The sequence below is a fragment of the Dasypus novemcinctus genome, chromosome 20 (genome assembly GCF_030445035.2).
Source record: "Dasypus novemcinctus isolate mDasNov1 chromosome 20, mDasNov1.1.hap2, whole genome shotgun sequence".
NCBI classification, from domain to species: Eukaryota; Metazoa; Chordata; class Mammalia; order Cingulata; family Dasypodidae; genus Dasypus; species Dasypus novemcinctus.
The window spans coordinates 21,088,594-21,227,816 of NC_080692.1; the positions used below are offsets into that span (position 1 = coordinate 21,088,594).

At 52.8% G+C, this 139,223-nt stretch overlaps 2 protein-coding genes and 1 pseudogene across 8 annotated transcripts in view; 2 read left to right on the forward strand and 1 right to left on the reverse strand.

Annotated features, from left to right (window-relative positions):
- The first annotated feature begins 2,794 nt into the window (after positions 1 to 2,794).
- Positions 2,795 to 76,598, forward strand: TEAD4 (TEA domain transcription factor 4). Of its 3 annotated transcripts, XM_004456205.5 has the most exons (14): positions 2,795 to 2,910; positions 3,340 to 3,442; positions 19,873 to 20,476; positions 28,642 to 28,896; positions 41,915 to 41,979; positions 42,402 to 42,464; positions 46,547 to 46,675; positions 47,675 to 47,718; positions 48,204 to 48,259; positions 50,120 to 50,250; positions 51,260 to 51,433; positions 68,879 to 69,019; positions 71,405 to 71,557; positions 71,649 to 76,598. In XM_004456205.5, exons 3-14 carry the CDS (start codon positions 20,425 to 20,427, stop codon positions 71,760 to 71,762), a joined length of 1,377 nt encoding a protein of 458 aa, XP_004456262.1. In that variant the 5' UTR covers positions 2,795 to 2,910; positions 3,340 to 3,442; positions 19,873 to 20,424; the 3' UTR covers positions 71,763 to 76,598. The 3 variants fall into 3 exon arrangements, with proteins under 3 accessions (XP_004456262.1, XP_004456263.1, XP_071066226.1); XM_004456206.5 differs by lacking the exon at positions 46,547 to 46,675; XM_071210125.1 differs by lacking the exons at positions 2,795 to 2,910; positions 19,873 to 20,476 and having other exon boundaries at positions 3,277 to 3,442.
- Positions 76,599 to 102,734: 26,136 nt separating this feature from the next.
- The window catches only part of TSPAN9 (tetraspanin 9), a 226,588-nt gene continuing 190,099 nt past the window's right edge, over positions 102,735 to 139,223 (forward strand). The window contains exons 1-2 of one of the 5 annotated variants that reach the window (XM_058282593.2): positions 102,735 to 102,818; positions 109,013 to 109,079. The gene's annotated coding sequence lies outside the window, so the exon portion shown is untranslated. Of the gene's footprint in view, positions 102,819 to 109,009; positions 109,080 to 109,740; positions 109,896 to 123,829; positions 123,969 to 139,223 lie in introns of those variants that run through there. The other 4 variants (XM_058282594.2, XM_058282595.1, XM_004456208.5 and 1 more) reach the window with 4 other exon arrangements.
- Positions 106,212 to 107,243, reverse strand: LOC101436822 (serine/threonine-protein phosphatase 6 catalytic subunit pseudogene; annotated as a pseudogene).

Genomic DNA, 139,223 nt, shown 5'->3' on the forward strand with positions numbered 1-139,223 from the left:
ACAGACAACTGGGGTGGGGGGAGAGAAACAAATGAAAAATAAATCTTTAAAAAAAAAACCTGACCACAGCCCTGCCCTGCTCCTCCTGCACCACCCTTACCAGGCTCGACCAGGGGGTGGCTGAGTGATCTGCCCCACCAGCCTGCGTGGGGGCGGCACCCACATCTCTCCCAGCTTGATCCAGACACAGGAACTATTTCCACCACTGCATTCGTTCCGAGGGGCCAGAGCTGTCCTTTAAAGAATGCAAATACCCTGAAGAAATGCAGATACCCCTGGAAGGGGTGGGATATGGATATAAAATCACCTTCCCTCTCCAACTCTTCAGCATATGTACATGTGAGAACTTTCCGGTACCCAGAGGAATCTCGATGCTTGGGAACCTCGGCTTCTTGAAGGTGCAGAACTCTGGGAGCCAGGAAAAGGTATGAGTCAGGGAGGGGCCAGGCCAGAAGACAATCCACTTCAGCTTGCAGAGTTTCTAAAGTAAATCCTGAAAAGGCGTAATAGTAAGACTTGGAGGGAGTAAAGGAGAAAATCTGATGTCCAGGTTTCCTCTTCAAGTCTGTGCGGATGGCGACGCCAAAGCATCACTTTCCTGCGTCTCCTGTGGATTCCATCCTGCCTTCCCGGCAGCCACCTGAGCCCCGCTGGACTCCTCTTCCAACTCTACCCATCCCTGCTGTGGCTTGAATTCCTTAGCCCAGTGAACGGCGCCATCAGCGGTTCCGCTGTCAAAGTTCAGTGACTTTTTATTCTCTCTCTCACCCTCACAACGAAACTGGTCGCCAGTTCTTGTTTATTTTTGTCCCTGGGCTGTTTCCTAGACCCTTTCCTTTCTTCCCCAACCTCAGGGCCACTGCTTGAGTTTCAGGCGCCCCGATTCTCCAGTCCAACCCCGACACTGTCGCCAGAGGGGCCTTCCCCTAGTGGCACTGAGTACTTCACAACTGAGACTAACAGCCCTAGACGGCACCCAAACTCTCCAGCATGGCGTACAGCGATCTTCACAACCTGGCACCAACTTTTCAGTCTTCCTCTCCACCCGTGCCAGCTTCCAAGCCCGTTCCTCAAACACGCCTTGCTCACAGGCCTCATACCCTTGGACCTACTGCTCCACGTGACTCAACTGGTTTTCCAGTCTCAGGCAATCTCTCATTTATCCTCGAGGGCTAGACCAGGAGACCACCCCTGTCACCTGGGTTCCATTCTCCCTTCCCTGGGGCTCCCATTGGACTTTGTATAATTGTCTTCCCCCGACACTACACTGCGAGCTTCTTGAAGGCAAGGAGCTATCCCTGCGCTGAGCATGGTGTTGGGTCAGCAGACACTTAACAAATAATGGTTACATTAAATAGCTAGTGCTTACAGTTTGTACTTTATTTGGCCCCTATGTATTGTCACCTTTTCATGCATATGAGATGTGACCAAGCCCTGATGTGACTCACTATTTCACAAGCCAACCAGAATGTCTATCTCAAATGAGGGCTGCTTCCTTCAAAGCCATCGCCACGTGAGAACGAGTACTTAGTCCCATCATGCTATCATTGCTCAAAACCCTTTTGGAACACCTCTCTGACAAACAGCTTTGGCATTTATAGTTTTTTCTTATCAGTATGTTCCGTGGTAGGATTTTTTTTTTTTTCAACTTTTATTAGCCACTTCTCTATCCCAGGCACCAGGCTGGTGCCCTGGGAAAGATAAGATCAATCAGTCTTCTGGGAAGTTTCTGTTTGGTAAGGGAGATAAGATCTGAAGATCACTGCAATACAAGACTCAGTTGACAATGGGTTTGATTTTTGGAAAACGCCAAAGGTCCTTTGATTTTCAGCCGGCCAGCACCGTGGATGACGAAGCTGAGTGATAACACGGGTGCTTTAGGCCCACTTGTTCTGAAGATTGCTAACAGCCCAGCCGGTTTGCAGCAGCAGCCCGCCTCTTCCCCAACAAGACACTAAACTCCTTTGGCACGTTCGTTTAAAACCCAGACTCCCTCTTTGTGGCCATGCTCCTTTTACACGGTGAGCCTTCCAGCTAACACACGCTTTTTGAGGGTAGGTGCAGAGGTCTTCGCCTTCCTTGCAGGGCACGTAAGAGTTGTTAGATGCAAATTCAGAGTTACTAGCGCAGAGTGTCTCACGCCGTGCCTACGCGGACTTCACACTGAGTGTCCTTTGCCCCATGTGGTTTCGCTTCGCAGGAACAGTTTTGCAGCTCCCCAAGGGACAGAAGAGAACAACTGAAAGGATTAAAGCCGGGGAGGGGCAGGCGCGGGGGAACTGGTGGCGGATCCGGGAATAGAACCCGGAGTTCCTGCTTCCTGGTTGCCCAGAGCAAGTGTCCTTTGGTGGGACCCGCGGGGAAGGGAGCAGCCCTTCCTGCGCGCCGGGCGCCCGCTCCCAGCCCGGCCTTTCTGCCGGACGCAGAGGGACGCCGGCCGGTGGCCAGGGACCCCAGGGTGGCAGCGCGGGAGGTCAGGGTCCCCCCACCCTCCGGTTAAGAGGACGATCCCAGCTCCCGGGGAAGGGCGTCCGGGGCTCCGCGGCGAGGGGAAGAAGAGAAGCGCTTCGGGGAGGAGGGAAGGGGCCGGGGCTGAGAGATCAAAGGGAGAGCGTGAGCGCGGGGGAGCGGCCGAGGCCGGATCCAGAAACCGAGGTCAAAGTTGAGGGGTCCGCGCGGCTCCGCGCCCCGCCCCGCCGGCCCCGCCCCGCCCGCCGGCGTCCCAGTCTCCTCCCCGCGGGGCCGGTGGCGGGGCCGCCACTCCCTCGCTCGCTCCCTCCCTCAGCTGCGCGCATCTCATACCAGCCCTCATTCCGCACATTCCAGCCTTCCTCCTTTCAAACTTGAGGCCAGGGGCTGGGAGGGCCGGCAGCTCCCGGCTCCCGCGCCGCCGCCGCGTCCCCGCTCCAGGTGAGGGGCGCCCGCCCGCCCGGCGCGCCGCGTGCGCCCTCCCGGCTGCTCTTTTCTTCCCGCCGCTCCCCTTTCCCGCCTTGGACTCCTCGCGCTCCTCGCGTCGCCCGGTCCTGCCCCCCGTTCTTCCCTTCTTCCTGGGCGCGCGGCCCCCGGCCCCGGCGCCCTCCCGCGCGCGCCCTCCCCGCGCGCCGCCCGCACGCCCGCGCTCCCTTCCTCTCGCCGGGTTGACTCACTCCGCCAGGAATAGGGATCTCCCGTGTTTTCCCGGCAGTCCCATTCTGGGAAAACTCTCCTCCCTCCGCGCGCCCGAGCTGCGGCGAACTCGGCGGGGACCGCCCCGCGCTGGCCTCTCCCGCCGCCCCGCCTTCGCGCCCTGCGCTCGGGTCGCCGAGGGGCTCCCCGGCTGACCGCCTGTCGCCTCTGCAGTTGGAACCGCCGGACTCCAGAGCCGAGGCTGGAAGAGTTGGCGCTCGGGGCGGACCTCTTGGCACTTGGCGCACCCACCCCACCTTCCCGCACCCTGGGACCGGTGAGGATCGCGGCCCCGCCGCCCGCCCGGACGGGGAGGGCGGGGTCCGGGGAACGGGGGCTCGGAGGTCCTCGCCCGAGGACAGGCTCCTGGGGTGCTGCGGCAGGCACGTGGGTTGTGGGGGCGATGCGGACAGCGGGGGTACGGGAGACGAGGAGCTCTGCGGGGAAAGGGAGTCCGGAGAGCTGAAAGGACCAGAGGCGGATGGGAGAAGCCCGGCAACGCCCCTTTCCTGCCGGGCCTTTTGGGGCCTGGAAGGGAGAGGAGCCCTGGAGGTAGGGGTGTTGGCTGGTTTGGGTGTAAAGATGCGAAAGAGAAGTCCCACCCCCAGGGAGAGGTTGGGAAGCCGGTGGTGTGCCACGGTGGGAATGGGTGTCTATAGAGCACAACTCAACGCGCGCGCCGCCTCTGTGCGCGGGTGCAGAGGGGGTTCCCGTCGACGGGGTGGGTGTCTGGTGAGCCGAGTGAACGTCCAGCCGTGCGTCCCTAGCTCTGGGCGTATGTGAGGGTGGTCGCTCTTGGCACCCACTCTAAGCTTGGCTTCTAGGAGGCGGATTTGTTTTGTGCCGAAAGTGAGTGACTGTGTCTGTCCACCTGACCAGGAGCTGCCTGAGAGCATGCGGGTCTCGGAGTGGGTGTGGGACGCTGCGTCTCTAAGCGTGTCTGTTTTTGTTTTTTTGTGTGGGGTATCAGGACCGGGGCTCGAACCTGGGACCTCGTATGTGGGCAGCCCCTGCTCAAACCACTGAGCCACATCGGCTGCCCCTAAGTGGGTCTTTGTGAGGACGTGGTTCGCCCTTCCTTCCTGCACAGCCACGGGCAGGAGGAGCAGGGATGATTTGCCTGTGGTGGTTGAGTGTTCGGCCTCCCGGCTCCCTTCCCCCTGGACTGGGCAGAGCTGGAAGGAAGCTGTCTACACCTGCCGCTTCCAGGCAGCTGTCTCTCCGAGGGCGAGTGGATCTTGTTCCCGCCAGGAACCCGTTTAGGGAGTAAGCTGAGGGAGGGCTGAAAGTAGTGAAGAGCTTTGCCTTCAGGTTGTTGATGGTGAGAGTTGGGCACGTTTGTGGGGCGAATGACGAGGACCATTTTGAATCTTGAGACCTGTGTAGATAGGGCTTTTCAGTTGTCCCCAAGGACAAGTAAGAAGGGATTTGATGTAAACCAGCCTGAGCTACTTTCTACTGGTCCTTCTGTCCTTGGAGGCCACTAGGTAACTGAGTGAAAGAATCCCCCATTCTTTACAAATTGTTAGGCCACGCGGTGCTTTGCTGCGGGAAGGGAAATGAGTAGTTGATTATGTGACTGCTCTCGTGCCAGCCTGGGAGGGGAGGGCTGCCCCTGCTTTGCTAGGTGACCGGGGGCGGGGGCAGCTCACTTTCCCCATCTCTTCCTTTCTGCGTGGAGGAGAGCTGTTGTCTCTCCATTGAAGATTTTCCCACTTGGAACATTTTAGAGGCGTGCCCTGGGCAGGGAGGAAGCCGCCGTGGGACATGGCATGTGGTGGGGGCCACATTGTAAGGGCGATGAGGGCCACAGGGGTGGGGGCTCTGGCACCAGAGGTCTTTCCTCACTTCCATGACAGGTTGATTTGTGTGTCACAGTTAGAGCTTGGAAGGAAGGGGCGAGGGGTGACGCCTGGACCCTGCCCTTCCATCCATGCTGGAGTGGGCAGAGGTTCCGGGGGGGAGCCCCTCACCCTCTCACCTGCTTGGGCCAGGTGTGCGGCTGGGGCTGCGAGGTTGTGTGGTCTCGAGTAGAAGGGGTGTGGGTTTGAGGTCAGACAGGTCTGGGTTCAAATTCTGACAGTCACTCTCCCTCTGAGGTTCCCGCGCTCTTTCTGGATGATTTATGTGGAGGAGCAGTGCCGGCGGTAAGAATATCTTTCCGGAAGATTTCGTTGTCAAAATGTTTGCAAAGCACCCAGCACAGTGTCTGGCACATCCCAGGAACTCAACAGTGTTTCCTAAACTTATTTTAGCAAGGAACCTCTTGTTACCTAGAGGTTAGTGTGTTTTGAATTCGTGTTTCTCCGAACGCCCTTCGAGGAACTCCGCTCTATTCATTCATACGTTTCTTTAGCCTTTACTATGGAGAGGTCGCGCGCCACATTCTTTATCCTTAGGAAACCGGGGTGGCTAGTGCCGCCAGCTTTAACGCGCTGAGCGTTTTTGGACACTCTGATGTCAGGGTCTGACACACCCTCCTTTTAAAGACAGAAAGCCTGAGGCCCCCAGAGGGACAGTAACTCGTTATGCCACACGGCCAGTGAATGGCTGAGCTGGGACTAGAACCCACTCTCGCTTTGCCTTCTGTCTCCCGTGCTCTGTGGCTGCGCTTCTCAGACCCCTCCAGCCGCCTCCATCCCAGTGGAGGCTGGCAGGTCTGACTTGGGCGGGGTCCACTATCTGTGGCTCAGATAAGGTTGGGAGAGGGGAGGAATCTGCCCTCTGTCCCCGCAGAAGGCACAGACCTGCTGGGGAAGGAGCCCTTTTACTCTGGAATCTGAGATTGCCAAGTCTAGAATGGGGCGGGGGTGTCCTCCGGAGGTCTCTAGAGCCCACTCTCCTTTCTCCTCACCGGTCAGTGCATTCCTCTGCCAGGTGGAGATGGGTCTCCCCATCTTTCTAGATGCAGACGTCACCACCTCCTCCTTTGGCTGCCACCCTGGAGTCGAGCACTGGTGACCGGCACAAAGCAGGACCTGTTGCCAAGCCCGTGGCTTCTCCTCCTCGGTGGAAGTGGAGGACACTGGCCACCAGCTTTGGTCCACTGCCTTTCCTGTAAGTTGAGGTCAGTCCGGTGGCAGTTGGAAACTCGGGGCTTGTGCGGGTGGCGTTACCTGGCCCGTCTTCCTTTTGCCCCCCCATGACCCTTTGCTGGCAGGGGTTGAGACGCCAGCTCCCTTTAAAGCTCTGAAATTGGAGCGGAACAGCTGCTCTCTGGCACCCCCCTTGCCCCAGGGTTTTAAGCAGCTCTGGGGCCCAGGTGGAGGTGGGGGCAGGGCTGAGCCACTGAGGATCCCAGACTCCCCGACTCCCACACTCTTATTTCCAGTTTCGCCCTGACCTCTCTGAAATGACAGTCCCTCCCTGGTTTCTGGATTTTCCATCTGGCTATGGTAGGGTGTCTGATCCCCACCTGCTTTCTGCATGTCCTTCAGCTGGTAGGGACACGTTCTTTGGGGGCTGTTTCTGCTGGAACTCCAGCCTCTGGGATCCGCGCCCCCACCCAGGCGGGCTCCCTGTGGTGTGCGCCAGCCCCCATGGGTGGGGACTCCCCTTCCTTTGACCCAAACTTCGTGGGAACAATAGCCCTTCGGAGGAGTCACCCGGGGCAGGAAATGGGAGCTGGGCTGAGGCAGGGGTGACCCTCCTGGGGGAGGGGGGTTGCATATCCGGCCTAAAGGAAAGGCAGAGTGTTGGGGGCAGTGCAGAGGGCACTGGGGAGGGGCGATGACACACAGGGTGGGCCCGGGGTGGGGCTTCTGAAGGGGGCTGTTGACTCAGAGTGAAACCTGAGCTGCCTGCCTAGAGCCCACGACTTTTAGGAGCATTCGTTTTGTGTTTTACCAGCAAAGGTACCGTGCTGTCTGCCAGCCTAGCTAGTGCCAGGCTCCCCCCACCCCCCCACCCCTGCCAGCTTCTTGCCTGTCCCCTCTCATCAGCTCCCGATGTCTGCGTGAGTCGTCCTGGCCTGGATAAAAGGCTAGTTTTGTTTCTTCCTGGCGGTTCTCCATGTTGGCATTTCGCCTCGAGTAATCGTTGACGGGGTGGCCGTGCTGTGCAGTCGGCAGAGCTCGGGCAGGGGTCAGCAGGCGGGGGGGGGGGGGGGGGGGGGAGGGGGGGGCAGCTGGACCACATGAAGGCATTTCTTCAGCCACAGCGCCAGTGCGAAGGTGACGAGGACAGGCAGGGGAGGCTCCTGCCCCAGGCAGGTGGCGGAATGTCCCCCGAAAGCCCCTGCCGTCGTCTTTGAGGGGCCAAGGCCCACTTGTCTTCTTCCTTTTTTCCCTTGTGTGCACATTTTGTGGTTTTTTTTTTGCCTTGTGTTTTTTATTGTAGTACGTATATATATAAAACTGTCCATTCTAACCATTTTTAAGTGTACACTCTAGGGTTTAAATTGCATTCGCAGTTTTGTGCTACCAGCACAAGACTTTTTCATAAAACCAAACAGAATCTCTGTACCTACCTGAGCAATACCTCCCCAGGTTCCTGGAGTTCAGGCTGCCAGAGTCACTCAGCACTGCAGGAGTGACCCTGGAGCTACTTCCAGATCTCGGGGGAGGGCAAGGGTGGAGGGATAAGAAGAGGAAGTTGAGTCAACTAGTAGCCAAGGTGGATCCACTCTAACAAGTCTTGGAGAAATAATCTGATTTGAATGTTCAGAGGCAGTTGAGTCTAATGATTTTCCGGGGTACATGAGAAATGAATGTGGCCAGGCGGCCCAGCAGCAAGGTGGGTTTGTGGCTGGTGGAAGAACTGCCCTGAGTGTTGACTGCTGCGCTCACATCGCCCTGCGGGAAGAAGTTTCTAGCGATAGGCCATGGAGTGCTCTCTTTGGCTTTGTCCTCTTTGACATGCATTGGTACAGTGTGGAAAGGCGGTGGTACAGTGTGGAAAGAACAGGTTTATCCATTCTGTAGGGGTCAAGGATAGCAGACGTACTGGATGACAGAACCAGGATTCAAAATCATCTTGGTGGACTGGAAGGCGGGGGCTAAGCAGAAAGATGAAATAAAATTTTTTTCCTGACTTCTAAAATTATATAGAAACTCTGGGAAATAAGAAACCTATAAAGAAGAAAAACAAAATCGTCCCACAATTCAAGGATGGCGATGCTTAGTATTTTGGTATATTGCCCTTCAAATTTGTGTTATTATAAATCTATATATTTTAACATAAATGCAATTATACTCTATCCTGTGTCCCCCACCCCCACCTCCCACTGAACACCATATTGCAATATCCCAAGTCCTGAAAATGATTTAAAACTATATGGGGGGTGGGTGCTGATGTGGCTCAAGCAGTTGAGCACCTGCCTCCCACATGGGAGGTCCCAGGTTCATTCCCAGTGCCTCCTAAAGGAAAAAAAAACAGACAATGAGCAAACAACAACAACAAAAAACAACAAACAGTCAACGAGCACAAACAACGAGCAGATGAGAGAGCCATCAGTGGCGGGGGAAACGACTATAATTTTTAGGACCTGAATAATATTACATTGTAATGGATGTATTTTAATTTATTTAACTGCATCCTACTGGTCTTTTCACCATTAAAAATTACTTGATATTAACATTCTTGAACTTCTCTCCTTGTTTCAAGATGGAATCTAACGAGTTGAAATGTAAAATCCTGTGTTTAAGTTTGAAACATCAATTATATAAGTATAGAATAGGGTGGAACTTATAAAAACTCACGTGAAAGAAAAATAAAACTTGGCAGGTTTTGGTTGACTGAAGGAAGGGGAAGGGAAGCTAACATTGAGTAAGTGCCTGCGAGGACTTCTTCTACCTCTTTCTGTCTTCATCATCTCATTCTAGTAACAGCCTGTGAGATAGGGATTGTCTGTTAGTTTTGGGTTGTTTTTTTTTTTTTTAAGGATTTATTTTAATTCTCCTTCCCCTGTTTCCCCTCCCCCCATTGTCTGCTCTCTTGTGTCCATTCGCAGTGTGTTCTTCTGGGTCTGCTTGCATTCTCAGCAGCACCGGGAATCTGTGTCTCTTTTTTGTTGCATCATCTTTCTGTGTCAGCTCTCTGTGTATGTGGCGTCACTCCTAGGTGGGCTGTGCTTTTTTCGTGCAGGGCAGCTCTCCTTGCGGGGCTCACTCCTTGCACGTGGCACTCCTTGCATGCAGCAGCACTGCGTGTGGGCCAGCTCACTACATGGGCCAGGATACCACCCTGGGTTTGAACCCTGGACCTCCTCTCTGATAGGTGAATGCTCTATCAGTTGAGCCACATCCACTTCCCTAGTTTTTGTTTTTTAACCTCTGCTTTACAGAAGAGAAGAGTTACACAGTGTTTACTGCTGGGGTTAGAGTTTGAACCCAAGTTGAATGATTCTTCCCACCACTCCAGTAAACCATGAGCCTGTGCGGTGGTGCGGCCAGGACCACATCCAGGACAGCTTCGTCCTGAGCTCCGTGACGCTCGGCCACACCGGGAGCCACGTCTGGTTTTGGAGGGTGGGTGCGTCTGGCCTTCATAAGCGTTGCGCTTGCCCTTGTTTTGGCTGCCGAAGCAGTGGCCAGGTGGCCGCCTCTCGCTAGGGAGGCTCTGGAGCGGCCCCTGCGCTGGGTGGGGAGTCGGACCAGGTGCTTCTCGGGCCCCTGCTTCCTCTAAGATTCTGTGGTCGTCAGCTTTTGCACTAGGTGATCTGTGAGGGGCTGGCCCACCCTGACATCCTGGCGTTCCTGCTGTAGGCAGGTGGGGCTAAGCTGCCTCCTTCGCTGGGAATCAAGGCTGGGAGAGGTGGGCTGGGGCGCGTGAGCAGTAGGTGGCAGCAGAATGGGGGGCATTTAGGAGTTGCCGCTTGGTTCCCCATCATCAGGGTTGCACCTTGGTCCTGCCCCTCAGGCTGGGGGATGGGGAAGATGACCCCAGCTTGACGCCCTCGTGGAGTAGCAGTGACAGGAATGTAACGCAGGCCTGTCATGTAATTTAAAATGATCTAATAGCCACATTCAAAAGACAAAAGGAAAATGGTGTAGTACATTTTTTTTTTTAAGATTTATTTTTATTTATTGCTCCCGACCCCCTCGTTGTTTTGCACTTGCTGTGTCTGTTCGTCTTCCTTGTTTCTTTAGGAGGCACTGGGAACCAAACCTGGGACCTCCAATGTGGGAGTGAGGCGCCTAATCATGAACCACCTCCATTCCCTGTTTTGTTGTGTCTCTCATTATGTTTTCCTTCTTGTGTCTCTTGCTGTGTCAGCTTGCCTTGCCTGCCTGTCACGCCAGCTCACTGTCTTCTTTAGGAGGCACCAGGAACCGAACCACAGACCTCCCATGTGGTAGACGGGAGCCCAATCGTTTGAGCCACATCCTCTTCCCAAGTTTTTAATTTAATTTTTTAAAATATATTTTTTATTTTTTAAAAAAGATACTTAGATTACAGAAATGTTACATAAAAAATAAAGGGGATTCCCATATGCCCCGCTCCCTATACCTCCCACTTTTTCCCACATTAACAACATCCTTCATTAGTGTGGTACATTTGTTGCAATTCATGAATATGTTTTGGAGCATTGCCACTAGGCATGGATTATAGTTTATATTGTAGTTGACACTCTCTCCCGCAGTTTTGTAGTCAGCTTTAATAATACATTTTATTTAACCTAAAATGTCTAAGGTATTATCATATTACCATGTAATCAATATTAAAAAATATGAATGAGCTATTTTACTTTTTTATATTTTTAAAAATTTTTATTTATTGTATTTTTTTGAAAATACATAGATCACAAAAAATGTTACCCCACGCCCCATATTTTAAATTTTTTTTTTTAAAGATTTATTTATTTATTTAATTCTCCCCCCCTCCCCTGGTTGTCTGTTCTTGGTGTCTGTTTGCTGCATCTTGTTTCTTTGTCCGCTTCTGTTGTCGTCAGCGGCACGGGAAGTGTGGGCGGCGCCATTCCTGGGCAGGCTGCACTTTCTTTTCACGCTGGGCGGCTTTCCTCACGGGCGCACTCCTTGCGCGTGGGGCTCCCCCACGCGGGGGACACCCTTGCGTGGCACGGCACTCCTTGCGCGCATCAGCACTGCGCATGGCCAGCTCCACACGGGTCAAGGAGGCCCGGGGTTTGAACCGCGGACCTCCCATATGGTAGACGGACGCCCTAACCACTGGGCCAAAGTCCGTTTCCCCATATTTTAAATTTTTAATACTCTGTGTTTGAAATCCAGTTTGCACTGTGCACGTAACAGCACAGCTCAGTTCAGTCTAGCCACGTTTTGAGTGCCCAGTAGTTGGGCTCGGGTCTCTGTTCTGCCACTTCCCAGCTGTGTGACCCTGGGCAAATTATCTCACTGCTGTGTGACTCCGTTTCCTCTTGGTAAAATGGGAATTTTAATCTTAATAGAACTGACCTCATACGGTTGATGTGGAAATGAAATGATTTAATATTCATAAGGTGCTTAGTTCATTGCATACCAGGCATTGCATACGTAGTTGTTAAATAATGACCCGTAGATGGTCCTTAGACCCTGGACCAGCTTGAGCTCGTAGGAGGGAGAGATTGGTGATGTATGCTTGGAAAACCCAATCACAGAGCGGCCCTGTGGGGTCACCCTGTAGTTCTACGTAAAGAAATTGACTTCAGATCAGAGCGCCCTCCCGGTTCTGCTCTTGCTGCAAAGAAGGCTTGCCTTCTGGAAGTGAGAAATGGCAGCGCCTTGACGAAGGAACAGGTTCCCGTCGCTTAGCAGGTGTGTCCTGAGTACCTGCCTGCCTGGGGCTTGGAACTGTGCTGGGTGGCATGGAGGAAGCAAGAGCATCCCGAGAAATGCTCTGTCGTAAATTGGGTGACCTCATGTTGGAGTGGGCGGTGGGGTCACTTCCAGCACTCGGAGGTTTTAGGCAATAGTTGTGCTGCTTATGCAAGAGAAGAAGCAAAGCCCTTTCCGTGGCTTCTGATACCCTCCTCAGCACTGCCAGCCCCGGCACTGCCAGCTCTCCTCTCTTGCCATCAGCTCCCTCCAGCGGCGCCTGCCCCGCGCCTACCTCAGCAGTCATGGAGCACCCGCCGGGTGCCCGGCCCTGTGCTGGGCTCCAGGGGTGGGGGGCGCTTGGTTCTTGGCCTCAAGGGGCTTTCAGTCCTGCGGGGGAGCCAGAACTCGAAATAGCCAAGGATAATAACCTGCAACAGGAGGAAGGGCTAATTAGAGGCCCAAACAAGTGCTGTGGGGCTGCCAGTAAAGAGTGATTCATTCCAGGGAGGCTGGGAGGGGTCAGGGAAGCCTTCACGGAGGAGGAAGCATCTGTGCTGCCTTGGAAGGATGGGTAGGGTTTTGACAGCCCTAGGTGTATGTGCGTATGAGTGAAAGACAAATAATCTGCGAAGAGGGGTAGACAGCTGGGCTTTATTAATGAGGTGGGTTTGAGCTGGACACTCGTTAAAAGAAGTTTTAATTTGCATATAGTAAATATTTTTATGCTGTACATTCAGTGGACTTCGACAGATGCAGAGAGTTGTGCGTTCGCCACCACAATAAAAATTCAGAATAGTCCAATCACCCCAAGGAACTCACCCACGCTGCTGCCTGTTTGCCTCGTTCCCTCCCATGCGCATCCCCTGGCAGTGCTCATCTGGCCTCATTCCTGTACCTCTGCCCTTTCAAGATGTCATGATGGAATCATGCAGTACATAGCTTTTTGGGTCTGGCTTCTTTCACTCACTATAATGCCTTTGAGATTATCCAGGTTGCCTTTATCAATAGCTGGCTCCTTTTTCTGGCCGAGCAGCCGGCCGTTATATGGATTACCATGCTTTGTTGATCCACTCACTCGCTGAAGGACTTCTGGGATGTTTCCAGCTTCTGTTGATTATGAATAAAGCTGCTGTAAACATTTGAGTACAGATTTGTGTGTGAATTTAGGCTTTCATTTCCCTTGGGAAAATATGTATGGTGGGATTGCAAGGCCACGTGGCGTGTATCCCTTTAACGGCCTAAGAAGTGGCCCAAGGAGCTATGCCATTTTGTACTTGCACCAGCAAAGTATGAGTTTCATTGCTCTGTATCTTCACCAGTACTTGGTATTGTCAGTGTTTTTTGTTATGTTTTGTTTTGGGAATTTTTTTTTCATTCTAAAATGACTGTAGTTGTATCTCATTGTGTTTTTGGTTTTGATTTGCGTTTCTGTAATGACTGATGATGCTGAGGATCATTTTATGGGCTTACTTGCCATTTATATATTTTCTCTGGTCAACTATCTGTTCAAGTCTTTTGTCCTGTTTTTTTATACTGGTTTTTTTTTAATTTAAATTTTTAAAAAATTACTAGATCACAAGGAATGTTACATTAAAAAAAAAAAACAAGAGGTTCCCATATAACCCACTCCCCACCACATCATTTTTGTAAACTGTATTTTTTTGAAGATATATACATCACACAAAAAAATGTTACACGGAAAAATATGAGGTTCCTGTATAACCCCCACGCCCCCTTTATACTGTTTTGAGAGCTCTTTAATAGTCTGGCTACTAGTTCTTTGTTAGGCGATTTGCAAATTTTTGGAGAAAATCCTTTTAAGGAGAAACATCTGCAAAAGATGATGAGCCTGAGGGACTCTGAAAGTGAGGTGGGCCTTTGGTGCCCTGAACTTGGCTTTTCTACTGGGCAAAGGTGGGACGCGGAGCGGGCCTGGGGGGACGCTGGAGAATGGCTTACGGAAAAGACCGGAAGCATGGGCTTCCACAAGGCTCCTTCCTGCTCAGTACCTGCCGGAGGGTAAGGGGCACAGGTGGGACTCTCCCCTGATGCCCGGCTGTGCGCAGCCCACTGCTCCTGGGCCAGACCGGCCCCATCCAGGAAAACAAACGCTGTTGCCCGGCCTGGGTTGCAGCCACTTACTAGGCCACGTTTCCAAACAGGGTGACGGTGCGTTCTGGAATGGGAGGTTGGGCCTGGAGGGATAAGCCGCCGGGCGTGTGGCTGGTGCAAGGGAGAATCCGTGGGGGTGAGTTTTCTGGGTCGGGGTGGGTCCCCTGTGGGGGTAACCTCAGCCTAGGGTCTGAGGGCTGTGGACCATGAGCAGAATTTCTAGACCATCTCAGGCCTCAACCGCGTCCCTGCCCAGGCAGGCTCATTTCTATGAAAAGTAGCCAAGGTTAGGCTGGGAGCGGCCTCCTGCACCTTGTCCAGGCTCAGTCCCACTCCTGTGCCCTGGAGCTGTGGCCCTGTCCAGGCCCTGAGTCCTCCATTCTTTCCAGGGGTAGGATCTTTTCCAAAGATCATTAAAGAAAGCCTAGAGCCAGGGAGAGGGGCCAAGCTGCAGGAGGAACTCCAGTCCCAGGAGCACTTCTTCTGGAGCTCCCGGTGCTTGCTGCCCCCAGGCCCCTGCAGGCCCCCCTCCCCCACTCCTGCCTGCTTCCTGCTAAGGCCAGTTTGTTTTCTCTGGGCAGGGAGTGCACCCGCTTAGCTCCCACCTGGGATGCCTGGTGCTGCAGGGTGCTTGGTTGGGGCACCCCTCTGGGCCTGACCCGGGTGGGGCATAGTCCTGTCTCTTTCTTTGGGGGAGAGCAGCTGAGTGGGGCAAGCCCAGGCCTGAGGCTGGGGAAACGGTGCATTCTGTGAGCAGCACCAGAGCTTCTGAGCCCACATGGTTTCAGTCAGTCCCCCAGGGGGACTTGCTATTTTGAAGGCTTTCAGTGGCAAGTGAGGTAAGGTCCCCTGCTAAATCGCCTATTTGGGGATCTGAATTTTCCTAGAGCAGGCCAAGGTCAAGTGAAACCAGCCGGTTTGGTTGGGTAGTTTTGCTTCTCAAGTCCTTCCACGGCTGTTGCTTTACTTTAGGACCCTGGAGAAAGGCCCTGGGGAGGAAAACGTGCAAGGCTGACTGCCCCATCCTTTCTTCGTGCAAACGGGGACACTGAGGCCCAGAGAGAGGTGACTGGCCGAGGCCGCCATGCCCCCGCGGTGCCGCTGAGCGCGGAGCCTCGCTGGCCGCGAAGCTGTTCCGGGTCGCCGGGCACCAGGCGCCATGTTGGGGCCCGAAGCCTGTTTGTCACAGCCTCGTCACCCCCTTCAGTGGCCCCGGGGCAGGCGACGGAGGGGAGGGGACAGGGTGGAGGCCCCAGTGACCCACTTCCTGCTCGCGTCAGGGCTGGGTCCACAGACGCCCACGGCCCTGACTGCGTGGGGCAGGGTCCCGGCTGCCCCCTCTGGAGAGGGGAGGTGGTGGCGCTGGGGCCTGGGCGGGACCGAGCCGCCTGGGCTCTAGCCACGGGCTCTGCGCCTGCATCCTCTCTGGAATCTTATCGCCCATCATCTCGTCACCTCCCAGCCGCCCAGGCCCCTCCCTCCCGGGGCGTCCCCCCTGGCCTGCTTCCAGCAGTGTCCCCGCCTTATCTCTCCTCCCTGCACTTCATTCCTCCGGCTCCAGCCCTTCCCGTGGCGTCCTGAGCCCGGCTGGGTCCCGCTCCTCTCCCTCACCCCTCCCGGGGCGACGCAGGAGCCTACAGAGTGTGCCAGGCTCCGTGCTCACGCCTTACCGACGTTATCACCTCCTGAGTGTGCGTGGGGGGACACCGAGGCCCAGCGTGGCTCGCCAGGCTTACCCAGACCCTGAGAGGCCGGCCCAGGACGGGACCTGAGCCCAGGGTGCCAGCCCTTAAGATCTGCCCTGGGGTCCAGCTCTCTATGGCTTGTTCCAACATGTTTTTTAAAACATATATATATTTTTATTAAAGAAGTTGTGAACTTACAAAACAAGTATGCATAAAGTGCAGAATTCCCATGCAGTGCCCCTCCCCCAACACCTTACATTGTTGTGGAACGTTTGTTACAGATGATGAGAGAATGTCATCAGACTATTGCTGCTAACTATGGCCTAGAAGGGTACATTTGGTATATTTTTTTCCAGACCTCCCCTATTATTAACACAGTACCATCTTTGACATTGATGCAAGAGTATTACAATATTGCTGTTAACTACATCCGTAAGTTACATTAATTGTATAACTTCTAAATACAGTGCATCTCCATGTTCTTACCACCTTGTAGTAGTGAGGTCCATTTGTTCTAGTTCACAGAAAACCTTTCTTGTATTTGTATCCTCGTCCACCTCCATGTTCATTGTGTTATTCAGTCCCTAGATTATTCTCTAGCTTTCTTTCAGCGAACATTTACATCCCTAGACTACCCCATTCAGCCACATCAACCAGCCGTGTTAGCTATACTCACTACGATATGTTACCATTAACCCTATCCTTATCCTATCTCCTAGTAGCTTATATCTAGGTTTTAACCCTATGTGTTTATTCTTCATATTTAGATCATATTAGTGAGACCACACAACTATTTGTATTTCACTCAACATGTCTTCAAGATTCATCCATGTTACACATATGTCCCAATTTCATTTCTTCTTACTGCAGCATAGTATTCCACCATACGTATATATCACATTTTGTTTATCCATTCATTGGTTGATGGACACACTTGGGTTGTTTCCGTCTTTTGGCAACTGTGAATTACACTGCCATGAGCATCATTGTGCAAATGTCTGTTCGCGTCACTGTTTTCAGTCTTCTGGATATATTCCTAGTAGTGGGATTGCTGGGTCATTCGGCGGGTCTATATTTAGCTTCCTGAGGAACCGCCAAACTGTCTTCCACAGAGGCTGCACCATTTTACACTCCCACCAACAGTGAAGGCGTGTTCCTAGTTCCATATCCTCTCTAGCACTTGTTGATTTCTGTTTTTTTAATAATGGCCATTCGGTGAGTTGTGAGATGATTTACATTTCCCTAATAGCTTGTGACATTGAACATTTTTTTCTTGTGCTTTTTGGTTATTTGTATGTCCTCTTTGGAGAAATGTCTGTTTAAGTCTTTTGTCCATTTTAAATTGGAGTGCTTACTCCTTTATAGCCAAGTTGTATGATCTCTTTATAAAGTATGGAAATCAAACATTTGTGAATATGTGGTTTCCAAATATTTTCTCCCATTGAGTGGGCTGCCTTTTCACTTTCTTGACATACCTTTTCAGCACATTCTTTTTTTAAAGATTTATTTTGTTTGTCTCTCCCCACCCCCTCGTTATTTGCACTTGCTTTGTCTGTTCGTCTGTTTCTTCTGGAGGCACTGGCAACCGAACTGGGGACCTCTGGTGTGGGAGGGAGGCACCTAATCACTTAAGCACCTCTGTGCCCTGCTTTGCTCTATCTCTGGTTGTTTTCCCTCTTGTGTCTCGTGTCATCTTGTCATGTCTGCTTGCTGCGCCTGCCTGTCGTGTCAGCTCACTGTCTTCTTTAGGAGGCAACGGGAACCGAACCGGGGACCTCCTGTGTGGTAGGCGGGAGCCCAATCGCATGAGCCACATCTGCTTCTCTCCAACACATTCTTACGCTGGAAGGAATCCCTCCCTTGCTTTCCTTCCTTCCATACACTCCCCATTCCCATCCCATCCCAAGATGGCGTGATGAACATCTTCCCAGTAAGGTTCGTCTGGATGTCCACGCTTTGCCGTGTTCTGTGGGCTTTGCTGTCCTTTTGCATTGCGTCCCAATGACAGCTCTGCCAGGCGAGTCTTCTCATCCCGTAGGAGAGATGGGGAAACAGAGGCTGGAAGAGGAGGGCTGCACTTAGCATGCAGGGCGGGTGCTCCAGCGGTGGGAATCCAGGCCTTGAGGCACCAAGGTTTCATTTGGTTTTGTTATTTGGTGAGATGGGCCTTTTCCTGGTCTCTAGCAAACCCTGGCCCTGCCTTCTTAAAGGCCCCTTGGGGTCAGTTTTTTCCAGCAGAGTCCTCTGGCCAGCCCAGCCTGTCCTTTGCTCTCCTGGCACTTGGTTTTCCCATCCTCCACTCCCCCTCCTGTCCCTTATCTTAGGGACTGTCCCACCCCTTAGGAACTTGTCTTGCCTCTTTGAACAGGCCATTTCCTTTGTCCCCTGCAGGGTCTCCTTCCCTCCTCTCCTGCCTCTTCTTTCCCTGTGCCTCCTCGTGTCTTTTGCACCGTTCTGCCCTTCAGGTATCTGTCTGGTGTGGTTTTCCCAGGGCCCTGAGCTCAGCGTCTATTTAAAATCCATCCTTCCCCCCCCCCCTCAGGTACTTGCACCTTCACAGGGCACCCTGACCCCCCCCCACCTACACACACATTAGACACAAGGACCATGCCTTACTCGAGTGTCTGCCAGTGCCCGGCGCAGAGCACTCAGTGCCCAACGTTGACTTTTGAATGAAAGGCTCAAAGGGCTGGAGCACTAATGGGGAGACGTCAGGCCTGAGAATCCGCAGGGAAGGGGATGTTCTTGGCTGGGAACCTGCTCGTTGATCCACGTGGGTGGTCACCCCCTCGAGTCCCCTCGTGGAGACGCAGCCAGGTGCTGCTCATGGCGGGTCGTGACCGCAGGCAGGGGGCAGGGAGTGCGGGGCTGAGATGTAGTTGTCACCCATGCGCTGACTCATGCGGCTTCCTGGCGAGTCACCTCTCTTCTCAGCACCTTTGTCTCCCCTGTAAATTAGAGGGCAACTTTCTCCTCTGTGGCCCTTTTCTCCCCCACACACCCTTTGCGAACTCTGTATCTCCCCTGGGACCTTGACCAGAGGCTGTGAGAGCAGCGGGGTCTTACATCCACCAATGTCGCCAGTCAATCCAGGATCTGGTTCCCCTCCCTGTTCCTCTTCACATCTAACTTGACTCCCTCGTGCTGCAGTCAGAACACTTTGCCTTCCTACGGTCTATGGAAGTGCAGGCAAAACAGGTGCAGAGGCAGTGTGGTGAGGAGAGGCGGCTTGTCGGGAAGGCTGCAGAGCTGAGGCCCTGGCCCTCCCCGAGGAGCCTCTACTGTTTCGTCTGTGGACGAGGGTACTGGTAGTTACCTCAAGGGTGTTGGGGGTCCCAGAGGTGCTGATGTGCCCATTGCCTGGCTCAGAGTGGGCTTTCAAAAGGGAAACTCTTAGAGGTAAAGCATCACTAATTAAGTAGTTTGCTTTCTGGTGAGCAGCACATCTGTGTCCCCCAGTGTCCCGGGCACCTCCTGGACTTCCAGGCTTCCACGGACGTTGGGGCGCCTGACCTCATCCTGCGGGGTTCAGCTGTGCACAGGGGAGAGGAGGTGGGGAGCACCCCTACCTGTGTGGAGGTGGGCCTCGGCCTCTGCGCCGCACCCCCCCCCGTCCTCCTGTCCGGCCAGCTGAGTGACAGCGAGCACCTCGGGGGACACACACGTGCCCTTGTCCTCAGCAGCCTTGGCTCTGGTTGATAAGGACATCGTCTTAGACACGGCAGACAGAAGGCTGACCGGCCAAGGCAGCACTTGGCAAGCACCAAACGAGTCGACTGGGCAGTAGATGTCCTGGGTCAGGGGCCGGGGAGCTGGGCTCAGGGACCGCGGCAGCGACGAGGCAGCCTGAGTTGGGCCTTGGTGCCATACTCCGTGCCCTGTGACCGCTTCCTCTTAAGCCTCTGATACTTCGTGGCACCTACACATTTACATGTCTGTCCTGCCCCCTCCACTTCCCATCTAAAGTCACTCCCCATCTAAGCCCCGTGAGGACCTGCTCCTCCTGCGTGTAGTCCAAGAGTAGGTGTCAGTAGATGTTCAAGGATGAACAGGTGGCAGGAATGAGATTCGTACAGAAGCCCATCCGCAGCAGGAAAACAAGGTGAATGGTCTCTGGGGCCGGAGGGAGGGGTGGGGGTAAGTCTGGAAGAAGGTCAGGGCCCACTGTTCTGATTGCCCCTCTCCTTTTTATCCAGGAATTACAAAATGAGGTCAAGCAGCGAGGCTTGGAGATACCCCCCACCCCCTGCCCACATCGGGGTGTTGGTACAGAGGCCCATACCTTGTGTTTCTGCTCTGGCACACGCAGCACCTCGTGGCACTTGCACATCTGGCCCCTCAAGCTAGAGAGCTGGGCCCAATCTGCAGTCTGGTCCAGTAGGAACAGCCAGGGCTGACGATGGGGGGAGCGGTTTTCTTCCCTGCCCTAAAGCGTATTGGATGGCGAAGAACTGTGCCTGTGCTGGAATAGAACGGGAGCCATAAAAGACTGGGACAGAAGACTTGAATTCCGAGACATCACTCCACTGACCCGTATAGCCAAGCCCTGCAGTGCAGCCCACCAGCCCGCAGAAGGAGTTCAGAGCTGGCACTGAAGCCGCAGGGATAGGGTTTCCAGTTGGCCGTCCTCCTGCCTTCTGCACCTTTATGCTTCTGGGCCTCAAGGATCTGGAACATTTGGATGGGTCTTCTTGGGAGAATCCCCAAGTTTTCTTTTTTCTCCAGCTCCTTAGAGGACAGGCATTGGAATGAAGGAAGTAGCGCTCTCTTTACAAGGGCCCCAGGGAGAGAGGCAGCGGGGTAAGAGCTGAGCTATGGCCGGGCGGGATGGCAGAGCCCAGAGACGAAGGGGAGCCTGGCATGGCTGGAACCTTCAGCCCAGGGCCCCCGAGCTCTTGGCGTCGGAGGAGTGTGGAGAGGGGAGGGAGGGAGCCCTGTCTCGCCTCAAAGTCGGGGACCTGGGCGCTCTGCTCGTCAGCCTCCCATCACTTTCTGGATGTCCAGGCATGTCTCATAAGCTTCCTTTTTTCTTTTTTTTAACTTTTTATTGTGGTCACTGTACATACCATATAACATTTCCTGTTTTAGCCCCTTTCACGTACACAGTTCAGAGCTGTGGACTTAGGTTCACAGTGTTGGCCTTCCATCACCACCGTCCATCACCAAAACTTTTCCAAAACGGGAGCTCTGTGCCCATTAAGCATTAACTCCCCATTTCTACCCCAGCCCCGGCCCTGGTACCCTGTGCTCGACTTTCTGTCCCTATAAATGTGCACGTTCCAGTTATTTCCTGTAAGGAATTTTAGCAAAAGGTGATGGCAGTAGAAAGGAGACTTCAGGCTCTGGGTCTGTTTCTGCCACCTTCTCGGGGCAGGTGGTTTTGCCTTCCCTGCGCCTTGGTTTCTCCATTCCTTTTCTGCTCTGAAAATGTTTTTGAAGGAGGGGTCCCGGAGAACCCCCGCTTACTGCTCTGATTATTACAAAAATCTTAGTAAAAGCCTGTCAATTCCTGCTTCTTCTGAGTAAACGGCGTCTGTGGCCTCCAAGCAGGGAGCAGGGCAGGTTTGGGGGGTGGGTTTCTGCGGGGGCTGCCTGGTGGGTTTTGGGGTTGGCCTCAGGGCAGAGCAGGAGCTCCGGGCCAGGCCTGGAGAGGCCAGCCAGGGGTTATTTTTATCCTCCAACCGGGGCACATGGCTCAGGCTTAACCGTGCCATCTGTCCCCCCCCTTCCAGGTCTCAGCCTGGCAAGCCCGCAGGGGTCACGGTGGAGCGTGTGGGGAAGGAGGAGGAGTGGGGCCGCTTCTGGGTTGGTGTTGCCTTACCCCCTTGCCCTGGCTGCGGAGCAGAGGCTGTGTGGGCGGCCTTGCCTAGAGAGGGGAGGCAGCTGCCAGGCCTGGGGCCGTGGGCAGTGAGGGCGGGGGAGGCTGGCCAGGGATCATTCTGGACCGGGGGCAGCAGGGCCACATGGCGCTGGGAGCAACTCCATTTCAGTAAAGAGTCCCGTGGCCCGGGGCCTTGGGTGACCCGCTGCCCTGCTTTCACTGGGACAGTCCCAATCATGGGGACACAGAGTGCAGGTCCTCAGAGAACCTCATCTGTGGGGCCGCGTCCGGCCCGGGGAGCCTCTGGTCCCCCCAGGATGGGTGTCCTGCTGGGCTGCCCTCCTTCCCAGCTCGCCTAATGTCGTGGCCTCCACGTCCGCCCTCCGCTTGGCTCAGGTGTTCCATCAGGGCTTCCTGTCGGGTCCGAGAAGAAAATCTGGGCTAAAGCCAGGTCTTAGGAGACCTCAGTTGGGATGTTAAGGTTTGGGGAACTATTGGGCTCGTTACGGGCACCAGGCCTTCCCCTGGGGCATTCTTTGTAGCTTAATAAAATGATGACAGTACCTATGTCCTGCTGACGCCCTGCCAGCCCCTGTCCTGGTAACATCTCGTCTTACTGACCATCACGTGGGATGTACCTCCAGAGCCTTCTGGGAACAAAGCTCGGGTGGAAGTATGCACGGTGGGTTCCGAGGCCACTGGGAATGTTCCCCGGGTAAGCGGGGGGTCTGGGTAGGGCGTGTGAACCGTAGACATTGTGGGCACGGAAAGGACCCTCTATCCCAACTAGGGCAGTCTCTCGAGTTTTACAGATGTGCAAACCCAGGCCCAGAGAAAGGAAGTGGTTTCCCACGTCACGGGGTTGGTGGAGAACTGGAACCAAAGCTCACCTCTTGATTCCCAGCCCTCAACTGTGGTTTTACCAACCTCCAAAATGAACCCCAGTGGTGTGCCGTGATCTAGACGTTTCCTGAGATTTCCTTGTGGTTCCGGAAGCTAAACACGTTTGTTCTCCCAAGGGAGACATTATTCCACAAAGAAAACCTATCAAATATCCATTCACTTTTCATTCTCTTATACAATGTGCCGAGGATTTAGCAGAGAAAGACACCTCCCTGCTGCCCTCGAGGGGTCTGAAGTGCGGTGAGGACGGTCATTAACTGGGAGATGGGTGCTAGGACACGGAGAGGGATCTGTCGGAGTGCACGGGAAGCACCTAATCCGGATTTGGCGGTGCCTTAAGGGTGGGTGGGAGTTGGGCGGGTGGAAGAGCTGGGATGGGGCGTTCCAGGCAGCAGAGGTTAGGGCTGGAGAAAGGGGCTGGCACGCTGAGGGCAAGGCCCAAGGGGTGGTTGAGTTTGGGGTCTGGGGGCGGGTGCGAGGAAGGGAGTGCAGAAGTGTGGAGGGCAGTGCAGATGGTGGGGGAGAGCGGGAACCAGTGGGCCAGGGGCCCCAGCATCGCCTCTGGAGGGTGCACTTGCATCCCAAGAGCACGGCAGAGACGTCGAGAGATTTTAAGTAGAGGATTTACTTGATCGGATTCGTAGTCTAGAAAAATCCCTCTGGGAGCCGTGAGAAGACGGGGGAGTGTGGCGGGGGCCGCTGCAGTCCCCCAGGTGCGCGCTGGTGGAGACGAGCCAGGGCAGTGAGATGGAGAGAACCGTGGATTCCGGAGAGGTTTAGGAAAGACAGGATGTGGTCATGCACTGGAAGTGGAGATAAGAGGGAAAGGGCAAAACCTGCTCCCTTTTTTGACCTTGGGGTGGGTGGTCATGCCATTTCCTGAAAAAGCATAGAGGAGGAGGGGCAGGCTTCCGCGGCGAGCTGAAAAGTTTGGTTTTGGACACGTTGAGTTAGAAGAGCTTCGCCGGTATCTGAGTAGAGACGCCTGGGAGGTAGACACTACTGGCCTAAAGCCAGGAGGGTGTTGCAGCTTTGGGCATCAAAGGATGGCAGAAGTGGAAGCTCCGGACTATGTATAGGGTTTAAGCAAGGAGGGTCAGCTGCGAACCCGGAGGAGAACACTGATGGAACCGGCCTGGCAAAGAGGAGACCCAGGGAACGAAGGCAGCAGGAAGACAGCGAGTTAGACGACTCCAGGATGGTCTTTCTCTCTCTCTTTCTCTTTTTATTTTATTTTATTTTTATTTTTAGGAGGTACCGGGGATTGAACCCAGGACCTCGTACATGGGAAGCAGGCGCTCAGCTACTTGAGTTACATTGGCCTCCTTATCTATATGTTTTGATAAATTGTTAAGCTTTGTGAAAAATCTGGTGGAATTTTTATTGTAATTGGATAGACTTTATGGTTTGAAGAGATTTGAAGAGATTCAACATCTTCGTTGTATTGTTTTCCCACCCATAAACACACGATTTCTCTCCATTTATTTTATGTATTTCAAAAAGGTTAACAGTTTTCTCTGCAAAGGTCTCCTATTTTGTTAGATTTATGACTAGATAAATTATGGCTTTGGTTTCTGTGGTAAATGGAATGTTTTCTTTAAAAAGTTTTTACCATTTGCAGAATCTTTTCAGTCTTTGTCATATTTTCTGAGAATGATGACAATTTCTTTTTTTTCTTTTTTAAGATTTATTTAATTCTCACCCCTTCCTCCCCTCCCCCCACCCCCAGTTGTCTGCTCTCTATGTCCATTTGCTGCATGTTCTTCCTTGTCTGCTTCTGTTGTTGTCAGCGGCACGGGAATCTGTGTTTCTTTTTGTTATGTCATCTTGCTGTGTCAGCTCTCCGTGTGTGTGGCACCATTCCTGGGCAGGCTGCACTTTCTTTCGCACTGGGCAGCTCTCCTTACGGGCTGCACTCCTTGAGCATGGGGCTCCCCTACGCATGGGGCACCCCTGCACTGCACGGCACTCCTTGCGCGCATCAGCACTGCGCATGGGCCAGCTCTACACGGGTCAAGGAGGCCCGGGGTTTGAACCTTGGACCTCCCATGTGGTAGGCGGACACCCTCTCCATTGGCCCAGGTCCACTTCCTGACAATTTCTTTCTATCCACTATATCTCTTTTTCTTCTCTTACTGTGTTGGCCAGGACTTCTAATATGATGTGAGTGTAAGTGTTGGAAATGAGCATTCTTTATCCTATTCATTACTTTGAAGATGTTTCAAGTGTGGCATTTATTGGTTTGGGGAAGATACCTCTTATCAGATTAAGGAAGTTTCCTTTTATTTCTAGAAATTTGCTAAGTTTTTTTTTGTGAATGCACCTTGAATTTTATCAAGGTTTTTTTCTGAATTTTTAGTTCAGAAATATGTTTTTTCCATACCTATCTATTTATCTATCTATCTAATCTAATCTCTCTACCCATCTTCTATTGTCTATGTACCTACCTCTCTATAAATACTTTTTTTAAAAAAAGATTTATTTATTTATCTCCCCTCCCCCTCCCCCAGTTGTCTGCTCTCTGTGTCCATTCACTGTGTGTTCTTCTTCTGTGAGGGCTTCTATCCTTATCAACAGCACCCGGAATCTGTATTCCTTTTTGTTGTGTCATCTTGCTGTGTCAGCTCTCCGTGTGTGCGGTGCCATTCCTGGGCAGGCTGAACTTTCTTTTGCGCTGGGTGGCTCTCCTTACGGGGCGCACTCCTTGCGCATGGGGCTCCCCTACGCAGGGGACACCCCTGCGTGGCATGGCACTCCTTGCGCGCATTAGCACTGCAAGTGGGCCAGCTGCACATGGGTCAAGGAGGCCCAGGGTTTGAACCACGGACCTCCCATGTGGTAGGCGGATGCCCTATCCATTGCGCCAAGTCCGCTTGCCTTAAATACTTATTTTTAATACTTGCATCACCACATTGGTCATCATCATTGTTATTGGTTTTTTTTTTAAAGTTAGTGTTGTTTAGATTTAGTCTTATTTTTACCAGTTGCTTTCCTTTCCTCCTTGTGTCTCATGCCTTCTTTCCATATTATTTCTATTATATTTTTTAAAGTACCTTCTTTGGTGTTTTTTTTTTTCCCAGTGAGGGTCTGTTAATGGTAAATTCTTCCCATCTTTGCCTGAAAATTCCTTTTATTTAGTCTTTACTCTTGAATTATATATATAATATATTATATATATATATAATTTTATTAGAGAAGTTAGAGGTTTACAGAAAAACCATGCAGAAAATACAGAGTACCTGTACACCCCGCACCATCCCACCTCAGTTTTCTGTATTACTAATACTTTACATTTAGTATGGAACCTTTGTTACAATAGTCCATAGTTTACTTTAGGGTTCATTGTGTGGTATGGTCCTATGGTGATTTGGTTGGGTTTTAAATTTTAGGTTGACAGTTATTTTCTCCCAGCAAATTGGAGACATTATCTTGGGTCTTCTAGACTTTCTGTTGAGAAGTTTGCTCTCAATTTTATAGTCCTTACTTTGTAGGCAATCTGCTGTTTTTCAGTCTGGGTGCCTTTAAGAGCTACTTTTTGTTTTTGATATTCTGCAGTATCCTTACAATATGTGTTTATTCTATTTGAATTTGCCCTGTTTAGGACTTCAGTATGGTTCCTGAATTGGAGGATACATATCTCTAATAAATTCTGAAAAAATTCCCTGCCACTATCTCTTCAAATGTTGCTCTACTACATAATTTATATTCCCTCTTTCTGGAATTCTAATTGGTGTATACTGAACTGTTGTATTCTGTTTTCCATACCCTGTGTCCTCATTTTTTTATATGTCTCTTATTTCTGTGCACAGTATAAAATAAGCTTTTCGGTAATGTCCTTAGATCTGTCTTCCAGGTTCTTAATTCTTTCTCTAGCTGTATTGACTTTGCTGTTAATTCCAACTATTGAATTTTTAAATTCAGTGAATATGTAATAGTTTCTGTGTGATAGTTCAATTATATCTTTGGCTCTTGGGGATCTGATCTTAGTAGATTTTGATCACAGTGGACTGCTGCCTCTTCTAGGTTATTTTGGATTATGAGATCTTCTTTAGCAAGGCTTTATCTATGGGGATCCTCTGCAGTCTGGGAGCTGTGTTTATTTTTATGAATTGGCTGGTAGTTCCTGGGCAATATAAAATTCAAATATCAAGTCCCCTTAAGGGCAGGCCAACAGTTGCAAATTCTTAGGAAATAAAATTATTTTTTATAGCTATAGCTCAGGCCAAGATAGACAACCTTTGCTTTGTCACTTTCCATGCTTTGCACTGTTTCGTCCTTTCTCTGAGGACTTGGATGTAGTTTCCAGTTCCAACCTCTCCACATCTCTCAGGTCTAAGGTCTTACCTCTAGCCATTAAATCCTTCATTGATGAGCTCAGCTTCACCTCTTGCCTCCCAGAACTCCTGTAGCATCAGCTCATTTGCTTACTGCTTAGTGGGCTCTCATTTTGGGCCTCTAGGAGTCGCTTAGCATTCTCATTTTGGGCCACTAGGGATTTTCTTTTCTTCTGAGGTCAGCTCTATATTTAAAAATGTATCTGTTACAGTTGATATATCATTTCTAAGTTCCTTTTATGAAGCGAGAGTCTTAGAATCATCTCCTCTACCATATTGCCAGAAATTGAAGTTGACACCTCTTTTTAAGAAGTTTGTTTCAGAAGGTACAGAAAAAAATGTTTTAAAGTTCATGATAGAATCAAGACCAGAATTCCAGGTGGAGGGTAAGCTAGCTTCTTGAAGATCAAGGGCCCCCTTGGACAATCCTTCATGAGAGCTTGCTTCAAAGGCCAAAGAGAGGACAGCCGGAGAGGCCTGGGGCCCAGTGGGGTTGCGATCAAGGCCCAGCTGCATCCTATACTTGCTGTGCAACCTCGGGCACGTCCTTGGCTTCTCTGGCCCTTGGTGTCCTCACCAGCAAGGGGTTGGATTTGGTTTCCCCTAGGGTCCCTGCTTTAATTTCCATGGTTAACCTCCTTCCGACTGCATAGCCGCACTAGGAGCCTGGCCGAGTTCCTCAGTTCCTCTACATCCCTTCCGGTGCCTTCCTTTGCGTCCCTGTGGAGGCTGACCACACTCACAGCTCCTCACTGTGAAGGACTTTGTCCTCTAGAGGCTGAGGGCAGGACTGGGTGGGTGGGGAGGGGCTGAGGGGTGGGGGAGGGAGAGACAAGGGAGGAAGTTCTGCCTTCAGAGGGTGCTGGAGGGCAGTGGGTGGGAACGCAGGGGTTTAGACTCCCGGGCCTGAGTTTGGGCTGGTGGACCGCAATGGCCGTGGCTGATGGGGGAGAAGGAAAGGGGGTGATGTGTGTGATGGGGAGAGGCCCCCCTTGCAGACGTGCCCTGTGGTTGGGAGAGGCTGGGGGCTCGTGGTACCCACGTGGCGGCCTCCTCCAAAGACCGCCTTGCACCTGCTGGTGTGCCCTGCTCCTTCCCAGAGTCCCATGAGTTGTATCCGGAAATTTACAGCTTGGACAGTTGGCTTCCCAGAGACATCCCTGGTTTGTCTCGTGGTCGTGGCAGGGCAGGGCTCTCGCCGTCAGCTCCAGAAGCACCAGCCTCTCACCCTGCCCTTGTCCCCACCTGGGAGAATCTGCCTTGGCTAAAAATCTCCCTTTAAAAAGAGACAGAAAGTAGCTGAGTGGTTCCCGGGGCTGGTGGGGAGGGGACTTGTGGGCTCGTTGCTTAATGGGTACAGAGTTTCTCTTTGGGGTGGTGGAAAAGTTTTGGAAACAGTGGCGATGGTGGCACGGCAAGGTGATTGTAATCAACGCCACTGAACTGGACACTCAAAAATGGTTAAAATGGCAAATTTTATGTTCCATATATTTCACCACCATAAAATTGAGAAAAATTTTATTTTAAAAATCGGAGCCTGGGGATGGAATAAGGAGAGAGCCGGCCAGCCTCTCGTTTTGCATCCTTTTTGCCCGGCACTGATTTCATGCCAGGACATCCCCTGGCATCTGGTCCTGGTCTCCTTGTCCAGGCCGCTCCGCGCTGTCGACATGGGGGGTGGCTCAGGTCTCCGGAGGGGAGACGACCTGCCCATGAGCCCAGCCTCTGGACTTCTCCCGGGTCTGTGGTTTGCGCTCGGTCCCCCGGAATCCCTGGCCTTCCCTCTACGCCCCTGCTCGGGTCAGGAGGAGCAGGCAGTCTGGGGACTCTGGCACCCCCTGAGCCCCCTGCCCGATGTCCCCACGGCTCCCCTCTTCTCACCAGCGCCTCGGTGTCTGTCCCCGCAGGTCCAACGGGTGCTCCTCCAAGCGGAGCCTTGGAGGGCAAGGCCGGCACCATTACCTCCAACGAGTGGAGCTCTCCCAACTCCCCAGAGGGGAGCAGCGTCTCGGGGGGCAGCCAGGCATTGGACAAGCCCATCGACAACGATGCGGAGGGCGTGTGGAGCCCAGACATCGAGCAGAGCTTCCAGGAGGCCCTGGCCATCTACCCGCCCTGCGGCCGGCGCAAGATCATCCTGTCGGACGAGGGCAAGATGTACGGTAAGGAGGCTGTGGGCTGGGCCGCGGACACCGCGCTCAGGCTCACGCCCCCGCCGGTGAGGCCTGGGGGACGGGGCTGGGCACGGCCACCTTGGGGTCCCCTCCGAGTAGTGGAGGGGAGGCCCTCGGGGCGTCCAAGAAGTGGACGCTGCTGCTTCTGTTCCCCAGGGGTGGCAGGCTATCTGAGGAGAAGCCTTCGAGTGGGGGTGGAGGGCGGGGCACAGAGGGGCGCAAACTGGGGTGGCTGAAAACTTGGAATATGGGGGCTCTGGGTAAGAGAGAAGATCCGCCCTGGAGCAGACAGGGAAGTCCCACTAGCCGTCCCCTGGGCAGGCACCCAGCGTCACCAACCTTCCCACTTTGGCTCTGAAGGCCGGAAAGGATGGGCTTACCAGACTCATGCCCTCAGCCATTCATTCCCTCCTTCATTCATTCCCTCTTTCATGCCACAGACACGCATTGAGCCTTCTGTGTGCCAGCTGTGGGTGGGTCAGTCCCTGCCTGGAGACTCTTCCCGGGAGGGTGTGGGAGAAAGATGAGCACCCATGGCTGTCATCCGAGGCAGGCTGGGGAGCGGGTCCCAGGAGAGAGTGAAGAGCTGGGTGCTGCTGACCGTTTCCTTAGGGAAGGTCACCTCCAGCGGGGGGCGGTCAGAAAAAGCCTTGCTCTTTGCGGGCGGTTGTGGATCCAAAACGGCGCGGAAACGCTTTCTGTCTGGCGGCCACGTGGGGCCAAGCAGGCTGCGTGGGGCCGTGTGGACTCTGGAGTGGAAGAGGAGGGCAGCTGGCGAAGCGAGAAACAAAACCGAGCAGCTGGACGATCCCCTTGGAAGGCCCCCCAGGACCCCCAGCTTCAGACAGCCATTTGGGGGCAGCGGCCGAGAGGCGCCCTGTCACTGCGTGGCGGCTCCGGTGGCCCGCGGGGGTTTCCATGCAGGGGTCCCCCACCCCCGCCCTCCCAGCACAGGCGCTTTGCGGCTGTTTAGAGGGCACTGTGGCAGTGCCGTGGGAGGGGCCCCTGGCGGCTGGCCACACTCAAATCTAGGTGTTACTGGCCCAGGGAGTGGTCGAGTGCCCACAGCTCCTCTGTTCACCCTTTACCTGTGAATGACCTGCCTTACGCGGCCAGAATGATTTCTTCCTTTCCCTCGCTGGTTGGGACACGGTCCTTTCCAGCTGGACCGCTGGCCTGCTCCTCTGTGGCCAGGAACAACTGCTCCTCTCCCTGTCCCCCCCCACCTCTGTGCTTCGCTGGGTGTGCAGAGGGGTCTCTCTCCTGTAGGCGTCCATCCCAGCCCTGCGCCAACCCCTTCCTCCTGCTCCACGATGGTCACTCCTCACTTTCAGCCCCCCGGAAGCTTCCTGGAGGAGGCACCTGTTGGGTGCCAGGTGTGGTACTGGGTGCTTTATACAGGTGATCCCCATTTAGCTGATGAGGAAGCTGAGCCCTTGGGGAATGGGTGGGTATGGCCCATGGGGCTGGGGAGGTGGAAAGGGCAGGGGGAGCTGCCAGTTTGGAGGGAACATTTTACACGGAACACGTCACAGGTTGTGCAAAACAGAAGTGTGCAAGAAGCATTCAGCGCAGGGGGAGCGCTGCAGGAGTCTGGGGGGGCCAAGGGGTGCAGAAGTGGGCAGCTCAACAGGCATACATGACTTGTGGATCAGAGACTTGGGACGCTTTGCTTTCTTTTTTTTTTTTTAAGATTTATTTATTTATTTCCCCCTCCACCCACCTCGGTTGTTTGTTCTCTGTGTCTATTTGCTGCGGCTTGTTTCTTGCTTCGCTTTCTTTAGGCATTTCTAGCCCCACTCTCCTCACGGGAGGAAATCAGGGTTAGGAGATTTACCTGCAGACACAATCCCGGCAGAGCCGTGCTTGGGAAACGCAGGGCCGCGGGCTCTGGGCAGGGCTGGCAGTGCTGGGCTCGGGGTTCTGTTTGGAGCCTGAGCAGGGCAAGCAGTGAAAGTGGTGCTTGGCAAACCGGGTCTCTCCTTCGCGTGTGAGGGGAGTGGGAGGAAGGGGGAGGAGAGGGGCAGAGGCCAGGAGCCTCTTAATTATGTTTATTACATACAAAGAGCCCTAGAGCTCCCCGAAGCCTTTGACATCCATTATCTCTTGATCCTTTCAAGGAAGGTGAGGGAGGAGTTTAATCTCCCTTTTGCAGTTGCGGAAAAGGGAGCTCAGAGAAGCCGGGAGTTTCTCCAGCATCTTTCAGCTGGTCCTGGGGGGAGCAGGGACTAGAACCCAGCTCTCTTGCCCCCCAGCAGGGTTCTGTCCCCCGCCCCGTTGCTGAGCAAGCCGGCCTGCTCCCCTCTGCCCCCCCGCCTGCGGCTTGGCCCAGCCTCAGGTGGGTCAGGCGCTGGGCAGGGGCCCGGCGGGAGGCTGCACCCCATGTCTGCTGACCGCCCCCCCGCGCCCCCACAGCACCTGTCCTCCGTGAGCACAGAGCCTGCCGGGCTCCAACGCTGGCTTATCCCCCTCTCTTCTTACCAGTCGTGGGCGTCCGGGCCAAGGCCGGGCCGTGCGGGGCGTTGGTGGCGAGGCTCCGCGCGGAACTGACCCGTCCAGCTGGGCGGTATATATAGCTCTGAGCTCAGTCCGGCAGGGCGGTGGGGCCCGGAGAGGCGGGCAGGAGCGCACCGCAGCGCTGACTCAGACCTGACCTCTCCAGCTCCTCTTCTGCCTTCTCTTCTCCCCTCAGGGGACCCGCTGGTCCTCTGCCCCATCTTGGCTTCTGGCATCCCCAAGAGCCCTGCGGGGAGCCCGGCCCAGGGCAGGGAGAGGAGTCTCCAGGCCCGGGACCCTGGCCTTGGCTTTTTGAAGTGGGATTAGGCCTGCGCCCAGCCCAGGCCACCGCGCGCCCGGGCAGGACGCTCTGCCCAGGGCCAGGCAGACATGCAGATGACACGCACAGCAGCATGGCGGATTAGCACCTGTTATTTCTGAGCTGAGTCTCCCATGCTCGTTGGCTCTGGCCCTCTCCTTGAGCACCCCTGCCTCTCCCGGCCAGCTCCTGGCCCAGCACTGCTTGCCCTCTCCTGCCCACGGCCATTTGCAGTTTTGCCCCGTCACTGTGTGACCCTCGCCCTGGCATTGCGCGTTGCCACGCTGGCCACTGACCTCCTGTGGCCCCTGTGGGCAGGCGGTGGGGTGGCAAGGGTGGAGGAGCTTCTCTCCCATCTGCCCTCACGCTCTTCCTTTCCCTCTGCTCCTGGCTCAGTGCTGGCCCTGGGCTGCCTCACTTTCTCCCTCCTGCTGGCAGAAGGGCTGCAGCTGCTCCGGGTAACTTCCTTTCTGCCTGCCGTGCCTCCTATCCTCCTGGCTCCTTCTCACTCTTTCTGGAAGTTGCTCATGAATTTCCCAAGTCCTTCTGCCTCTCCCTCTGTCTGTCTCTGCTTCTCCTCTGCTTGCTTTCTCCTTGGTTTCACTGAGCGCCCCATCCCAGGCCCCCCGTTGCTGCGAGCAGTCTTTTCTTATGAAGCCCACCTGCTCTGAGCCAGGGCGGGTCTCCAGGACTTCACAGTCTAACAAGGAGAGCAGGAGCCGCAGCTCGGGAAAGTTGGCCAACCACCCAGCAGGCACGTGTGTTGTAGGCGGCCAGGAAACCAGGGCCGGCTTGTCTTGGAAGTTTTCTTGAAGGAGGCAGCATGGGAGCTGGGTAGAGAGGGCTGGGTGCTCCAGGCAGGAGTTGGCACGGTGGGCTTGGAGGACCCCAGTGGAGGATCTGGGCACAGAGCTATCGTAGCAATGAAGGGTGAAGGGATCCCCTCATTTTATGGACGAGGAACCGGTCCCGCCACGTGGCTCGTTAGAAGCCGAGTCAGGACGAACACCCGGGCCGTGTGCTTTTCCACCTACATGGGGGGACGGAAGGTCCGGGAGCCTCCAGGGCTTTCCCTGCTGCCTTGCGGGTTCCCAGCATTTCCAAGGCCTCCTCCCCGCTTCTGGCCTAGAACCTGGTTTTCTGAGTCTCGAGGCCAGATGGCGTGCGCCTCGGTTGGCGCCCGCTCCGCCCCGATAACCAGGGTGACTGTGGGCAAGTTATTTATCCTAGTTCTGAGCTTCCGCTTCCTCATTTTTTTTTTTTAAGATTTATTTTTTTTTGTTTCTCTCCCCTGCCGTTGTCTGCTCTCTGTGTCCATTTGCTGTGTGTATTCTCGTCAGCAACACTGGGGATCTGTATCTCGTTTTGTTGCATCATCTTGCTGCATCAGCTCTCCGTGTGTGCAGCGCCACTCCTGGGCAGGCTGCACTTTTTTCACGCTGGGCGGCTCTCCTTACGGGGTGCACTCCTTGCGTGTGGGGCTTCCCTACGCGGGGACACCCCTGTGTGGCATGATACTGCTTGCGCGCATCAGCACTGTGCATGGGCCAGCTCCACATGGATCAAGGAGGCCGGGGTTTGAACCGCGGACCTCCCATGTGGTAGATGGACGCCCTATCCATTGGTCCAAGTCCACTCCCCCACTGTGTGTTCTTCTGCGTCCGCTTGCATTCTCGGCGAATCTCTGTCTCTTTTTGTTGCATCATCTTGCTGCGTCAGCTCTCCGTGTGTGCGGCGCCACTCCTGGGCAGGCTGCACTTTTTGCTCGGGGCGGCTCTCCTTACAGGGTGCACGTCTTGTGCGTGGGGCTCCCCTATGCGGGGACACCCCTGCGTGGCACAGCACTCCTTGCACGCAGCAGCACTGCATGTGGGCCAGCTCACCACACAGGTCAGGAGGCCGGGGGTTTGAACTCTGGACCTCCTGTATGGTAGGGGGATGCTCTTACCAGTTGAGCCACATCCACTTCCCACTTCTACCTTTGGGTGTGGCTGAGGGATGGGAGCACACGTTAGCTGCGCGCGGGAGATAGCTGCGCATGGGAGCTAAACGTCAGGTTGAGTGAGACGGAGAAAGGCACAGACCAAGTCCAGGGCCAGTGGAGGCCTTGAGCTTTGGGCTGCCTTCTAGGGCTTCGGTCGCAAGTGTCCTCTGCAAATAGCCTCCACCTCCAGCTCAGGCGTTTACAGCTTGGTTGATCCCTGCGGGGAGAGGCCGGGGCTGGGTTTAGGGCAGAGCTGTGGAGGCTGCCCAGGCCCCCACCTGCAGGGGGACAGCGCGGAGCTCACTGAAGCCCCTCAAATCCCAAGGCCTCTGGCCACACACAGCGGGCCAGCAGTCTGCACTTGCGGGGAGGCTCACGGCCTCAGCGTTTTGACATCGAGTAACATTAGTTACGGCAGAGCTTGTGGTCGCTGTTAGAGTTGTTGTGGGGCTGTTACAATGAACAGTAGTGACGACAGCAGCTGACTTCCCTGACCTGCTGGGGGCGGGGGCGGCACTTACCTTCCGCCACTTATTACTGAGGACAGGTAGTAGGTGTGGTTGACCTCATTTATCAGAGGAGAAACGGAGCCTCGGAGAAGTTCAGGCCCAAGTTTGGGCAGTGAGTAGCTGGTGTGCAGCTCCTCTGTGTCACGAGGCCTTGACTGAAGGGGGGCAGAAGGCCGGAGACACAGGAGGACTCAGGCCAGTGCAGGGACAGAGGGAATCAGCACGGCAGGGATGGGACATGGGACGACGTCCTGCAGACAGGTGTTTGCAGGTGGGGTCACAGTTTTGGTGTGGGGCATGACTGAGAACAAGATGGGGCGGCTGGCGGGGTATGCGTGGCCCTGGGGGTGGGGCTGGGACCCTGGCCCAGAGTGGCCCGCCCCCGGCCTGTGCGGGTGGCAGTGTCCTTGGCATCCAGCTCCCCGCTCCACACCTGCAGTCCTCACCCTGGAGCCGGGGCCCTGGGCATGAGCTAGCAGGCCCCGCGGGACACACGTCCCCTGATGGGTGGTCTGGGGGTGCATCCTTCTGGCCCGGCCCAGGAGCATTCTGGGCTTGGCTGAGACCAGCCGCTGGGCCAGGCTGCACTGAGGTCGTGTGTGACTGGTAGGCCCTGGGCTCCTCCCGGGCCTGCGTAGCCAGCGGCAGTGCTGGGACAAGGGTGCAGCTCTTGTTCCTTCCACGAGCTCGCCTGAGTATTCTCCAGCTTCCTTACTGCCGTTGCTCTCCTTCACTGGCCCTCACTGCCATGTCAGGGCCCTCCCTCTGGGCCCAGCCTTTGCTCCCTCCTCTCCTGTCCCGACTCTCCTGGTGGCTCTGGGTACCACTGGCCATGAGGGAGCAGGAGCCAGTGGGTGGGCTTTGGGGTCCAGGAGCCAGCCCCCCCTCTGAGACCCGGGGCAGGAGCAGCCTGAGGTCGCCAAGGACTTGCTTTGTGCAGAGATCTGGAGAATGGGGAAGCGGACTTGGCCCAGTGGTTAGGGCATCCGTCTACCACATGGGAGGTCCGCGGTTCAAACCCCAGCCTCCTTGACCCGTGTGGAGCTGGCCCACGTGCAGTGCCGATGCGCACAAGGAGTGCCCTGGTGCCGCTGACAAAGAATGCAAGCAGACACAGAAGAACACACAGCGAATGGACGCAGAGAGCAGACAACCCGGGGTGGGGGGTGGGGGGGAGAAATAAAAAATAAATCTTTAAAAAAAAAAAGAAAAAGAAAGAAAGAGACCCGTGGAATGGGCGATGGATCCACAGGGAGTGAGCAGAAGGGTCGGTTGTGGAGGCGGCTTGCAGCCCAGCCGGGGTGGGGGGCACCTCTGGGGAAAGGTGCCCTTGTGGCGGTCACACAGCGCTGAGCAGAGCCTGAGAAAACTTGTCTTCTAGTGGCATCTGGGACACTACCAAGCTGCGTGGCCTTGAAGAAACCACTTGCTCTCTCTGGGCCTCGTTTTCTTCTTCCTTGGGCTAGACAGGTCCAACTGGGGTCACCTGGTCCAGCCTCAGCCTCTACAAGAGGTGGCCCCATCCCCTGCTAAGGAGCAGAACTGCTGGGCAGAAGCTAAGAGTTAGGCCCTGGAGCCTTGCCGCGAGGATTTGAGTCTCAGCCGCTTGTTGGCTTGTGGTCCTGGACAGGTGTGCAAGCCTCCCTGGCCTCAGTTTCCCTGTGTATAGATTGAAGGTGATGGTAGTGAGCTGGTGTGAGGACTGAGTGAGCCAATGCTAAAAGAGCTGTGACACTCGCCGGTCGACGCACAGAGTCTGGACTGATAACAGCGGACAGTGGGCGGCACATGGCAGTGCTCAATAAATGTTTATTACGGTTATTAGCACAAGAGCAGAAGGAAGTACAGCAGCTTCCCGTGTGCATCTAGAGCTGGGTGAGAGGCCAGCTGGCCCGGAGGCAGTGGAATGGCCAGGCTGACCTCTGGAGGACCCCCGGCAGCAGGCAGGAAGGAAGCCGTTTGGGCCCCCTGGCTCAGCACCCCCACGGAAACCCAGCCCTGCACCCCAACACAGAGGGCATTCTCATCAGCTGCAGGCAGGTGGGACAGGCTGGAGCGGGTGAGGAAGTACCACTTGAAGCATTGCAAAGCCGGCATTGGACTCAGATACGACCTTTCTACACGTGCCTCTTCTGTTACTTTTACCAGACCTGTGGTTGGCGTTTGGGTTGGTGTATACTCAGGAGACCTGAATCACTGGACTGTCCATGTGACGGCCAGGCCCTGAGACTCCGCAGACTTGCGACTCCTAGCCTCTGGTTTGTTGGACTTCCCCTGGCCAGCTGACAGGGAGGTGAAGAGAGCCAACCACCGTACCAGGGAGCCAGGAGTGCCTACAGCTGCAAGCAGGAGAATTGCGTCCATCATCCGTGAGGAATCTAAGTCCCCCTTGACGTAGAGGGGGCCTGGACATAACCATCCTGGGGTCCACAGGATGGAGGAATAGAGTATGGATTAGAGTGGACTTACTGGTGTTCTGCTGTGGAACCGTTGTGATTAGTAAGGGAAGAAATTGTAGGAGGGATGTGGAGAGGGTGGCCACAGTGGCTGCTGATGGTCGGGAGAGGGAAGAAGAGATATGGTGTGGGGGCATTTTTAGGATTTGGAGTTGTCCTGGGTGGTGCTGCAGGGACGGATGCTGGACGTTGTGTGTCCTGTCGTGGCCCACTGGGTGGCCTGGGGGAGAGTGTGGACTGCAATGTGGACCACTGTCCGTGTGGTGCGGCGGTGATCCAGAGTATTTGCCAGGTGCAGTGGATGTGCCGCGATGATGGAAGAGGTTGTTGATGTGGGAGGGGTGGCGTGGGTGGGGTGGGGGATATATGGGGACCTCATATTTTTTTAATGTAACGTTTAAAAGAAAATAAAGAAGAAAAAAAAAAACAAAGCCAGACGCGGCCCCCTGGGGTTGGCGGCTGTCCTGACCTCGCTGCTGGCTGCTTGCCAGGGCCGAGAGGGCCTGCCGGAAGCAGAGGCCCCGAGCCCAGGGGCCTCCCTCATCGGGCCGGGCCCTCCGGGTGTCTGGAGTGAGGGTCTCAGCCGGTGGGCAGGGGCCTCCCGAGCTGCAGAAGACACAACCCTGGGTGAGGAGCAGAGGCCCGCCTGGGGCTGAGAAGAGCACCCGTGAGCTGAGCATCCCCTTTGTGCTGGGCCGGTGCTGGATGAGGGGCTCAGCCAGGGCCAAGCCAAGCGGGGGTCCGGCCATCTGGCCTCGGGTTTCCACAGCTGGCAAACAGGTATAATTGCCTGCCTTATAGTGGGGAGGAGGGGGCATTGACAGAAGTGAATGAGGCGTAAGCTTCAGGACCCCTTGCTCGTGTGGGTCCCTAAACTTAATTTTTAAAATAGCTTTATTGAGGTATGATTTACATACAATAAATGGTACATGTTTAAAGTGCACGATTTGAATTTTGACACAGACATATACACCCCTGAGGCCACCACTGTTGTCACGCTAGTGAACCTATCACCCCAAAGTTTTATTTTTTTATTTTTTTATTTTTTTATTTCTCTCCCCTCCCCCCCAGTTGTCTGTTCTCTGTGTCCATTTGCTGCGTGTTCTTTGTCCGCTTCTGTTGTTGTCAGCAGCACAGGAATCTGTGTCTTCTTGTTGCGTTATCTTGCTGCGTCAGTTCTCTGTGTGTGCGGCGCCATTCCTGGGCAGGCTGCACTTTCCTTCGCGCTGGGCGGCTCTCCTTACGGGGTGCACTCCTTGCATGTGGGGCTCCCCTACGCGGGGAACACCCCTGCGTGGCAGGGCACTCCTTGCACGCATCAGCGCTGCGCATGGGCCAGCTGCACACGGGTCAAGGAGGCCCGGGGCTTGAACCGTGGACCTCCCATGTGGTAGACGGACGCCCTAACCACTGGGCCAAGTCCACTTCCCCCAAAAAAGTTTTGAACCTAATTTGGCATTTGTATTTTTTGTTTTTTCTCAAAGATGGCCTCCCAGTTTTTAGAAGCACTAAGCCCCACAAAAAGCTGGATCCGTCCTGTATAGAGAGGCTCAAATGAGACCAGAATAAGAAAGCACTTTGAAAAATATTAGGACTCCTGCAATTCCACTCCTAGGTATGTACCCAGAGAATCGAGAACAGGCATTCAGACTTCACAACCTCAAACACTTGTACGTGAATGTTCATTGCTGCCTTACAAGTGTGGAAATAACCTGAAAGTCCACTGGCAGATGAATGGATATACAAAATGTGGTATATCCATACAGTGGAATAGTATTTCGCTGTAAGAAGGAATGTTCTTGAATAAAGTCTGTAGTTTAGTTTAGATTTTTTTTTTTAAGAAATGAAGTTCTAATGCATATAAAGTATGGATAAACCTTGGAAACTGTATACTAAGTAAAAGAAATCAGACACAAAAGACCACATAATGTATGATTCCATGTACTGTCCAACATAGGTCATCCGTAGAGACAGAGCAGGCCAGTGATTGGCAGGGGCCGAGGGAGGGGAGATGGGGAGCGGCTGCTTAACGGGTACAAGAATTCCTTTTGGGGTCATGAAAATGTTCTGGAACTAGACAGAAGTGGTGCTTGCACAACACTGTATGAACTAAATGCCACAGAATTGTATATTTTAAAATGGTTAATTTATGTATTATGTGAATTTTACCTCAATAAAAACAAATTATGTAGGACTCACCAGAAGTCACAGGTTATTTGCATTTATTTATTTTAAGCTTTCTCTTAGATGCTTAAAGAACTATGGAATGTCTTCTAATCAACATCTTATTCACTCATTTATTTATTTTTTTTTTAAGATTTTTTTTTTATTTATTTCTCTCCCCTTCCCCCCGCCCCCGAGTTGTCTGCTCTCTGTGTTCATTTGCTGTGTGTTCTTCTGTGACCGCTTCTATCCTTACCAGCAGCACCAGGAATCTGTGTTTCTTTTTGTTGCATCATCTTGTTGTGTCAGCTCTCCGTGTGTGCGGTGCCATTCTTGGGCAGGCTGCACTTTCTTTTGCGCTGGGCGGCTCTCCTTACGGGGCGTACTCCTTGCACGTGGGGCTCCCCTACGCGGGGGACACCCCTGCGTGGCAGGGCACTCCTTGCACGCATCAGCACTGCTCATGGGCCAGCTCCACATGGGTCAAGGAGGCCTGGGGTTTGAACTGCATTCCTCCCATGTGGTAGGTGGACACCCTATCCACTGGACCAAGTCCACTTCCCTCATTTATTTGTTTTATTGAATCATCTAATGACTATTTACTGAGCACTTACTATGCCCAGGCAGTTAAAAATTGCTCCTTCTGTGGGAAGGACAGAGAGTGCACAAAATAAATAGACTATTATTGGCATATTTGAAGTATATAGTCTATTCGAAGTTGGCTCTGGAGAAAGGTGAAGGAGGCTGGGAGTGCCAGGGTGGGTGGGGGCAAACCCTGCTTTCAGTGGGTGTCAGGAAGGGCCTCCCTGAGACCACCGTGCCTGAGCCAGGATGTGCAGGAGGCAAGGCAGGGCATACTGTCATCTGGGAGGGGAGCAGGTGGGCCTGGAAGGGCCGAGGAGCGGCGGGGGGGGGGGGGGGAGCTGGGATGATGGAGTGGAATGGGGGGGCACATCCGGTGGGGGTTCCCAGACCATCGTAAGCACCTGGCCTTTGGAGGGAGATGGGAAGCCGTCGGAGGGCTTTTGAGCAGAGAGAAATCAGGACCTGCCCGTTTTAATGGGGAGTCACTGTGGTGGAAAGGGATGGGAAGGGCAGGGGTGGAAGCGGGAGTCCAGGGCGAAGGCTGTTACTGTCATCCAGGCAGGAGAGGGTGGGGCTGAGAGGTGGTTGGATTCAGGGGTTCTTTCCAGGTAGCCCCATCTGAAATTGCTGATTGGTTCATTCATTCATTCGAGGAATATGTGCCACATGTTGGAGATGCAGACTTGAATGGAGGCGGAGGTGCTGCCTCCAAGCTGTTGAGAACTGACAGGGAAAGACAAATAGGGGACACGTGGCCTCCTGGGAGCAGCCCCAGCCCCTCATCCAGGTGGTCTCTCAGTACTTCCAGTTCAGCCTTCCCCATCCCTCCAGCCTTTCCACTCCCACCCCCAAAGACTCTGCCATTCATCAGCAGCAGCTGTGCCCACCAGCTCCGAAATCAACCTCCCTGCCCTCAGCAGCCTTGCCTCCCCCTTCCTTGCCCTTAGACTCGTCTCCAAACCACACTCTTTGGGCCTCGCACCTTTTCATTTGATGGAAAAGGCATTTGAGCCCCAGGGTTCTCCTTGCGGCTAAGTCAAGGTCTGTTTTCTAAGCCTCAAAATTTGGTTAGAAAAACCTGGAGGGGGAAACGTCAAAGAACTTGTTTAAGAAGAGAAGACTGTGCCAAGGTCACGCCAGTTAGTGGGGCAGCTGGGCTGGAGCCTGGGTCCCCTTTTTCAGTAGCCTGAAAAGCATCAATTAGATGCTTGTCAAGAAAGACACACATTTCATAGTTGCAGCAAGAAGGCCTCTAGTTAGACATAGGGTTGGACAGTTGACCATCAGACAGCCACAGGAGCTGTGGAATACCTTTCCCTGGAAAGCTTTGAGAAGAGACATCTTGCTGGACTTGCACTTGAGGTGCAGATCTGCCCACAGGCAGAGTCTCGGAGTCTGTTCTTCCCTCCTTCCTTCTGACACAGACAGGCTGGCAGACAGACCTCAGGGAGGCTGCCTAACTCAGCCTTGGCAGTGGGGAAAGGTCAGCTGGGGCGCCAGCTTCGCCTGGGCCGTGCGCCGGTCACCACGCCGGTCGCGACGGCCCACGGGCTCACCTCTCCCTGCATCAGCAGCCTCCTCGCTCAGACAGCCCGAGGCCCTCCAAGGCCAGCAAGGCCCAGCGGGACAGGGCAGGCTGGCGGCTGTGCCCTCTGACCCAGAAGTGGAGCAAGGGGATACCACACTCTTACCTGCCTCCCCTCCCACCCACTTCTCCGTGGGCCCCTCCCACCCAGAGGTCCAGGCCCAGCTGCAGGCTGACGCGATCACCCAGCTGGAGCTGACCCCTTGTCCTCTGACCCTCGCGTGTTCCCTGTGGTGGCACGCACTGGGTCCTTTGTACGTGCGTGCATCGCCTCGTAATCTCATTTACAGTGGTAGAGCCGTGATGGCTCTGTACCGTCTCCGAGGGCATTAGCTTCTAGGAGGCCGGGCATGCAGTGAGCACTCAGTTTTGCCTGGCGACTGGTCTGAGTCACGGCCACGGGACTGGAGAGTTGGTCTGCCTGTTTTCCTGATTCTCCTCTCTGGGGACACCTAGTGTCTCAGCACTCACCTCTTCCATGTCCCCTGCTTCCCGTGGACAGGACAAGGATCTTGTAAAGTCCTGTGCATTTACTGGGACAGGGTGGTGCTTGAATTGTGGGGTGTCAACGGGAAGGAGCCTGCGGAAGGCCTCCGGAGAAGGTGGAGCATGAGGTGGCCGTCGGGGTGGAGGGGTGGTGGCAGCCAGCATGGGCTGAGCTGGGGTCCACGGCTCCCCGAGCCATGAGCTGCCCAGAGGGCCAAGGCCCTTTCAACCTTCTGGCTCTCAGGTTGCCAGGCCCCCGCCCCCGCCGGCAGAGCCTCAACTTCCTCTTACTGCAAGGGGGGCAGGAGGGCGCCCGCAGCACCCTCACCCCAAGAGCGCTTCGAGGTGGGCAGAGGGCCTCCCCACTGCCCTGCCCCAGCCGCCGTCCCCCTCCCCTCTCAGAGGCCCTGGGTGTCTCCGCAGGTCGGAATGAGCTGATCGCCCGCTACATCAAGCTCCGGACAGGGAAGACTCGTACCAGGAAACAGGTGGGCACGGGGGGGGGTCCTAGAGGCAGGTTCCCGGCACCAAAGTGGGACCGCCAGGCGTGGGCTCTTGGGGGGCCCCAGCTCGGGGAGAGCTGGAGCGCCATGGGTGATCCGGTTTTCCCTGCTGCCCACCCCTGGGAGAAACCCGCCCTACTGGGGAGTCAGCAGCTCCCCTGCCCCCCAGTCCTTCTCCAGGACCCCAGAAGAACAGAGGGCAGAAGCTTGGCACAGCTCTTCTGAAATAGTGCCAGACTCTGAATTAGCTGAGGAAGGCAGGCCTGGGGGCCTGAACGCCTCATTCCTTCATTCCTTCATTCATTCATCCCACAGACGGGGATTGAGGGAGTGGGGAGGTGGGGGCAGGGGACCCCAGACTGTTTGTTTGAGAGGCACCGACAGGAGCCCTCTCTCCCCTGCCGCAGGTCTCCAGCCACATCCAGGTGCTGGCTCGTCGCAAAGCCCGCGAGATCCAGGCCAAGCTAAAGGTAAGGCGGGTGCAGGCGGGGTGGGGGGGGCCCTGGGGCACAGGTGGGGCCAGCTTCCCGCAAGTCGGAGCTCTTTTTCCAGCAGAAAAATGTCTTCTTCCCTTGGCATTTAGGGACTGGCTGCCTGCGTGAGAGCCCTGGGCTTCTCAATATGGGGGACAGCCTGGTTCTGCAGGTGACCGCTCTCCTGTCCACACAGGGGGTGTCACTGGACCTCAGAGCCACGGGTGCGAACGCCAGGTCCGCGGTGGCCTGTCTGCAGCTGGCCAGCCTCCGACCACCTCCTCGCTGGCCGCGGCTCGTAGGGCCAGCTTGCTGCCCGGTCCGTGTGCTAGAGCAGCGGGCATGCCTCCGGACCCCGTTCCCTGCCGGCTCCCTTCGTGCCATCCACCTGAGCCTGTGGAGTAGCAGGGAGGAGGGGAGCCCTCCTGTGGGTGGCGTCTGAGGGTATTGCCGGAGCTGGTGGCATTCCCGCTGCTCCCTGGACCAGCCCCACCTCGCAGGGTCCTCATAAGCGCTCCTCATAAGCGCTCCTCACTGTGGGACACCAGCTGCTCCCCATGGGGTCGGCCCTCCTGGACCCTGGAACCTGGGGGCCCTTAGGAACTAGGAGGGAGCAAGTTCCCCGACACGGAGGCGTAAACAGCAGAGCCTGCACAGCTCCACGGTGGGAAGATCTAACGCTGCGGGCATTAGACTAGACCAGGAGCTTATAAACATTCTTTTTTTTTTCTCTCCCCTTCCCTGCCCCCCCCCCTTTGTCTGCTCTCTGTGTCCATTCACTGTGTGTTCTTCTGTGTCTGCTTATATTGTCGGCGGCACCCAGAATCTGTGTCTCTTTTTATTGGGTCATCTTGCTGCATCAGCTCTCCGTGTGTGCGGCGCCACTCCTGGGCAGGCTGCACTTTTTTCACTCTAGGCGGCTCTCCTTACGGGGCTCACTCCTTGCGCTTGGGGCTTTTCTATGCGGGGGACACCCCTGCGTGGCACGGCACTCCGTGCGTGCAGTAGCACTGCACATGGGCCAGCTCACCACATGGGTCAGGAGGCCCTGGGTTTGAACCCTGGACCTCCCATGTGGTAGGCGGACGCTCTATCCATGGAGCCAAATCCACTTCCCTATAAACATTCTTTTAAGGCAACGGCAACCCTCTTGTCTTCCCCTAAACAAGATATCACCCTGGTCAGTTAACAGAGGAGTCACTCCAGGCAGAGATAGTTTGGCGAAGAGGAGGCCAGAGACCCCCTGCTCCCGCCCAGCCTGTTGCACCCAATAGCACTGAGGCTCCTCCTCAGAGGCCAGTTTAAAACCCCCTGGATGGAGGGGAGCAGGTGTAACTCAGTGGTTGAGCACCTGCTCCCTGTGTACACAGTCCCGGGTTCAATCCCCTGTACCTCCTAAAAAATAACAACAAACAAAAACCCTGTCTGATCCTGAAGCTGGAGGCTCAGGAAGAGCAGGTGGGAACCACCCCGCCCGCTGCCTCCTGGGGCCGCACCCCTTGGTCCCATTCCTCCTGCCCACAGCCCAGCTGTCCCCCGCCCCCACAGCTGTGACCGGCACCTCGCTCCTTTGTGCCCGGGACAGCTGGCTGGGCCGCAGCTGCGGGTCCCTCCCTGTCAGGCTGGCACACGTGCTTTGCCCAGCCCTGGAGCCCAGCTGGCTCTTGGATTCCCTCCGGCAGGGGAGCAGCCATCCCAGTGTTCTGTTTAGAGAGGGACTTTTAATTCCCAGAGGGAATGCACCTGTCCTTGTCCGCCGGCTCTAACCTGGGGTCCAAGGTCAGCTTTCAGGGGATCAGGGGACAGGCTTCAGGGAGCCATCCACCCACTACATAAGCGTTTTCCTGGGGGAAGGTCTGAGGCTTCGGCCTGCTCTCCCGGGGGCCTGGGACCCACGTGGTCAGAAGCAGACAGAAACTCTGCTGGTTGCCTGCCGGGCTCGGTTGCCGACCGGCTCTGCCGTGTGGCCAAGGGAGCTTGGGTGAGTCGCCGAACCTCTTGGGGCTGCATTCAGTTTCCTCATCTGTAAAATGACAGGGCTCAAAAAGGGGCTGTCTGAGGTCCCTCCAGCGCCAACACTCGGCCACTCCTGGGCCCTGCAGCCTGGCCGCTGACATCACTCCACCACATCCTTCCACTCGTTCCTGACTCCTGCCCCACTCCGCCGAGGACGGGTTCCCCCCACAGTCCCTTCCTTAGATGAGCTCTAGGGTGGGCCTCGAGGTGCTGACCCTGGGTGGATGGGGCCCTCCGGCCCCGGATGCACTCGTTAATCTCAGAGCATTCCCGTCTTCCTGGAGGGGGAGGGCTGGGTGGGCTTGGCTTCTCCCTCCAGAAAAATGCAAGTGTCCCTGGGAAGAGGCACATCTTGTGCTTATCAGCTTTGGTGATCAGAGCCAGCCTCTGGGAACAGGGCCCAAGGTTGACCCCAAAAGGAACAGTGAGGAGGGGGCCAGGCAAGGGAACAGGGACAAGCCTCACCCGCGATGCTGTTTTTGGCCAAGTTGAAGATGGCCCCGCCCCTCGTGCCCTCTCGGGTGCTGGCAGAGCCTGAAGCTGCCCCCTCTAGGTTTGCACAGGGAGGCCCGGAAGTTAGTGGAGGAGCCGATCTGGACGGAGCCCGTAGGGCTGCCTGCCCTTGCGGCCGGCATCCTGGTCGCTTCTTCTCCTCGTCTCAGCGTCTTCACCTTTAGGATGGGGAGCCCACGTCCTGGCAGCCTTGCAGGACTGTGGCTAGTCAGAGTCAAGGAAGATAACGAGCTCGAGCCTCCTGAACCCTCTCGTGCCGCCCCAGTGTAAATGGTCTCCCTGGGGCCTGAGGGCCAGTGGAAGGGCCTGGTGTGTTCTGGTGAGACCCTGGTGGGCCGCCCGGCTCCTCTGAGCCCGGCTTGGGTCCTCCGTCTCCGTGTAAAACGGCCCTAAAACCCGACAGGGCAAAAGTGGCTCAGAAGCTGCAGGGATTTCAGAAAATTCTCATCTTTTTTCCTCCACTCCAGATAGATCTGGGTCTACCCAGTTAATGATTATTAATCATTAAAGACTAGTTTATTTTCCCCATTTAAAAAAACCCATCGTGAAGATAGAGAATTTCCAATCAGAGCTCCTGAGTTGACAAAATTGAAACATTTCACCCCAATGAAGCCTCACACCCTGGATAATCCAGCTGTAACCGTCAGTGTATGAGGTCTTATTTTGCGCAGACACGGGTTTCCCATTAGAATTTTTTTTTCATATAGAAGGTGGTTTCATTAATCTTAAAGACCTTTGGGATTGGGAAATGCTCGTGGGGCACCACTGGCTCATCCAAGTATAAGCAAGGATTATTACTTTATCGTGATCACCAGTGTCCTATGAATGGCTTTCCTAAGTGTGTACTGGTTCGGGTGAGCCGTTCTTGGGAATCTTGAACGTGTGGAGGGCAGACAGCAGGTACTCGCCTCCTGACACATGAAGGGTAGTTGAGCCCCTGGGGTGTGCGAGAGTCAGGGGAGACCATCCTCACCCCCAAACAGTCCACCTGCCCGAGGGCCTCCTGCCCCCTGTCGGAGGCTCCAGCCGATATTTCTGCAGCATCCAGCACGAGCCAGGTGCTGAGCTGGGCACCGGTGTGCAGAGGGGAGCAAGCATGAGAGCTCCCCGTTCTCAGGGGTCCCCATGACGGTCTCCCTCAGCTCTCTATTTTTTGTCTTTTTTTTTTTTTTTTAAGTCAGAGAAGTTATAGGTTTACAGAAAAAACACGCTTAAAATAGAGCTCCCCTATACCACCCTATTATCAAGGCCTTGCCTTAGCCTGGCACGTTGGTTACAATGCATGGAAGCTTCCAGTGTCTCTTGAAGCTCTAATAAAATAGTCCAGTGTCACGCCCCTTGGACAGGTGAGGACCCTGCTTCAGAGAAAACAATTGATTTGCTCAAAGTTACAAAACATGTTAACAGTAGTGCAGGGACCGCAGCTGCACCCCCGGGGCCGGGCCCCGGTGGCAGTGGGACAGTTTCCTTGACCACGGGCCCGGACCCCACCTCGCCCCAGCCCGCCAGTGACCAGTGCTGAGGCCCTGCCTTCCGCTGTCTCCCCCCAGGATCAGGCAGCTAAAGACAAGGCCCTGCAGAGCATGGCTTCCCTGTCGTCCGCCCAGATCATCTCCGCCACAGCCTTCCACAGTAAAATGGCCCTCGCCCGGGGCCCAGGCTACCCAGCAGTGTCAGGGGTAAGTGGGGCTGCACAGGGCCGGAGGCCAAGCCAGCCCTCGCCTTCTCACTCCCCTCCCTTCCGAAGCTCTGGGAGCATCGGCCAGACCGAGTGTCCCTCCCTGGAGTCTCCTCAGCCGGGGAAGAGCCAGGAGGGGCCGAGGACAAAGGGGCCGAGTCACGGCTCAGCGGGTGTTGGAGCTGCCCTTGGGGGCCTTGGCAGTGATAAAGCAAACCTTTTACAAGGGGAAGGGGGCACCCCATTGGCCCACGGACCGGGTGGTTCTGCAGAGTCGGCCCATTTTACAGATGAGGAAGCTGAAGTCCAGGGGACACGAGCTGAGCCCCCAGCCCTCGGCCCCCCTCCCCGCACCAGCCTCTCAAACACTCAGCTTGAGGAGAACAAACCCTTGTCTGGAATTTAAAGTTCTTGGCCTCAGCACTGGCCTCTCAGCCGTGGATTTTTGGCCACACTTTTGGAATGGTCCAGAAGGCAACTCCTTTCCAGGGTTTTCTTGGTTCTAGGGACTAAATGGGATGGACAGCCCTGCCCTAGGGACGCGGGGAAGGGACAGCGACGGGCACTGCCCTCAGGGAGCCTCTTGTCCAACGTTTTCCAAAATGTGTTCCGTCAGGACGTGGCTAAGTCGGTGTGGACACCTTTAGGATTAAATAGGTTTCTAGACTCAGAGCATTTCAGAGCCTTCCGTGCTGATGGCCTGGCCTCTAAGGAAGGGCTGTAGAAGTGTTGACCATGTTGGGGTGCTTTTGCCATGGAATGTCCAGGGACTAGAGTTCCTTGATGCACCCTGGGCGTGGCTCCAGCCTGCTTCACTAGACAGCGGCGTGGCCTTTCCTTCCGACCGCCCCTGAGCTCCCCATGCAGCAAGGCTACTGGCCCAGGGGCTGCCGGGCTCAGCTCACAGCCTCCCCGTCCTCCTGACGCCCCTGCTGTCCCCACATCAAGGGACCCCTTGTGCACACGGGCTGTGCTGACGCTGCACTTCTTGCTTCCTCAGTTTTGGCAAGGAGCTTTGCCAGGCCAAGCCGGAACGTCCCATGAGTGAGTATGGCCTGTCTTGTGATACCAGTTGCACCCTGAGCTGAACAGAAGCCCTGAACTCCACCACCTGGCCTCTGGGAGGTCAGAGGTCGTAGTCTGGGGCCAGCCTTTCAGGGAGCCTCAAGTTAGGGTTAGGCTCTCCTTGCCCTCAGGCATGGGTGGCACACACCCTGGGGTGGCATTAGCTGCAACTCCCATCTGTCCAGGGTATCGGCAGGGCCAGAGCTCAGGACCCAAGGGGAAGGAGGCGGGGAGTCAGGTCGCTGTGCTGACCTGGGGTGGAGGGAGGGCTGGAATTCTCCAGAAGATGGGCTTCCTCTGTGGACCTGCCACAAAGCCTGAGGGCACGCGCAGCCAGAGCCAACCAGGCGGCCGGTGGTCGGACCACCAGGACCTGTGGCCCAGAGGGCCTGGGACCCTGCCTGGGGCTGGGGGGCTGCATCTGCCACAAGGCGTTACACCTCCGCTCTCCCGTCTCCCCGCAGTGTGAAACCCTTCTCTCAACAGACCTACACCGTCCAGCCTCCGCTGCCTCTGCCAGGTGGGTCAGCCGTGCGCGGCTCCCTCGCGCGGCCGCTCGCCTGTGGGCCCCGACCCCGGCGGCGGAGACCTTAGGTGCTTCCCTGCCCCGTGCTCAGGCTGCACGGCCCAGTCGTTGGCTCCAGCCCGTTCCTGGCCCCAGCGTGCACCTCGAGCCTTTTGCCTCAGTTGCTGTGCTCCTCCCTGCACGGGCGCTGGGACTGCAGGGCACGAACAGTTCCTAGGGCTGCGCCCTGGCCCTGGGGCCGCCCGCCCTGGTAGGTTGCCCCTATATGCCTTGCTCCTGGGACTTCCTCACTCTTGGGGACACAGTGGTCCTCTCCTTTAAAACGGGAGGCCCAGGAAGAGCCCAGCTTCTCAGCCTGGACATTGTTGGGGCAGGTGAGCAGAGCCCGGCTAAGGGCAGGAAGGTTCCACCTGCTGGACCAGCCGCAGGAGCCCTTGCCCTGACTGCTCAGGTCCCCTGCTCAGTCCTTGCCTCTTCCTGGTAGGGTCCCGTACCGCCTTCCGCTGGCGGGGGTGAGGGGGTGGTGAGGCAGGCCCCTTACCCGCAGCCAGCTTTTCCGCCTCGGGGAATAACTTCCAGCCTGCATGCTGGCTCCTGGCCGCCTGGGGCTTTTCTTGCCTCTGCGAGCAGCCAGTCCCTCTGGATTCCTGAATGCTGGTTTCCCTCATCTGCCTGGTGGAACATCCCTAAGCCCGGCCCAGGCTCTCTTAGCCGTCCTCTCACTCGGTCCGTTCTTGCCTGGATTCCTGCAGCCTCCTCTTCCCTGGCTTTGTCATCTCATCATGTGTAGTTCACCAAAGTTATCTTTCTAGAACATCCATCTCAACACATTGCTTCTAGGCTTAAAATCCTTTAATGGCTTCTGGTGCTTTTGGGATAAAATCTGAACTCCGCAGCAGGACTTTCAGGTTCTCCACGGGAACCTCAGCTGAATGAGTTAACTCTTGCGTTAAGCGCGGGCTCACGTGCCCGGCGAGGTCCCGCACCGCCTCTCGGACCGGTCCTTCTCGGTTCCCTGCCTCGGTCCAGGCGCTGCCTCTCATCAGACTCCCAAGCTAGGAACCTGGTGCCACCCCAGATTCTCCTGGCCTGCCTCCTTGAAGCGCCCTAGTTGCTCTCCTGCCTGCCCCCTCCCGTCCCCCGTCTGCCCTGCTTTAGTTCGCACCTTCCTCATTTTTCCTCTTGGTTTCTAACCTGCCCCATCCTGCAAATCTGGTCCTTCCTCTGCCGCTGCTGCTGCTTGGATTGCCATCTCCCCGAGTTCACCCCGTGGCCTCCTGCTTGTGCTTCATTACTTCGCCTAAGCATCCCTTTCTGGGGAAAGCCGTTCCCACGAGGACGGGGTATCCCTTGCCTGCGCCCAGTGCATTCCTTCTCAGTCTTATCACAGCCCCTCATTCGTTAGCAAGTCTTTGCTCAGTGCCTGTTTGGGGCCAGGGACTACTGCAGGCGCTGGGGATACCGCAGTGGACAAAATGGGGAGCATCCTACTCTGGGGGCTCATGTCGGATGGTACGAGTTGATCCCCGGCTGGACTGCCCCTCGGGAGCCAGAGTGTCCCAGGGCCTGGAAGTCCTCTCGGTCCAGCAGCCGCCCAGCCGCCCTCCAGAATCCCGGCTCCCTGGAGCGCAGTCCCAGCAGGGGGTCGAGTCGACCGAGCTGGTCAGGCTGGCCTCTCCCCTCCTCCATCCCCTCCCCTCCTCCATCCCCCCTGGGAGGCCCATTTTGGGGAGATAGGTGGCCCCCCGGCCGGCAGGCCCTCACGGATGGGGGGGGTTTCCTGGGGTCCTCGCAGAGCATGTCGGCGGGGGGACTTCTGGGGACAGGCTCCCATGGCCCCTCCCACTCCGGCAGGGTTCGAGTCTCCTGCAGGACCCGCCCCCTCGCCCCCAGCACCCCCGTGGCAGGGCCGCAGCGTGGCCAGCTCCAAGCTCTGGATGTCGGAGTTCTCGGCCTTCCTGGAGCAGCAGCGAGACGCTGACACGGTAGGGCCGGGCGCGCCGCCCTCTCGTTCCCGGGCTCTCCTGCTTGCGCCGCGCCCACCTCCTTTTCTACCTGCTTCTGCCTTTCTTGCCCTACTTTCCCTCCCACCCCAGTCCCCTTTTGGGCTTAGTGTAGTTCCCCTGTTCCTTTCTCCCCTGCCCTCTCTTGCCCCACCTCTGCTCCCCTCCCCTGGGTGTTCCTCCATTCCCAAGCCCCCCTCCCAGCCCTGTCTTCCTACCCCCTCCGCGTCCTTTTCCCTCTGGGGAGCCTCCTGTGCCTGACCCACGGCCCGTGGGACACCCACAGGGGGCCCCCACCCCACCCCCTTCAGCCTCGGGGGGTCCTGGGTGACCAGCGTCCCCTGCAGGGTCAGGCTGCCAGGACACCAGAGTGGACCGTCCTGCCCTGAGTCGTTCAAACTCCCTTCTTAGCCGAGGGACCCATTTATCCACGTGGCACACAGAAGCCCAGGTGGAACAACAGGCTGGGGAGCTGGTGGGCTCGGGGGTTGAGCACCGGCTTCCCACATATGAGGTTCTGGGTTCAGTCCCCGGCCCCGGTACCTTGAAAACAAACAAACGAGAAACCAAGGAAGTAGAGATTCTTTGGTCGTGACAAGGTGCACGTGAGGGGCGCTGAGGCACCCCAAACCCTCCAGGGCGGAGCCCAGCTCGGAAACACCTCCTCTTCTCTGGGGTCTTACAGATGAGATGTAAAATGATTTTCCTAAGGTACGGGTACATTTAGCGATGGCCAGAGCTAAGAATAATGTAAAGAACAGCCACAATTTATTGGGCTCCAGTGGGTGCCAGGCTCTGTGTGTGGCCCCTTTTTCACATTCAGTCCTTGCACTGTCTGTTTCACCAGTGGGGTTGGGGGACTCTGGGACCCAGAGCCATTACGGGACTTGCTCCAAATCCCATGGCAGGGAAGAGCTGTGAGATCCGGCCTGTCTGTCTGTCCGCCTTGCTGCTTCCTGCCTCTCCCTCAGACCAGCTGTTCTCCCCACAGTACAACAAGCACCTGTTCGTGCACATTGGCCAGTCAAGCCCAAGCTACAATGACCCCTACCTCGAAGCTGTGGACATCCGCCAGATCTACGACAAATTCCCAGAGAAAAAGGGTGGCCTCAAGGAACTCTTTGAACGGGGACCCTCCAATGCCTTTTTTCTCGTGAAGTTCTGGGTAAGCCCTTTGGTGAACGCTCCCTTCCTACCCCCGTGCATCCAAGAGGGTGAGGAGAAAAGAGGAGAGCGGGCCCAAGGTGCCCTTTCCATGGGTGGAAACTTGTGAGGGGTGGGGGCAGCAGGACCAGTGAGAAGGGGGGAGCCAGCCCAGAATTGCCGTCCAGTGGTGGAAGCTGAGGCGGGGCGGGGGTCAGGGACCCCAGAGAGCTGGGTTAGCAGAGCAAGGCCCTTCTCTGGTGGGTAGTAACGGTGGCCAGGGGCCAGGCCTGAGGTGGTCGTGGTGCTGGGCAGAGACTTAACATGGTGCTGGACAGAAACTTAACGGGGCGCCATCTTGGATAGCCCTAAGCATCCGAGTCTTTGTCGAATGGCAACTCCCATATTGGTTTCAGGGCCTGCAGCAGGGCAGCTGCTCCTTAAAAGTCTGTCTCCAGGGAATGTAGGACCAGACAGGGCTTGGAGCAAGGGGAGTACAGGGTTAGGGTAGGTCACCCCACCACACTGTTCCAGGGCCAGGACATCCTAAAAAAAGCACCTGCCCAACGCCCCTCACTGCTCATCCTATAACCAGCTCACCCCTGGGCAGGTGCCACGTGTAGAGCAGCCTCTGTTCGGAATGTCCCTTCTCCGACCAGGAGGGGTGGTCCCTGCTCGGGGAGAGAGAGCCGGGCGGTGGGGACAAGCCGGCGGTGAGGGGGCACAGGAAACCCTTCTGAGCCTGTGACTGGGGCCCTGGACTGCAGGGCTTGACGGCCCCGTCCTCTTACTTCGGGTTCTTGCCCTTTCTTTGCTCCCAGACTGCTCTGATAATTTGAAAGCTTTCCTCTTCCAGGGAAGATGCACATCTCACAAACGTTTCTGTACAGTTCTAAGTGGTTTACAGGCCCCTGGCTAGGAGCTCCTAGCATAGCTTTTACCCACAGTTAAACCCATGGGTCTGGCTCTTTCCTTTTGACAGAGGAGGGAAGAGCTGGAACCGAGGCCCAGGGCCCTGATCCTTAGGTGCGTAGTTTTTTGGGGTTTTTTGTTTTTTTTTTTTAGTTGAAGATTTCTTAGCTTTCTTTTATGTCAAAGACCTAGCGTGGTTTCTTTCGTTGCGTAGAAGTCTTGGACAATCCACTGAGGAAAGAGCGCTTTTTCATGAAGCGTACTGATGGAAGCGGTGGCAGTGGGTATTGAGGCTGTATTTCCAATCAGATCATGCCAGTATGAGCAGATGCAGCAAAAGCAGGAGCCCTGGCTACATTTTCATGGGTGGCTCCACTGGAGGTGCTGGTGCCATGCCCCATCTTGCTTTCAGGGATACAGAGAGGCAGAAGGCTGGTGCTTAGTTTTTGCTCTCTGCAGGACAGCTTGCCCTGCAAGCAGCAGGGAAGTTAGACCTGGGCCTGTAGAGATGGGCTGATCTGTTAGGCAGAGATGGGGAAGGACGTTACATCCTCCAGAGTGTGTAAGGATAAGGGGACAAGGAAGTAGGTGCTGGAGGGGAAAGTATTGAGTATGAGGTGTACAGGGGGCAGTAAGGGAAAACAAAACTGGAAGTGTGAGTTAGGTAAAACATAGAACACTGTGTTTTAATCTATGCCTGTATGAAAAATAGGTGATATTGGTACCAAGAGGTTTGTAATGAAAAGCGTCAGAGTCTTGTCTCACTCCTCCCTACACCCAAGTCCTGATCGTCACCAATCATTGTGAATTTTAGCTGCTTATTCTGATATTTATCTCCATAGTTCTAAGTAATGCTTGAATTGTTATAGTTTGATATCATATTAAGAAGTGATATGTTTATTCCATTATGGTGGGAAAAAATTAGCTCGTTAAACCACGTCTCCCCGAATCCTTCCAATATAATTACATTATGATATATTATATAATTTAATAAAAGCAATAAAATGTTGCATTATTCAACAATGTAGATTGACCACCAAAGAGCCAAAGGTGTGTTATGAGGACATTGCATTTCTTGTACAATTTTTTTCTGTTTGCCAATCAATGGCTTTTTAACTTGAATACTTTAAAATAAACTTATCCTTAACATTTTACAAATCACTCCATCAGAACCACCATGTACTTTTCTCTACTTTTTAAAATTTTTCCCAAATGCTTAAGCTTATCAGATAATGAATCACTTTCCCCCTTCTCCCAGAGATCTCCCTGAATGCTCTAATTTAAGCTCATTATTCTCTAGACTTTCTCTGTAATTGTCAGCCTAAGACTTCCTTTATTGAAAGGAATATTGAATCTACAGTTTTCTAGATCTAACATTTCTTTTTCTTTGAAGTACCCCTCATTTTGCTGGAACACATCCTCTAGTACCATCCTAAAAAAAGGTGCATGGTAGATACCTGTTCTAAGTTCTCGTATGTTTGAAAATGTCATTTTAAAAAACCCTCAGGCCTGAGTGGTAACTTAATTAGGTATAGAATCCAGATTGGAAGGCATTTTCCCTAGCAATGATTTCTAAGAATCATTTTTCAGGCATTGCTCCATTGTCTTTTCACATGAATAAGTTGATACCATTCTAAAGTTCCTGTTATGTAACTTGTTTTTTTCTCTCTAGAGGTTTTAGCATTTCTCCTTTATCTCTTATGTTCTTAAATTTCACATTGATGAGTCTTGGCATGCATGTCATTTTTACTTCCCTCCCCTCCTCCTCTTTTTTTTGGAGATACCAGGAATTGAACATGGGAAGCAGGCACTCAACCACTGAGCTACATCTGTTCCCCAGCTTCCCATTTTTGAACCAGGCACTTGGTAGGCACTTTCATTTATTTTTTATTTTTTTATTTTTAAAGATTTATTTTATTTATTTCTCTCCCCTTCCCCCCTTCCCCCGCCGCCCCAGTTGTCTGTTCTCTGTGTCCATTTGCTGCGTGATGTTCTTTTTGTCCACTTCTGTTGTTGTCAGCGGCATGGGAATCTGTGTTTCTTTTGTTGTTGTTGTTGTTGCGTCATCTTGCTGCATCAGCTCTCCTTGTGTGTGGTGCCATTCCTGGGCAGGCTGCACTTTCTTTCACGCTGGGCGGCTCTCCTTACGGGACGCACTCCTTCCGCGTGGGGCTGTCCTACGCAGGGGACATGGCACTCCTTGCGTGCATCTGCACTGTGCATGGGCCAGCTCCACACGGGTCAAGGAGGCCCGGGGTTTGAACCGCGGACCTCCCATGTGGTAGATGGATGCTGGGCCAAGTCTGCTTCCCATGCACTTTTAATTAGGAGATTCAAATCTTTTAATTTTAGGAAATTTACTTGTATTATTTCTTTCCCATTGTTTTCTCTGAGTTCTTTTTCAGGAGTCCATCTTAGTCTGATAATGAATCTCCTGGACTTATCCGCTCTGATTTTTACAATTTCCTTATTTATTTTCCAATTCAATTTCTTGGTCCATTTTGTTGGAGATTTCCTTGACTTTGTCTTCTAACTCATCTGAATTAGTTGTGTTATATCCTAATGCCTATTACTTAAAACCCAAATTAACAATGGCATCAATAAGTAGTTTGTTTTTCTTTCATAAAAGTCTGGAAGGAAATTGTCCACGGTTGGTATAGTGGTTCTGTGAAATCACTAGGAACCTGACTCTTCTCCGTCTGCAATTTTCATATGGCTTCTATCCTCAAGGCCATGGATGCTGGAGTTCCAGCTATCATGTCTATATGCCAGGCACCAGGAAGGAGGAAGACAAGCTAGCTCCCTTTTAAGAGCCTTTCTGGAAGTCCCACACGACACTTAATTAGTTGTCTTGTTGCACCATGGGTAAATTGTTATTCTGAGTGAAATCAAGGTTCTGTTACTATAGTAGAAGAAGATGAATGAACCTTATAATTGAGGGCCTGTCATCGTTCAGTTGATAGCATTTTTTCTTTTTCTCAGTGGTTCATAAAGTCATGGTATATCTTACAGTTAATGATGAATTAGATCAGTGGAATATGGCACCACTCTTTGCCCTACTCCCTAATAAATATTTAATTTTGGCTATGATAGTTTTAATTTCCAATTTCCAAGAGCTCTTTTTAAATTTTGTATTTATTTATTTTTGAGTTATTGGGGTCCAGGATTGAGCCTGGGACCTTGCATTTGGGAAGTGGGAAGCTGGCACTCAACTACTGAGCCACATTGGCTCCTCTGCGTTGGTTTTTCCATTTGTTTTGCTTATTGTTTGGGTGTTTGTTTTTTTTTTTTGGTTTTTTGTTTTGTTTTTTAGGAGGCACCAGGGATTGAACCCGGGACCTCACGTGTGGGAAGCAGGTGCTCAACTGCTAGAGGCACATCTGCTCCCACCTTCTTGTTCTTTGATTGCATTCTGACCTTGTTTGGCAGACACAATTTTCCTCTTACCTCTCTGGGGAGATGAAATAAGAGTGATTTTTGTTGTTGTTGTTGTTATTGTTGTTGTTTAAGCTTTTTTCTGCTCTGTTTGTTTCTCTCTTTTTTTGTCATTAAACTTTTAATTTTGAAATAATTTCAAACTTATAGGATAATGCAAAAATAAATACAAACCCAATACAGAAAATTCCAGCATATCCCCAATCCTCCAGGTACTCAGATCCACCAATATTTTTAACTTTTAATTTTGAAATAACTTCAGACTTACAGAATAGTTGCAAAAATAATGCAAAAATATTACATAGAAGCCCAATATACTTTCATCCCTCCAGAAACACAGATCCACCCATCTTCTCATTTTGCCACATTTGCTCTATCATTCTATCTATCCATCTATCTATTTATCAGTCCATTTTCTAAACATTTGAATGCAGGTTGTATACATCATGTTTCTTAAACACAATAATATCATATACATTTCCTAAGAACAAGGATATTTACTTATGTAACCACTTCATATGCAGCTATCAAGTTAGGAAACATAACATTGATATAAAGCTTAAAGTCTGTATTCCAATTTTTTCATATGTCTCAATAATGTCCTTTTGAGCCTTAATTAGATCCTGTCCAGGATCATGTACAGGCATACCTTGTTTTATTGCACTTTATTTTATTGCAATTTGCAGATATTACCTTTTTTACAGCTTGAAGACTATGTCAAGCAAGTCTGTCCATGCCATTTTTCCAACAGCATGTGCTCAGTTTGTGTCTCTTTGTCATATTTTGGTAATATTTGCAATATTTCAAACTTTTCCATTATTATTATATTTGTTCTGGTGATCTGTGATCAGTGATCTTTGATGTTACTACTGGTGATTTTTTGGGGTTGCCATGAACCATGCCCATTTAAAATGAATGGGAGTTTATTAGGTTAAAAACTTACAGTTTTGGGGAACTGATGTGGCTCTGGTTGAGTGCTGACTTCCCACATACGAGGTCCAGGGTTCAATCCCCGGCCCTGGAACCTAAAAACAAAACAAAAACTTACAGTTTTGAGGCTGCACAAATGTCTGAATCAAGGCGTCATCGGATATGCTCTCTCACTGAAGGTCGGCTGCAGGCAAACCTGGACTCCATCCTTGTGGCAAGGCCTCCTCTCTCTAGGGTTCCTCTCTGCGCTCTTGGATTCCTTCTCTGTCTTCAGCTTTTTCTCTGTGTGGCCTTGCAGTCAGTCCTCCGTTTATAAAGGACTCCAGCAAGAGGACCAAGACCCACTCTAGGTCATGCCTCACTGAAGCAATCCAATCAAAGGTTCCCAGCTGAATCCAGTGCAATCAAAGTGTCCCACACTTCAGGAATGGGCCAGCTTCAAGAACATGTTCTTTTCTGGGATCCACTAAACAAGCTTCAAACTGTCACAATAGCAGACTTAATTGATAAATGCTGAGTGTTCTGAGTGCTTCACCAACTGGCTGTTCCCCATCTCTTTTCCTCTTCTCGGGCCTTGCTGTTTTCTGAGACACAACAATATTGAAATTAGGCCAGTTAAGAACTTTACAATGGCCTCTTTTGTGTTCAGCTGAAAGGAAGAGTCACATGTCTCTTGCTTTAAATCAAAAGCTAGAAATGATTAAGCTTAGTGAGGAAGACGTTGAAAGCCAAGACAGGCCAAAAGCTAGGCCGCTTGAGCCAAGCAGTTAGCCAAGTTGTGAATGCAAAGGAAAAGTTCTTGGAGGAAATTAGAAGTGCTACCCCAGTGAACACACAAATGATAAGAAAACTTTTTATTTCCTTGTTTGCTCAAGCAAATACCCTGAAATCAATAGAGTTAAGCAATGGGAATTCATTAGCTCATGGTTTTGAGGTTAAAAGAAAGTCCATGGAAGTGGATGTGGTTCAACTGATAGAGCATCCGTCTACCATATGGAAGGTCCAGGGTTCGATCCCCAGGGCCTCCTGACCCATGTAGTAAGCTAGCCCACACACAGTGCTGCTCTATGCAAGGAGTGCCGTGCCATGCACAAGGTGTGCGCCCTGCAAGGAGAGCCGCCCCACATGAAAAGAGCCAGCCTACCCAGGAGTGGCTCTGCACACATGGAGAGCTGACGCGGCAAGATGATGCAACAAAAAAAGAGAGACACAGATTCCCAGTGCTGCCTGATAATGCAAGTGGACGCAGAAGAATACACAGCAAATGGACACAGAGAGCAGGCATGGTGTGTGTGTGGGGGAAATAAATAAATCTTTAAAAAAGTCCAAATCAGGGTGTCATCAAGGTAATGCTTTCTTCCCAAAGACTTGATTCTGGGGGCTTGCTGATGGCCATGACATTGTCACATGGCAATGTACATGGTGTCATCTCCTGATTTGTCCCTTCTCTTCCAGGTTCTGTTGGTATTCAGCTTCTGGATGCTCCCTCTATGGCTTTCTCTCTCTCTGTCTGGATTTTACTGTGCTTGTAAAGGACTCCAGTGATAGGATTAAGACCCATCTGGATTGGTGTTGAGGCCGTACCTTAACTGAAGTAGCCTTATCCAAAGGTCCTACTTACAATGGGTTCACATTCACAGGAATGGATTAAGTTTAAAAAGATGTTTTTCTGGGGTTCACAGTTCCAAACCATCACAAGAGCCAGCCTTATTGCTGATACAGAGAAAGTTTTAGTGATCTAGATAGACGATCAAACCAGCCACAACATTCCCTTAAGCCAGAATGTAAACCAGAGCAAGGCCCCAACTCTCTTCCATTCTATGATGACAGAGAGGTGAGGAAGCTGTAGAAGAAAAAGTTTGAAGCTAACAGAGGTTGGTTCATAAGGTTTAAGGAAAGAAGGCATCTCCATAACATAAAAGGGCAAGGTAAAGCAGCAGCTGTTCTAGAAGCAGTGAGTTATCCAGAAGATCTTGCTAAGATAATTGGTGAAGGTGGCTATACTAAACATCAGACGTTTAGTGTAGACGAAACAGCCTCCTATTGGCAAGAAGATGCCATCGAGCACTTTGTTAACTAGAGAGAAGTCAACACCTGGCTTCAAAGCTTCAAAGGACAGGCTGATTCTCTTGTGAGGGGCTAATGCAACTGGTGACTTTAGGTTGAAGCTAGTGTTCATTTACCATTCCAGAAATCCTAAGGCCCTTAAGAATTACAGTAAATTTACCCTGCCTGTGATCTGTAAAAGGAACAAGAAAGCCTGGATGACAGCACATCTGTTTACAACATGGTTTACTGAATATTTTAAGCCCACTGTTGGGGCTTACTGCTCAAAAACCAAGATTCCTTTCAAACTACTACTGTTCTTTGACAGTGCACCTGGTCACCCAAGAGCTCTGAGGCAGGCGTGCAACGAGATTCCTGTTGTTTTCATGCCTGCTAACACAACATACATTCTGCAGCCCATGAATTAAGGGGTCATTTCGACTTTCAAGTCTTACTATTTTAGAAATACATTTCATAAGACTATAGCAGCCATCGATAGTGTTCATTTGATGCATCTGGGCAAAGTACATTGAAACTTCCTAGAAAGGATTCACCATCTAAATGCCATTAAGAACATTCATGATTCATGAGAAGAGGTCAAAATAGCAACATGAACAGGAGTTTGGAAGAAGTTGATTCCAACCATCGTGGGTGACTTTGAGGAAGTAATGCAGATATGGTGGAAATAGCAAGAGAACCAGAAGTAGAAGTGGATTTGAAGATGTGACTGAATTGCTGCAATCTCATGATAAAATCTGAATGGATGAGGAAATCCTTATGCAAAGAAAGTGGTTTCTCCAGATGTATCTAATCCTGGTGAAGATGCTGTCAACATTGTTGACATGACAACAAATGATTAAATATATTACATCAACCTAGTTGATAAAGCAGGAGCAAGGTTTGAGAGGATTGACTCCAATTTTGAAAGAAGTTCTACTGTGGGCAAAAGGTAGCATCGCGTGCTACAGAGAAATCTGTCACGAGTGGAGGAGTCAGTCGGTGCAGCAAATGTCACTGTTGTCTTATTGTAATAATTACCACCACCCTGATTAGTCGGCAGTCAGCAGTCAAGGCCAGACCCTCACCAGCAAACAAACAAACAAAAAACTTGCCTAAAGCTCAGATGATTGTTAGCACTTTTTTTTTAACAAAAAAGTATTTTAAAATTAAGGTATGTACTTTTTTAAAAGACATGTTGTTTTACACTGAATAGATCATAGTATAGTATAAACATAACTTTTGTATGCACTGGAAAACAAATATTTGTGACTCACTTTATTGCAGTATTCACTTTGTTGTGGTAGATTGGACCTGGAGTCCACCATATCCCTGCGGTATGACTGTATTACAGCTTTTTTAGGATACAATCCACCTACTTTGAGGACGTAGTTCAGTGGTTTTTTAGTATGTTCAGAGTTGTACCACCACCATCAAATCAATTTTAGAACATTTTTATCACCCCACCCAAAAAACCCTGCATGTTAACTAACAACCCCCCCCCACACCCATCTTCCCTATCCCCCCAGACCTAGGCAAATATTATCTCTTTCTCTAGATTTTCTTATTCTGGATATTTCATATAAATGGAATCATATCACGTGTGGGCTTATTATGACTGGCTTCTTCACTCCGCATAATGTTCTCCAAGGTCATCCATGTTGTAGCATCAATCAGTACTTTATTCCTTTTTTCCAAAGTGACTGCACCACTTTACATTCCTAGTAGGAGGGCTCCAATTTCTCCTCATCCTCATCAACATTTGTTATTTTAGGGTTTTTTAGGAGGTACTGGGAATTGAACCCAGGACCTTGAGCAGGGGAAGCAGGCACTCAACCACTGAGCTACACCTACTCCCCTGTGTCTTTTTTATTGTAGTTCTGCTAGTGGGCATGAAGTGGTATCTCTTTGTGGTTTGACTTGTGTTCCTCTGATGACTAAGGAGGTTGAGCATCTTTCATGTGCTGAATGGCCATTTGTATATCTTCCTTGGAGAAATGTATTCAAATCCTTCGCCCATTTTTTATGGGTTTGTCTTTTTAGTATTGAGTTGTAAGTTTGTTACATATTCTAGATGTAAATCCTTTATCAGATATATGATTTTTTTCCATTCTGTGGATTATCTTTCACTTCTTTTTGCTAGTATCCTTTGAAGCACACAGATTTTTCATTTTGATGAAGCCCAGGTTATCTTTTCTTAAATTGTTCAATTTGTTTGTGCCTTCAGTCCATATTTAAGAGTGACCGGGAGCTCCTGCGTGCACAGGCAGGGCCTGCCCCCTGCTGGCTTCACGTGAAGGCGATTGGGGTTAGGGGACACTGTTCCACTGGGGAAACCCTTAAATGTCAGTGTGCTTTCTCAGTATGTTTTTTTCTTTTCCTGACCTGGCTCAGTTTCTCCAGAGAAGACTCCTTTAATTTTCCTCCTGGAAGGGATATACTTGGCCCTAGCATTCTAGAAGTAGGGCAGGACAGAGAGTTAGGGATCCAACAATTCTTATGTAGGTCTTCGTAAGCTCTCTGTTGTCCTGTGTTCCTCCTTGCCTCTTGTCTTTTCTCTAAATGCCCAGTGTCCCTGAACCCTGAACACCTGTTTAACTTCCGAAGGTGATTGTCCTTTGGCCGCCTGCCTCCCTCACTGTCCTGGGTGCCTCCCAAGTCCATCAGCTCACTTCTCTAGAACCTTCTCTGAAGTTACTTCAGGTTGGAATTCTTTTGGCTTTCTTTACCCTGCAGTATCCGTTCTAGTCCCAGATCAGCCTACCGTCTTCTAAAATTTGTTGAACTCTCTTGTCAATTTCATTTTCTTCCCCATTCTCTTTGTCTTTTTGGGGCAACATAAGATAAAAAGAAGTTTTATAAACTTCTTTGCTATGGTTCTAGTTGAGTCTCTGGAAGGGAACAAAATAAACTTGCTTGGCCAGTCTCCTACCTTTGATCGGATATCCAGGAAAATGGGTTTTAACCTGAGTGTCAGCTCTAGTGGAGTGCTCTGCTGAGAAGGATCCGGAGGGAAAAAGTGCTGGATTGACCAGTAATGTCTGCCATGGGTACGGCAGGGGCACATAGTGGCACATGGGCTACATATTTGCTACACTTCTCTTTAGGTCACTCGGACCCAGTGAAGGTTTTTGAACTGGGGGTATGACATGGCCAGAGTTGTACTTAGTTGGATAAAGCAGCCCTGCAGACTGGAAACCAGTAGGAGAATGCATGCTGTAATTAACAGGCTGGAGACCTCGGCCTCTGTAGGACCTGAGCCAGAAAGGTTTGCAGTGGGTGCAACGTGTGCAGCAGGGTGCCGTTCGACTTTTTTTCAGGAAAGGTTTAAAGCCTCTCGCTTTCCTTTTCCTGTCCCCACTCTCCCAGCCCTGGATGTGAGAAAAGGAAACATTAGGCTTTGCTGTGGGCAGCCAATTAACATGGCAACTGTGTAGACAGATGTAGCAACTCCCATACCTGCTGTGTGGTAGCTCTGCCTTGGGGAAAGAGCTTGGATGAAGAGATCTGTGGCTGAGCACTGGCTCGGCTACCCTGAAGATGCAATCTGAGGTCAGAGGAAAACCTGGTTGGCAGTGACGAGGCATTATGGGACCACTGTCCTGGGAGGGGCAGATGACATATCTGGGGCACTTTTCACCAGTGCCTGCCTTTTTTTTTTTTTTGTAAGATTTATTTTATTTATTTCTCTCCCCTTCCCCCTTGTTGTCTGCTCTCTGTGTCCATTCACTGTATAGTCTTCTGCATCCACTTGCATTATCTGGTGGCACTGGGAAACTGCATCTCTTTTTTTTGTTGTTGTGTCATCTTGCTGCGTCAGCTCTCCATGTGTGTGGCACCACTCCTGGGCAGGCTGTGCTTTTTTCATGTGGGGCAGTTCTCCTTGCAGGGCTCATTCCTTGGGCGTGGGGCACCCCTACACGGGGGCACCCCTGCGTAGCATGGCACTCCTTGCGCGTAGAAGCACTGTGTGTGGGCCAGCTCACCACACGGGTCAGGAGCCCTGGGGATCGAACCCTGGACCTTCTGTAGGTGGACGGACACTCTATCAGTTGAGCCACGTCCACAGTTGAGCCACGTCCGCTTCCCCTGCTTTCTTTCTGTTAGTGGTAATATCTGTAGTCTTCTAGCTGCCCTCCAGAGGGGAACTGCAGAACCCCTTTTTCTCATCCTAGGCCTCCAGTTTTAAAATGGGGGGAAACTGAGGCATGGCGTATGCATGGCTTTAGATGTCCGTCTAGGTGAGCCCCTTTCCGGTGGTCATTCTTGTTATTTACCTGCTTAGAGGTAGGGTGGGCAGTCCTAATCACATCTGTTAGCGTGTTTAATCCTCAACACACCCCAAAAGGCAGGTACAGTTGATAGCCTCCTTCAGCAGAGGGGAAATGGAGGCACAGAGAGCTTAAACGACTGGCCAGAGGTTACCCTGTGAAAATGGCAGAACCAGGATTCCGACGCAGGCAGCTGCCCCAGAGTGTGTGCTCAGAGCCGAAACCCCAGGCTGTCCTGCCTTGCAGTCACCGGCACTGCTCCTGGCCTGGGTCCTGGTGCTCCCCTGTGCCTGGGGGAGAAGGTAAGAGCTGTTCTGCCTGGAGATTAGGGGTGGTTGGTAGCGAGAAGACCCAGGACCCAGGATGCCCTTCTCCGTCCTGGCTCAGGTTGCTCCTCCCGACTCCAGGGAGGTTGGAGGTGGGCAGCTGGTGCTGAGGACATGCCCCTGGGCAGGTTCCGAGCAGCTCTTTATTTTTTGTGTTTTTCTTCTTTAATTTTTAAAATTTCTCTCCCCTTCCCTTGCCCCCCCTCCAGAGTTGTCTGTTCTCTGTGTCCATTCGCTGTGTGTTCCTCTGTGTCTGCTTGTATTCTTGTCAGTGGCACCGGGAATCTGTGTCTCTTTTTGTTGCATCATCTTCCTGCGTCAGCTCTCCGTGTGTGCAGCACCATTCCTGGGCAGGTGCACTTTCTTTCGCTCTGGGCAGCTCTTCTTATGGGGCACACTCCTTGCATGTAGGGCTCCCCTACGCGGGGGACACCCCTGCGTGGCACGGCACTCCTTGCACGCATCAGCACTGCGCGTGGGCCAGCTGCACACGGGTCAAGGAGGCCCGGGGTTTGAACCGCTGACCTCCCATGTGGTAGGCGGACGCCCTATCCGTTGGGCCAAATCCACTTCCCCCGAGCAGCTCTTTGGACTTCACGCTGCAGGTGCTGTGGGGACCCAGTGTGGCCCTCGCCTCCAGGAGCTCAGCTTCCGGGTGGGAGGCTTGAGAAGGGGTCTCAGGGTCCTGGGGCAATAGCCGCTACCCGGGTAGAGGGGAGGAAGGCGGCTGCAGTTGTCCCCAGCTGGGACATGGCTCGTCTCAGCCCTGCCACTTGAGAGCTGGGAGCCTGAGCAGACCCCAGCCTCTCTGGGCCTCTCTCCCTGCCTGAAAATAAGCAGTGTGTTCTCGAGGGGCTGTGGGAGGCCGAGGAGGACCCCCCTGTGTGCGCGGTAAGCCGTCCCTCTTCCCAGCCCCTGCCCGAGCCCCGAGAACCAGCCCCTCTTGGGATGCCAGGGGCAGGCAGGGCAAAGATGGTGAAATCAGCGTTGGGAGTGGGTTGGAGGCCAGGGCACCTTGGCAATCACTTGGCCCCTCAGGCTCGGGCTGGGCAGAGGCGCCAGAGGAGTACCAGTCTGCAGGCAGGGAAAGTAAGTCCAGTGCGGGCGTACCCCGTTCAGTCACGCTTCGCACGTATTTCCTTTCTCAGAAATGGAACGTTTGCGGCAACTCTGCAAGTCTATCCCTGCCGTTTCTCCAACAACATGTGCTCATTTTGTGTCTCCGTGTCACGTTTTAAATAAATATGCACTTTTAAGACATGCCGTTGCATACTTACTAGACGACAGTATAGCATAAGCGTCGCTTTTATAAGCACTGGGAAACCGAAACCTCCCGTGACTCACTTTGTTGCAGTAGTCATTTTATTGCGGTGGCCTGGGACCAAACTTGGCAGTATCTCCTAGGGATGCCCGTGTCCGCGTTTGGAAATGATGAGACTCTGGGTCAGTGGCGGGGTCCCTCGCGGACAGCTCTGGCTCCCCCAGGCAAACAGTGCTGCCTCTTGCGAAGCCGCCGCCTCTGTAGCTGCCTGCTCTCTCGGTCCCTGTTCCCAGGCCTTGCGCATGCTGCTGGGAGCAGGAGGGGGACTTTGATTGCCCCACTCCAGCCTCCCCCGTGCCCGCCCAGCAACTGTTCTTATTGATCGGAGGGCAGTGGTAGTTCACAGCCTCATGGACTGTCAGGAGAAATCATTTCCAGCTGGAAGTGGCATCTGGCTGCAGAGGGGCTGAGGTTGCTGAGGCCGTGCAGCATCTGGGACCTGCAGGATCTGGAGCAAGGGACAGGGAGAGGCTGGGTAAGAACTTGCGGGGGCCCCCTCTGTTCCAGGGGCGGGGGGCCTCCGTGGCCCTTACCACCAGTCTGCAACCCCAACGAGGCGGGTAGAGCCTGGGCCGCGGCTGCAGGGGGGAGAGAACCCCAGGCTTTCCTTCCGCCCCTCCCTGCCCACTGCCCTCTCGTGCCCACCACTTCTCCCAGGCACGTACCAGCACAGGACAATGAACCTGAGCCCCCGGGGCCCGGCTGTCTCGGCTCATCTGTCAGTCACCCGATCCCCCACACCTGTTCCAGGAACAGCCTGCGCTGCCCACCCGCACGGCGCAGCTATGAATAGGGTGGAGGGAGGGGAGCACGGGGGCATTCGGAGGGCAGGAGGCGGGGGGCCTCGGGGGGGCCTCCTTTCTCAGGCTGAGAGGAGAGAAGCAAAGCTCGTTCTGACGGGGTGCTTAGGGGTACCAGGGTGGACAGGGAATGCCGGAAGTGTCGCTGCAGAAGGGATGGGGCTGGGATTAGGGGCATCGGGCATGCCTGGTCTCCAAGATGAGACCCTGTCACCGGCTGGTGTCCTGGGACCAGCCCCCCTTCCTCTCCCACCAGCTCACTTGCTCTGGTTGCTCTCCCACAAGGTCTGAATTCCTTGAGAGCAGAGGCTCGGCCTCCCCGGGCCCCCGCCGTCCCCAGCAGAGCTAGGCTGGGGCTGGATAAATGGTGACTGAGTGATGGGTCTCGCCAGCTGAGCCGGAGGTGGTGACAGAGGCCCCCAGGGGTGGAGCTGAGATGGGGGTGGAGCTGGGCGCAGGGGACTGGCAGCCGGAGAACCTTCTCCCCCCCGGGGACCCAGGGGCCTCTCGGCCCTGCCCAGCGCCCCCCAGAGGGGAGAGGCTGAGCAGCAGCCTGGGTGCAGGCCCCCCGGGAGAGGCACTTGCAGAGCCCCGGGCTGACTACAGCCTCGTTCTGGCCTCCAGGGGCATCGGAGCAGGTCATTCCAGCTCAGGGCCTGGGGCAGGGCAGCCGGGGAGGTGGTGGTGGCAGCTGTCTCCACGCCTGGGGCACGGCGTTCTTCTAGGAGGTGCATGGATACATGTTTGGCTTTAATCATCGTGTGATTACTTTCATAAATATAGGAAAATGTTTATAATCGTAGATTTCATGGACACATGGCTTAGAGTGGAATTAAAGACTAAAAGTGAGTCGATCTGAAGGAAACCATTAGGGACAGAGCGAGCCACATGGCGATGGTAATCCAGAGGAAGTGACTAAAGCGGGGGGGCCGTCGCCATCTCGGGCCCTGCCCGGGCAGCGAGGTCTGGCCAGCTTCCTTCCGGCCCCTGGCTGGGCACATCCTGTGCTCTTTTGGAGGGTCCAGTGCGACGCGCTTGGCCTCCTGGGAGAGGGTGTGATTTGCAGGGAGAGCCCAGGTTCTGGTCCCCGCTCCTGGCTTTTCACCCCAACACCGCAGGCCTGTCCCAGCCGCACTTCATCCCCAGCCCCTGCCAGGACCCGCCGGGACCCCTGCCTGCTTTGCTCCACCACCACCCAGCCTCCGTCCCTCCCTCCCCGAACCCCAGAATGAGGCCAGAGTGGGGAGCCCCGGGCCGGGCCGTGAGGTGGGGTCAGGGGGCTGTGACGTGGGGTCGGGGGGCAGGCCTTCCACACTGCTCTTTGTCTCGGGTTGAGCACTGTCTCCAATGCCACTGTCATTTTTTCTTTTTTTCTCCTTAGTGGCCTCATTAAAGCCAACCCAGAGTGCATTGAAGCACATGCCATTCTATTTTAATATGAAAACAGCTTTTTTTTAACCTCTTGATTGTAAAAGTAGTACGCTTCATTCTGTCCTATAATCTGCTTTTTTCCACGGCATGTGTAGTCATTCTAATAGTAAATACAGGTAGGACCTTCTCAACGTTTTTGCAGCTACGTAATATTCTGTTGTGCTCTAACACACCCCCTGCGCATCTAATGATGTGTTCTTGCTATCTCTTGGAAAAAATATTTCCCCAAAGGAGAAAAAAGTGATGCCTGAGCATCCCCTACTGGCCAGTAACAGAATTGCTGGTGCCTGGCTCCCTGGCTTGGGCTGGGTCCTTTCTGGGGTGCTGGCGCCCCCTTCTCCTGTGGCCAGAGTCTCTACCAGGGTCAGCAGCTCCACTGCATTTTGGACTAGGTGCGTGAGCAGGAAGAGGGGCTTAGCTCTGAGTGAGCCTTTTGTACGATGCTGGTGCATTGCTTCTGGGTCTTGCTCTGTTAGCACCCCCTGCTCGAGTGAGGTGGTTGGACATGGAGCTTCTGAAGTCCTGGGAATGGGGGTCCCTGAGTGGCCTAGGGCTTCAGAAACAGTTCCCGCCTCGGGGTCCCCGCGGCATCCTCTCATCGGCCCCGTCCTTCCTCTCCTGTGGCTTTCCGCTGGGCCAGGACAAGTACTGGAGTCGGGGCCTGGACACCTGGTACCTGTCACTTACCAGCAGTGTGGCTCTGGTCAAAGAGCCTCACCAGTAAAAATGGAGGCAGAGGTCCCTTCCTCTCCCCCTCGCAGAGAGTGTGTGTGACACTGTCACCGAGAATCTTCGTCCGCCTCTCCTAAGGGAGGAGTTTTGGAGGTAAATTTTGCATCAGCCCAGCACCCAGCGTGCTCGAGCTCGGCTTTCAGCAGTGGGAGGAGCAGAGGGGCTCCCCAGGTGGAGGGTGGGGGGCCGGTGGGGGCCAGGGAGCCAGAAAGCACCTTCTGCCGAGGGCTCCACGGAGGCCGATAGGCACAGCGGTGCTGTCAGGCCTGGTTTGATGAGAACTCTCAGAGCAGCTGGAGAACGATCCAGAGGGAGGCAAGACCAGCTTTGGGAGGGCTGGTCTGAGATGGAGAAATATCAAGGGTGCTGGACTCGGCCGTGCCCCAGAGCTGGGCCAAGAGGCCCACCCCTGGCCCATCTGACTAGGGTGCTGGCACGTCTGGTGACCCAGAGGGCAAGCGTGGAGGAAGCCAGCGCCTCCACTCCCACTTTCCCTCTGCTGCTCCCCCTTTCTGGCTTTCTGTTCTCAGGCTTGCTCTTATTTTCTTCTTTTTCTAAAATTTTTATTGTAACGTATGTGCCACATAAAATTTCCCATCTCAACCACTGTCAAGGACATGCTTCGCCGGCATTAATTCCATCCACGATGCTGTGCTACCAGCACCACCGCCCGTTACCAAAACTTTTCCATCACCGCAAGCAGAAACTGTCCAGCAGTAGCTCCCCAGTCCTGGAGACCCCCGGTCCACTTTCCACCTCTGTGAATTTGCTCCTTCTAGTTCTTTCTTGTAAGTGGGATCATACAGTATCTGTCCTTTCGTGTCTGGCTTCTTTTCCACCCCACGATGTCTTCAAGGTGCTTCTTCACAATCAGAAGTTATTTCGGAAAGGTCCTGATAAGTTTATTCACACTAAAATAGAAATGACTGATAGGAGTTCAGATGTTTGCAGTTTAACAGAAACAGCCTTAAGCTCTAAAACCGGAAGCCCTTAGGGCGGGTTTGCTGGCATCTGAGCAGGCAGCGGTGGCCGCGAACGAGTGCCAGCCCAGTGTCCCCTTTATCCAGTGTTTGGGCAAACGCAACCTCACGGCCACATCGGGCCGGGGGCTGGGGAAGGGGTCAGGCTCCCCGGGAACCTGCTGCCCAAGTTCTGGGACGCCCTCCTGACCCTGGGCCGCGACCCGGGGGCCCGCTGGACTCTGTCTTCTCCTTCCGTCCTCTGCTGACGTCCGATGCTCCCCCGGCCCCCCGTACCTCCCTCCAGGCAGACCTCAACACCAGCATCGAGAGCGAGGGCAGCTCCTTCTATGGGGTCTCCAGCCAGTACGAGAGTCCTGAGAACATGATAATCACCTGCTCCACCAAGGTCTGCTCCTTCGGCAAGCAGGTGGTGGAGAAAGTGGAGGTAGGAGGCTGCCCTGGTGGGGGGGGGGGCGCTGGGATCTCCTTTGCTGGAGCTCCTCTAAGGACAGGACCATTGGGGTGGCCTCGCCATGGCTTCCATCTCCCTGTCCCCTCTTTCTGCCCTGTCACCCGGGGCCTCGGCACCACCACCTGCCCAGCCCCCCCCACCCTGGGCCTTTTCCAAACCTGCAGGCTGGGAGCCTTCCTCCAGGTACCTCTGCCCAGGCACCCTGTCCTGCCCCATCAGCCCAGGCAGGGGTGGTCTCCCTGAGGGGCGGTCTCCTCAACTTTCACGGTGAGGCCCAGGGAGCTGCAAGGCCTTCCCCGGCATCTCAACCGCCGGTGCCAGGAGCAGGACTGGAGCGGAGCTCCTGGTTCTTCGTCCCCTGCTCTCGAAATGCAGCTCACTCTTTGCTCCACGAATGCTAAAAGCTGTGCCCGTCCCTGGTTTCCTTTTTCCTTTTTTTAAGATTTATTTATTTTTTATTTCTCCCCCCTTGTCTGCTCTCTGTGTCCATTTGCTGTGTGTTCTGCGTCCGCTTGTATTCTTGTCAGTGGCACTGGGAATCTGTGTCTCTTTTTGTTGCATCATCTTGCTGCGTCAGCTCTCCGTGTGTACAGCACCATTCCTGGGCAGGATGTGCTTTTTTCACGCTGGGCGGCTCTCCTTGCGGGGCGCACTCCTTGCACCTGGGGCTCTCCTACACGGGGGACACCCTTGCGTGGCACAGCACTCCTTGCGCACATCAGCACTGCATGCGGGCCAGCTCATCACACAGGTCAGGAGGCCCTGGGTTTGAACCCTGGACCTCCCATGTGGTAGGTGGATGCTCTATCCATTGAGCCAAATCTGCTTCCCATCTCTCTGGTTTCTTATTTGTGAGTTCCCTGGAGACCCCACAATGACGACAGTCACAGAAAATTCAGGTCTGTCTTTTGGGCAGTGGTTTCTCCCCCACCCAAGCCCCCCCGGCCAAGGGCAGAATGTTCTCAAATGCAGGGCATGGGTGAAGAGGCGGGCGGTGGGTGAAATCCTCCCTTTCGCTCTAAACTGATGACACTTACCCTCGCTAGTCATTGACTTGACACTCTCTTCTGGGGCCACTGTGGAATGGGAGTGACAAGGGGATGGGACCAGAAGGTGTCCAACCAAAAACACCTTTGGACCGAGAGTCCAGAATTCTGTGCATCCCCACAGATTTGTTAAACCAGACTTTTCACTAATCCTGCCTGGCCTTCATCTCTAGCCTCACCTCTTTCTCCAAACTTGTCAGACTTAATGAAGTCTCCCTCTCACAGCCGACAGCTGTGGTAAGCTTCCCCGTGTCGGATGCTGGCCTAGCACCAGGGCAGTCGACGTTCCTCCATCCCGGCGGTCCCAGCCCTGCCTGTACCGCTGAACCCCCTGAGAGGCTTTCAGATCCCGCCAACGCCTAAGCCCCACTCCACGCCAATTAACTTGGAATCTCTAGGGTGGAATCTGAGCCATAACAGCAGATTTTACGAAGCTGCCTAAGTTAATTATTTTTAATTACACTCTTGTTTTGAGAGTATCGTGGCTTCCCTTGCAGTTGTAAGAAGTACAGAGAAATCCCAGGCCGCTTTCCTCCAGTCTCCCCAGTGGCTTGGTGCAAATGGCAGCCAGGAGACTGACTGGTACCATCTGCCACTCTTGTTCACTTTCCCCGACGCCCATGCACTCGCGTGTGTGTGTGATATGCAGCCTCTGCCATCGCGACCACTGTCAAGATACAGGGTAGTCCTACATCGCAAGGGTGCCTTTCCCCCCAGGGCTCCAGCTCTCAGGACTGAGGTCACCACCCCATCCCATCTGCCCTGTGGCCTTAGCTCTTAGGTCTCTGTTTTTTTTTTTTAAGATTTATTTTATTTATTTCTCCCTACCCTCTGACTGTTTGCATTTGCTGTGTCTGTTTGGTGTGTGCTCGTCTCTTATTAGGAGGCACTGGGAACTGAACCCAGGACCTCCCATGTGGGAGGGCGGTGCCTAATCGCTTGAGCCACCTCTGTTCCCTGCTTTGTTGTGTCTCTCATTATCATTCCTCCTTGTGTCTCTTGTTGTGTTGGCTTGCTGTCTTGCTGATTTTTAGGAGGCACCAGGAACTGAACCCAAGACCTCCCTTGTGGTTGGCAGGAGCTCAGTCGCTTGAGCCACATCTGCTTCCCTTTTATGTCTTTTTAAACACCCTCCTCCCACCTCTCAACACCTGGTCTCTGTCTGTGATGGAGGGTGGCTCTGTTCTCGCGGGCCTCCTTCCTCTTCTTCCCTGACTGGCAGCTGGGCTGTGCCCTCTCCCCGTGCATGGCGGGTCTGGGCTGGAGGTGCTCAAAAGGGATTCTAAGCCCCTGCCGTCCCCGGGCCCTGCAGACCGAGTATGCGCGCTATGAGAACGGCCACTACTCGTACCGCATCCACCGGTCCCCGCTCTGCGAGTACATGATCAACTTCATCCACAAACTGAAGCACCTGCCCGAGAAGTACATGATGAACAGCGTGCTGGAGAACTTCACCATCCTGCAGGTGCGTGGGGCGGGGCGGGCGGCGACGGGGGGCGGGGCCGACGGGGTGCCCCGCTCTGGGGCCTGAGTCCTCGTCTTTTTCTCCCCCGCAGGTGGTCACCAACAGAGACACGCAGGAGACCTTGCTGTGCATCGCGTACGTCTTTGAGGTGTCGGCCAGTGAGCACGGGGCTCAGCATCACATCTACCGGCTGGTGAAAGAATAAGAGACTCGGGGGGCGGAGGGAGGGGAGAGACGTGTGTGCAGGAAAGGGGGCGTGGGGAGGGGACCTGCGGGGGCAGCCCCCCCAAATGCCAGGACAGCTGAGAGGAGAGGCCAGGACGCTTCCTACCCGGGAACAAACTGTGCCTGAGCCTGCAGTGCCAACCCCAAATAAACCCCAGATGTTGAGTATTTCCAGAGGCCCTGGTCTGGCTCTATGAACCTTGGGAGGGACTGGGGGAGAAGGGAGAAGGCGGCCTGCCGGGAGGCAGCTGGATGCAGTGCCCCGGAGATGCGGCCCGAAGCCGACGCCCCCCGGGCTCAGCCACCAACGGCGGCACCAGCACCGGAGCTCAGGATGCAACAGCCCCCCAGCTGCCGCCCCGGCCCTGCGCTGCTGCCAGGCGCCCCGGGAGGCCTGCGATGGACACATGGACCGTCCGTCCTGAGTGCCCGTGTCTACGCCCACTGCTCCGTGTTCCGGGAAGGCCTCTGCACGCCCCAGCCACCGCCGCCACCCCCCAGGACAGCTCACACCGCGAGGCCTGGCGGGGCTCAGATTCAGGAGTGGACACGGCCGGGTGGCTGTGACGGACAGAAGGGGACGAGGTCGGCACTCGAGTTCTCATCCGTTGCCCATGGGTGTGGCTCCCGCGGCCAGCACCCTCCCCCGCCACGGCTCTGCTGGGCTGTGGAGGGCTGGGGGGACGGGGTGATGGGAGGCGCCCCGGGCTGGGAGGGCAGGAGGTGGCAGCGCTGAGGCCAGGCCGGGGAGTTTGGGGGGCGCCACGCCGCATCCTTGGCGAAGAAGGACGGGAAAGTTGGCCAGAGGCCTGGTGCCAGTGATTTGGGGCCCTTCTGGCCCTGGCACCCCGTGAGGCCAACGTCAGACGCCCTCCAGGCCAACGGGCTTGCTGAGAGATGGAGGAGGTAGTATGTGCGCAGGGAGCCAGCGCAGCCAGTCGAGGGCTCCCTGCTTGGTTTCCCGGGTTTCCTCCAGGCCTGGTCTTCCTGGGGGCCTCCCCTTAGCACCCTCTCCTTACAAGGCCATCTCTGCAAAGTGCCTGGTGCAGAATGCACTAAATAAACCTCATTAGCTCATCCCTCCCCTCGGGGAGGTCTGGCTCAGGCTCTTTGCTGCCACCTACCGGCTCCTGGGTACCATCTTCCCCGATGGGAACCACAATTCCCCTGGCCCGGAAGGGAAGGGGAGCAAAGATTTTCAGCCTGTGGGCCAGGGCGTGGGGAGATATTATTTGGGGGAGCACGAAAATGAGTCAGACAGCATCTCAGAGGTCACTAGGAGTTTGGGCCCTGGAATGAGACTGCAAGGATTGAAATCCTAGCGCCCTGCTGCTGACGGCCTGTGTGACTACAGAGCAAGTTACCTACTCCCGCTGTGCCTCAGTTTCCCCATCTTTAAAATGGGTATAGTCATCGTACCTACCTCGATATATGCACAGTACCCAGTGTAGTGCCAAGCACATAAGTTCAATATGGATAAGCTATGATTATGTAGGAGCTTGCGCTCCACTAAGTGGGGTGGGCTGATCCTCCGGGCACTGGGGCTCCAGGATGGGCATGGAGGACTCAGGGAAGACAGAGCACTTGTGGAAGCCTTGCCAGGATTCCAGACGTGCACAAGAAGCAGGCCATCCCGTCCGTCTTCCACGGCCTGCCCGCCCTCGCTTCATCAAAAAGCAATGTTAACCTAACGGCCCTGGGTGTCAGGACGTCTGCTGGAGCCCCTGCCAGGCCGTGTCAGGAAGCCTGTGGGGCCCTCCTCTCAGCAGCTGGGCTCCGGAGAGGGTCTGGGGCCCAGGGGTCCTGGGGTGGATCTGGAGCATGTGCTGGTACCAGGCCCCGGTCACCTCACAGCTCTTGCCCTGCCTCCTGGCTCGATTGGCAGCCCTGGCACCGTGAACCTGCAGGCAGATGCTCACGAAGGATGTGCGAGCAGCCTCCAGGCCAAGGACAAGCACAGGTGTGGAGGGCAGGAGGAGATGGGGCAGGTGCCGCAAACCAGGTGTGGAGGGCGGGAGGAGATGGGGCAGGTGCCGCAAACCAGGTGTTGGCTGCGAGTCTCCATCTGGTTCTGAGCCAGCAGTCTGACCACAGAAAATTCCAGACCAGCCAGCCGCAGAAAACAGCTGTGGGTGCTTCTCCCTGGTGTCGTGGAAATCATGGCCCTTGGCCGTGGGGATGCTGGCCGGCCCCACCTCTTACCTCCTCCAGCTGCCCTGAATGGCCTCCAGTCCCAGCACTTCTTCCCTGCCACTCGGCTCTTCCTGAACAGTGGGTTCTTTCCCTCTCTTCTCACCCAGCAAACGTATTCGTTCTTCAGAAGTCCCTGTGAACTCACCTGTTGGGTTAAAACTCCTGTCCTTGCCTGTCAGAAGCATTCGAGCACCTGACACGTGGCACCTGCATAGAGCTACCTCCACAATGGCCTCTAGTCCTCCCGCGGCAGGTTATGTACCACCCCTCTTGGAAGGTGAAGAAGGTGAGGCGCAGAGGTCAGCTATTTGGGGAGTGGATTTGGTTCAACTGATAACTGATAAGAGCGTCCGCCTACCATATGGGAGGTCCACGGTTCAAACCCAGGGCCTCCTGACCCATGTGGTGAGCTGGCCCGTGCACAGTACTGACGCACGCAAGGAGTGCTGTGCCACACGGGGGTGTCCCTCACGTAGGGGAGCCCCACACACAAGGAGTGTTCCCCATAAGGAGAGCCACCCAGCGAGAAAGAAAGTGCAGCCCGCCCAGGAATGGCACTGCACACAGAGAGCTGACGCAGCAAGATGATGCAACAAAAAGAAACAAACACAGATTCCCGGTGGTGCTGACAAGAATGCAAGTGGACACAGAAGAACACACAGAGAATGGACACAGACAGCAGACAATGGGGAGAGGGCAAAATAAATTTTTTTAAAAATCTTTTTTAAAAAAAGGGTCAGCTAATGTGCTAGGGACATTCCTTGCTTGGCAAATATTTCACTTTATCGTACCAGGTGCTGGGAATATATCAGCAGCCAAGACAAGGTCCTCCAGGAGCTTACGGTTTAGTGAGGAGGAGATGAAGGGAGTCAGCAAATAAGGTAGAGGAAGGACGGGTCAGGGCTGGGAGGTCGCTGGGAGGCATTTGAGCTGAGACCTGAGCATGAGAAGAGGCGGCCAAGGGAAGGTGGCTGGTGGTGGTGACTTGGGTTCAGGAGGGAGGCCGGCGTGTGGGTTCGGAGTGGGAGGCGCGGGTCGGCTGTCGAGGTAGCCCGGTGGCACCGCTGCCCTCCAGCCCGCACGCCGCGCTCCCTCTCTTGGCGAGGCATTTTGGGTTTTATGCGGTGTGCTGGGGAGCCCTGGAAGTGGGTTAAGTCTTTTTGATCCGATTTTTCAAAAAGCAACACTGGCTGCCGCGGACTGCAGAGAAGCCCCGTCTTGGTCCACTTCGGGTGCCTCTCCCATTAGACTCGGCTTCCACGGGTGGAGGCCGTAGATCTCCTGGTTGTGTTAACTTTCTGAAAACGGAAGAGCGTGTCTGGAACGGAGCAGGTGCTCAGGAGACACCGGCTGCGTGTTTGCACGTGTGCAAGGCTGAGGTCCGTGGCGTTTGGCCCTGGGAGGCGAGGAAAGGGCCCTGGCGCCCTTCAGAAGTAGAGGCCCTCTGCTGTCCTGGCCATCCAGCGGCGCTCTCCACGTCGCCAGTGACGTTGTCGAGCTGGGGACATGGCGAGAAGACACCTGCCTCGTGGGGTCTGGTGGTGACGGAGCAGGTGGTGCCCCAGGGGCCGCCAGTGAGCTTTCACAGAGTGGGGTGATCTTCCCGAGAGAAATGCACACATGTGGGAGGTGGGCTCTGTCCTCAGGACTGCAGCAGGGGGTGGCGGGCTGTGGCCTGGCTCGGGGTCTCCCGTCTGCTCCGGACTCTTGGCTCGTCTCCCTGCTCCCTCTTCCAGACCGTGGGGTTCAGGGGACGGTGGGTGGTGCCATGAGGGAGGCTGGAGGTGTGGGCGAGGCGGGGACTGGGGGGCTCCTGGGGGCTGTTGTCTTTGTCACCCTGCTTGGAGAAGAGGCTTCTGGTTTTACTGCATCCGGTCACTGCATTGGACCCTTTCGGACGTCCTGAATGTTCACTCTTAAGAACGGAAACAAGAAGCATTTCCCCCAAAGAGCTAAAGCGACGTACGTTGTTCTTATGAAGTTCAACCCTGGAGCCCAGCACATCTAGGACTGCACTGGCCTCAGAAGCTGTGTGGCCTTGGGCGAATGGCCCTCCTGGACCTCGGCCTCATTCAGGAAAGGGGAAGGCAGCTCTTAGGAAGAAACGTGGTCACCCGCGAGGCAGAAGCTGACGCTCAGAAGGTGTTACCCACTTCCCCCGACTCTCCTCTTCGCACCCCCTTTTCCCGGCTGGTTTTTCAGTGGAAAACCACACTATTCTAATGTCAGCCAGTGCGGGAAGTCCACCGCCCAGCACAGAGACGGTGCTTTTAAATGTGCGTCCTCCTCCTGCTGGGACAAACGGGGAGGCGGGGGTTTTTATTTGAGAGAATAGCTTGGTAGCTTCCGAGGGTGAGAAAGAGGCCCCCAGGGAAAGGCCTAGAAAGAGGAGGCAGAACAAAGGGAGGGCTGTACTGCTCCGAATAAAAAACTGTCAGGAATGTGGGGTTTGTTTTACTTCCTGGGAAAGGAGGGGGAGAGGTGCGGCCCTGGTTGGTGGAAATGGCGAAGGGTCTTTTTAAGCTCATGGATGTCTAATATTCAATTTTAAGTCTTTTGTATTTTTGCTATGTAAACCCCCTCCATCGCTCCAGATCTTCAGTAAAGTCTGATAACACACAAAGGCCTTTGTGCGAGTGGTTTCTTTTTATAGAAACGCAGGCATTGGCCCCTGTCAAGAGAGAGCAGACTGGAATCACTGCGGTGGTCCTAGAGTGAACCAGGAAGGGCGGCCCACCAGCCCAAGCCCCTTTCTAAGAGAATGGAAAGCACTCGGGGTAAGGGTCAGGCAGTATCATCTGACCAGAGAGCAAGTGCCTTGGCTGCCCCCTGAGTTCTAGAAATCCCTTTCTGTCTCCCAAGCGTTGCTCCAGGAGGAAGTTCACCGCTAGGCTCCCCCGGAGCGTGAGCTTTGCAGTTTTAGAAGCATGGCATTAGGTACTTAATAAACAACAAACGGACACACCATTGGATCCGGTGAATGGTCAGAGGGAGAGGCGCGGGCAGGGGCTGGCAGGATGTGGTCCCCGGCTTGGCATCTTAGGACCTTGGGTTAAGCCCTTGGCCCGCGCTGAGCAGGCCCACAGGGCTGACTTGAAACCAACGTCATTGCATAGATCACGACTGATAAGCCCAAATGCCACTCCATTCCTTCACGTTGAGCAGGACACGGGAAGCTGGTCCGTGCGTTCTTCCTTCGGGAGGACCCACGCCACTTGCTGAGGGTGGTTTGTGCGTATGTGGTTTTTTTTTTAGGACATACCAGGGGTTGAACCCAGGACCTCGAACATGGGAAGCAGGCGCTCAGCTACTGAGCTAGCTACAGCTGCTCCCCAAAGAGAGTTGGTTTTTTTTAATGTTTTTTTTTTCAGGAGGTACCAGGGGTCGAACCTGGGGCCTTGTGCATGGGAAGCAGGTGCTCAACCACTTGAGCTACGTCCACTCCCCTTGGGCCCCTGTTAAGCAGGCACTTGCATGGCATTAATGGATGTGTGCAGTCGGTGTGGAGCGCCTGGTGCTCCTGTCTCCTTTATGGGGACCGCAAATCTCCAATCCAGGATCAGAGAATCCTTTCAGGTCATTGGTTAGAGATGATCCTTTTTAAAATGACACTACACGTCCCTATACATGGGAAGTGGGCTTGGCCCAGTGGTTAGGGTGTCCGTCTACCACATGGGAGGTCCGTGGTTCAAACCCCGGGCCTCCTTGACCTGTGTGGAGCTGGCCCACGCACAATGCTGATGCGCGCAAGGAGTACCGTGCTACACATGGGTGTCCCCTGCAAAGGGGAGCCCCACACGCAAGGAGGGTGCCCTGTAAGGAGAGTCGCCCAGTGCGAAAGAAAGTTCAGCCTGCCCAGAAATGACGCCGCGCACACAGAGAGCTGACACAACAAGATGACGCAACAAAAAGATTCCCGTGCCACTGACAACAACAGAAGCAGACAAAGAAGAACACACAGCAAATAGACACAGAGAACAGACAACCGCAGGGTGGGGAAGGGGAGAGAAATAAATAAAATACATAAATCTTTTTTTAAAAAGTCCCTATACATCATGCTAAAAAGTGACCAAGCTACAGAATAGGTTACAATATTCACCAGCCATTCCTCAAACACCGTCGATCACCTAATACCTATTAGCTGCTCTGCTACACTCATTCTGACCAGTTTCAGTTCAGAAGGGCATAATTCTAAAGCGCCGTTTAAACCTGGAGCCAATTCCCCCCACCTCCTTTCCCCTCCCGAGTTGGGAGGTGGGAGGCATTACCGTGGGGGGCCCTCTCCGTCTATGGACATGACCAGGGACCTGCCGTGCCCCTCCCCTTGCGCTCTGGGAGCAGGGAGGGCAGTTTTCCTTGGTGCTCAGGCTTGTGGGTGGACCTGGGCTGCACAGGCTTGCAGATGGGGGTTGAGGGCAGAAAGGAAGGGGAAAAGGAGACGGAAAGCAAGAGAAAGGGGTGGGAGAAGAGCCGGTGTTGTCCCCAGTGCCTTGTGCTTTCAGGACCTGCCAGCAGGTGGGGTGGGCTGAGCGGCACACAGCCCACAGCAAACATTTATTGAGTGCACACTGTATACTGAGCTATGCTAGGAGCTGGGGATACCCCGTAAAGAATGGAAAGGTCTTGCTGTCATGTAACTCCTGTTTCAATGAAGGAGATGTAATCAAGCAACAGAAAAAGGCAAATAGATGAGAAAACAGCAGGAAGTGATTAGTGCTTTGGTGAAAATAAAACAAGATGATGTGTTAGGACAGGGGTGAGCCGAATCCACCTGCTTTTGTATAGCCCATGAACTAAGAATGGCAGTTATGTTTTTAATTGGTTGAAAACAATCAAAAGAAGAAGAATATTTGTGCCGTGTGAAAATGGTATGAAATTCCAGTTTCCGTGTCCATAAAAAGCCTTATTGGGACGCAGCCCTGCTCATCTGCCTACACGGTGTCTCTGGCTGCTTTTGCACTACAGTGGCTGAGTTGAGTGGCCCTTTGCAGAAAGGATTTGCCAACCCCTGTGCTAAAGAAGGACAGGAAAGGGACTTTCTGGGAAACGGACTTGGCCCAGTGGTTAGGGCGTCCATCTACCACATGGGAGGTCCACGGTTCAAACCCCGGGCCTCCTTGACCCGTGTGGAGCTGGCCCATGTGCAGTGCTGATGCGCACAAGGAGTGCCCTGCCACGCAGGGGTGTCCCCAGCATAGGGGAGCCCCATGCGCAAGGAGTGCGCCCCATAAAGAGAGCCGCCCAGTGCGAAAGAAAGTGCAGCCTGCCCAGGAATGGTGCTGCACACACGGAGAGCTGACACAAGATGACGCAACAAGAAAAGAGACACAGATTCCCGTGCCACTGACAACAACAGAAGTGGACAAAGAAACAAGACGCAGCAAATAGACACAGAGAACAGACAACAGGGGTTGGGGGTGGGGAGGGGAGAGAAACAAACAAACAAATAAATAAGAAAGGGACTTTCTCAGAGTGGGTGGTCCACGGGCTCCCGGGGGGTGGGGGGGGGGGGCGGGGATGATAGGAAGGTCTAGGGGTGGGAGCCCCTAGTGCAAGAATGCGAAGATAGAAAAGAACTCAGCACGGTTAAGCAGGAGAAAGAGGCTGGAGTGCAGCCAGAACCATAGCCTGCCTGACTTCATGGAGGCAACACATTCATTTCTTTACCTGTTCTACTGTGGTAAAGCTATGTGCTACCGTGGTTATGAGAACAGACTCTGGGGTCTGCTCACATGGGTTCAAATCCCAACTTGGCGATCTCTGTGCTGAACCACTATTTGCCCTCTCTGTACTCAGTTTCCTCTTCTGTAGAATGGAAATAATAATACCCGTGTGTAGTAATGATTTCAGGGTGGTTCTTCTTCCCATGTGATCTCCAGGTTGCTTTTCTCCTGGTTGGTTTTGGTCTTTGTCGTTCACATTAGAGCCTTGGTAATCCTTGGCTGTCTGCTTGTACTTACGAGCGGGATGAGAGGTCCAGGGGAAGCTCTGACCTTGCGGGCGGGTGTAGTAGGCAGGGCTGCGCTCAGCGGCCATCTGGCCGGGTTCTTTAGTGTAGGGACCTTTCAGGTAGGTCTCCTTAGGTATTTCCCCTTGGCCTGGCTGGATTCCATGGAGAGGTTCCTCCAAGTTCTTGCTGGAGGGAACTGCCCAGGCAACAGCATTCTCTAAGGGGGAGAAGAAGGCTGGGATGTCTCAACATTCAAGATGGAAAATTCACTCTCATGTTCAATTCTCCATGGTGTCTGCCAGTTCTGAGATCCTCTAGGTTTCCCTCTCAGGGAAAGAGCTCCTGGCTTCTGTCTGGGTTGGGGACAGGACATCATTCAGCTGTGTGGAGCTGGGAAAAGGTTTGGGGGGATCTTCTTGAATTGGATGTAGGTGACCCTCCCATTTTTATCTCCTTCTTTACCGCCATTTCCAGAAATACCTGGTGCCACCAATTTTTTATTTGGGGAAGGTTCTGTGGTATAAATCAGGTTTTTTTTTGGATTTTCTGGGTCAGGATTCAGCTTTCTTAGGTCTGCTAAGTCAGGTACCACTTACCTGCCTACTTTCCAACTTCTGATTATCTTCTCTCCTGTTCTTGTCCTTTAGGATATCTTAGAAGGGTTTCAAGAGATCAAGAGGAAACAAAGCGAATGCATGTGTTTAATCCACCATATTTGTCCTGATTTACTTATATAAAATATCATTGTGGCTGTTGTGTGGAGATAGATAATAGGATGACAAGAGTGGAAGCAGGGAGACCCCGTTGAGAGGCTACTGATGGAGAGGACCCAGCTGGAGGTTACTGATGGAGAACACCCAGCTGGAGGTTACTGATGGAGAGGACCCAGTTGGAGGTTACTGATGGAGAACACCCAGCTGGAGGTTACTGATGGAGAGGCTCCAGTTGGAGGTTACTGATGGAGAGGATCCAGTTGGAGGTTCTGATGGAGAGGACCCAGGTGGGAGGCTGCGGATGGAGAGGAGAGATGATGGTGGTCTGGACTAGGGTGTAGTGGTGGAGAAGACAGTAGATGGCCTGGGGATACGTTTTGAAGATAGAGTCACCATAACTTCCAGAAGCCTTGGATCTAGGGAATTTGGGAAAGTTAGGAATTAAGACTAACCCCAAAGTGCTTGGTTCAAGCTACTGGTTAGCATTTATTGAGGTGCGAAAGGTATGGGGAGGAGCAAGTTTGTGGATGGGGATCAAGAGTTAAGGTTGAGTCCTTCAGCAGGTGAATGGATGTGGTATACATGGTATACACACGCACAGTGGAATATTAGTCAGCAGTGGAAAGGAATGAGGCTCTGATACATGCTCCAATATGGATGAACCTGAAAGACATGTCGAGTGAAATAAGCCAGATACAAAAAGATAAATACTGCAATGACTGTACCACACTAATGAAAGATGTTAATGGGGATAAATGTGGGTGGTGTGGGGAGCAGGGCATATGGGAATCCCCTATATTTTTAATGTAGCATTTATGTAATCTAAATATCTCTAAAATTTTTAAAAAAATAAATAAGATCTCGCTTACATGAAATACTTAGAATAAGCAAATTCATAGAGTTAGATGGTAGATTACAGGTTACCAGGGACCAGGTGATGAGGAGAATCAGGAGTTTTTGCTTATTGGATAGAGCTTCTGTTTGAGAGAATGAAAAAGTTTGATAATGGATGTTGGTGATGGTAACGCAATACTGTGAATGTAATTAATAGGACTGAATTGTACACTTAAAAGTGGTTTAAGGGAAACGGACTTTGGCCCAGTGGTTAGGGCGTCCGTCTACCATATGGGAGGTCCGCGGTTCAAACCCCGGTCCTCCTTGACCCGTGTGGAGCTGGCCATGTGCAGCGCTGATGCGCGCAAGGAGTGCCGTGCCACGCAAGGGTGTCCCCCGCGTGGGGGAGCCCCACGCGCAAGGAGTGCGCCCGTGAGGAAAGCTGCCCAGCGTGAAAAGAAAGAGCAGCCTGCCCAGGAATGGCACCGCCCACACTTCCCATGCCGCTGACAACAACAGAAGCGGACAAAGAAACAAGACGCAGCAAATAGACACCAAGAACAGACAACCAGGGGAGGGGGGGAAATTAAATAAATAAATAAATCTTTAAAAAAAAAAAAAAAAAGTGGTTTAAAAGGGAAGTTTTGCGTTGTATAGGTATTGCCACCATAAAAAGTGTTTTTTACAAGAAGAGTTAAGGTTGAAATACTTATTAGACATCCAAGTGGAGCTGTCAAGTAGCAGCTGGATATAAGATGACGGCGTGCAGGGGAGAGGTTAGAGCTGGGTTTAGGGCTCGTTGGCACCCGGACTGATATTTAAATCCTTGGGATCAGATGAGATTATTTAGATGGAGAGTAAGGACGGAGAAGAGAAAGAGTCCCAGGACTGCCCCGAGGCGTCCCAACATTCAGGGCTAGAAGAGGGGAATGGGAAACCCAGGGAGTGTGGTTTCCTCTTTAATAAAGAGAAAAAGTGCTTCCAGAAGGAGACGTAAATACTCTGGCAGGTGGATTAAGATGAGGCCTTGGGGAGTTACTGCTTAATGGGTGCAGAGTGTCTGTTTCAAGTGATGGAAAGTTTTGGGGACAGATGGTGGTGATGGTGGCACAACATCGTCAGTGTAATTACCACCACTGAACTGTACACACGAAAGTGGCTAAAATGGGAAATTTTGTGTTGGATATGTGTTACTACAATAAAAAAAAAAAAAAAAAGTCAGAGAAAGAACCATTTGTGGTAGAAACAATCTGGTTTCCCCTTCCTGAGTAATAGGAACCCCTATTTTTAGCTGGGACAAGGTTACTCAGAATCAAACCCACATTTCCTAGTCTCTCTTGCAGCTAGATATGGCCCTGTGACTAAGTTTGACCAATGGAGGAAACAGAAATGCAATTTCCAAAAGTGTCTTAAAAGGGAGTGGGCGTGCCTTTCACCCCTTCTTCTTTTCAGCTGATCAAAATGTGATGTTATGGCTGGAGTTTCTGCAGCCGTCTTGTACCATGAGATCACCTTGGAAAATAAAATCTACCCAGGTTAAAGCAACAAGATAAAGAGATCTTGGGTACTTGACACAATGTAGCAACATAATAGTTCTGAGCAGCTTTTACATGAGAGAGAAATAACCTTCTTTCTTTTTTAAGATTTATCTTTGTTTTTTTAATTTATTTATTCATTTTCCCCCTTTCCCTTCCCCTCCCCACTCCCTGCTGTTTTTGCTGTGTCCATTCGCTATGTCATCTTCTGTATTTATTTCTCTTCTTGTCTTTCTCTAGGATTCACTGGGATTTGATCCTGAGGACCTCTGATGGGGAGAGAGGTTCCCTGTCAATTGCACCACCTCAGTTCCTGGTCTCTGCTGCACTTCACCTTGACTCTCCCCTTCGCCCCTCTTTTGTTCCATCATCATCCTGCTGCGTGACTCACTTGTGTGGGCACTGGCTCACCACGCAGGCACTTGCGCAGGCACTTGGCTCACCATGTGGGCACTGGCTTGCAGCGCAGGCACACTTTCTCCTCTTTTCCACCAGGAGGCCCCAGGTCCTCCCGTATGGTTGGCCGAAGCCCTATCCCTTAAGCCGCATCTGCTTCCCAACCTTCTTTCTTGTGTAAGAAACTTTTATTTTATTTTTTGTAATTAGCAGCAAAAAGTAATTCTAACTGGTATGTCATTGAATCTGGCAAGAAAGGTGGAGGCCCCTCCAGTAGTTGAAACATGAATAATAATGATCATGATAATGTTAGTAGTAATAATATAGTAAGAGTAATAATAATAAAAACCACCCCGACTGTTTATAGCACTTTTCACTTTACAAAGCACTTTCAAATACGCGGTCTCACTTGATGCTTGTAGCTACACCGTGGTGCGGTAGACATTCTTGTCCCAGTGAAGAAACCAAGCCCAGAGCAGTCTCTGACGCGGGTCCCCTGGTTACCACGCAGCAGGGCTCAGACTTCAGTCTGGGTCTCTGGCTCCTCACCCAGGGCTCATGAGCACTGGTGGAGAGGAGCTTGGGAGCGTGCAGGAGGTTCTACCCCACAGGGTTTTTTTAAAGATTTTTATTCATTTATTCCCCCCCACACACACACCTTGTTGTCTGCTCTCTGTGTCCATTTGCTGTGTGTTCTTCTGTATCTGCTTGTCTTCTCTTTAGGCAGCACCAGGAACCGATCCTGGGACTTTCTGGAGGAGGAGAGAGGTGCTCAATCTCCTGTACCACCTCATGTCCCTGGTCCGCTGCATCTCTTATCGTCTCTCTTCTGTGTCTCTTTTTGTTGCCTCGTCTTGCCACGCCAGCTCTCTGCTCAGACCAGCTCGCCACGTGGGCCAGCACTCCTGCGCAGGCCAGCACTCTGGCACCGGCCAGCACCCTACTTGGGCCAGCACTCTGCACGGGCCAACACTCTGCTCGCGCCAGCTTGCCACACGGGCCAGCTTGCCTTTACCAGGGGGCCTCGGGAATCAAACCTGGGACCTCTCATATGGTAGACAGGAACCCAATCGCTTGAGCCACATCTGCTTCCCCTACCCCACAGTTTGCCAGGTGCTCTGGGGGATAGTTGGAAGCTTGGCCCTATAAGGCCCTGGAGGGACACTGGCATTGAGGGGAGAGCATTTTTTGGTGCAGCAAGCAGAGCTTTCTCATCTCTGTGAAGGCCGTGGCTTTACCTTTTGGGTAAACTGCTTGTATTTCTCTAGGGGCAATTTGGGGTACAGGCAATTGTGCTGGACAAAGGGAAGTAAGCTGTGGCCCACCATTGACATTGGCAGGGAATGTGTGTGCCAGCTGGCATGCCAGCACGCCCATTTTAGAAGTGGTTGGACAGGAGTCAGATGCTCAGACCAAGCGTCCGCGGAGCGCCTTGTGACCGTGGAAATGTTTTCTTGGAATCAAAGGCGTCGGCTTCTCTGTGCTGCTCCCTTCCTCCCAGGCCAAGTTGAGAACTTCTGAAGTTTGGCACGATCCTCTCGTTCTTCTTTTCCTCTTCAGTAACTGCTCTGCTGACTTCTTTCCAATTTCTGTCTCTAAATCCCCACCCGCCCTGACACAGGCGCTTGGTTGCTGGCGTTTGCATTTTGGCATATCATTCGGAGATGATGGGGGATATACAGATTTCTGATTTTAAGCCGATTAAATGTTTGCTCTTTCCTTACAGCAAGCCAAGGGGAGGTTCCTTGTAAGTAAAGACATGCTCAAGGTGACACAGGGGTGGGATGCTGGTGCTGGAGGCACCTTGTGACTTCTGAGGCCTCCTCTGTCTCCCCAGCTTTGGCCCTAGGAATCTAAGAGCCCCCAGGAAATACCATTCTGTCTGTCCCACCCGCACCCCGTTGAGTCTCGATGGACCCACCCGGCCCTGCCCTGGAGACACATGAAAGCAAGCCTCGGATGCCTGTCTGGGGAAGGCCCTGCGCGGCCGCGCCGCCCACTTGCTCTTTCTCTTCATCTCCCCGGTCCTGGATTCCTGCCGTCCCGCCTGGCTGTGATACTGGCTGCTGCTCTCTCGGGTTGGCAGCGTGTCGCCTTGCCCTTCTGCCTTTGGGGCCTCCGCTTTCCTCCTCGGCCTTCTGCTCTGCTCCCACCTCTGGCTTTGCTTGCTCCCACGGTCTTGGGTGAGGAGGGTGCGTGGGGTCCACGGGACCCCACGGTCGGGTCCAGACAGAAGGACACGGTGCCCTGGATGGGGCGTAGGAGGACCCCTGGTGCAGGCAGGAGGTGTGCCCGGCAGAGGCGAGAGGAGGTGTCGTCAGCCAGGACCGGGCCCCGCTGTGGAGACCTGGGACGGTTGGCTTGAGCCCCTGGAGCCAAAGAGGCCTCCTTCATCCCAGAAGCATTTACCAAGCACCTATGAGGAAGCGCACTTGGCTCAACTGATAGAGCGTCCGCCCACCACATGGGAGGTCCAGGGTTCAAACCCAGGGCCTCCTGGCCCATGTGGAGCTGGCCCGCGCGCAGTGCTGATGCACGCAAGGAGTGCCGTGCCACGCAGAGGTGTCCCCCGCGTAGGGGAGCCCCACGCGCAAGGAGTGCGCCCCATAAGGAGAGCCGCCCAGCACGAAAGAAAGTGCAGCCTGCCCAGGAATGGCGCCACACACACGGAGAGCTGACACAGCAAGATGACGCAACAAAAAGAGACACACATTCTGGGTGCCGCTGACAAGAATGCAAGCAGATGCAGAAGAACACACAGTGAATGGACACAGAGAGCAGACAACAGGGGCGGGCGGAAGGGGAGAGAAAGAAATAAAAAATAAATCTTAAAAAAAATAAAAAGCACCTACGGGGACTCCGTTCTAGTTATTGGGACTGCAGCAGTGAATAAAAAGTCCCCGCCTTCAAGGAGCTTACGTTCTAGTGGGGGTGGTCAGACAAATAAAAATTACCCCAGCCTTCTGCTTTATTTACCCCCCTCACAGCCAAGCCCCAACTCGTCTTGAAGGGAGCTCTGTTGAAGGGAGCTCTGTGATGGGGGGAGCAGCCGAGGCGGGGAAGCGGCAGGGGTCGTCATGGTGACAGAGGGCCATGCCCCCCCCCCCCCCCCGCCCCACGCCTTCTGAGACCAGGACAACCGCCACGCTCTTTCCCCCCAGCCCACCGTCGCCCTGGCCGGGCTGTTGTACGAGAGCAAGGCGGTTGTTCTGTTCCACACACGCACACACAAAATAAATGCAAGGGAGCCAGGGATGGCTGCGGGAGCCACTTCAGCCCTTGCTGGCTGGGACCGTGGGAAAGCTCCACATACTTGTGCCCGCAGGTGCGGGGCGGGCACTGCTCAGGCTTCCCCTTCCAGCAGCAGCGCCCGGAGCCCGTGGAGGTGCAGGCGCCCGCCCCCGGCCCCCGGAATCAAGACCTGCAGGCGGTGCCTGTGCACAGTAAGGTTTGGGAAGCAACTGGGCTAGATGTTCATTTTTTCACTTAGCATAATGTGTGTGTTTTAATTTTTATTGTGGTAACAAACATGCAACATAGTATTTCCCATTTTAACCACTTGCAAGTCCACAATTCAGTGGTGGTAATCGCACTCACAATGTTGGGCTCCCATCACCATCAACCGTTACTAAAACTTTTCCACCGCCCCAAACAGAAACTCCCTGCTCATTAGGCAATAACTCCCCATTCCCCACCGCCCCCTCGCCCAGGTCCCCTGTTATCTACTTTCTGTGTCTATGCATTTGCATGTTCTAGTTATTTCCTATCAGTGAGATCTTAAAATATTTGTCCTGTTGTGTCTGGCTTACTTCTCTCAACATGATGAGCTAGACCTTTTAACCAGATGTGGAGAGAACACTCCCCCCCCCCCCCCAGGCTGCAACCAGTTCATAAGAATTCCTCCTTCTGGAGGGGAGGGGGGTGGCGGGGAAATAGGACTTGCTTCCCTTGGAAAGGTACGGATTTGAGCAACATATCCATAACTGTTTGTAAAAATTAATTTTCTTTCTGCAAACAAAAACAGAATAAAAGAAAAGTCACTTAAATTAAAAATGGAGATGTATGCACAAAAAGAGCCTAAGCAAGGCACTTAGCATTACTATTGTTTTTTTAATTATCTTTTTTTAAAGCTAATAGATCACACAAAACATTACATTAAAAGACATAAGAGGGAAGCAGACTTGGCCCAGTGGTTAGGGCTTCCGTCTACCACATGGGAGGTCCAAAGTTCAGACCCCGGGCCTCCTTGACCCCTGTGGAGCTGGCCCATGCGCAGTGCTGATGCGCGCAAGGAGTGCCCTGCCACGCAGCGGTGTCCCCCGGCGTAGGGGAGCCCCATGTGCAAGGAGTGCGCCCCATAAGGAGAGCCGCCCAGCGTGAAAGAAAGTGCAGCCTGCCCAGGAATGGCACCGCACACAGGAAGAGCTGACACAACAAGATGACTCAACAAAAAGAAAACAGCAGTGCCGCTGATAAGGATAGACGTGGTCACAGAAGAACACGCGCAGTGAATGGACACAGAGAGCAGACAACTGGGGGGGGGGGCAGAGAAATAAAAATAAATCTTTAAAAAAAAACACCATAAGAGGTTCCCATATACTCTCCATCCCACCCCCCACCCACTCCTCCCACATCAACAACCTCTTTCATTATTGTGGCACATTCATTGCATTTGGTGAATACATTTTGGAGCACTGCTGCACCACATGGATAATAGTTTACACTCTCCACCAGTACATTCAGTGGGTTATGGCAGGATATATAATGTCTGGCATCTGTCCCTGCGATATCATTTAGGACAACTCCAAGTCCTGAAAATGTCCCCACATCTCATCTCTTCTTCCCTCTCCCTGCAGTTGCTCACAATAGTTCTAGAGTAGAATACCAGTAAGTCCACTCTAATTCATATTTTATTCCTCTTCCTCCATCCTGTGGACCCTGGGATGGTGATGTCCACTCCACCTCTAAATCGAGGGGCGGCTTAGAGCCCACATGGCTGATGGATGCAAATCTCCTGCGTGCAGTTGTAGACACTCTCGGTTCCCTGATGTGGCACTTACCATTACTTTTATTGGCTAGACTGTTAATTGGACTTGAAATATTTTCAACTATCAAAGTTTCGACAAGGAAAGAGCATGATATACTTTTGGATTTGTTTATAAATTACTAAGTCACTGTCAATTGACTATATTCTAAAATATGTTTTTATTAGTAAAGTTGTGAACTTAAAAAACAATCATGCAATGTGTGTAATTCCCATACTACACCCCTCCACTAACACAATACATTGTTGTGGAACATTTGATACAGATTATGAGATAATGTCATCGGACTGTTACCACTAACTCAAGTCTGGCAGGGGTTCTTAACCTTTTTTGTTCCACAGACCCCTTTGCCAGCGAGGTGAAACCATGGACCCCTTACTAAGTCCCCACTAAACTGTGTATTATTTAATAAATAGATCACACCTGCACCAACACATCCCCACAACAATAACGTTTTTTTGAATTTCAGTTCAAGCTCACAGACCCCTTCTTAAGAACCCCTGGTCTATAGCATATATTTGGTATATTTTTTCCTTACCCCACTATTATTAACACAGTACATCTCTGGCATTGCTGCAAGACTATTACAGTATTGTTGTTAATTATAGTCCATAGATAACATTAATTTTCTTTTTCCCTTGCTTTTCCACTTTCTTACCACCTTGCGATAGATGTACATTTGTTTTAGTTCATAGAAGAATATTATTAACCACAATTCTCCTCCACCTCTGGGTTCACTGTTATTCAGTCCCTAGATTATTCTCTAGTTTTCTTTCAAATTTTCAATTGACTTTTTAATGTCTGAGAGGTGCTTCTTTGCATGGAAAAGGATACTGAAAGTTATTTGTGCATTTTAATTTCTTCAATTTATTAAAGTTGTAGATTTTTAAACTTTTTAATTTTAGAATAGTTTCAGATTTAAAGAAAAATTGCAAAGATCTTAGAATTCTCATATACCCCAAATGGTTTTCCTATTCTTAACATATTAAAGTTGTAGATATTAAAGCCTAGTTGTTTTTTTAACTTAAGCTCAATTTAGAAATCTTATTTTGTTTTGAAAGGTAGTATTTTTTAAATTAAAATCAATTCTCAATTAGCTTACAAATTCTCTACATATTTAATCTCATTCACAAACCTGATTAAATTAGCTCAGACTGTTTAAACTACAATTAATTACTTCAAATATCTAAGAAGGTAGACTGAAAAATCTAACATGGTCTTACACATAAGCATTTACCACTAAGTACTCAAACGCTATTTACAAACCAGAGCAAGTTTAAACATATGGCTTTAATTAGATTTACGTAAACATTTAACCATCAAATTTAAGGCACCTAAATATTAAATTAGCATCATAAATCTAGTGTGTCTGTCACGTGCTTTTCTACAATTCTAACACCTTGAAAAGCAGATTTTAAAAAATGTACATTTCGAAACGGTTAATTTTATGTCTTGTGAATTTTAAAAAGCAGATAAAACACACATTACCCCAGTGATTACAATTTAGCACCATACCCACCTTTGAATCTATCACAAAAGTGTGGGTATTAGTTTGTAGGATTCATCATCTTTATATTTATTTTCAAGTCTCTCCAAACAAAGAAAGCTGAATCATCATCACAGATGGGCTGGAAAGACAAACCTGAAGTGGTAAGACCTGGAGACTGTTACGGATCGGGAGGGTCACCTGGAGATGGGAAAGGTTTAGGGTTGGACCTGGATGTGCCCTCTAAAATAATTTCACCCAGGCTGGGAATTACCCATGTTGGTGACTTCCTAAGGCCTGCTGCGATTCATCACACCCTCCATCAAAATAATACAACCCGGCACATCTTTCATCCCTTACATTTGCCCTTTACTTTTCAATTTTTACCCAGTTTTTTTTTTACCAAAACCTTTTACATAACCTTTTAGTGCAATTTCTTTTACAATGTCCCCTGCCTGAGCAGGTACATGGAAGTCACAGCTTAATTATTAACCAGAACTTGACTGTGGCATGCACATTGTTTGAATGGTTGACATTTTTGGAAACGCACTTGTACCTCCTTTTAGTATACCCCACTGCCTCAGCCTGCTGGGGCTGCCGTAACTACCATAAACCAGGTGGCCCCAAACCACAGGACTCCATTGTCGCCCAGTTCCGGAGGCTGGAAGTCTGAAATCAAGGTTTCAGCAAGGCCACGGACCCTCATAACCTGCAGGGGAGAATCCTCCCTTGCCTCTATTTTTAAATTTTTTATTCCCTGACTCCCCTGAGATGGCTCCCTCGTTATTTTTGCTTGTTGTTTGTGCTCATTGCCTTTGCTTGTTGTCTGCTTGTTATTTTTCTTTTTTTTACTAGTCTGTTTTTCTTTGGGAGGCACCTGAAAATGAACCCAAGACCTCCCGTGTGGGAGGTGGGTGCTCAAATGCTGGAGCCACATTCCTGCTTGTTTTCATTGCTCATTATATTGCTCATTGTCTGCTCGCTGTTTTTGCTTGATGTCTGCTCATTGTCTGTCTTCTTTAGGAGGAACCGGGAACTGAACCTGGGACCTCCCATGTGGGAGGCGGGCACTCAACGGCTCAGAGTCACATCCATTCCCTTCCCTTGCCTCTTCAGGTTCTGGAGTTTGCCGCCATCCTCGGTGCTCCTTGGCTGGCACCTGAATCTCTGCCTTCATTTCGGCACAACCTTCTTTCTTGTTGCCATCGTTACATGGCTTTCTCCCGTTTCCCCTTCCCCTTCTTATAAGGACTTTGGTTAGGTTGGATCATGGGTCTAGCCTCCTCTGGTCTGATCTCATTGTCACTCACCTGATTCCATTTGTGAATGACCCTACAAGGTCACATTATCAGGTGCTGGGGAATAGGGCCTGAACGTTTCTTTCTGGGGGACACAATTCAATCCATATCCCTTGTATTCAGTAACATTATGAACTCAGGATTTTCACAAACTTTTTGCTTTCTTTCCTTTTTTTTAAAGGTGGTACTGAGGATTGAGACGGGGACCTCCTCCAGGGGAAGCGAGCACTGAACCAACTGAGCTACAGCCACTCCCTTTTTTCTGATACTCAAATTGTCACAGCTTTTCTTTTTCTTTCTGCATCCCTTTTCCTTTTAACACTACTTCAAACATCCTTTATTTTTAAAATATTTTTAAAAATTTCTCCCTCCCCTCCCCCCACTGTTTGCACTCTCTGTTCTCTGTGTCTGTTCATCGTGTGCTCATGCTCCTTTTAGGAGGCACAGGAATCGAACCCAGGACCCCTCATGTGGGAGGGAGGCACCCAATTGCTTGAGCCACCTCTGCTCCCTGCTTGTTGTGTTTCTCATTGTGTTTCCTCGTTGTGTCTCTTCATTGCATTATCTTGTTGCATCAGCTTGTCATGCCAGCCCATCACATCAGCTTGTTGTCTTGCTTGTCTTCTTTAGGAGGCACCAGGAACCGAACCCAGGACCTCCAGTGTGGGAGGTGGGCACCCAACTGCTTGAGCCACATCCATTTCCCTCCAGCATCTTTTGTTTTAAAGATGTATTATTTATTTATATCTCTCCCCTTCCCCCGCCCCCCATTGTGTGCTCTGTGTCAATTTGCTGTGTGTTCTTCTGTGTCTGCTTGCATTCTTGTGAGTGGCCCCTGGAATCTGCGTCTCTTTTGTTGCATCATCTTGCTGCGTCAGCTCTCCGTGTGTGTGGTGCCACTCCTGGGTAGGCTGTGTTTTTTTCGTGCTGGGCGGCTCTCCTTACAGGGTGCACTACTTGTGCGTGGGGCTCCCCTACACGGAGGGCACCCCTGCGTGGCACGGCACTCCTTGCATGCATCATGCACTGCGCGTGGGCCAGCTCCACACGGGTCACGAGGTCCTGGGTTTAAACCCTGAACCTCCCAGGTGGTAGGCAGATGCTCTATCAGTTGAGCCAAATCCGATTCCCTCTTCTTTTTTTTAAAACCCTATTTATTTTATTCCCTTCCTCCACCCTCTCCCTCTCCCCCCACCCCCCGCTGTTTTTGCTTTCTGTGTCCATTCACTATGTGATCTTCTGTATCTAGTTTTCTTTTTCTCTTCTCATTTTTTCTCCTCTAGGACTCACTGGGATTTGATCCTTGGGACCTCTGATGTGGAGAGAGGTTCCCTGTCACCTGTGCCACCTCAGCTCCTGGTCTCTGCTGTGCTTCACCTTGACCCTCCCCTTTGTCTCTCTTTTGTTGCGTCATCATCTTGCTACGTGACTCACTTGTGCGGGCACTGGCTCACCGTGCGGGCACTTGGCTCGCCATGCAGGCACTGGCTCACCGTGCAGTCGTGCTTTCTCTTTTTTTTTACCAGGAGGCCTCAGGGATTGAACCCGGGTCCTCCCATATGGTGGGCAGAGGCCCTATCACTTGAGCTACATCCACTTCCCTCCAACCTCTCTTGAAACCTGAGATGCTCCTGGCATCAACTAGTGGTCTGAGGCCTCCTTTGACTTTTTTTGCACCAAGGTAGCAAAGCGGTGGCTATCCACGGAGCCCTGGTTTCTTTAAGTGGTGAGTGTTGTTAGGGAACAATATCTCGGCTCTGGAGGTATAAAGCAGAGTATCCACATGAGAACGGAAGGCAACGAGTCTCCACTTCTAGGCCACTCTAGGGAGAGTGCTAGAACGTGAGTTCACTTTGATGGGTCCAATTTAACTCCAATTCTAAAGTCCTGTAAAAACATGTTCTGTAAAATGTTTTGATTTTGTTCTTCCTTTTTAAACTACCAGCTTCTCAATTAAAAAAAAAAATCTTAACATACTATGCTATATATTTTAACTATAATATTAATTCATCTTTTTCTAACATAACTGGATGTATTTTTACTGAGATCCCCTACCTCCTGCCAGGACTGCAAATGTGCCTCTCTTCACTTCTAAACGCCTTGCCTGTCTTATCGGCCATCATCCTCTGTCATTTTCTTGACAGTCACACAATTTCATTTCATCCACCTCTCTTGAATTTAATAGGCTTGCTTCCAATTTCACAGCGTCAGCTTCGCCTCTCTCCCTCCTCCTGGAGCAATCTCTGCCTTCTGGCTCTTCTCTGCCTTTTTTTTTCCCTGGAGAATGGGGATATCATTTTGTTCCTCCCTGTTATCGTCAAGACTCCTCTTAGCCTCTCTGTGTACGTGCCTCAACCATCTGCTCTTTACAGCAGCCTGGCTTTGGGAGGAAATATAACCAGCATGTATTTAACAACGTTAACCTAGTGAACACAACATTTTTAAGTAAACAGATTTCTTTTTCTCAGCACACATTGTGGAGAAAGGGGAAGAACCCAATTTCCATCAGCGTGGACCCAACACCTACCCTTCTCCCTGCCACCCGATCCATCTACAGCCACCCCGTCGTGCTCAAGCCCCAGCTCTTCCTCACCCTGACCCAGCTCCCACCTCCCCCCACCTCCCACCCCCTTCCACCACGCTGCCTCACAGCAAACAGCAAATGTCCCTGCCATTTTCTCCCCTACTGTGGAGGACAGACCCTAAGAGGCCCCCAGGATCCCCAACTCCTCGTCTTCACACTTTTGTGTAAACCCCTCCCTTTGAGTGTGGGTGGCACCTGTGACTTACTTTTTTTTCGAGGTACCGAGGCTGGGGATTGAACCCGGGACCTTATATGTGGGAAGCCAGCACACAACCACTGAGCCACATCAGAGCCCCGTGAATTGCATTTTAATCAATAGAATATAGCAAAGGTGATGGGATGTCACACCTGCAAACATGCTATGCCGTATAAGACTCTGTCTTGCTAACAGACTGATTCCAGAGACTCCTCTAACCAGCTCGACAAAGGAAGCTGACGAGTTGGGGAAGCCCCCTGGCTGAGAACTTGGGTGGCCCTGAGGCGCTGAGGGTGGCTTCCAGCAGAACAACCAACAAGAAGTCGGGGACCTCAGTCCTACAGGTGTAAGGGACTCGATTCTGCCAACCACCTGGCTGGGCTTGGAAGCAGAGTCTTCCCCAGTCAAGCCTCCAGATGAGAACGCAACCCAGTGAACACCTTGACAGTGGCCTTGTGGGCTCCTGAGCAGAGAATCCAGGTAAGCTGTGCTAGGAAGGACCCACAGAAACCGTGAGCTCAGGAAGCAGACTTGGCCCAGTGGTTAGGGTGTCCGTCTACCACATGGGAGGTCCAAGGTTCAAACCCCGGGCCTCCTTGACCCGTGTGGAGCTGGCCCACGTGAAGTGCTAATGGGCACAAGGAGTGCCGTGCAGGGGTGTCCCCGCATAGGGGAGCTCCACGCACAAGGAGTGCACCCCGTAAGGAGAGCTGCCTAGCGCAAAAGAAAGTTCAGCCTGCTCACGAATGATGCTGCACACACGGAGAGCTGATGCACCAAGATGACGCAACAAAAAGAAACAGATTCCCGTGCTGCTGACAACAACAGAAGTGAACAAAGTAGAACATGCATCGAACAGACACAGAGAACAGACAACTGGGGTGGGTGGGTGGGGGAGAAATTAAAAAAATACATTAAAAAAAGAAAAAAGAAACTGTGAGCTCATAAATGTGTCATTTCAAGTCACTGAGATTGCGATAGCTTGTTATGCAGCAATAGATAAAAAGTACACCTAGAGACACCACTTCCTCTGCAGCCCCTTTAAGTGGTGGCTGTTGATTTTTTCCCACATCACGACTTAAAAGCCAGAAGGCAGGGTTGGTACGTATCTTCTGCCCATTTCCCTTTGCCCATTTTTCTGGGTCTCAGCCATCTTGCTATGCCATCCTCTTCCCAACCTGAGAATGCCAAAGGGATTTAACATGAGCCTGATTACTTCAATTCAGCTGTCACTTTTCAGGAAAGATAGAGGACAAAAAAAAAAAAAAAATCAATTGACCGTAGATGTGGGGGTTTATTTCTCAACTCTCACCAATTCTATTCCATGGGTCTCCATCAATGACCTGTCCTTGTGTCAGAACCATTCTATTTTGATTACTGTAGGTTTATAATAAGTTTTGAAATCAGGAAGTGTGAGTCCCCAGTTTTGCTCTTTTTCAGTGTTTTTGGTGATTTGGGGCTCCTTGCCCTTCCATATGAGTTTGATGATTGACTTTATCGTTTCTGTGAGGAAAGCTACGGGAATTTTGACCGGGATTATGTTGAATGTGTAAGCCGCTTTGGGTGTGGATTCTATTTTATTCCTCAAGAAAGTGTTGATATTTTTATTGTATCAGATGATGAACTTGGTTAAACTCACACTGAAAACCCTGTCTCACCTGCACTAGGCAGGAGCCCGAGTCCCAGTGCAGTTATTTTATCTTTAGCTGGATTGCCTGTTTTCCTTGTTAATGTTTGGTTCAGGCATCAGAGACTTGGGCCAAGTTTATATACAGAATGTGGGGCTCCGCTTCCATGGTTCTCTCCTCTCCAGGGTTCACGCTCGCTCTTCAGCAATTTTGCTTGCTCTCTGCTCCACGGCCCTTCCAGCTAGAATAACAATGAACTTCCTGTTGGAATCCCAGCCACCCTAGGTTGCGCAGTAGCCATGGTCAACTTGGGGTAGATCCACACAAAATGGCAATCCACTCCAGGCCAGTGCTTCCTTCACATTTTCTTTTTTTTTATTTTTAAAGATTTATTTTTTCTTTCTCTCCCCTTACCAGCACCCCCGCCCTTTGTCTGCTCTCTGTGTCCATTCGCTGTGTGTTCTTCTGTGTCCACCTGCATTCTTGTCAGCGGCACCGGGAATCTGTGTCTCTTTTTGCTGCATCATCTTGCTGCGTCAGCTCTCCGTGTGTGCGGCGCCATTCCTGGGCAGGCTGCACTTTCTTTCGCGCTGGGCGGCTCTCCTTACGGGACGCACTCCTTGTGCTTGGGGCTCCCCTACACGGGGCACATCCCTGAATGGCGCGGCACTCCTTGCGCACATCAGCGCTGCGCGTGGGCCAGCTCACCACACTGGTCAGGAGGCCCTGGGTTTGAACCCTGGACCTCCCATGTGGTAGGCAGACGCTCTATCTGTTGAGCCAAATCTGCTTCCCATTCCGTCACATTTTGACTCCCCTCTAAAATCCTACTTCCAGCTCTCTCAGGTAGTTCTGTTGTCGTTTTGTATGTGCTCACCGCATATAGAGGTTATCTTTGGGAGGGCTGCCCAGTTAGGAGCTGATCCCTCCATGCCTGAAATAGGGCTCTCCCCATGAGCTCAAATCTCCCCTTAAGAGGCTCCCATCTCCCCTTAAGTTCCCCCAAACCACCCCTTGACCCACGATCTCCTTCAGATAGCTGCCCTCTCTTTCTTTCCACCTACAGCCAGTGTTCTTGAAAGAATCGTCTCACTGTCTCCATTTCTCAGCCCCTCCTCCCTTCTTAACCCTCTCCAACTCAGCTCCTGCCTCTTCACTCAAAAGAAATGGCCCTTACCAAGGTCCCCACTGACAGTCCCCTCACTCAGCCCCCATCTTCCTTGATCTCTCGGTAGCATTCAAATGCTGATCCCCCTTGCCCCTCCTTCCTGAAACTTCCTTTTCTCTAGGCTTCTGAGACCTATCCCTCTTCTTGCTTTCTCTCCCTAGCTCTGACCGTGCCTTCTCAGTCTTCCCTGCAGCTTTATTCTTCTCCGCTCAGACATTACAGGTTGGAGTTCATGGTCAACAGAATCGTGCCCCCCACAACACGTGTCCACATCCTAATTCTTGGAACCTGTTCCTACGACAACAGGGACTTTACAGATGTCATTAACTTAAGGATCTTGAAAGAGAGATTATCTTGGATGGTCGGGGCTGGGCCAACGTCATCACAGGGGTTCTCATTAGGAGACAGGAGGTTTAGGCTCGGAGAAGGAGAGGTGACAATGGAAGCAGAGGTCAGGGCTATGCCACTGCTGGCCGGCAGGCACGAGTCAGGGAATGCGGATGGCTTCTAGAAGTTGGGAAAGGCAAGGAGCAGATTCTCCCTAGGATCTCCAGAAGGAACGCGGCGCTGCAGATATTTGCTTTTAGCCCAGAGGAAACCCCTTTGACCTTCTGACCTCTAGAATTGCAACATAATAACTATGTGCTGTTTTGTACCATTACAGTTGTAGTAATTTGTTACAGCAGCCATATGAAACTCATACAGAGCTTTTTTTTTTTTTTTTTTTTAAATAAGGTACCGGGGATTGAACCTGGGACCTTCTATGTGGGAAGCTGGTGCTCAACCCCTGAGCCAATTCCCCTCATACAGAGCTCTTATAGACTTGCTCCTAGGATTTCTTGTCTTACTTTCTCCCTAATTTCTTCCTTACCCATGGCTTCAATTTCTATGAAGCCATAGAACAGGTGACTGAACATATCCATCTCCTGCCCAGAACGTTCCTCTGAGTTCTAGATCTGGACATCCAGCTACCTACTTGGCCTCCTTAGGTGGAGGTCTCAAAGTCTCCTCATACAACATTTCCAGATGGAATGTGTGATTTTTCCCTTAGCTCTAGATTAGACTGCGTCCTCTGTTTCCTATCAGTGAATGGCTCCACCAACTACCCCCTTATGCGGGCCAGAAATCTGAGTTATTATTGATACCTTCCCCCCTAATCCATTGCCAATCTGTAACTTCCATCTTCTAAAACTCTCTTAAGTGTGTCCATATGCTTCCATCATCACCACCACCAACCTAGACCGAACTAATGTCCACTTGTACCTAGACCACCGTTCAGGCCTCCTGGATCTCTTTTGACCCCTGCTCCTCTCCAATTTGTTCTCTACACTATAGCCAGAGAGATCATCTCACAGTGAAAATCTGATGACCTACTTATCTTAGGACATATATATATGTCAAAACCCTTTACATGGTGTGGCATAGTCAGCCCCTCTCTAATTCTTTGTCCTTATTTTACACTGTGCTCCCCACAACAACTCTGCTCCAAGTACATTAACATTTTCTGTGCTGTAGCATGTTCATGTTTGGGCTTAATGCTTTTAATTTGTTCATCCTTTTACATGCTATTTTGGTCTGCAGGGCAGAATTTAAAGTGTGATTTTAAACCATGGAAATGCACTTGATAAGCATATAGGAATATTTTAAAACCAGTAAGAAAAAGGATATAAATGTAGCTGAGGGAAGCGGATGCAGCCCCGGCGACTGGGCTCCCCGCTACCACATGGGAGGTCGCTGGTTCAGGTCCCAGTGCCTCCTACAGAAGAGAGCAAGCTGGCGTGAAGGGCAGGCCCTGCAAGCTGACACAGTGAGAGACACGAGAAGAAAAAACACGATGAGAGACACAGCAAAGCAGCAGCAGAGGTTCTTGGTGCCTTCTAAAGAAGATAGTGAGCTGATGGGCAGGCGTGGTGAGCTGACACAGCAAGATGATGCAACAGAAAAGCAAGGAGGAAAAACACAATGAGAGACTCAACCAAGCAGGGAGCAGAGGTGGCTCAAGCAATGTGACACCTCTTTCCAACATCAGGGTTTGGCTCCCAGTGCCTCCTAGAAGAAACAAGGAAGATGAACAGACATAGTAAGTGCAAACAACAAAGGCGTGGGGAGAAATAAATAAAAATACATCTTTACAAAATATATATATTAAGTAGGATTAAATATATTTTAAAAAATATAGCTGATATAGCTATTACTGTTTCATTTATGGATTCTAACCAAACATGCAAATTCCTCAGTTGATACCCACATGTTCAGTTGGTGTACATGTGGCACAAACACACACACACACATACGCACAGAGAGTTACCATGTGTTGTGATCAAACTCTCTATTTCACACTTGAGAACTTGGATCCAGGCCCTTCTCACCCCCACAACACATCTGAGGATATCCAGGAGTGAGGCTCTAATTTGAGAAATGTTAGTCTGGTCCAGAGGCTGGCAAACTGCAGCCCGAAGTCTGTTTTTGTAAATAGTTTTTTTGGAACACAATCATGCTCATTCATTTACTATTGTTCCTGGCTGCTTCCATGCTACAGTGGTGGAGTTGACTGAGTAGTTGTTACAGATACTGCAGGGGCTTCAAAGCCTAAAAAGTCTTTACACGTGCCCTTTACAGAAAAAGTTTGCTAATCCCTGATTTAGTTCATGTTTTCCAACTGTTTTAGCAACAATCACTAACAAAGTAAGGTTGTCAGATTTAGCAATTCAAAGTACTGGACACTCAGTTAAATTTAAATTTCAGTTAAACAATGAATACAATAAATATGTCCCAAATATTGCATGGTGACCCTACGACAAACCCTACAACAAAGACTTGTACAAGAATCTTATTGTTCCCTCAAATCCTGCCTCTGTCCCCCTGCCCCATTCACCCTCCTCTGAGCTTTGGAAAAGAAACAAGCTGAAGTAAGGAAGAGTACTTGGGGTGGCCTGCCTTCTCTAGAAGAGGGAGCATGGACTGGGAGCCTCACCTTGCAGGCTGTGGGAGGTCTGGGGGTGGGGTGCTCTCTCTCACTGCCTCTGGTGAGCTCTAGTGACTAACTACCACTCTTCAAATTTACTGCAGAATGAAACGTTGTGAAAGGGGGTGGGATGGGGGAGGAACGGTTTTATTCTTCACTTCTTTAAAATAGCAGCGCCACTGTGCATTTAACTGATGGTTTATTAGTCTTCTCATTGTCTGGTTTAATGCCCTGATTTGACCGTTCCTTAGTGACAGAGGCGGAAGTAGAACTTCTGGGACAGTACAGGCTGCTTCTCCCTCTATTTTCACATCATCTCCCAGTCAGAGTGTTGGTCAAGACATTTAGATGGAAGATGAAGTACCGCTGTACATCATTAGATGCTGGCTGGAGTGGCAGTCAAGTGCCCGGGCCCTGCAGCCAGACTACCTGGGGTTATGTCCTAGCTCAGATCTGAATGCCCTGGGGGAAATTACCAAACCCTTCTGAGTCTCCATGCCCTCATCTGTAAAATGGGGAGATGAAAACAGCACCTACTCATAGAATAGTCCTGAGGATCAAGTGAATTAAAGTATGTAAAGTACTAAGAACAGTGCCTGGCACCTAATGAGCAGCTGCGGCATGTTAGCTGTTCTCTGCTTTAATAATTAAAATCAATCAAAGTAAAGAAACTCAGGGTGGACCAGGAGGTGTGCCCAAATTCGGCCTCCAGCAGTGCCAACTCTCACCACTAGGTGTCGCAATCCAGCAGGCGCTGGTCCTTAAGCTTGACTTGGGTGGCTGGCTGGAAATTTAATTTCCAGGCTATTATCATTTTTGATTTGATTTGGAGATTTTAAGGGGATAAACCAACACACTATCTTTTGAAATCCCCGAGGATCAAGAAATTTCAGTAGAACTGCTGACATTCAGGGCTGGAAGGAGCTGTTTGGAGTACTGCCTTTGTTTATTGTTAAAGTGACATATTATTTATTTTTTGAACCAGGTTATTTTGAGAGTAAAAGGGAAAGTATTAATAACCACGCCAGGACAAGAAGAGCAAGTGGGAAGGGCTCTGGGAACCTGGATATGGTCACTCTATCTGCGGGGTTTTTGTCATTTCTCAGGATCTTTCAGGATCTCCACGATGGAAATCCAGTAACATTCCTCAGAAGTCTGGTACAGTGAGCTGTGACCTCACGCTTCTGGGAGCTCCTTCCCTAAAAACCTTGTCAGGTCATTTATTAGAGTTCTGTCCCTGGTTGGACATGACCAGCATGTGTCTGACGTACAGACAGCAAGTCACCTTGTCAGTATCCTTTGTGCCAAATAATCCCATGTGCTCTGCAGCTTTTCTCCATAGCTCTTTTCCTCGGGCCGTAAATCCCTTTGGAGGTGCTGAGTGCTCCGTCTCCGGGTGTGAGGAAGGGGGGGTGAGCAGGATGGCCGCTTTCTGGCTTGTTCCTGAGGAGATTCTTCTAAGGCTCCTCCCATGTCTAAGATTCCACAAGATTACTGCAGACTTGCTCACTTTCCCTGAAAGGACAAGAGGAAGCTAACATTTGGTGACACCCAGCAGACGTCCAATGCGTGCTCTCGGGGCTTCTGAGCATCCTTGCGTCCCGTCTGCTCCGTGGGATTGTTTATTAGGCCCCCTTCCACAGGCGAGGACACCCGAGGCCTGGGAGGGCCAGCTCAGGAGTGGCAGAGCCGTATGGCCAGGCGGCCTCCCTGCTTTACAGCGGGCACTCACCTGGGAGAGGACCCGCCAGCAGGCCCCTCTCCCCGCCACAGCTGACTCTTCTAGAAACTGGTCAGAGTTGGCGCCCAGGTGCTCAGGGAACGCCTCAGGGAGTGGGGAGAGGGGCTGGAGGACTTCGTGGACAAAACTTTTTGCAGCAAAAAAAAAAAAAAAAAAGAAAAAAAAAGACAAAAAGGCTTCCTGGGTGTGTGTGTCACTGAGCGAGGTTCTGAAGGAAGGGAGGAAAATATTTCCCTTGGGGGGGAGGGGAGGCAGAAGGGGTTGGATGATTAGCTCAGGTCTAGCCGACAAAAACAGACTGTGCGCTTAGGAGGGTGGCGGCCGGGGCCAGGAGAAGGGTGGAGACTGGCCGCGCTAACTAGGCGCGAGCAAAGAGGACCCTCGTGAGACGGGCACCGTCTGAGACTCCGGGACCTTACTCAGCACCCGGTCGTGCGCGTGGGAAGCATCCGATACATTTCTGGAAGGCGAGGAGGAAAGATGGCTTCCTCGTCCTCACTTCAGAAGAGCCCTGACCCACTGGCTGCAAAAACGCAGGGCTGGAGACGTCCATAGAAGCTCTGGGCCCCAGGAGTCTAACTTGAGTTCGTCCTGCTGCCGTTCCATTCCTCCCGGCCTCGGTGCCCTTTAGCAACACTTGGAGGCCTGAGCTCCTGGGGAGGCAGGGACAGGCTCCTCCAGGCGGAGGATCTCCGGGCAGTCTCCAATACACACCGTGTCAACATCTCGAACAGTCGGCCCGAAATACCAGGGGTCGGCTGCTCAGGGCTGGGGGCGGCGAGGCCAGGCAGCCCGGCCCGAGGGGCAGAGCCGAGGCCCGGGCCGGGCCCTTGGGGGGGGGGGGTGTTGGGGCGCGGGCACTCCCCCGGGCCCTCACCTCCCGCTCCCCAACTCTGGGAAGGGCGCGGCCCGGGCCCTCCGGGGCGGGGAGAAGGCGTCGCCAAGCCCCGGGGCAGGCTCGCTCCCCGAACGCGGGCGCCGGGGTGCGGGGGGCTCCCGGCACCCCGGGGGGCGGCAGGGCCCTCTCCTCCCCGCGCCTCCAGCGCTGGGGACCCGGCCCGGGGCCCGAGAGGCCCGCGCCCCGCAGCGCCCCGCTCCCGGCCCCCTCCGCCGGGCCCCGCCCCCTCCCGCGGCCCTCTCGCCCCGCCCCCCGGCCTCGGGCCCCTCGGCTGGCCCCGCCCCCGGGACGCCCCGCCCCGCCCGGGGCCCTCGCCATTCCCGGGCAGGCCCCGCCCCCCGTTTCCGCCGGCGGCCGCGGTGCGGGAGCGGGAGCCGAGCCGGGAGCCCGCGTTCCTCCGAGCGCGGTGAGCGCGGCCCGGGGCGGGCGGGGGGCCCGCGAGCGGGCGGGGGTGCGGGGGCTCGGGCCGGCTCCGGGTGGGCCGGGCAAGCCCCGGGCCCGGTCCCGAAGCGGGGTGCGGCTTGGGGGCGCCCCGGAGAGGGGGTGCTGTGGGCAGGGGGTGCCGGGAGAGCGGCAGTCGGGGGAGCTGAGCCCGGAATGCTGTAGGCGCCGACTGAGGGGGCGGGAAGGGGGAGGTGGGTGGGGGGGCCCGAGCGAATTGGGGTCTGAAAGGGGAGCCCGTGTAGGGCACGGGGCTGCGGGAGTGGGGAGCGGAAGCCCGGGCGGTGGGATGGGATGTAGGAGGCGGCGGAAAGGGAGCGCCTCGGAGCCGTCAGGGGTTAATGACCTTGTGGCCCCGCGGACCCGCTTGGGGCCACCCTGAGAGGCCCCCCCCCGGAGGGCCAGGGCTGGGCCACTGCCTGCAGCGCCCGGGACCTCGGTCCCCTCCCTGGCTCCCGCTGGCACGCCGGCGCTGAGTGACGGGGCTTTGGCACCCTGCGAGGGCCGAGATGTAGCCCATCTGTGCACCCAAGTTTGGGACTTTAAAAAACTTTCTTGTGGTTAAAAAAAAAAAAAAAGGCCAAACAAGAAACTGGTTTGTGATGGAAGCAGTCCGCATACTTCTGCGCCTTGGAACGGGCGCCCTGGATTCTTTGGAAAAGATGGGGATCCCCCTCCCTCTTCCTCACGTGCGGGTGGGGACTGGGGGACGTTTGCCCTCTTGGGGTGCCCTGCGCTGTGTTGACTTTTTCTCCCCATCCCGACGAGGGAGCTAAGCAGTCAGCTGACCCCCTCCCATTGGATAAGAGAACCCACCTCTCATCTGAGAATGTCCCTCCGAGGGGCCTCTGGTAGTTCCTCCTCCAGGAAGCTTTCCTGGACCAGTGGAGAACACCATGGGCTCCGGCTGTGATCCCTTACACCAGCCAGCTTCCCTCTCTCTACTAAAAATAGCCCCGGAGAATGTTGTGCACTTCTGTTCTGCTACCAAGATGTGCAGTCAGCTTACCATCAAAGAAATGGGGAGGGAGGGGAGGTCTGAGGGGCGATTTCAAACAATGCACTGGTCCCATTGTTTATATTTAGCTGAGGAATGCAGCCGTGGCTGCAGGGTCTACCCCTGGCCTGTTCCTGGTGTGGCTGATGCAGGGGGGCTGTGGTTTGTTGGGGGGGGGGGGGCGGGGGAGAGAAAGATTGGGGTGCTACATCTTGAAGGTAATTCGGTTCTGTCCTCACTCATGGAAGATTTCCTGGGTGTGAGGCCCCAGACACTCCAGAGTGGCCTGGGAATGGAGTGGGATTTTGTTTGTCCGACTTAAACAGATTTTAATCTTTTGGTGGGGCTTTTAAAATCTATGAACGGATATTTTGTATTAATAACAATATTAATAAAATAATAACTCCTGTTTCCTTTATAACTGGCACAGTGCTTTCTCTGCACATTAGCAGTATATAATCTTATTTGACCCACACATGATCTTATGGAATAGATATTCTTTTTAATAGCCTTTTTATAGGACAGCAAAATGAGACTCAGAGAAGATAAGTAACTTCTCTAAGGTCACAAGACTCCTAAGTGGAAGAAGCAGAACTTGAACCCTGTGCATGCTCCTGGGCTGTGCTGCCTCTCTGCCACTCTAGAGCCTGAGCCCAGCCCTCCCACCACCTACCTGAGCTACCCAGGGAAAGCTGCCTCCTCTCCCCGTCCCTCCGTTTTGGGATGTTATTGAATTGAACTGTTTCCAGAGTCTCTTCTAGCTCTGAAGTTGTGTTGTTTAATTGGGGAAGTCAAGACGGAATACATCAGATCATTAACAGTATAAGGTGGTATCGGCAGTCGATCAGTCGATTAATAAATGCACTTTATTAAACTCCTCTGCGGTTAATCAATGCTGCCCTTGAGGAAGTGGTCAGGAGAGTTAGGGTGCGGCTGGGTGGACGTGGGAAGCCCCTGGTCTTTGGGGTAGCTGGCCATAGTCTGGGTCTGTAACCTCAGTGCCAGCACTGTTGAGTGGATGGGTGACGGGGTGACGCCTTGGGCAAGTGCCTTCACCTCCTTCAGCCTCAGCATCCTGCCTGCAAAGTGATGGTAATACCAAGCTCTCAGGGCCACTGGAAGAAGCAGATGAGATAATGTATGTGAAGCACGTAGCTTAGGGCCTCATGCACAGCAGGTGTGCAGTAAATGGTGGCTGTTATTTATAACTTTGCTAGGGAGACTTGACTAATATGCTTGGAACAAGAGAGGACAAGACTTCTTCCCTTGCACCGTTAAGGCCCAGGCCTGCTGTGTTGTCATCGCTCTGACTCAGAGGGCATGATCCGACCCAGGTGCCTTAGCCTGGCACTCAGCAGCCCCCCTCTCCGGCCCAGCCTGCCTGTCGAGCTTTAAGTTCCCATCTTCTCCCTCCAGGGACCCTCGGTTCTAACCAGACTTATCTCCCGAGCATGCTTTGCTTTTTCCTTTTTTTTTTTTTTTTTTTAAAGATTTATTTATTTATTTATTTTCCCCCCCTCCCCTGGTTGTCTGTTCTTGGTGTCTATTTGCTGCGTCTTGTTTCTTTTGTCCGCTTCTGTTGTCGTCAGCGGCACGGGAAGTGTGGGCGGCGCCATTCCTGGGCAGGCTGCACTTTCTTTTCACGCTGGGCGGCTTTCCTCACGGGCGCACTCCTTGCGCGTGGGGCTCCCCCACACGGGGGACGCGTGGCACGGCACTCCTTGCGCGCATCAGCACTGCGCATGGCCAGCTCCACACGGGTCAAGGAGGCCCGGGGTTTGAACCGCGGACCTCCCATATGGTAGACGGACGCCCTAACCACTGGGCCAAAGTCCGTTTCCCTGCTTTTTCCTTTTTTGCACCTTAGTTGAATTTTTTTTTTTTTGGCAGCTGTTTAGACCAATTTATTTTATATCCATTTAAAATATCCAAGGGACAATGAAGTTTACAGCTGGGACAGATATACATAACTGAGGCCGTTGCAACCCATTGTGCCCACTGAGTAACAACTTTGCTGCTCAAATGTCTTAAAACTCAACAAACTAAAACAAAAGCCTGAATGATACAAAAGGGGGCATATTTCTGGCGTAGTCTGTTCTAATTGCCTTTTTTTCAAAAAAGCAAACACATCCTCTGAGACCAGTAAATAAGCAAGAGCTCCACGGGGCAGTGTGGGTATTAAGACATTTCTCAAGTCTTCTCGAATAAGTCCAAGGTGGTGAAGGGATGAAGGAGAAAATTGATAGAAAAACATTGCGATAGGCACCATAACAAACAATAAATTTAGATAATTTAAAATAAAAAAGCCAAGAGGCAGCATTTCAGCAGCAGAGTGCTCAATAAAAGGTATATCGTAGAGGGTCATACAGGAAAATTGGGGTAAGAGAGGGCAGAAAAATGGGTTAGCAGGATGGGTGAAAGCCTCGAAGGAAATACAGCGTTTGTCGTTCTGGGAGGGATCCTACGTTCTGAATCTGGAACTGCCCGAATAACTTTGGTTCTCTTGTATTTACATCTTTGAAGCCCAATATCGAGGCAGTATTTCCACAACGATAGCAGTAGTTAGGAGCAGCTAACTGCTGTCCTAGCAGTAGTTAGGGCAGTACTGTTACCAGCTTCTCGTCAGACATAAACTTAGAGCCTTCGTGCACACGTGCTGTGCTCTGCAGATGAGTTTTAAGTTGTCAATATGAACAAACTCATTGTGACCTTTGCTCCAAAAAGCCAACCCGCTCCTTGGGGACTGATTGCCCAAGGATCCACATGGTCAGGATCTGTCAAAGCAGGTCACAAAATGCGCCTTGATGAGGAATTTCCTGGTTCCATTCAGTAGTTCCAATTTGATCCAGTGTTTTGCTGTCGGGAGATAGAACACCATGAACATGCAAATTCTGCTCATCTATTAAAGCAGCTACTGTGAGCACATCAGAAACGTTGGTACAATGTCTCCAGGCATTGGCGTTTCCATGTTTGGTTTGGCACGCATCGTAAAATCTGTGTACTTGGTTTTCTGTCTCCTCTCATGATTTCCTTGTGAGAGCATAATCCGATCAGGCTATTTAGTCTTTAGTGCAAGAAGGTAAGTGAAAGTCTCCCAGCTAGAATAACCTCTGTCTACAAAGTCACCCATAAATACGTAGTTTGTGTCAAGAACCTGACCTCCAGTTCTGAGTAGTTCACAGAGGTCATAAAACTGTCCGTGTGTGTCTCCACACACTGTTACTAGTTTGATACTGGCTGAACATTTGACTCTTCTGAAAGGAAGTCACAAACATAGTCACATCACCGCTTTAAGGCGTCCTTCGGCATGTACTTGCATAGACATGCTGTCTCCACATACTTGTCCAAGTCTAGTGGCGCCATTTTAGAAATACAGGCTGCGACGCGATGGCAGCGGGGAGCGGTGGTGATGTAGTGACCTAGTTCATTCTTAATTCATACTCTTCCACCCTAAGAGGATGTTCTTCCTCTCTTTCAAGACCCTGCTCATGTCTGAGGTTCTTTACGGAGACTTCCATGGCCACCCATCCCCAAAGAACTTCTTTTTCCTCAGAATGCTTATGGCATTTCTGTCTTCACCTCTCTCCTGGCTAGTTGTACTGCCTTGGATGGTTCTTTAGTGCAACTCCACACACAACACGTGTCATGTACTAAAGCGTGTGCTAAGTCCTGGTGAATGAAAAAAAAACGGTCCTTGTCTTCATGAGGTTTCATAATCCAGTGAAGGTTAAGAAAGGGGTTCAAAAAATGACAATTCAAAGTATAAGGCCTTTGAGAGCAGAATGTTCCATGGGTTCAAACAGAGGGATGAATTGCCCTGCCTGGGGAGGAGCGCTGCTTCCTGCAGCAGGTGGTTGCTTTTCAACAGAGGGAGGAAGGGCCAACCTGAGGAGAGGCACTGGGAAAGTGTTGGGGTGTGGGAATTGCCCGGTTTGACTCATATGTGGGATGGGTGGTGGGAAGCAGATGGAGAAGAGAGGATGGCCAGGTAGACCGTGGCCTCCTCGGGGGGTGGCTTCACATGCCTGGCCATGGGAATCATCTTTCCATTCCTTCTGTCGAGGGCCCGCCATGTGCAGGCATGAGCCGAGCTGGGAGATGGCAGTCAACCTGGGGTGGCTGCTGGTGCTTTGCAGGTTTTTGAGTAGGAGTTGCAGAAGCTGGGCTGGACTTAAGGTGAATCTGGAGTTTGAAAAGAGGGGAGAGCAGCTGTGAGCAATGGAGAGGAGGGAATGAACCTGAGACATTTTGGGTGTAGGATGGAGACCATCTGTGAATTGGTTGAAAGGGGGTGGTGAAGAGAGGATGAAAGGCGATTGGAGCTGAGTTTGAGCTGGGTAATTGTGAAGATGCAGTGCCGTTTGCTGTTTCCAGCGGGGTCTGAAACTGCTTCCGATCTCCCATTGGCCCTGGTCTCCCTCTGCCTGGTGAGAGGCACAGAGTAGGCATGCTGTGGACTCCTGATAGTCTCCAGAAATGAATCTTGTATCGCATAGAATCCCAAATTTGTATCCACAGCAATATTCGTACACAGGCTTGACTTTGTCCGGTGTCATGTTTCCGCAGAGTCAAATGTTTCCTGTCTATATCCTCACACCCCAAGTTAACTGCCCTTTCAATTTCTGCTGCAATTTTATCTCTTGCTTGATGGCTATTTCCCACAGAGAAGCCTAGTTTTATTGCCCTACGAGAGTAACTTTGACTGATCTGTTTCTTCACAACGGCCTCATGGTGTACATGGATCAAAGTCACGACTCGGCAAAATGATGCACTTTTACATCTCTTGAAAAGTGGTCACTTGTGAGTGGTTAAAATTGCACATGTTAAATCCTTGGATGCCAAAGGTCTCCACCAGGCATGGCAAATAAGTGGCCTGGATGTGGTGATGCCCTGCTGCCCGTGGCAGACATCACTAATCGATTGCAGCTGCCTTTCCTCCCCAGCCAGAGCTTGGGTTCTCCTCATAATGCTTTAGGCACCCTCCACCAACTGAGTGAAACTGGCATGGGAGCTGCAACCTGTTTGCCATCTCTGGCTTTCTCCAGAGTGAATGAATGGATTCTGGACTGGAACTGCTGCCCCAGAGTGACCAGCACTGGACAAAATTCTCCCTAGAGTGGTTTCACAACAAGATGATGACCTATTTTTTTTTTCCCCAGCAGGAATATCCTGGGATCTTCTCTTAATCTGTCAGCAGCCAAGGTTTTGCAGGAAATTCAAAGAAAACAGGTCAGTGTGGGTCTGTGTCCAATGTGCGTTATGAGCCCTGCTAAAAAACCAGTCTTTCTTGCCCTTTAACTGCGGGTAGGGGAGGAGAAAATGGGATGCTGACATTTTTTCAGATGTCCCTGTGCCCTAGCTTTTTTTTTTTAAATGCTTAAATTTTTTTTTTATATTAATGTTACATGTTACTCAGTTCCTGCAAGGCAACAATTACAGTAACAATAAAATCTGCTTTAGTCAGCAGTTCACTCCCCTCTTATTTTTGTCCATTTCTCAATCTTGTGGGATTCTGCTGCAGGCTGAGAAGGGATGGAGACATCATGGGGCAGAGGAATGGAATTGTTTTGCTCGCAGTTGAAGATACGCCTTCCTTTTGGGCTGGGGACTGGCCCATCCTCATCCTTTTGTTAGTTGTCCAGGGCAAGCCTGAAGAACTGGAAGTGTGTAGGCCACACGGCTGCGGGGTTGCAGGGCTGCCCTGGTCCTCGCTCCTGACTTTGAATTTATAAGCTCCTTAAATTGGGCTTGGAGGCCCTCAGAGAGTTAGCCCTCCCCTCTGCGTCTGGTTGGTGCTGGCAGTCCCTAGTTCCTTTCCTGCCTCCCCAGTTGTGTGGAGGAAGCCTAGGGAAGCGGGAGCGGCCGGCACCTTCCTGCTTCCCCCCTCCTCCCGGCAGGCCAGGGCGTGGGACCTTCCGCCACAAGGGCCGAAAAGAATCTGGATTCTGGTCAGCCTTGCGTGCCTCTGGGTGGGCACCCTCGGCCTGGATCCTCCCCGTGGGCCTCATGGCTGCGCCCCTGGGACCTTGCTGATGGCTTTTCTTGGTTCGTAGCCCTTGCACCGTGAGGCCCCTGCTGAGCTGGAGCTAGGCAGGAGCTGGGCAGGAGCTGGGCAGGAGCTGGGCAGGAGCTGGGGATGGTGCCGATTCAGTTTCCCTGGGGTGCTGCGGATAGACCTGGGACTGTCAGTCGCTGGAGGCTTGCGCCTTTTCATGTTTTAATTTATGTGTGTTTTATTCAGCAGCTTCTCCCTGCTGGGCGGTCTGTAAATCTCTTACCTTCCCTGAACCCAGCTGTGTGGTTGCTGCAGGGGAGTGGGATGGTACTGGATGATGGCTTATTTTCCCTGCGAGTTCCCGCAGGGATGATTTGGTGGCCCAGAAGGGGCCAGGAGCCTCTTACTGTCCTGCCATGCTTTGCACGTTGCAGTTAGGTTGCTGCCTTTCATATCTGACATTGTCATGGGCCACTGTTCTAGGCCCTTTATTTCTCTCCCCACTAATTTAACTTAAATCTTGTGAAATCTCAGTCTCGTTTGATTTGCACAAGGTAGCTCTCATTGCCCCCCATTCTGTGGCAGCAGCAGCTAAGGCAGAGAAGGGATCAGAGACTTGCCCCAGACTGGCCATTCGAGCCGGGATCAAGCCAGGAGGTGGGGTTCCCCGGTGCTGCGCCCGCCGGTACAGACCTGCTGCCTGTTCTCGTCCTACCTGGAAAAGCCTCTCCAGGCCCCTCCTGGAACTGGCTGGCTGCAGGAATGTGTGAGCTGCTGTTTTATGCCCTCCTCCCTCGTCCCCAGGGCCTGGGTGGGTGATGCTTTCATCCTCCCCCCACCCCTACCCTGGTCTGTCCCTGCAGCGCAGCCAGCCCACAGGCCGGGCTGAGGGGACTCGGTCCCAGTGAAAACCAGGCGCCGGGGAGGGAAGGACTCCAGGACAGGCGGATGCAGCACTGCCTGCCTGCTGGCCGCCACGGCCCCCATGGCTCCAGTCCCATCGCCCAGGTCCTGTGGAACCTGCTTCTGGGGGCCCTGCCCTGCCCAAGCTGGTGGGGGCCTGCACAGGGGGCTTGCGTGGCCTTGGGGAGACAGACGTTTCTAGCCCGATGACCGTCCTCCTTCTGAGCATCTGCCTTGAAGCCAGAGGGAGAGCTGAGTGGAGGCGCTTCCGGGGAGGCCCTGGTGCTCGCTCATGGGGCTTTGGTTTTGCCATTTCTCGTCACGCCCCGGAGCCTCTGGAACGGTGACCAGCTCCCTCACGGGCAGGCGCATCCGGGTTCCAGCCTCTGTCTCCAGCTGCCTCGGAAAACCTTGGCAAGTTCATTCCTTCCTTTGGGCTGGTTTCCTCACCTGCAAAGGTGAAGCTGGGTGAGAAACCACCCAGGCTCCTTCCAGCGCCGCTGCGGGCATGGCGGGGCCGGCTGCGGGGCGGCCTGCGGGGCGGCCCTGGGCGCTGCCTTCCTGATTCCTGTGCCCCTTACAAGTGTCTTCTCTGCCTCTGGCCCAGCTGTGGCTGCAGGAGGAGAGGCTGAAGTTCATGGGTGAACGGGAGGCCCTGACTGTGGATGGGAGCGGGGCGGGGTGGAGATTGTTTACAGAGAGGGTCGCCTGTCCAGGCGTTGGCGGGTCGCGCCCGGCCCTTCCTGTGCCGCGAGGCCGTGTTCACGTGAACTCTCTGCCTGCAAGGCTCGGTGGCCAGACAGCCCTGCGACTTAATTGTTTCCACTTCAGTGATAGCCACAGCACAGGGAGCCGAGAATGCCTGCCAGTGGGGAGCTCAGCTTCCAAGCCCGTTCCCTGCCTGAACAGAGCTGCACCGTGTCTTGCTTTGAGCGGGTCCAGACGTGAGATTCACTCTATACTCTGGAGCCAAACCTGCTTATTTTTTGACCACCCATTGTTTAGTAATATCCGCCTCTGAGTTTCCGCACTCTCCTGCCCTCTCCTCTCCCCTCACCCTACAGTGGATGGCTGGAAATGGGTTTTCCTTTGAACACTCGCCAACTGTCTCCAGTCTTGTGTCCATTTCTACTCTCAATGGTCATTTCATTTCTACTCTCATGGTGCCTCCGATCTTGTAGAGGAAAGGATGGGGCTGGAGAAGAGCCGGGGAGCTCAGTGGCCCTGCAACAAGTGAGGCTTGGCTCTTAGGGTTCCTGGGTGTCTGGTGCAGGGCCTTGGTGAGGCTTAGGGCCATTGCTCACCCATACAGCACCCTCATGCAAATTTGGAAAATCATCCTTTCCTTGAGTTTAAAAAAATATTTTAAAGCTAATTTATTGTTGTGCAACCTGAGCAATGCCCAACTCTGCCAGGGGTGGGGAGGCTTCTAGAAGGCTGGTGGCCCCACACTCATGCACCTCCCTTCCCGGTGAGGGGACTGCATCGGCTTCAGAGAGGCGCCGGGGGTGGGCTGGTGGGCGGAGCGGGAAGTGATGGCGGGGTGTGCAGGTGTCAGCGAGCCTGTGTGCCGCTGTGTGCCCGCGGGACAGAATATTCCTGCACTGCCCTGGAACTGAGCTGCAAGCCCACCTGTGCCCTCTGTAAGTCAGCACCTACCTGGGGCGTGAGTGTCCCCTGCGTAGGAGGCAGTGTAAGAAACCTGAGCCCTGGCTCCCCAGCTCAGGACTACCCCCCTCCCCTCGGGCACATGCCAGTGTGGAGACCGAGGCCCTGGGGGAGGAGGGTGTAAGGGACAGACAGACAGATCCTGCCTCAGCAAAGTTCCTGACTCCCATCCTGGCGAACCCTCTAGGAGGGCCGAGGTGCGGGCTGGCTTTGAGTGGGGCTGGCTTTGAGTGGGACTGCGTCTCTCTGGGCGTGCCAGCAGCCTGCAGGACATGTTTTGCTTTGGAGAAAGGGAGGTGGAGGCCTGGGCCTGCCGTTTCCTGCTCGCCTTAATCCTGGGCGCTTCTCGACAGCTTTGTTTAAAAGCTGGACCTGGAGATTGCAGTGACCTGCACGCAAAAGAGCCGCCGGCCCCCCGGGAAGGCAGTCGGCTGGAGGCCAGGGTGGGGAGTGCTGGGTGCAGCTTGCTGGCCCTGGAGGGGGGCTCACCACAGCATGAGTCACTCTAAATTAGCAGCCGTTTCCAATTGGCTTCTGTCATGTGCTGCTGGGGATGGGTGGGGGTGGGAAGGGAGCAGCGTCGGGGGGCATCACCCACCACCCAGGCTGTGGGCAGCAGAGGGAGGCGGGGTTGGGGCCCCGCATCCTGGCCCTGCTCCCCCCCTCCCATAGTTAGAGAAGCTGGGATCGAGGGCGGGCGGTCAGCGTGTGTGGAGGGAGGTCTCCTTCGAGGCGCCATCGGCTCCCTTGGTGCAGGGAGAATGATACAGCGTACAGCAGGCCTGGCAGGAACTTTCTCGGAGGACCTGTAGAGGGACAAGGGTAGACGGGGCTGGTGCTTGCTGGAAGGCTGGGAATTAGAGAGACAAAGGAAGGGGCTGGGTGAGTGGCTGCAGAGGTGGGAGGGCAAGCGTGGAGGTGGGGGTGGAGCTGGGCACAGCTGGGGAGAGGGCCTGGAGGAGAAGGGCGCGGGGGAGATCAGGAGCAAGGCTGGTGGGAGAGGGCAGGGTCCCCACTGCAGGGCACCTGGCTGTCCCCCGTAGGAGTTCCATATTAGGAGGCTGGCAGTGGGGAGTCAGTGTGGGTTCTTGAACAGGGGAATGACACAAGAAAAGCGCTGCTTTAAGAAAAATGAGCTTGTCAGAGAATTCAAGATGCTTTTTTATAAAAAGTTTTATTTATTTTGAAATCATTTCAACTTTACAGGACAGTTGCGTTACACAGTCAACCCTAAATTAAACCATGGACCATAGTTAATATTACAATTATAAAAATGTGCTGTCATCAGTTGTAACAAGTGCTCCACACTAATGCAGGGTGTTAACAACAGGGTGGTATATGGGAATCCTGTATTATATGCATGATGGTTCTGTAAACCCACAACCTCTCTACGAAAAAAAAATTAATTAAAAAAACAATACATAGAACTCCAACATACCCCCCATGCGGATTCCCTGATTGATCAGCTCTTAGTATTGTGCCCCATTTGTTCCATCAGTCTATCTTTCTGTCCTTTTATCTCTCTGTCAATCAATAGGTCATCTACCTGCGTAACATCTCAAGGTAAATTTTTGAAAGGTATCTTTTTTTGTTACAAAGGTAATGCCAGCTCACTATAGTAGTCGAACATTACATAAATTGTAGAAAAGAAAACTCTCCCGTAATCCAGAGATGATCAGTGTTAATACTTAGGTTTGCTTTCTTTCCAGGTATTTTTATGATAGATTAGCATTTTTCTTACCAATTGCCATAAATAGACTTGTCTTGCACTTAACCACCTTTCGACGTCTGTAACCATCGTTCCAGATCAGTGCCTGTGTAATGACCGGATTCCTTTGACAAGCTGCCTGGTCTTGCTGGATGGGCTTTGTCTCCATTATCTCTTGCTGCACAGCAAACCGCCCCAAAATTTAATAGGTGGACACAGCAGCTCTGTGGCTTCGCACTTGGCTGGCCCAGCTGGTCGCTCCTGAGCTGTCTAATGCCGCGGCCGTCAGCTGGTGGCTTGCAGGGCAGCTGGCCCAAGAGCCTCGGATCTAGCTGGGCCTCTCCCCTCCCCTGTGTCTTCTCATTCTAAAGGAAACTAGCCTTCGAAGTGAAAACGGCATCTACGGAACCTAGAGGCCTCTTGAGGTCTGGCCCTGAAGTCTCACTGAATCATTGCTGCTTGGTCAGCGGGTCCATCCAGGGGATGTGTGTTTGGGGAGGGAGACGTGGATGTGCCGTCCTGCCCTGGGCCCCGAAGGAGGAGACTTAGACTCTTGGGAAATGCTATGGGCTGAATCACGTCTCCCACAAAGTCAGGTTCAAGTCCTCACTGCTGGTCCCGTGGAAATTGACTCATTTGTAAACGGGATCTTCAAAGGCTCTATTAATTCAGGTCAGGCCGAATGGAATCAGGGTGGGCCTTAATCCAACACGTCGGGAGTCCTCAGGAGCAGAGGGTATTGGACATGGAGAGGCAGGTGACGGAAGGAGACTGATGCCCTCGGACGGAGGCAGAGCTTGAGTTAGGGATTGCCGGCAGGCGGCCGCCAGAACGCTGCGGCCCCCAGAGAGCACGGCCCTGCCAGCACCCTGCCTTTGGATTCCCAGCCTCCAAAACTGACCTCAGCTCCTGCTGTTCAGGCCGCCAGGTGTGTGGCACTTTGTTACGGCAGCGCTTGCTGAGATGGGAGCAGACCCCTCAGATCCTCGGACGCTAGCGCAGGTGCCTTCCCTTTCCCAGCCCACCCTTTGCCCTGGGTGGGCCGACCGGAGAAGTTGACAGGGGCAGGGCACGTGACGGTTCTGTGGGGTTAGGCACATTGTTGGAGGCGGGTTCTGAGTGCGAGTGGGTGGTGAGGGGAACGCGGTTTGCAGCTGGGGCAGGTGGGGTTTGAGAATGCTCTGGATTTCTGGCTTTACAGTAGACAGTTTCTCCCTCCTGGGGGCTGGGGGCTCCGAGGGCTGTGTGGGCAGGGGCTGCTTGCCCTCTGAAAGCCGCCAGCAGCGGCGCGGCATGTCCTGCTCATTTACTGGCATCTTTGAAATCCGGTCTCTATTGCTCCTTTGTTGTGAAATGGAAAGAACAGAGCCCGCAGGTCGCTCCACCCCTAGACCTCTGCTGGTAATTCCTTCCTCCCTTCCTCCCTCCCTCCCTCCCTCCCCCCTCCCCCCCTCCCTCCCTCCCTCCCCCCTCCCCCCCTCCCCGGCAGATGCTGCACCTGTTCTCCTCCAGGCTGCCTCCCCTTTCCCAGGTAGCTTCAGATGTGAAATAGGAGCACCCAAGCCTTCACCTTTCCTTCTGTTCCTTAACATTTTCACTCCCCGCAAGGTACTCATTTTCGTAGCTCTCCCTTCTTATCACCCGCCTCGTAGGTCTTCCCCTCCCGTGATGCCTCACAAGTGGCAGAGGGGCTGAAAAAGGCCAGGGAGGAGAGGGGGAGAGTCAGCCCCGGGTCACTAATGGATCCCAGCATCCTAACTGAGAGCATGCTGCGATGGAACCGCTGGTGGGAGGTTCTCCCAGCGCCAAATGTTCGTCAAACTTATCTCTCCCTGGAGACCGCGGGCTGGGCTTGATGAAAGGCACTTTCCTGGCACAACAGAGTTCTTCCGCCCATCACCTGCCTGGTGGCTCCTGCACTCATCAAATCAGCACAGAGGCTGAGTGGGCTTTCGCACTTGAGCACCCCTGGGTGGTCATTTTCTCCCTGCTACCTCTTGGCGTCTCCGGGAAAGGAGTGCTTTGTGGCTGTAAAGGGTCACTGTTGACCAGAGTGCCCTGCCTCCCCGCGGCTGGGCCTCTTGGCCCCTCTCCTTCTGGACTGTGCTGTGGCAGCATTGACTTAGCTGGGGGAGAGGAGTCGGCGAAGACGGATGTGGCCGGGCACGCGGTGTGTCTCTGCGGTAGCTGGGGCTGCACCTGGGCGACCTGCAGTGCCAGCTTGGTGCTACCGTCGCAGGGCTGAGGACGGCTGCTCAGCGTGGGGGCTTGCATTTGCTGCCGCTCAGGGTGAATGAAAGTGAGCAGAGCTGAGCAGACCTCTGAGGAGCTGCCGTCGCCAGCCAGCCCGGGAGCTTCGGCTGCTCCTTTTGGCCGAGGGGTTGGAAAAACTGGGTGGAGGGCCTCAGCCTGTCCCCACGGCGAGTTTGCTAGTTTGGGACCTGTAGGCGGTAATTTCCCCAGACGCAGACACCCAGGAGACCCCGCTCTGATTGTGCTCGTGTCTCCACGTCCCCCCCAGTATTGGTTCTCCCTGGCCCTGAGGATGCACTTACACTTCAGCATGCCCAAGAGTCACCTGGCAGCGAATCAACAAGGAATTACCGAGCAGTCTGACTCCTCAAGGGCCTGAGGCATCTTTGGGCCGGGGGGCCTGCGGGCCTGGAGCGCCTTGGTGGAGTTGGCAGTGCCCAGCCCTCTCTGTTCGCGGCTCCTGAGTTTCTCCAGCTCTCCCATCTCCCGCCAGGGCTGGGCCCCCAGCCTCTGCGGCAACCGAGGAGTGGGCTCTGAAGGCAGCAGGCCAAGCAGGAGGGGCTGGGGGCCCTCTGTGTAGGGCTGTGGGGGAGACACCACTCGCCCCGGGTGGGAGGTCTCAGAAAATGACGGGACTCAGTTTCCTCATCCACGTTACCCACTGCTCATCCCATGGCCTTTGGTTGTTAAAAACTTGGGATGTCCCTGTGCGGATAAGGATGGGCCTGCCCTGAGGATGCTCAGGGGCCCATGCTTGGGCTCTGAGAAGTGTTTTTCAGGAGACCGGAGCAGCGGCAGCGATTCTGGAGTAAGAAGGTAGCTCTCCCCGAGGGACCCACGCTCTCCTGGCCGATGGGGAAGTTAGGAATGTAGTAGCAGGACGCCGTGCTCAGGGCTGGGCAAGCTGGTGGACCCTGCAGGCTGGAGATGATGGGGCAGGGTGGGCCGCTTGCTCCAGGGGCTCCCGGAGCCAGCGGGCCTGATTCAGATGTTTCTTTTTGGGCGGCTGTTGGCCCTGATGATGCTGATATTGATTGCAGGACTTAGGCTAATAGGGGAGCCACAGAATTGTCCCCACTTGGGGGGGACGGACTGGCAGCCCGGTTCCCCGGGTCCTCATTCCAGCTGGCTCTGCTGGGGCTCGTCCACGAGGTGGGGGGACTCGGCCCACCCTCTGTGGGCCAGGGGTGGGGGGACCTCCATAGGCTCTTGAGGGTGAGCCCCACCCTGACCCTGGCCTGGGAGGCGGTGGAAGGCAGTTCTTCAGCTGGCCGGGCCTCTCTCATAGGTGGGCAGCTGCGTTCCCTGAGCCGGGGAAGTTGAGCTCACTGGGTGTTTGTGCACTGAGCAGAGGAAGGAGGAGAGTCACAAAGGCCGGGCCTGGTCTCCAGCTTACTCATAAAAGGCAGTCAGTCTCCCTGCAGCTTCAGGGGGGCCGGGGGAGGGAGGCGCCGCGGTGCTCGCCTTGCCGCAGGGGTCACACGGGCGCAGGCCGCCCAGCGCCCGTTCCTCCATGCGTGTGTCTGTGGGGGGGGAGGGGAGTGGTGCGGGTTGTTGTGCTTAGAAGAGTGCTCGGCACACAGTAGGCCTCAGCAAGAAGAGTGCTCGGCGCACAGTAGGCCTCAGCAAGCATATGTTGATGCGGGCCAGCAAGGGGGCACTGGGTTGCAAACGTGGAAGGAAACTAACCCCGGCCGGCTGTGGTTGGGGGGGTGGGGAAAGCCCTCCCCCGCCTGGGCATCGCCCTCCACCGGCCGAGCAGCTGCTGGCATTCTGCCGGTGGGTGGTCGTCCTCTGGGCTGCTGAGACCCTGTGGTCCTGGGGAGTCTCCCCTGGAGAGGTGACCTGCTTTCCAGGCCCGGCAGGTAGCTCAGAGCCGGGCAGCGTGGGGTGGGGCTGGAGGCGAGCCCCTGCGGCCCCAGCCTCTTTCCCCACCTTCTCCTTCTAAGAGCCATCTCAGCAGAGCAGGGGACTCCAAGCTCCCCCCCCCACCCCAGGGCGTGCCAGTTAAATCCTCCGAGAGGTTCCTGGGAAGGAACACCTGCGAAGCCGCTCCGGCCCCGCATCCTCTTCTGGGCTGCTGGTGGTTTTCTGTTGACTCTCTTCACCCCATTCTGGGTGATGTCAGGAGCTGAAGCCTCCCCACGGCCACATTCTAGACCCCGCGGTGGGGGAGACCGTGGGCCCTGATCTTTCTGAGACCCTGGAAGCTGTCCCTCCCCTCCCCAATCCCCACAACTTCAAACAGCGTTTGTGCCACCAGAGAGCTGATGGACCAGATGGGGCAGGTTTGTTGGTGTTCTCTAACTGGCAGGGTCGTCTCTGATGTCTAGCCTAAATCTCTCTTGCTGCACACTGTCTCATCTTTCCTGCTGGGAGCGGAGGCCTTGGTTTCGCCTGGGCTGGTGCGCTTCCTGCTTTCTCATCCCACCTGGCGCCTCACGGTGCTGGCACCCGGTGGGCACTCAAGTATTTTCTGAATGAATGAATATTGCATTTGTATGTAAGAAGAAATTTGTCTCCAATCTAGCCCATTCCCCCGGGACACTTAGAGCCCTTGCTCAATTTAAAACCATCCATCTTCGTAATCTCAGGGGCTCTAAATGCCTCTGGGAGGGGTGGGAGTTGGGAGCACCCTATTAAAGTGTCTGCATTTCTGGGAGGAGAGAGCTGCTTTTTCCCCCGAGGGGCTGGAGAGTGGGTTGCAGGGAGGCCAGCGTTGGGAAGTTTCACAGCTGAGGGATCCGAGGCTGGTTTTCCTGGAATCTCGGGGTTGCTAAGTGGAGATGCCAGAACGAGGCGCTCTGGATCCCAGCCCCGGATTCTGTCCATCCTCACCCCTTCCCACACCCAAGCCTGCTCCCATATTCCCAAGCCTGGGGGATGGGAGCTGAGGGTCCCCGGAACCCCATGTATGAGGGGGCCGCATGGGGCCCGGGGGTAGCTTTGTAGGAAAACAGGCACCCTAAATGGCCAGATCCGTGCAGACTCGAGGGAGGCGCGCTTTGGGGGTTATTTTGGGTTTGGTGGGCTGGGCGCAGATCTCGCTGACATTCCTGGACGCTGGCCTCTCAGAATTGACCAGAATGGAAGGATGATAAAAATTGAGGCTCCCGGAATAGCCCAAGAATTTGCTCAGTCCTAACCCCTGGGAGGAGGTGCAGCCCAGAGCTGGTGATGGGCGGAGGGAGGGAGGCTGGGGTGGGAGGGGGCGAGAAGGAAAGTTCAAGAAAGTTAAGACCATTTCTTCCGGGGAGGAGGGGGTGCTGGCCCAGTGCTGGCTCAGGGCTGTCTGACACGGGAGCAGCCGTTAGAGCCCAGAGGTCCCCCTGCGCCCTGCCGCCTCCTGCCTCTTGGGGAGTGTGGCCTGATGGCGCCCACCCCTGGCTGGAACGGCAGGTCAGTCTCTCTTTCTCTCTGTCTCTTCCTGTTTTTCTGGTCACTTAGAACTAGATCCGGCTGCCTCAGGTTCTCAGGGAGTCCTTGTCTCTTCCTCCCTTCCTTAGAGTCGGGCTGAGGATCAGCTTTTGCTCGGGGCACATGGTCCACATGTGCACTGAGCACGGCTTTGTGGAAGTCCAGCGCAGCTATGCCAGGAATCTGTCTTTGTCCTCGAGGAGCTTGAGTGGACATGCAGAGGCAAGCATGCTGGACAGGCCCAGACCCACAAACAGCGTCCAGAGCAGTCCCTAAGCACCAGAGGGGCAGTGGGACACCAGAGGGGCAGCGGGACACCAGAGGGGCAGCGGGGACGCCAGAGGGGCAACGGGGACGCCGGAGGGGCAGCGGGGACGCCGGAGGGGCAGCAGGACGCCGGAGGGGCAGCGGGGACGCCGGAGGGGCAGCGGGACACCGGAGGGGCAGCGGGGACGCCGGAGGGGCAGTGCGGACGCCGGAGGGGCAGTGCGGACGCCGGAGGGGCAGCGGGGACGCTGGAGGGGCAGTGGGGATGTCAGAGGGGCAGCGGGGCCACCAGAGGGGCAGTGGGGATGCCCGAGGGGCAGTGCAGACACCAGAGGGGCAGCAGGGACACCAGAGGGGCAGCGGGGACGGTCACTTCCCTCTTCTGGCCCCTGGTTTTTCCTCTGTCAAGTGAGTGGTTTATGGTCCCTGAGGTCCTTTCTGGCCCCAGAGTTCTGTGATTCCAGGAGTGGTGGCAGGAGGGACCTTCTCGGATAGGTAGGATGTTCTTGTTGCTTCTGCTCTTTGTTTCAGACTTGGGTCTTCCCTGAGGGAGGCAGACTGAGGGCTCAGATGTCACATTTGGGCCTCAACCCTGCTGCTTGGGAAAACTGCAAAGCCTGATTATAGGTTCATAAATCAATTGCACTTGTCCACGATGACGTGGTTCACCCCTTGGCCTAGAAGAAGAGGTCCGAGCAAGCGCCTGCCGTGAACAGATACTGCATCTATCCAGTGCCATCTTTTCACCCTTCTAGCCACCCTGTCCTTGTCCTGCTTTTTTTCTTCTTCTTTCCCTGTAATGTCAGATTACCTGTAGCTCTCCCTCTTTCATGCAGGCTCTCATTTTTCATTGTCCTTGGTGTGTTCCATCCTGTTTGGAATATCTCCCTTCCCACACAATCCTTCATTGTTTTATCTCTAATCTGTATTGTTCCAGCACACTTGAAAATTTGTTTAGCCATTATTTCTTCAACTGTTTTTCTGTCCCCCCCCACTTCTCTCTCTCTCTTTATGGAGCTCCAATTACTTGTACATTAGATTAATATTGTCCCGTAAGTTCCTGATGCTCTGTTCATGTCCATGCTTCTTTTTGGATTATGCCTATTGTTATTTCTTTAGGTACACTGAACTTTTCTTCTGCCATGTCAAATCTGCTGTTAAACCCATCCAGTGTATTTTTCATTTCAGGTATTGTATTTTCCATCTCTGGAAGTTCCATTTGGGTCCTTTTTATATCTCCCATTTCTCTCCTCATCATGTTCATGTTTCCCTTTATATTCTAATGCACATGAAACATATTTGTAATAGCCATTGTTTCATCCTTTTCTACTAGTTCCATCATCTTCACATGTTGCTAAAAGAACAGTTGCATCCTGGATAAGGAACTCAGCTTTTAGGAGACCAGACTCTCCGTGTGGGGCTCAGACCACATTTTCAGGTCTGTTCTATTAATTGATGTTTCTCTTTATTATGGGTCTTCTTTTTCTGCTGCTTTGACTGCCTGGAAATTTTTTTTTTTTTAGGAGGCACCAGGGATTGAACCTGGGACCTCGTACTTGCGAAACAGGCACTCAACCACTGAGCTACATCAGCTTCCCCGAATGCCTGGTAACTTTTGATTGGATGCCAGACATTGTGCATTTAACATTGATGGGTGCTGGATTTTGTTATATTTCTTTAAATAGTATTGGACTTTATTCTGGCATGCAGTTAAATTACTTGGGATTATTTATTACTTTTGAGGCTTGTTTTTATGCTTTGTTAGGGTGGATCCAGACCAGCTTTAGACTAGGGCTAATCTAGCTTCACTACTAAGACAGTACCCTTCTGAGGACTCTGCCCATTGTCCTGTGCTTTATGAAGTCTCTCCACTTTGGCCGGTGGGAATGTGAACTCTTTCTAGTCCTGTGTGGGTTCTGCAAACTTTGTGACCTATTGCTTTCTGGTGCTTCTTTTCTCAGCCTCATTCCATGTATGTATAGATCAGTATTTGGCCAAATATTCATGGGGACTCTTCTGCAGATCCCCAGAGCACTCTCGATGCAGCGCCTTCCTCTCTGGTATCCTGCCCTGCACATTCTAGCCCCATGAACTCTGATTTCTGTCTCCTCAACTTGGTGAGAACACTGGGCTCCGTTTGGGTTCCTCCTCTCCTTGCTGACGTTTGGAAGCTGCCTCCGGGCTAAGCCGGCGATGGTAGGGCTCACCTCTCTTGTTTCCTTTCTCTCAGGGATCACAGTCCTGTCCTGCCTGTTATCCAATGTCTGAAAGTATTAATAGTTGTTTCCTGTGTTCCATCCACGTTTTTAGTTGTTTAAGGCAGGAGGGTAAACCCAGTGCCTGCTATTCGACCATGGCTATAAACAGAAGTCATGCACCGATACAAGATGCACCGCGGGCACCACCTTCCCCAGCGCCCTCCTTCTCCCCTGGAGGAGCCCCTTGTTAGCACTCTTACAGGACTCCTAAGCAACGTGTTCCTTTCCCCTAGTTCTGTCTGTTTTTGTTTTTAACTCTTCAAATAGTCTGGCTCCTAATTTGAGCATAAGGGTAATATAGCATATTTTAGTGTCTCTTGTACCAAGTCCGGTGCCTGGTATATAGTAGGCAGTTAATATTTGTTGATTGAATAAATGAGAGTAAATGGGAAAAAATATAAGCTGACCATGCCACATGTTACTAAAAGGAACAGTCCCATCCTGGATAAGGAGCTCAGCTTTCAGGAGATCAGACTCCTTGTGGGGCTCAGACCACATCTGCAGGATTGGACTTCCTTAATCCCCGGTGGCACACTGGCAAATCTGAATTCTTCCCGAGGAGGGTGACGAGGATGGTGGGAACATGGGGACTGGATGACGGGTTTGGGGATGCTCATTTTGTCTAGAATTATTTTTCTGGAGTGCGGTGTGTGGGGCAAATAACTGACTTCAAACATGTGCAGGATAGACGTGGAAGAGGAGGGCTTAAATGTATCCTGTGGTGCCAGAAGGCCAAACCTAGGACCCAGGGGTGGGAGGATTCCAGGGATCAGATTTGGGTCCAGTCCCAGGAAGAACTTTCTAACAGTTAGAGCCATCCAGTGGAGGAACGGGCTACCTTGGTGTCGGTAGTGAGCTCTCTGTCACCGCTGGGATTTAAACATCCTTCTTGATGGTCAGGGATACTGGGGTGGGGATTCTTAGATTAGATACAATGTTGCGTGAGAGAATCTCTAAGATAACTCTGATTCTAGTCCCATGACTCGTCCCTTGGAATCCCCCTCCCTCCAGGACATACACACTTAGAAAACACCCCTGGAATGTGCTCCGACTCCTGTGTTATGGAGCTGTGGACGCCCCTTCTTCTGCCCCAAGTGCATTTCTTCGCAAGGGCCTTCAGGCCGGCCACCCCAGCCCTGCCCCTGCCGTGCTTTCCCCCATCACACTGACTCTGGCCTGGCCGGCACCCCATCGAGCTGGGGTGGCCCCTCGCCTGCGCCTTGTCCCATGTCTCCAGTGTCCTCATGCACAGGGCCTTTGAGACCGGATGACTCTGGTTAGCTCATTTTCTTCCTGCTGGCCCCGCAGCAGCCTGGGAGCCGCTCAGCCGAGGCTGGCAGCCTCGCTCCAGCCAAGTCCCAGCACTCGCCAGCATAGCTCTGAGCAGACGTGGCTGCCGCTGTGCCGTGCGCTGTGCTGTGCGCTGTGCCGTGCGCTGTGCCATGCGCTGGTTCTCCTCTAGACCCCCTGTTGCCTCCTCTGGGAGACCTCTGCTTCTGGACAGGAAGCTCCCAGGAGGTCCTGAGTCCAGGACGGGGAGCCACGCGCTGCGGAGGCCGGTGCAGTCTTGGTGCTGGCAGACATCTTGAGAATCTTCCCTCGGACACCTGCCTTTCCCCATTTTCACGATGGCCTCCAGGAAGCTCCAGGTAAGGTTCCAGTTCAGAAGGGATGACTGGACCCACCGCCCAATGGGGGAGCAGGACGGGGAGCTGGGCTCTGCAAAGGGGTTCTCGGCCGAGCAACCGTCCCGGTTGGGCCCTGTCTTGGGCTTCCTCGAGGCTCTTTCCCAGCTCTCTTGGAAGGAGCCTCGCCGGGGAATGTACATCCGGGGTGCTTCCTAGAGAGGTTCCTGGTGCCTCCCCGGCCCCTTCCTTGTCTCTGCAGCAGCCGGCTGGGCCCAGGGGTCTGGGGAGGCTTTGGGCAAGGGCCTAGCAGGAAGGGGGCCTGAGAGGACAGGGGCTCCAGGGCAGCCAGTGCCCTGCTTCCTCCTGCAGGGCCTTGAGCTCTTTGAACCTTCTCACTGATCTGCTGCTTCGCTTCCTTTGCCTCGGCTGAGCTGGGCACCAGCAGGGAGGTGGAGGAGCGTGCCAGGAATGGGGGTTCAGGATTCGTGTGTCCCCTTTGCCTCGGCCATTGGACAGGTTTGACATGGCTGAAGCCTCAGTGTCTTCCTCTGCAAAGTGGGAAGAATAACGCTCCATGGGGAGCTAGGGGAAGGCTTATTCGAGGGACTGCCTTTGGTGTCCCAGGCGGCCGACTTCCCCGCGTGGCGTGCACTGTCCTCGGCAGGGTACACTTAGCGTTTCTCTTAGCAAAGGCTCAGCGCCCTTTGCAGGGGAGAGTCTCCTCCCCGTGGGGGCGAAGGGCAGCGTTACTTGGAAGCCGGGTTGTGTTTGGGTGCCCTCCCCTGGGAAGGGAGCTCTGGGAGGGATGGGGCATTGCTCCTGATAGTGCCTGCTCCATGCCCAGTGTCTGGAAAGGTGTCTGGCACAGAGTAGCCACTCAATAAGCACTTGTTGGCTGAAGGAAGGAGTCCCAGAGAAGGGAGTCCCAGCACCCAGTGGTCAGACCCATTCACCCTGTCCTCAGCCATTCCACAGGGAGAAGAAAGAGTTTCAGTGGCTGAGCAGCGTGCCTGGGGCCACTTATTGTTGGGGGTGGGGGGAAAGCCCGTCCTAAAACCCTTAAGTGTTTTGTTTCTTTGTTTTCCTGCTTTTTCCCTTGGAGAGGTGCTAAGACAATAATAAAAGCGAAGATGATAATTACTGCTAATATTTATGGCTTGCCTTCTGTTATAACTGGAGTATTTTGGCCTAATTATTATTATTTTTTAGGAGGTACAGGGAATTGAAGCCAGGACCTCATACATGGGAAGCAGGCACTCAACCACTTGAGCTACATCCACTCCCCTTGGCCTGATTCTTTTTTTAATTTTTAAAATTTATTTCTCTCTCCCCCACAGTTGTCTGCTCTCTGTGTCCATTCGCTGTGTGTTCTTCTGTGACCGCCACTATCCTGATCAGTGGCACTGGGAATCTGTGTTTCTTTTTGTTGCACAGCTCTCCATGTGTGCGGCGCCAGTCCTGGGCAGGCTGCACTTTTTTTCATGCTGGGTGGTTCTCCTTACGGGGCGCACTCCTTGCTCATGGGGCTCCCCTACGCGGGGGACACCCCTGCGTGGCAGGGCACTTCCTGCGCGCATCAGCACTGCGCAAGGGCCAGCTGCACACGGGTCAAGGAGGCCCGGGGTTTGAACCGCGGACCTCCCATGTGGTAGGTAGTCGCCCTATCCATTGGGCCAAGTCTGCTTCCTTGGCCTGATTCTTAAAATGAAAAGAGGGTTCCTGAATTTGTTCTCCATTCCCTTTGGCTCTCTTGGTCATTTCCTTAGGCAGCCTTGCCCCTGATGTGATGATAATGAAAATGTTTTAGCCGGCCTCTGTCCATGTAGCTGTTGACTGCAGGTTCTTTCAGATCAGCTAATATTTTATGCAGGATTTCGATAGTGGTTTTCTTTCTGTTCACTCTATGGTTAGCTCCATGAGGTTTGCTCATTGATGACTTGGCTAGACGTTTGTTGAGCACTTGCTGTGTGCAAGCAGGTCCCTGGCACAGGGCTTCAGCGTGACCGGGACCAGACGTGCCTGTCCAAGGCGCTCACGCCCGGCTCGGCTGCTGTCCTCCCGCAGAAACACGTTCCTGCAAACCCCTCTCCTTGGCCCCCCGGCCTGGGCAGACGGTACTGGGGGAATTAGCACCAGAGTTTTCCTCTTCTATGGGGCTGCCCACCCTGCAAAGCACCGGGGCACTGGAGCGTGGCCCCAGGCCTCATCTTGTGTTGTTATCTCCAGCGTGACCCTGAGAAGTGGCTGGAGTCAGGATTGCTGTCCTGCTTTTTCAAAGGCAGCCGCTGAACTTCAAAGGACTGACGACCTGTGAGTGGGAACGGGACTTGGGGCCGAGTTTCCCATCCTAGACTCTGCTGCTGCACTCTCCTGAGATGCATCGTTCCATGGTGTTGCTGGGGTTAGAGCAGGCCCTGGTCTAGGCTCTGGAGATGCAGAACCAAGAACTGTCCTGGCCCCCAAGGGGCTTGTGTTTTGGTGGGGAGACAGAAAAAAAAATGAGAACTTCTCATCTGGGAGTGACACCAGCTATGGAGAAAAAGAAAACAGGGAAGGGGGCAGAGAGGATGGGGCAGAGGCCAACGGTGGGGCAACACCCTAATCATAACTCTCATGCCCAGGTACAGATCAGATTACAAACACAATCCACTATCTATTTTTGGAATTCATAACCATATCAAACTGCTACACTCCGCCCTCTGAATTCCAAAAAGACATTACCATATTTGAAAAAGCCTTAATCAGTAGCAGTGCAAGTATTGAATCATATCACAATCAATTTAAAGAAATACAGTTTGTGCTAGGGCAAAGTCCTGTCTGCTATAGACCTCTGAAAGTTACAAAACAATTCATCTACTTTCAGTACACAAATGGACAGACAAAGGATAAACATTTTCATTATAATATGGAGAAATTGGGAGGGAAACATGCGTAATGAGTCACGGTTTCTCTACAGTTCAGTAGACCTGCAGGGAATCCTCTGTATGATTTCAAAGTCTGGGAGTCATTCTTAAGAAGATGGTTTCTTCTCCTTGGGGCCATATGGGGATCTGTCCTTTCCACTGGCTTGCCCAATAGCCATTTTCTAAGTTCCACCCTCATCAAGCATCTGGGTGTTGATCAGGCTCCAGACTTCTCCCTCTAAGGGTGTTGGGGTGATTTCCACACCTCACCCAATCTTTGGTTAGAGTCTTAACTCCCCTAGTACAGTGAGGTGAAGACAACATTCCCCCTAACCTCTGGCATACAGGCTCAACACTCTCAGAGCTGTGAGTTGACCACCTGGCCTTCCTTAACCTTTGGGGGACAGGTCCACACCCCTCAGACCTGTGGGGTGCCTATCTTAACTGCCCTAATCCTTGGGGAATGTTCTCCACCTTCTCTGTACCCTGAGGCAGCAAAACTCTCCCAGAACATCGGACAGGAACATCCACCCTCTTCAACTGCTGGGCCAAACTCACCCTGTCTGTACACACGAGTGGGGTTCCTCTCTTGGCCCAAGGCGAAGTCCTAATTCCAGGTCTCAGCTGCCATGGTTTTCCTCTTAAAGCTGTTTCTCCTTCAGTCTCTCCTTTCCATGTCCTTTTTATTCCAGGCTGACAGTGGTTTTGTTCATACAGCTTTCTCAAAAAGTCTGTTGGTTTAGCATGTAGGAAGCAGGGGTCCAAGCTGTTAGATAGTAAGACTTTCCACAGGTCTTTCCTAGATAACTGCATCTTCAATCTTGATTTACCAGTTCCAAATTTAGTTAAGTCCTCCAATGGGCACTTTCGTCTGGGAGCTTGATCTCCAGAGGCTTGGAATTTCAGGAATCAGTTTCTGTTTCCTTTGTGCCTGACAGTTCAGTCCTCAGCATATCTCTCTCGTTTGGCATTTTGCTATAAGCTGCAAGCAGAAGCCAGTTGCGTTCTCCAGGTTGACTTTGGAAATTTCTTCAGCTAAATGCCCAGGTTCGCCATTTTCAAGTTCTGCCTTCCATACAACACCAGGAGTTAATCTTGCTGAGTTCTCTGCAACTTTAAAACATGGATTGCCTTTCCTCCAGTTTCCAATAATAGTTTCATTATTTACTTCCAAGGCATCATAAAAAGTCTCTTTAGCACCCCTGTTGTTATCAACAGTCTCTTCAAAGCGACTAGGCCTTTTCCATCAAGCATTTCACAATTCCTCAAAAAAATACCCCTTACCCATTTATAAAACCATTCCAGCATTTTGGTAATTGCAAAAGCACTTCCCCACTCCTTGGTACCAAATTCTATATTAGTCAGCCAAAGGGGTGCTGATGCAAAATACCAGAAATTGGTTGGTTTTTATAAAGGGTATTTATTTGGGGTAGGAGCTTTCAGATACCAGGCCATAAAGCGTAAGTTATTTCCCTCACCAAAGTCTATTTTCACATGTTGGAGCAAGATGGCTGCCGACGTCTGCGAGGGTTCAGGCTTCCTGGGTTCCTCCCTTCCAGGGTCTTGCTTTTCTCTGGGTTCAAGGCTCCTCTCTTCCTGGGGCTTGCTTCTCTTTCCTCTGTGTGCTAAGTCTAATTGAGAGGGGTCCTCGATTCCATTTTGCTGCTGGTTGGGACTCTCTTGCTTGCAGTTGTACGTTTTCGCCACTTTTAGGTTTATAATTCAGTGGCATTCGTTACAGTTACAATGTTATGGTACCATCACCACTATCTATTACCAAAACTTTTTCATCACCCAAAACTCTGTACATAAAGCATGAACTCCCTTTTCCCCTCCCCCAGCCCCTGGTATCCTGTAACCTACTTTCTGTCCCTATGAATTTGCCCATAAGTGGCAATAATTTCATATAAGCAGAATCATATGCTATTTGCCCTTTTCACTCAAAACCATGTTTTCAGGGTTCATCCAAGTAAAGACGTGTCAGAATTCCATTCCTTTTTAGGGCTGAATAATATTCCATTGCATGCATATGTCCCATTTTGTTTCTCCGTTCATCAGTTGCTGGACACGTGGGTTGTTTCCAGCTCTTGGCAGTGGTGAATAACGCTGCTCTGACAGTTAGTGTGTGAGGCCCTGTTGTCAGTTCCCTTGGGATACGTACCTAGGGCTGGAATTGCCGGGCCATGTGGGAATTCTATGTGTCACTTTCTGAGAAACTTCCATTTCTCACCATTTTACTTAGGAGGAAACCGAGGTTCAGAGAAGTTAAACGTTTTTTCTGAGGTCCCCCAGCTAGAAGGTGGCAGAGCCGGCTGTTGGCGGAGGCCAGTCTGAGTCCAGAGTCTGCTCTGCACGGTTGTGTGTCTTTGTGCAAAGGGGCAGAGGGTTTAGGATGGCCACGAGCAGGCCTGGGGCTGCTCGGAGTGGGGGTCGGGCGGGCCTGGGCCTGGGCTTTGGTACTCTGGGTGCTCAGCTCCTCATCCGGAAGGGGCCTGGGGGCATGAGGGCAGGGGCCGGCTCCCTGATTTAACTCGCTTGTTTGGTGGAAGGAAGGGCAGATTGCTTCCAGCTGCGGGCAGGCTGCTGGGGGAATGGGATTTGCGCCCGGTCTCCGGACAGCAGCCTCTCAGGGCCTCTCTGGGCCCGTGTCTTTGCATTCGGCGTGTAAGACGAGCCCTGTGGCCGAGAGAGCTGGGCTTAGGTGGGGGCTACTGCAGATTGCAGCTTCCCTCCCCCAGAGACCCAGCTGGCCTCTCTCTGAGTGAAGTTTGGGCCAAAATACCCTATATTTTAGCTATCCCTTCTTTTCCAAGTAGTTCAGATCACTTTCAGAATGTCAGTTCCATAATCCTCATATTTATTGCTCCCTAAGGAAGTAAGAATTTTTTTCTTGCTTAAAAAAAAAATGCTGCAGGGTGGAAAATGGGGGTCAAGAAGTGAGGCTGGGCGGGAGCTGGTGGGGGCCAGCCTGGTGCAGCTTGGCCTTCGATTTAGTTCCCTAGGCTCCTCGAGCAGGTGCCAGGCAAGGGGTTGGCGTAAACAGTGGGAGTTATTAGCGTATGGCTTTTTTGTTTTTCTTTTTTGTGTTTCTAATTTTTTTGTGGTCTTTTTTTTTTTTTTTTGAAGATACATAGATCACAAAAACGGTTACGTTAAAAAATATAAGAGGTTCCCACATACCCCCCCACCAACCCCCCACTCCTCCCACATCAACAACCTCTTTCATCATCGCGGCACATTCATTGCATTTGGTGAATACATTTTGGAGCACTGCTGCACCACACGGATTATGTGGTTTACGTTGTAGTTTACACTCTCCCCCAGTCCATTCAGTGGGTTATGGCAGGATATATAATGTCCAGCATCTGTCCCTGCAACATTATTCAGGACAACTCTAAGTCCCGAAAATGCCCCCACATCACACCTCTTCTTCCCTCTCCCTGCCCTCAGCAACTCCCGTGGCCACTGTCTCCACATCAATGCTACAATTTCTTCCATTGCTAGAGTCACAGTAGTTCTATAGTAGAATACCAGTAAGTCCACTCTAATCTATATTTTATTCCTCCATCCTGTGGGCTTACGGCTTCGAGGCTAAAAGGAAGTCCAGGCTTTCTCCCTGAAGACTGTGGGTTCTGGGCTGCTCCCGGCCGTTCCTGGTCCTGGACTGGCTTGCCCCGTGGCAGCGCACGTGGTGGCTTCTCCGGCCTCTCCGTTCTCACCTGGGTTGCGTTGGTTGTAGCTTCCTGTGGCTTTCTCTCTCTCTCTCTGAATTTCACCCTGCTTTATAGAGGACTCCAGTAATAGGATTAAGAGCCGTCCTGACTGGGGGGCCACACCTTAACTGAAGCAGCCTCATCAGAAGTCCTCCCGACACGGGTAAATACCCACAGGAATAGGGTAGGTTTACGACCGTGCTTTTCTGGGGTCCAGACGGCTTCAAACCCCCACAGCCTTGACCAGAGCCAGGCAGGGACAAAAGAGGGGAGCTGTGGTGGGCAACTGGAGTCTGGGTTTTTGGAGTGTGTCTCTTTTCATGTTTGCCGTGTGCTTTGGGACGTGGGGGAGGGGGTGGTTCTCTCTGCACTTTCCTAGTAGCTGCCTCAGGAGCTCACGTGGGCCAGCTCGTGTGCACTTTCACACGCATCCCTGACTCACAAACACACACACCTCACACACGCCCACGCTTTCCTGTTTGCCTGCACGGACACACACACCTTCCTCCACCCTCAGCCCCACATGGTGCGCACACTCACTCCTGCACACTCACAGGTGTGCTCACGCTGTTGCTGTCACACACGCTTGCACACTTGCTCACCCATGCCTGCTCTGTCGGGTCTGGGCTGCGCGTGCCAGAGGCAGGCGCCACCAGCTCGCAGCGGACCTGGAGCGAGTGGGGCCCCTACAGTCCGGACTTCAGCCTCCCTGCTCTGTACCTCAGTTTACCCCTCTTGTGTAATAAAGAAGAGCGAGAACCTGGAGAGACGGAGGACCCAGTTAGGCTCAGGCGTTTGAATGCTCGAGATCCTCACACTGGGAGCTGTTATCTCTGTGAAATGTAAAATGCACCCGAGAAATGAGGAAAGGGGGGAGCCTGGCGTGTGAGGGGAAAGAGGGGAAAGACAGGAGGCGGTACCTCGGCCAGGCCTGCGCCTGCGTGGTGCCAGCTGGGCCCCTGGGCCCGGAGCGGGAGACAATCACCAGACCGGAGACCTTGGTACAAGGCCGCAGGGCCCTGGGGAGGCGGGTGCCCGGTCCAGCAGGGGGAAAGGACCACTTTGGGAAGGAAAGACTGTGCCTGCTTGGACCCAGCGAAGCAAAGCCAGTGGGCCCCTGACTCTTTTACTTTTTCTTTTTCTTTTCTTTTTAAATTATCTTTTTAAAAACTTAATAGATCATACAAAACGTTTACATTAAAAACCTTGAGGGAAAACGGACTTGGCCCAGTGGTTAGGGCGTCCGTCTACCACATGGGAGGTCTGCGGTTCAAACCCCGGGCCTCCTTGACCCGTGTGGACCTGACCCACGCGCAGTGCTGATGCGCGCAAGGAGTGCCCTGCCTCTCAAGGGTGTCCCCCGCGTGGGGAGTCCCACGCACAAGGAGTGCGCCCGTAAGGAGAGCCGCCCAGCGCGAAGGAAAGTGCAGCCTGCCCAGGAATGGCGCCGCCCACACTTCCCGTGCCACTGGCGACAACAGAAGCGGACAAAGAAACAAGATGCAGCAAATAGACACAGAACCAACACCGGGGGGGGGGGGGAGAGAGTATTAAATAAATCTTTAAAAAAAAAACAAAAAAAAAAAACCTTGAGGTTCTCATATACCTCAGTCCCCACTCCCCCACCCCCATCAATTTTTTAAATTGTATTTTTTTGAAGATACATAGATCACAAAAAAATGTTACATTCAAAAAATAGAAGAGGTTTCCATAAACCGCCCCTATCCCTCTCCTCCCACATCAACAACCTCATCATTGTGGCGCATTCATTGCATTTGGTGAATACATTTTGGAGCACTGCTGCACCGTGTGGATTATAGTTTGCATTGTAGTTTACACTCTCCCCCCGGTAAAATCAGTGGGTTATGGCAGGATACATAACGTCCAGCATCTGTCCCTGCAATACCATTTAGGACAACACCAAGTGCCGAAAATGCCCCTCCAGTTCATCTCTTCTTCCCTCTCTCTGCCCTCAGCAAATACTATGGCCAGTGTCTCCGGATCAACGATACAATTTCTTTCATTACTAGTCACAGTAGTTCATAGTAGAATACCAGTACGTCCACTCTAATCCATATTTTATTATTCCGTCCTTTGGACCCTGGGATGGTGATGTCCATTCCACCTCTGTATCGAGAGGGGGCTTAGACTCTGTTTTCTCTTTCTGAAACCTCGCTGGTGCGCCACGGCCACTCCTGCGGCCCCTGAAGTCATCACCGGGCTGTGGAAATCCAATTAGATGTGTGTGCCTTGGGCCACCTCCTCCCACGGGTACGGGGAGGCGCCGAGGGGAGGCGGACTGCGTCTTGAAAGCTGCCTCCATAAATCTGAGTTAGAGCGGTGGAGGGGCCAGCCTGCACTTCCTTGGCTCTTGCTTCTGCTGGAGAATCCAGCAAGTGAAATCTGCGTGTAAACCTGGGGTCCCCCCACCCCCCTGCAGGCCTGCGGGGGCGGGGCTGGAGACTTAAGTTGCGTTCCCAGCAGGGTTGGCTGACCTGCGCCTTTGTCTCTGGGTCTGGGACCTTTCTGAGCCTTAAAGCTTTGGCTTTCACAGGTCCGGGTGGAGAGAAAGGGGCCGAGTGCAGTGAATCCCCTGCCCAGCCGGATCCCAGGTGCCTGTCACCTGTCGCTAGACCTGATTTGCCCCTTTTTGTCTTCCTGGTGGGTCTGAGCCCTATGGGGCCACCAGTTTGCTCCAGGGACTCTCAGGTTGCACCCAGAGGCAGCGTGCTGCCCCAGTGTCCCCATTCTCCATGCTCAGGTTTGGTGTGCTTTCTTTATTTGTATGCCACCTTGTTCCAGAAAAGAGTCAAACAAACCCAGGTCCTGGTAGTGTCACCAGTGCTCCTTGGGCATGGACTCGTTTGTTCCTGGCTTGAGTGCCCAGTGCCGCAGGGCCTCTTGCCCACAGTGGGCGCACTGTTGGGCTGTGATGTGTACGCAGTCCTGCTGCCCGCAGCGGTGCTCTGCTCAGATCCTTCACTTGATCTTGAAAATGCCCTTGATTTATTTATTTAAAAAATTTTTTTGGCTTTAATAAGGGGAATTTATGAGCTTGCAAGCTTGAAGTTTTGAGGCTGAGAAAAATGTCCACATCAAGGATTCATCAGGCGATGCTTTACCCTAAAGACTGGCGAAGATGCCCTGTAATGTCACTTCCTTCCAGCAAGCCTCCCCTCGCTGGACCGGTAGCCCCGTTGCGCTTTGTGGTCTCCCCATTTTGTGCCTGAAGCTGTGGAGAGGAATAGGGCTCGGTCTCTACGCTGAACTCTAGAGCAGTGGACCTGGAGGAGTCCTTTGTTTTCACGGCAGGGGGGCTGAACGCACTGCAGAGCTGGCGCCAGGCGCTGCCGGCTGCACGGCACCTGGAAGGTTCTCCGTCACTGCTTGTCAACCTTGCACATCTGAAAATGTATTCATTCTACACTCATACTTAATTGAAATTTTGGCTCGGTACAGGATTCTAGGCTGGGATCTGTTTTGTGCAAAGCATTGCTGCATTGCTTTTAAGTTCCAGGGTTATTCTTGAGAAGGCTCTTGATCCTTTTGTAGGGAGCATGATTTTTTTTGGCTTTAGGATCTTCTCCTTGTCTCTAGTGTTGTGAAATTTCACAAGTGGCATTTTTATCCAGTGCGTTAGGCAATGTGGATCCTTTCAATCTCGAGACACACACTTTCAGTTCTGGGACCTTTTCTTGAATTATTTCAGTGATGATTTATACCCTCCATTTCTCCTTTTTTTCTGGAATGCTTAGGATTTGACTATTGGCCCTCCTGAATTGGTCCTACAATTTTATCATCTTTTTAATCTACTGTCTACCTCTCTCATTTTTCTCTTTCACAGAGATTTCTTCAGCTTTTTATCTTTCAGCCTTCTATTGAGTTTTTCACTTTAGTGTATTTTGAATTTCTAAGAGCTCTTATGTTTTCCTTTATTTTATTTTATTTTATTTCTCTCCCCTTCCCCTCACCTCCCCCCCCACCCAGTTGTCTGCTCTTTGTGTCCATTCGCTGTGTGTTCTTCTGTGACTGCTTCTTTCTTTATCAGCGGCACCGGGAATCTGTGTTTCTTTTTGTTGTGTCATCTTGCTGTGTCAGCTCTCCCTGTGTGCGGCGCCATTCCTGGGCAGGCTGCACTTTCCTTTGCACTGGGTGGCAGGGCACTCCCTGCGTGCATCAGCACTGCGCATGGTCTGGCTCACCACACGGGTCAAGGAGGCCCGGAGTTTGAACCGCAGACCTCCCATGTGGTAGGCGGACGCCCTATCCATTGGGCCAAGTCTGCTTCCCTCTTATGTTTTCCAAATATTTTTTTTTTCCAGAGCATCCTGTTTTGGTTTCATGGATGCAGTATCACCTCTTATTTCTCTGAGAATATTAATGATAGTTTTATTTTGAGGGGGAAGTTTTCTCCTTCACTGTTTCCTACAAAGTATGTGGGGGGTGTTTCTCTGTCTTTCCCGTGACACACTTTCTTCAGAAGTCCAGACGTCCTTCGTCGTCTGTGTGCATTTGACATTAAAGGTGACAGTTGGTTAATGGTTAGGCTCATGTGCCAACTCACCCAGTTGTTTGGTCAAGCAAGCATTGGGCCAGTTGTAATCCAAGGGCATTTCATGGACTTTAATCATCAGAGAGTGATTGTGTAGATGGCTGGTTACATCTACAATCAACCGGGGAGATTGCTGTCAGTAATGAGTGACATCTTGCCTAATCAGTGGAAGGCCTTAAAAGGAGATGTGATTTGTGCATTCAGAGAGAGAGTTTCCATCTCTAGTTCAGACAGCCAGCATCTCCTGGGGAACTCATCAAGGACTCCACTGCAGTCCCTGGCTTGCAGCCTGCCCTGCGGAATTTGGACTTGTGCATCCCCTCGGTCGTACGAGACAATTTTTATAAAATCTCATACTGTTTACAGAGATCTCCTGTTGGTTCTGTTTCCCTAGAGAACCTTGCCTAATGCAGCTGATAAGAAGGGGATTGGACCTTGAGTGTGGATGAGTAGGGTGACCTGGTTGGCCTGATTCATTTAGGCCCCTGGTAAGTTGGTATCTCAGGTAGTTTTTCTCAGGCTGTTAGGACTCCCTAGAGAAGAATCTTCTCATCTACCTGGAAGTCCACAGCTGACATCCTGTGCCCAGGAGCCTAATGGGGTGGGGGACACACACGAGGGCAGGGGTTCCAGCCTTCTGTACTCAGACCCCCTGGTTTCCTCTGTCAAGACCTTCCGTTTTACTGTTTCACCGTCTCTAAGAATAGACCTCCAGCACTTTGCAGGGCCTTCACCTGGCTGAGGAAAGTGGGGCAAGAGACCTGGGGAGTGGGATATTTCCAAAGCAGGTTTTTAATCAGACCACCTGTCTGCAGCCCCTCCTTCACCTTAACTTTTGGAGATACCTGGTGCTGCCAGTCTCTAAGCCTCCCCCCCCCCCCCAATTTATGTCCAATTGTTGAATTTTCTGAAGGCCTATTTTAGCATTAAATGTAGATCTCCCCCCTTTTTAAGTTGTTGTTGGTTTACAGAAAAATCATGCAGACTATACAAAATTCCTTTATATCTCCCCTCCCACAGTCAGTTTTCCCTATTACTAACACTTTGTATTAGTGTGGTAACTTTGTTACAATTGATGAAACAATTATTATAAATATGCTATTAACTGTAGGCTGTTGTTTACATTAGGGTTCACTGTTCCTGTCGTACAGATCTATGGTTCTTTAAACAATTTTATTGTGGTAACTTATATACAACCTAAAATTCCCCCTTTCCCCTCCATTCAAACCTACAAGTCAGTGGTGGTGATTGCACTCACACTGCTGCGCCCCCATCGCCACAATGGAGGTTTGGGGGTTTTGGGGGTTCTGGGGTGCTACTGGGACTTGTCCTCCCTCCAGTGTCTCAGATCGCTGCTGTCCTCTCCGCTCTTCTCTCTGAAGGTGTGGCTTTTGCCTTCTGCAGTCCCTTGCGGCTGGTTTAGCGGGGGTGGGGGCCGAGTCGTGCTGTCTTCTCTGGGAGCTTCCGGCTAGAAGGGCAGCAGCTCACTTATTACCCTTGTTTGTTGTTTTCAACAAACCTCCCGGTGTTTTCCTTGGCCTTTGTGAGAAAGGAATGAGAGTTGATTTACTTAAGCTCCTCTCACAGCCCCTCCTCCTAGATCCTCTGTAACCATTGGCTGAAGAATCGATGAGCAACCCGAGGAAGCCTGGGAAGCAGAAATGCAAGCACGGAGGAGCTCCTTCCGCTCGCCTCCCTCTGATCTGCAGACCACTTGGTGTAACGCTGAACCTGTTAAATATCAAACTGCTTGGCATTGTGTGCGGGGAGCGGGAGGACACTGTGAACCTTCCCTACATCTTGGCTAATTTTCTCTGGCTTTCGTGAGCATGTGTTGCTTCTGTACTTTTGGAAGAGGAATTAATGAGTAAGAGTAGTAAAGCATCCAGTGTAGTGTGGAAACATCCGCGTAGGCCCAATCCACTGAGTGTGCAACCTGCCAGCTTAGAACTTAGGTTCTGCCCTAAGTGGGTTGCACCAGCTGCAGCGAAGGAACGCTGCTCAGCTGCTCCACTATCTCCCTTTCCCCACCCCCTTTTGCATTTTTATTTGCAGTGGACTATTGGTGAAGCAGCGTAGACCTTGAGGTCGGTAGCTCTAGCCTTGAATTTTAATTCTGTTGCCCTAGTGTGACATTGTGCAACTTCCTCAAGTTTCAGTGTTCTCATCTGTCACAATGGAATTTGTAGGGTTTATGTGAGAATTAGCTGAGATTTGCATGTAAAGCGCCTTCAACACATAGATGTTGATGATGAGAGCAAAAACCAGCATTTATCAAACATTTACCGTGTGCTAGGCACTTCATGTGCATGACCTTATTTACCCACCAAGTACGTACTTTTATTATTTTTACTTTACAGATGAATCGACTGAGCAGTAAAGTAACGAAATGACTTGCCTAAGGTCACAAATCAAGGGCATTTAAGCCTTAAATTTTCTCTTAGGCGTTTTTTGTTTTGTATTTATTCCACAAATATTTACTGAGGAGCTGACCCAGCTCACTGCTGGGAATATAACAGTGAAACGGCCAAGTTCTCGCCCTTATGAAGCTTATACTCTAGTGTAAGAGCCAGTCAACAAGCAAGTCAATTGCATTAGGTGGATTTAAATGTGATGGAGAAAACTAAGGGTTGGGGGGTCCACCTGGGGCGTGGTAGCCTGTGTGTGCATGTGTGATTTTGGCTAGCGTGGTTAGGGAAAGCGTCTCTAGTAAGTTGCATTTGATTGAGCCTTCAGAGAATTGCGGGAGTATTCCTTGGGCTTACCTGGGAAAGCAGTTCCAGGCATTGGGATTTGTAAGTGCTGTTATGTTTGAAGTCAGAGATGGCAAATTTTTTTTTTTTTAAATTTTATATCCTGCATGATATTGAATAAAGCAAGTGATCAAGACTTTGTTAGGTGATCAATAAAATATTATTCATTTGGGTAATTCTCCCACCTTCTAACTTAGATCACCAGCCAACACTCAGCCAGAGGCACTATCTGCAAGGTCATTCTCAATCGCTTCTCACATTCTCCAGTGATTGGGACTTGGGGCGGCGACCATGGGAAGGGGGACACCCTGGGGGCACAGACACGGAAGGCAGGTGGAGGGCAGGTGCACTGCAAGCTCGGCCCTCACCCCGTACTGCAGCCTGCGGCCTCCTTCCTCCACTCCTCCAGGCCTCTGCTCATGGGGCTCCCTTCCTGCCCCACTGTGCCGGGCTCCCTCCTGCTCCTTCCGGTCTCAGAGTCAGGCTCTCTGCGGGAAGCCCCCCTGGCTCCTGGTCCCAGCCAGGTCCCTTGGTTCAGGGCTTTCCTTCCTAGCTCTTGCCTCAGTTTCTAACCGTGCACTCACCTGAGTGACCGTCGACTCTGGTTGCCTGCCTCCTGGGCCGTGGCCTCGGCGAGGACGAGCCCTGACTCGTGCTGCTCCTCCTTCCCCTCCTCTCTCCAACCCCTCCAGCGTCTAGCACAGGGCCTGGTAACGTTTGCCTGCACAGGGCCTGACTGTCAACGTTTTAGGCTTTGTGGGCCCCGTGGCATCCGTTAAAACTACTCAACTCTGCCGTCGCAGCCCGGAAACATCCGTAGGTAAGGGAATGAGCTTGGTTCTGTGCCAGTAAAACTTTATTCATTTGAATTTCATTTAATTATCACATCATGAAATATTCTTCCTTTGATTTTTTTCCAACAATAAAAACTTTTCTTAGCTTGCAGGCTACAAAACCAGCGGCAGGCTTGGGTTCAGCCTATAGATGGTAGTTTGTTGACCCCTCATCTAGCACAGTGTCTGGCTTCTGGTAGGTTCTCAATAAATATTTGTTGAGTGAGTGAATGACATCTTGAATGAGTGCAGGAGGTTGGGTTTGTGAGCTGCTGCCTTCCCTTGATTAACTCCATAATCTCTATCCTTTTTTTTCTAAAGATTTATTTTATTTCTTTCTTTTTCTCCACCCCTTTGTTTGTACTCACTGTGCCTGTTGTGTGCTGGTCGTCTTTTTTTTTTTTTTTTAACTTTTAAAATTTACTTCTCTCTCCTTCCCCCTCCCCCACTTGTCTGCTTTCTGTGTCCATTTGCTGTGTGTTCTTCTGTGACCGCCTCTATCCTTATCAGCGGCACGGGAAA

Coding starts and splice junctions, on each gene's coding strand:
- TEAD4 (XM_004456205.5), top strand. CDS start 20,425: ATGAAGGAAGTAGCGCTCTCTTTACAAGGGCCCCAGGGAGAGAGGCAG. Junction 42,465..46,546: donor AGATCCAGGCCAAGCTAAAG/GTAAGGCGGGTG, acceptor GTCTCCCCCCAG/GATCAGGCAGCTAAAGACAA. Junction 51,434..68,878: donor TTTTTCTCGTGAAGTTCTGG/GTAAGCCCTTTG, acceptor ACCTCCCTCCAG/GCAGACCTCAACACCAGCAT.